The following is a 144,179-nucleotide window of genomic DNA, read 5'->3' as shown; positions in this document are numbered from 1 at the left end:
AACACTCTCAGATATTCTCTTACATGAGGAGCACTAAATAAGTGTAATAAAAACATAAAATGCTGGAAATACTCAGCAAGTCAGGCAGCTTCTGCGGAGAGAGAAACAGAGTTAACGTTTCAGATGAATGATCTTTTGTCAGAACTGGAAGAAGTTAAAGATTTAACAGTTTTTAAGCAAGTACAGAGCCAGGGAAAGTGGGGGGAGGGGAGGGGAAGAGAAAGGACGAACAAAAGGGAAGGTCTGTGATAAGGTAGAGGGCAGGAGTGATTAAATGACAAAAGGCAAGGAGGGTGGTAATGGGACAGGTTAAGAAACAAAAGATCGGTCTAGAGGAGCTGTAAATGGCAACAGCAGAACCATCACCAGCACCTCCTGTCCGAAAAAATGGGAGCAGTGGTTATGATCTGAAGTTATTGAAATCAGTGTTGAGTCCGGAAGGTTGTAAAGTGCCTAAACGAAAGATGAGGTGCTGTTCCTCGAGCTTACATTGAGCTTCAACACATTGAGCTTCATTGGAACACTCCCACTCTAACCTCTGTCCTCAGCCTCCTACACTGTTCCAATGAAGCTCAACGAAAGGTCTTTGACCTGAAATATTAACAATGTTTCTTTCTCCACAGATGCTGCCTGACTTGCTGAGTATTTCCAGTATTGTCTGTTTTTATTTCAGATTTCCAGCATCTGCAGTATTTTGCTTTTGACTATATAAGTGTAAGTTGTTGATGGTGATGTTGTAAATTATTAATGTTGGGAGTGTTAAAATGGAATTGAAATTAACTCCAACAACAATAGCCCCTGTAATAAAAGTGCCAAGGCACTCCACTGAGGAAAAAAATGACAGAATAAGGATTTATTAAAATTAAATAGGTTTCAAAAATAGAATTGTCTATAATTCAATAAGATTTAAAAACCTAAAAATTACTGTTGATATTAGCAGACTAACAACACATTCTTATGACATTCCTTTGTCCATTAAATGGATTATTTTCACTGGTAAAACAGTAGACAGGAAGATCACATGAATGCATTAAGTATCCCTCCACTAATATCAACAACTGTAATGTTCAGGTTATGATTAACTAGCAATGCTCATATAATGTACCTTACTAGGGATTACAGCGCCCTCTATTGTTGACCAAAAGCTAAGCAGTAGCTTTTTTTCCTTTATTTTCTAGCTTTGTTTTGAGCTGAGTTAAATAAAAATGTAATGTTCAGTTCCACTGGTTAGTGGAACAAAACGTAGTAAGATCCAATGGTCATTTTAATTTCCGAGGCAATGTTTAAGAAGTATATATAGACAAAGCATTAGAACACTGTCCATTCCCCTCCGAGAGCTGCCTTTATACTGGCACTGTGTTAATTCAGATTCTGGAGACTAGTGATTGTGAGCTGGCTCCTGCCATTCACACTACTAAATCCAGCTCCATCATCCTAGCAGTAGACCCAGTTTTTATTTGGCCTGTGGGTATGAAGCCAGGATAAGGAAGCCAGACTTAGCAACATAAATGCTGGGAACCAGCTAGTGGCCAGCTAGAGTCCATCAGCATGGACTTGATGGACCGAATGGCCTCCTTCCATGCTGTAACCTCTCTATGATTCTAGTATGGCTGCAATATAAATTCTGCTTTAGGATTAATTTACTTAATTGTTTCAATTAAATGTGTTTGAGGTAACTCCTGATAGGCACAAATCTGTAGCACAAAATTTAGAGCAGAAATGAGGAAAAATATTTTCACCCAGATGGTGGTGGGGGTCTGGAACTCACTGCCTGAGAGGATGATAGAGGCAGAAACCCTCAACTCATTAAAAAAAATACCTGGATGTGCACCTGAAGAGCCGTGACCTGCAGGGCTACAGACCAAATGCGGGAAAGTGGGATTAGGCTGGCACGGACACGATGGGCCGAATGGCCTCCTTCTCTGCCGTAAATTTTCTATGATCCTATGTTGAAGAAAACTGAATTGCCAGTTTCACGATATTGTACAGTGTGGGGAATGGAAATGTCACACTGGTGCGGACTTGGTGCTTTTCTAAAGCTGGATTTAAAGGGGAAAGATTTTTCAAAGAAACATTTGGCAAACCTTTCTCTATTTATAAACATAATGAACCGATAATCCACAACTCTCCCAGCGTAATCCTGCCTTAATTTTAGTCGGATTTGGTCAGAGCCCGGATACGCTGGGTTCTGGCCTTATGTCAGGGACTCCGCAGAGCTTTGTAAGGGGCAGAGCCTCCACCTTCCCCAGACAACCTCAGCAGTTTAGGAGGAAGCAGGGCCAAAGGAAGGACTCCCAATGTCAGGAGTTCCCATGTCCCCAGCCTTGTCAAAAGCCTGGCAGATCATCAGCATCCCTATGCCTGATGGTGAAATCAGATAAACTATGCTGCTGATTGGTGGATGTGGGCCCCACCTGCAGATTCAGGTCTGGGTTGTGACTGGACTCCTGAAGAAAAAGGTTAAAAATTCTTGAAAATGACTTTAAATTTATAAGGAGGAATTTGTGCTGTGGTTCTCTAATGCATCTATCGTCTTGTCATTTTATATTGTCCACTAAAGTATATCTCTGCTCAATTCTGTTTCTGTGTGAAGCGTTCCCACATACTTGAGGGAACGCAAAAGGTTTTTTTTATTAAAAGGCTTCCACTGCCCTCCATTCAGAAATCTTGCAGCTTTGCGTTATTGGGTTGACATTAAAAGCAGATAAACTCACACCATTTGGAGAAGATGAAATTATTTATATTAAGTGCTTTGTTCCTTTGTCAGATTCACCTTAGGCTATTGGGTAGACTTTTGTCTCCACCGCCTGGACAGTAATCTAGCAGGCCAGATCGGTCGGCCTTGATTTCACATTGGACAGGTTCTATAAAGGACGGGCGATCAGCTCTGTGGGATTACCACACGGACGATGGAGATCAAAATCTACCCCTAGATGTAGAACTATTGCGCAATCCTCATTTACATCGGTTCAAAAAATCGCCATTGATGGGATTTTTTTTTATTTGTTCATGGGATGTGGGCGTCGCTGGCGAGGCCAGCATTTATTGCCCATCCCTAATTGCCCTTGAGAAGGTGGTGGTGAGCCGCCTTCTTGAACCGCTGCAGTCCGTGTGGTGACGGTTCTCCCACAGTGCTGTTAGGAAGGGAGTTCCAGGATTTTGAATCACGAAGTGATTTGCCAAACACAAAAGAAAAGCACAATTGCTCAGAATAAACCTCAATTTAACTGAAAAGGCCATTCATTTTGCCTTCTTTTCCTCACCAGTTTTTATCCCTCCCTCATTCTCCTGAATTTGTGGACTCCTTTGCCATGGTATTGTCTCACCTCCAGTACCTCAACCAACCGGCCATTCTTCATGTGTGAGCCTTGACAGCGGGTGTCAGTGTGCTATTAGACCATTAAAGAAAGCAGTAGAGTCAAACCTAATCCTGTCCTCACACAATATCCACACCTGCACACTTCCAGCACTTTAGTCTTTTGCACAAAAATTTAATTCTCCAACAAAATTAAAAATCCCTGGTGCCAAAAGCTTGTAGAAACTACCTCAATAACATGATTAGGTTAGAAGATGGTTAAATAAAGCTAGATGATAATGATATTAAGTGATTTCTTCATGATTGTGGGGGTTTGTTGTGTAAATATTTTAAATGTGGATGAAATGGACTTTTAAAGTTGTGATATTTAAGTAGTTCAAGATGTTGGAATACAACATTACAACACATTTGGCTAAAGAAAACATTTTTTTTATATTGCACATAACTTTATACGGCAATTTTTAAAAATGTATAATTTTATTCCCATTTGAAGACCAGTGTAGAAATAAATGAGCAACAGGCACTCAGATTGTTTTACATCATAATTCTTGATCTATCTAATGGCTTATATATACACAAATGCTTACTGATGTAAATGGTGACTCAGCAGTGTAGTAATTGACAGAAGATCACAGATAAATGAGCTGTCATGTCTGTTAGTGTGGGATCCAAACACCCACCTACCCTTGTTTGGCACCAGAGATTATACACTGTGAAAGACCTGCGATCTCAATTGGCATGGAATCTAAGGCAGCACTTCTCAACCCTGCTTTGGCACCAGGGATTGTGCCCTTTAAGTGTGATCTGAGTCAAATGCATTATTAAATCCTCTCCCCCACACGGTTTAATTAGCACAAAATATTATGCACTACAAATGGCCTGTGATTTTAGTTCACAGGGGGACTTATCACCCTCTCTACTCTCCCTTGGCATCAGGGGTTATGCACTGTGAATGGGCTGATGGCATGGGATCTGAGAACTACATTTTAAGAGAGTCACTGTTAAAATGTCTGTGCCACAACTGCACACACTACAGTGTTTTAGTATCTCCGAAGTTAACTTTGTGCCAGATATCAACAGCTACTCCCAAAACATAATTTCTATGCATTTTGCTGGTCCTCCACAGCAGCTCCCATCTTGTCTCGGGATCCTCTCTCTTTCCACCTGCTCATCTTAGATGCAGTTTCCCATTCCTTCCCTGAAATGGAATTCTTCCCTCTTTCCCATTGGCTTTCTCCTGGGAGGCAAAATCCTTTCCTGATATCCTTGGCTTCCTGTTGTTTGAGATATACTCAAATTATACTGCTATTTATTTTAGGATGCACGTAGACAGCAGCAGCTGCTGGTTTGAGACAGCTAACTGCAGTTCAAGTTTCAGCCAGGCAGTACCCAATTTATACTGCCTGGCTAAAACTTCAAGTCTGCTGCTTAGGAGAGAACTCTATATACACTCAGAGTTCTTCACCCAGTAAATGGCATTTTTGGGGTGTAAAATGGGGGCAATGATGACAAATTTAGCAGTGGGACAGCCTGCTCCCAATCTGTGCTTGCGTTCAGGCCACTGCTAAATTCATCGGGTCCTTTTATTTAGGCGTCCAGAGCGGCTATCTAAAACAGGCTTTAGGCCCCTTACATATGTTAAGGAGGGGCCAAACACCTGTTTTAGGACCCTTCTGGGAGATTGGTTTGCAATGAGCGGAGCGGAGTAAATTTAGGATTCTTCAGCAGCCCTAGAGGGAATTTTCTTCTGTATGTGGCTACGCTACACCAGAGTGTTTGTTGTGGATGGGAGCTGTCTAAAGTGAAAATACCCCAGAATTGACATTCCTCACTTTGGTGAGCAAAAAGATTCACCAAAAAATAGAAATTTTAAAAAGCAGCTTAGTTCTATCCTGTGATGCTTCCACATAGGCAAGAAAATAACTTCCCCTGTAAATCCCAGGAATAAAATTGATAAATCTGCCATGGCAGGCCTATCTGGAACCAGCTAAAGCAAAGACTTGTGTGTCTTCCAAATGACTGATCTTCTAGTACTAGGTGATCTCCTTAACATGCTGCCTTTAATCTTGTACTAATTAAACTATGAAATGCTGAGGTCATTTTCAACTTACTGCTGGTGCATAAAACTGGTATTGCAGATTGGTCACCCATTCTAGAAAGAGTCCAATTGTCCTTTCCATTGATTTCAATCAGGCAGTTTCTAGAACAGGCCAACCCATAATGCTGGTTTGACGCTCCAGTGGTAAGTTGAAAATTACTCCTATTGAGTTTGGGGCCCTTTAAAAGCAAACCTCACCATTAATTTTAAATTGTTTAATTGCAAACAGCATGGCACTTTGTAGTTTAGGGAGATTCCTAACACTCTGAACTGAAGCAAAAGTTTATATTCTAAGAGCCCCTTTTCACATCCACTGTCCTTCAAGATCCTTCTGTTCTACTGAACTCATGTAAATGCTTCAGTTACAGAAAGTTTTCCAGGATTTTTCACACAAAAAAGCCTTTGCCCTTTAAGAGTACTTTTGCTTGTAGAGTTTCTCTTTAGACCAGTTCCATGTGGGAGTGCTGAGCACGTTGTGCAATCCCATCATAATGGGCAGGAAGTTGCACATTGATTACTTTAAGGGGGTAATTTTCTGTTATGTGCCAGTGGCAGACAAGGTTCCCCGCCACTAGTCCATTCTCAGGAAATTATCCCCAAAATGTAAATTAAATGGAATTGTGTGTGTTAACAGAGCTCTTGTACTAATTTAGATAAACACATGAGGGAAAAAGGAATAGAAGGATATTTTGGTAGGGTTAGATGAAGTAGGGAGGGAGGAGGCTCGTCAGGAGCATAAACACTGGCATAGACCACTTGGGCCGAATGGCCTGTTTCTGTGCTGTACATTCTATGTAATTTCTGATCTAAAATCCCAGCCAGAAAATAGCACCCAGTAAAATAGCATCCAACAAAATGGAAAATTGTCCAAGTACGTCCTGTCCACAAAAAGCAGGACAAATCCAATCCAGCCAATTACCGCCCCATCAGTCTACTCTCAATCATCAGCAAAGTGATGGAAGGTGTCGTCGACAGTGCGATCAAGCGGCACTTACTCACCAATAACCTACTCACCCCTGATGCTCAGTTTGGATTCCACCAGGACCACTCAGCTCCTGACCTCATTACAGCCTTGGTCCAAACATGGACAAAAGAGCTGAATTCCAGAGGTGAGGTGAGATTGACTGCCCTTGACATCAAGGCAACATTTGACCAAGTGTGGCACCAAGGAGCCCTAGTAAAATTGAAGACAATGGGAATCGAGAAGAAAACTCTCCAGTGGCTGGAGTCATACCTAGCACAAAGGAAGATGGTAGTGGTTGTTGAAGGCCAATCATCTCAGCCCCAGGATATCGATGCAGGATCTCCTCACGGCAGTGTCCTAGGCCCAACCATCTCCAGCTGCTTCATCAATGACCTTCCCTCCATCATAATGTCAGAAATGGGGATGTTCACTGATGATTGCACAGTGTTCAATTCCATCCGCTACCCCTCAGATAATGAAGCAGTCTGTGCCCGCATGCAGCAAGACCTGGATAACATCCAGCCTTGGGCTGATAAGTGGCAAGTAACATTCGCACCAGACAAGTGCCAGGCAATGATCTGTCAAGATCCAACAAGAGAGAGTCTAACCACCTCCACTTAACATTCAGTGGCATTACCATCGCCGAATCCCCCACCATCAACATCCTGGGGATTACCATTGACCAGCCACATAAATACAGTGGCTACGAGAGCAGGTCAGAGGCTGGGTATTCTGCGACGAGTGGCTCACCTCATGACTCCCCAAAGCCTTTCCATCATCTACAAGGGACAAATCGGGAGTGTGATGGAATACTCCCCACTTGTCTGGATGAGAGCAGCTCCAACAACACTCAAGAAGCTCGACACCGTCCAGGACAAAGCAACCCACTTGATTGGCACCCCATCCACCATCCTAAACATTCACTCCCACCACCATCGGAGCACAGTGGCTGCAGTGTGTACTACCCACAAGATGCACTGCAGCAACTTGCCAAGATTCCCTCGACAGCACCTCCCAAACCCGCGATCTCTACCACCTAGAAGGACAAGGGCGCATGAGAACACCACCACCTGCACGTTCCCCTCCAAGTCACACACCATCCTGACTTGGAAATATGTCGCCATTCCTTCATCGTCGCTGGGTCAAAATCCTGGAACTCCCTACCTAACAGCACTGTGGGAGAACCTTCACCACACGGACTGCAGCGGTTCAAGAAGGTGGCTCATCACCACCTTCTCAAGGGCAATAAATAATGCCCTTGCCAGCGTCACCCACATCCCATGAACGAATTTTTTAAAAAGTTAAGCGATGATTCAACAAAATTGATCCCTGCCTGATTTCTTGGCCCTTACACAACCATTCCACACTTACACGAACATTCTTACTGACCAGAATATCTGTCCCATTGCATGTGCAGGGCTTTGAGCCGTTGCTGAGAGCAGCGATATAGAAAAACATGCCTTTCTTTCACTGTCCCAGAGGGACTCCTTGTTTACAGGTAATGTGTAAGACCTTTATTAAAGATAGTAGATGGATTCAAAAAGGAATTTTGTAAATATTGGAATTACAACTTAGTAACAGACCAGCTCCTGAAAAGATATGGGCCATGACCTATACAGTTTCCATTTAGCTTCATTCTCACAACTTATATAATCCAAACCCCTGAAATAAGTTATAATTATAATATGCTCTGAAAACATTGATTATTCTGTATATAACCCACTTACTTTCTACTTTAAAATTCCTTAACCATTTCCAATTTACTTGAATTCCTACACATTCACATCCACCTTTAGCCAATGAACAGGCATCTAATATCCTTACAATACATGTGGATGATTCAGCATCTAGTGATTAAATCAATTGCATATATGAAAGTGGTCATTAGTGTAATTGGCCACATGAAAATACACTAACTTTAAACTTTCAGGTAATTGTTTAATCCATTTTGCAACCATGCATCGTATTTCATTTGCAGATCAATGTTATCTATTCTAAGTGGACCATTCATGAGTCTTGTATTTGATAGTTTAATGTCTTATTACAGCATAATTAGAGATTTCTTACTGTTTTGTCATGACTGATTTACCATTTCACAAGCACAAACTATATTTAGGATTCAACACACTGTAACTGTAACTCAGATCTATTGATCTAGATTTCTGTTTGCACTGTAAGCTTTTTTGCTTAGTTGGAACCATTACAATTTACACAGTTAATAAATCACACATAAACCAGTTATAGAAATGTTAGCAAAATTATAATGTAATTACCAGTAATAGAAAAAGCGAGAGATGACTTCACAACAAGTAGAATTCTGTGTCACACTGTGAGCTTTTGCAACATCACAGTTGGCCACTGTAACATTTTTCTGGTTGAATGGATCTCATGACAAGCTAACTCCACTTCTCTAATATTCCTGCATTCTGTTCCTGGGATTCTGCATCTCCTACATGATAATTTGGCTAAATTTTGGCTGAATTAGTCACCTTATTTCATCTTTGCTTTTCATAAGCAACTGCTGTCATAAAATATGATTCCAGACATTGGAACAATAATGGTGAAACTAATAAATGTCTGAGTATACTTTGAGCAGTAAACTACAGAATACACACACACTCACACGATTGCTGTCGTCCTGTCGGCCCTAAGCGTGCTCAATAACTGACCTGGTTACACTCAGTTGCGGTCCCTCTCTGGCTTGCTTACACTAAGTGGATGCTCCTCTCTGGCCAGGTTACTCTTAGTTGCTGCAGTAATCTGTCAACATCCATGTGTATGTTGGGAAATAGTAAACACAAATAGTAACTTAAGAAAAACAGAAATTGGTCCTGAACCTCCTCAGACTGTCTGCTGTCTGCTGGATCCATTTTTTTTACTCTTAGTTGCTGCAGTAATCTGGACAAGTGCAGTGTCAAGAACCTGGGGTTAGAAAACTCCTGGCATGTTTATACAAGACAGGGGTACCTGTTAAATGTAATGGATTAATAAATGGACTTTGGGTAATAGTTGATCACTTATTAAAGGTGCACAAGAAGTTTTGGGTGGCTATAGAGAAACCTGATAAGATCTTTAGTTGTATTGCTAGGACCATCGAGGACAAAGTGAAGAGTACTATGTTTAGGCTATATATTTGGCTCTGGTACATCTGCTGTTAGAATATCAGGGAGATTTATGTTTCTGCATCTCTGGTGCAGGTCAGGAGTACATATTGGGAAATTGCACATTCCCGGCTTGTGATTTTCTGCCCATTAAAATTAGCAAAAAATCTTCCCTATTGTGTCCATGATGAAGGAACTGGAGGATCTGAAGAAGATGCAAAGGAGGGTGACCAGGATGATACCTAACCTTAGAGCTCTCAGTTATTAGGATCGGCTCCAAGAATTTGGGTTATTTACATTTGGAGAAACATAGGCCTAGAGAGGATACTGAGGGTTTTAAAATAATGAAGGGATTGGACTCAGACTAGTGAGATCGATACGGATAGACTTGAAGGCATGCATAAAAATCCATAGGCAAAAGGTTTTCCCCTTTTCAGAGAGTCATTGCCTTCTGAAACAGAGTCAAAAGAATTTTCCAGAGTTTTCCCTAAATTAACCAGTTTCATTTCTCGCCTTTCGCAGGAAATAGTTTGAAAAGGAGGTGGGTGATGGTTGGATCATTGACTGGATGGAGTGAGCTTGATTGGTCTGATGCTCCTTACTCACCTAGAATTCACATTCTCAAGCTGCCATGGTGGGATTTGAAGTCATGTTTTCTGGATTACTAGTCCAGTAACATAACCACTATACTACTGTAGAACATTACTTCCCTCCTGCTTCACTCCCCGGTTCTACTGTCTTTACAAACAACTACAAGTCTTATCAAATACCTTACAAATTATCAATAGCTATGGAGCTGATGTAGATGTTTTGAGACACTTCATTCAATAATTGTGACAAATTATGTTTAGATTCCTATTCAAATATTTTTAACTTAAAAAGCTGAGACAGACAAATTGTGTTCCTTTTTACACTTTTTGCTTGAGCATGTGCTGCATACTACTGTGTTGGGTCAAAGACAAGAAAATGCATATTAGGCCAGTCAGCATTTGAAAGAGAAATACACTTCTGGTGAGAAGTCCCACAAACATTAAATTGTTTTTTTTACTGATCAACCTGCTGTGAATTTTGCATTTTCTGCTTTTATTTCAGATTTTGCAGTGTGTGTACTTGTCTCTACACAAGAAGTAAATCCTATTATCTTACTTATCAGTGCAAAAATGTTACTTTAATGATTAAAGCGTTAAATTGCTGTGCATCATAGCACGAGATGGAATCATTTTGGACATGAAAACATTGTAGCTTACAAATCAAATCGCATATTGTTTGTTGGAGTTTAAAGGAAAACTCCACCAAAAATAACTTAACTTAATACACAGAACATTCTCCTAAAATCTAGGTGCCAGCATTCATTTATTTTTATAATTTTGTCTACACAATAAGAACATATCAGCAACAACACATCTGATTCAAGGCTTTCACTGTTGCCCACTAACTCCATGAATGAGCCTTATCTGTCAAGAAAGAAAACAATGGATTTCAGACAAGCTTGGAATTAGCCTTGGGAATTCAGAAGATGCCCATTTCTCAGTGTTCACTTGATTTTTTGGGCTGAGTTTTTGTGCTGACCAGAATGGGCAATAGGAATTCTGGAACATTTCCTCCCATGTTGACATGGTTGAAGGGGAAAAAATTAAATATTTACAGATGGGAGAAATAAAGCAAATTTGCAAGGTTCAGAGTTTTGGTTTCCTGCTCTGTGTAAATAATGGGGTCTTGTGAGAAAGGAACAGTGATAATCATGGGTGATTTTAATCTACATATAGATTGGAAGAATCTGATTTTCCAGGCTACCTTTGCCAATGAGTTCCTGGAGTGCTTTCAGGACAGTTTCTTAGAGTGGCAGGTTCTAGAGCCAACCAGAGAGCAAGCTATTCTAGATCTGGTAATGTGTAATGAGACAGGATTAATTAATGACCTCATTATAAAGGAGACTCTAGTTAGCAGTGATCACAATATGATTCAATTTCACATTCAGTTTGAGGGAGAGAAGAGTAGGTCTAAGACTAGTGTTTTAAACTTAAATAAGGGCAATTATGAGGGCATGAAGACAGAGCTGGCTAAAGTGAACTGGGAAATTAGGTTAAGGGATAGGTCAATAGAGATGCAGTGGCAGGCATTTAATCAGATATTTCATAACATTCGGCAAAGATACATTCCAGTGAGAAAGAAAGACTCCAGGGGAAAGACGTACCATCCGTGGCTAATTAAGGAAGTTAGATAGTATCAAATTGAAAGAAAAAGCATACAATTCCGCAAAGATTAGTGGCAGGTCAAAAGGTTGGACAGAATATAAAAAACAGCAAAGAATGACTAAAAGAATAATGAGGAGAGAGAAAGCTAGCTAGAAATATAAAAACAGATAGTAAGAGTTTCTACAGGTATTTAAAAAGGAAAAGAGTAAGTAAAGTGAGTGTTGGTCCTCTAGAGTCTGGGGAATTAATAATGGAGAATAAGGAAATGGCGGATGAATTGAACAGATATTTTGCGTCCGTCTTCACTGTAGAGGATACAAATAATATGCCAGAAATAATTGTGAATCAAGAGGTGAAAGGGAAGGAGGAACTTAAAACATTTACAATCACCAGGGAAAGGGTTCTGAAAAAAATATTAGAACTAAAAGCTGACAAGTCCTCAGGTCCTGATGGACTTCATCCTAGGGTCTTAAAAGAAGTGGCTGCAGAGATAGTAGATGCATTGGTATTAATTTTCCAAAATTCCCTAGATTCTGGAAGGGTCCCATCAGATTCAAGAAAGGAGGGAGACAGAAAGCAGGAAACTACAGGCCAGTTAGCTTAACATCTGTCATAGGGAAAATGCTAGAATCTATTATTAAGGAGGTTATAGCAGGGCACTTAGAAAATCTTAATGCAATCGGGCAGCGTCAACACGGCTTTGTGAAAGGGAAATCATGTTTGACTAATTTATTAGAGTTCTTTGAGGAAGTAAAGAGCAATGTGGATAAAGGGGATCCTGTGGATGTGGTGTACTTGGATTTCCAGAAGGCTTTTGACAAGGTGCCACATCAAAGGCTACTACACAAAACAAGAGCTCATGGTGTAGGGGGTAACATATTAGCATGGATGAAGGATTGATAGCTAACAGGAAACAGAGAGTAGGCATAAATGGGTCATTTTCAGGTTGGCAGAATGAAACGAGTGGAGTGCCACAAGGATCAGTGCTTGGGCCTCAACTATTTACAATCTATATCAATGACTTGGATGAAGGGACCGAATGTATGGTTGCTAAATTTGCTGATGACACTAAGGTAGGTAGGAAAGTAAGTAGTGAAGAGGACATAAGGAGTCCGAAAAGGGATATGGATAGGTTAAGTGAGTGGGCAAAAATTTGGCAGATGTATAATGTGGGAAAATGTGAACTTGTACACTTTGGCAAGAGGAATAGAAAAGCAGTAAATGGAGAGAGATTGCAGAACTCTGAGGTACAGAGAGATCTGGGTGTCCTAGTACATGAATCACAAAAAGTTAGTATGCAGGTACAGCAAGTGATTAGGAAGGCAAATGGAATGTTGTCATTTATTGCAAGGGGAATGGAATATAAAAGTAGAGATGTTTTGCTACAGTTGTACAGGGCATTGGTGAGACCACATCTAGAATACTGTGTGCAGTTTTGGTCTCCTTATTTAAGAAAAGACATAATTGCTTTGGAGGCGTTTCAGAGAAGGTTCACTTGACTGATTCCTGGGATGAGGGGGTAATCTTATGAGGAAAGGTTGGACAAGTTGAGCCTGTATATGTTGGAGTTTAGAAGAATGAGAGGTGATTTTATTGAAACATATAAGATCCTGAGGGGACTTGAAGGGGTAGATGCTGAGAGGATGTTTCCCCTTGTGGGAGAGACTAGAACTAGGGGCCACAGTTTAAAAATAAGGGGTCTCCCATTTAAGACGGAGACGAGGAGAAACTTGTTCTCTCAGAGGGTCATGAGTCTGTGGAACTCCCTTCCCCAGGGAGTGGTGGAGGCTGGGTCATTGAATATTTTTAAGGCTGAGTTAAATAGATTCCTGATTAACAAGGGAGTCAAAGGTTATAGTAAATAGACAGGAAATAGGGTTGAGGTCACAATCAGATCAGCCATGATCTTATCAAATGACAGAGCAGGCTTGAGGGGCCAAATGGCCTACTCCTGCTCTTAATTCGTATGTTCGTAAAACGGCTGCCATGTGTTCTCTTTTCTAAGCTGTTTCCCAATCTAAGTGCCATTAGTGATGACTAGGGCCAACTTTAAAATGGACTGATTTCAGAGACCTGTATATAGATATCTATTTTTAAGTCACTGGTTTGCAGTATTGTGGGAAAATGGAAGGAATTGCAGAATGCAATCCCTAATACATTGGTTAAAAAAAATCCCACGTAATAAAAGCAGGAATCTGACAGATTTTGGGGGTGAAATTGGGCGATAGCCAATCGGCCGCCCAATTTACACTCTGCCTGATTTTGAGATCGATAAAGTCCATTGCAGTGTGAATAAAGTATTTTGTATGGACACAGTCTGTTCCTATGCCATCCTGTTGCCAATGCCACCACATTAATATTTTCTAGAACAATTCTAAATTACTCAAATTTTGGACTAGAATCCCCACACAGTTTGATGTGATATTCTCCATAACCTTCACATCCTTCATTGCAATACCTATGGAATGCTGCATTGTTGGAGGTGTATTTTGAATGGGAAATTAAACCAATGGCCCAGCTGCCATGTCAAGTGGATACTAAAGATTTCATTTGAAGAAGAGTAAGACGTTCTCCCACTGCCCTAGCCAAAACCTTTCCCTCGACCAACACTACGAAAAAAGATTATCTGGCCATCCATTTACTGTTTGTGGAATCTTGTTGTGCATAAATTGGTTGCCACATTTACCTGCATAATAACAGTGATGGAATTTTCAAGTAATCCTATGGTTGTAAAGTGCTTTGGGAATGCTATATAAATGAATATTCTTGCTTTCTAATTGTGTTACATAAAATGTCAAGTTTGGCTAAAGAGAAGGGGAAAGACTTTCAGCTTGAGCAGCAAATGGGCACAATATTGGCAGTGCGTACACAATGCTCTTCCAATGCAGCAGTCAGGAGCCCTGAACCGCTTTCAGGTTCAGGCCCATTAACATCTTTTCGGTGAGCTTTGGGTACCAAATGGGCGTTTGCCAGTCTGTCCACAAGCAAAATCAGATGGCTACTGCACACAGCTGGCCGGCATGTAAGGCCTATTGGTGGGAGTGGATGCTGGGGGGGTGGGCGCGAGACGAGCTGGCAGTGGGCCATGTGATTTTTGTTGGGCTCAGATGAGCACTTCTGGCCCAACAAAAACCTAAAACCCCTCAAAATGTACTATTTAGGAGAGACCTTTAAAGGGTAAACAGAGGCCTCTAAATGCCCGCAGTGAGTGGGGTTGGGAGTAAGTGGGGTTGGCATGCGCATGCATGCTTTGCCCATTTCTCCTTGAAATTTGCAATTGGAGTCCTACAACAGGTATAGGAACCCAATGTGCATATCTAAACACCCTCCCACCTGTTTGTTTGGTGGGAGTGGGCGGGCACCTATTTAAAGGCTTGCCTGAAATTTGAATTGGGGGGCAAATATGTGCACAAGGTCCACACCAGATTGTCAACTGCCGTTCGGCCATTTTTCAGGTGAGAAACGGCGGCTACCTCAAGTAGAATAAAAAACAAGTGCCAACATTTGCATAACAATAAAATGAAAGAGATAGGAATACTATTTTCAGTCCTATATCATTGACCTGGATTCCTGGGGTGGAGCCTCAGAAGCTGGAGCTCTGAGCACGGCACAGTAGGGCTGTTCCGAAACAAAAACAGAAAATGTTGGCTAAAAAGAACAGCAGCTCCCTTAGTATCTGAAAAGAGAAAAGACAGGTTCTGTTCTGAAACTTGACTCAGTTGGTATTTCTCCATTGCGCTCCATATTTTGTAAGAGCTCATTATTACATTAACGGGGATTTTAACTCCAGGGCAGAAAGCAGGGGAGAGGTGACAGACGCACGGGCGTAAAGAGGCCAAGATTGGGCAGCCCAGAGGCCGCTCGATGGCACTAAGGTAAGCTGCTGGAGGGTTTTCGAGAGGGTTTCATGGGTGAAAAGGGGTAGACCCCAGGGCAGCAGAGGCCCAAACATTCATTATGGGGCCCAGAGGGGCTTTTCCTGGCCCTGCAAATATCAGCTTGGTGCTTGTCCTTTGGGGCCTCCATTTTTGCACTAGCAGGTTTTACTGGTCGGGGCATACATGGTGGATGCTCCAGCCTGTAACTCATCACAGTTGGCCCTGGGTCCCATCTGAGCAATAGGACTTGCCAGCATTGGAACGGCAAAAAAGCATTGCACAGTTTTAACTCCCGTTCTTCCCAATTTCCACATGTATAACAAGCATGAATGTGGTAAAGCTTTCACCATTGTGGACACCCTTGCCAGAATCTCTGACCCCTCAGCTCCATCTTCTGTAATAGCCTGTGACAATTTAACATGGAATAGTGTCAGCTTATCTGGGAGGCTTATGAGGAGGCATTAGTGACACCAAATGGTTGTTTAAAAAAAAAAGGAAAAAAATAGCAAAAATGTCTCTCTCAATTCCCTGTGATGAAGCAGCTGTGAGTCCATCAAGATTGGAAACACTGAATAGTGAAATAGTGATTAAGGCACCTGTGTTTAATTGGAAAGAAAGGTATTTAGGGCAGTCAGAAGAGATTATTCTATAAGAAAAGATTGTGAGAGATAGATGAGGTATGGGAGTCAAGATCAAGTCCAGAAAATATATTGACAGAGCAAGCAGTGAAAAAGTAATAAAAAGAGAGCAATAAATAGGACATATGTCAAGACAGCAGAAACAGACTGTTGAGCCAAACATCTGAACAAAACTTAAGGGGAAATATGATCAACTTCCTAAGGAAGGTAACTCTCAGAAGATCAGATAACTTACGATGGTGATTTTATTAGTCCTGATGCAAAATCCAAACCTGGAAATGATGGAGGAATTACATGGAGCAAAGAAAGGTGATAAAAAAAATGACAGACCAACTGCCACTAACATTACAACAACTGGGGCAGGACAAAAATGGTGAAATCACAGTGATACCAGCATAAAAAAACACATTAACTCATTCACAGGAAATGTATTTTTCCTCCATTTTACCAAAAGCATTTAAACAGATTAACTCCTCGGCTAAAATGTTGATTATGGACTTTCATATAAATATCTAATTTTGATGAATGGTTCAAGTACAAGGGGACACAGGTTCAAAATTAGGAAGTTAGGAGTAAAATAGGAAGTCAGGTGCAACTAGTGGAACATTTTCACCTATAAGATAATAGACATGGGGCCAGAACTTGCACAGAGTAGCGTGGCAACGATCACTGCAGCTCCTGCGAATTAAATTCACGAATGTACTTGCTGCAGACTCGGTGGCGTTGACTTGCTTGATTTTGAACTTTTAAACAATTGTACGATATCAGCCCAGCCTTTGAGCAGGGTAAGTTGATTTGCATGGAAATGTCTGTAGAATAGAAGTCACGCCCACAAAATCTGTCAGGAAGAGAAGTCACACCCACAAGCAGGCAAGCAGACATCATTCATTTTAAGTTAGTATTCTGGAAGTCATTGTAAATAAAAAAAATATACTTTTTATATAAAAAGCCAAATAAATGATTGAATTAAAGAGACAGAAGGGAAACATAAAAAAAATGTTTAATTTTTAAAATTTTTCTTTTAATGACCAAAAACTATTAAAATAAGGAGTAATGGGAGATTCCACATTTTTAAAACTTAATTTTTAGTCGTTTTGCAGTCAATAAGACTAATCGCCCTTTTAAAACTTAGTTTAGACCGGTATTTTTAAGTGAACCCGTTTGGTGGAGTAATTAGTTATTTACAGCTGGGCAGATGGGCAAGTTTGTGATTTTTGTAATTTCAATGATTGCAGCGTGCGATGGCCCTTTAATTCGCAGCTGTCAAATTGCCGGTGAACCAATAGGAGCAAGTTCACTATTTCCGTGTTTTAGCGCACATGTGTAAACGCGGGAACTTGCTCCTTCAATTCTCCATTAAAAACGGAGAGTGCTGTTGAGCTCGTCTATTATTTCAGGAGCAATTTCTGACCCATGCAAAATAAGTTATCAGGGAGATCATTGAAACAAAGTAGAACTGGATTAGAGAAGCAGATGAATGACAGTAACAGAATAATGCTAATATAGTTTTTCTTTCAATGTCAATCAAGGCAAGAGATACCATTGTGGAGTTGATCACTTTTCCACCCATTGTCAGCATTAATCACTTCCAGGTTAGGTACAACATGTGCTACATGCACTGTAAAGCTCCTTTAGTTCTGCTCCAACAATGTGCTTTAACCACCACTTAATAAGTGTGACAATTTCATTTGCTACGCCATCATTATGGTGCAAAGTTCCTATAATTGAGGACAGAGTGACTGAACACCTTGAAAATTTTCAGCTGATCAGATAGCCAGCATGGATTTCTAAAGGGTAGATCATGTCTGATGAACCTGATTGAATTTTTTGAAGAGGTGACTAAAGTAGTGGACAGGGGAATGTCAATAGATGTTGTTTATATGGACTTCCAGAAGGCATTCTATAAAGCCCCTCATAAGAGACTGTTGGCTAAAGTTGAAGCTCATGGAATTGAGGGCAAATTATTGACCTGGTTAGGAAATTGGCTAAGCGGCAGGAGACAGAGAGTAGGGATAATGGGCAGGTACTCAAATTGGCAGTATGTAACTAGTGGTGTCCCACAGGGATCTGTGTTGGGGCCTCAACTATTCACTGTATTTATTAATGACTTAGATAAAAAAAAATATCCAAGTTTGCCGATGACACAAAGATAGGCAGCTTTGTAAGCAGTGTAGATGGAAGCATAAAATTATACAGAGCTATTAATAGATTAAGTGAATGGGCAAAACTGCGGCAAATAGAATTCAATGTAGGCAAGTTTTGGACCTAAAAAGGATAGATCAGAGTACTCTCTAAATGGCGAAAAGCATTTACGAGGAGAGATTACACAAACTAAGGTTGTTTTCCCTGGAATTTAGAAGGTTATGGGGTGATTTGATCGAAGTTTTCAAGATATTAAGGGGAACTAATAAGTAGATAGAGATAAAATATTTCTGCTGGTTGGCGAGTTTAGGACTAGGGGGACATAGCCTAAAAATTAGAGCCAAGATTTTCAGGAGTGAAGTTAGGAAACACTTCTACACGCAAAGGGTGGTAAAAGTTTGGAACTCTTTTCCGCAAATGGCAGTTTTTTTTTATTCGTTCACGGGATGTGGGCGTCGCTGGCAAGGCCGGCATTTATTGCCCATCCCTAATTGCCCTCGAGAAGGTGGTGGTGAGCCGCCTTCTTGAACCGCTGCAGTCCGTGTGGTGACGGTTCTCCCACAGTGCTGTTAGGAAGGGAGTTCCAGGATTTTGACCCAGCGACAATGAAGGAACGGCGATATATTTCCAAGTCGGGATGGTGTGTGACTTGGAGGGGAACGTGCAGATGGTGTTGTTCCCATGCGCCTGCTGCCCTTGTCCTTCTAGGTGGTAGAGGTCGCGGGTTTGGGAGGTGCTGTCAAAGAAGCCTTGGCGAGTTGCTGCAGTGCATCCTGTGGATGGTGCACACTGCAGCCACAGTGCGCCGGTGGTGAAGGGAGTGAATGTTTAGGGTGGTGGATGGGGTGCCAATCAAGCGGGCTGCTTTATCTTGGATGGTGTCGAGCTTCTTGAGTGTTGTTGGAGCTGCACTCATCCAGGCAAGTTGATGCTAGCTCAATTGTTAATTTTAAATCAGAGATTGATAGATTTTTGTTAACCAAAGTTATCAAGGGATATGGAGCTAAGGCAGGTATATGGAGTTAGGTCAGAGATCAGCCATAATCTCATTGAATGGCGGAACAGGCTCGAGGAGCTGAAGGCCTACTCCTGTTCCTATATTCTTATGTTCCTATGTTCCTAATTGATGCGGAGTTACTGGCAATTTTGTGCGACAGATTGGGAACCAAACTGGGTGGAGGCTACGAAACAAACTTTGCTTAGAATTCTTAGTGGGCAGACAGAGATTACCTTCAACCACCCCCTGACAACCGCACCCCCCCCCTCCCTCCCTCCCTCCCCAAGTCTAAGATAAATTGAACTGAAATCCTAGAGGTGAAAGGATAGCGTTCTCACCCCTGCTGTATAGCCATTTCTGTGTATTTTAAAATTTAGAAACAAAATAACTTTACATTTTTGAGCAACTATCAGGTGTATAATGCTGGTTAGTAAATAGTAAGCAGATACAATTTTTGAATAAATTAATGGTGTTTTCTTTAAATGTTGTTGTGGTGTAATGTTAGACAATATATGTCAAATTGGCTCTCTCCAGTGTTAGTTTTGAGCAACTACATTTGTAGCATGGAAAGGTCAGTGATTATATTTCCACCAAGTGCATCATTTACATGTAAAAGGAGATGATTCTCTCATATGTTTGGAGGCCATTTTGTGCTAGTACTTGAAGGTCAAGTATCACTGAGTCTAAGAAATATTATTAGCACGGTTACATCCTTTCTCCCTTTCAGAAAGCCAGAAATGATGTTTCCCTCTCAATAAAACAGCATTGAAAAGGCAGTCTGATGGTGACTCTGTGTCTATATGTCACACCTAAGACCTAAAGCAAATCTGACAGGCTTCTGGTGCTATAATGGAGACGAATATAGAGAAGCCTGATAGTCAAAACTGCACCCTCCTCTTATTCTCATGTCATCATTGATCATGCCCACATTTGTTTTCCCTGTTCATCCACTTACTTTTTGATACAACAGTGTTGCCCTTTTACCAACTCCTTCCAGACCAGGTTCCAGGGACATCCAGACTTGGGGTGCTGCGGCTGTCCCAAAATGGCTTTGCGGAATGAACACATTCACAAGGGACCGTATCTTTAAATACATGACAAGACCACTAACATGTAAATTACATCTTCTGGCAAACTTAATTGGATTTAAAAACTTACCACTATTCATCATGTACTATCAAAATAAAAATCCTGCTCCCGTTACCTGTAAAATTCAAAGTCCTTCTGCTTCGCTCATGCATCCCCCATTGTGCCTTCCCCTTTAAGGCCCAAGCAGTGCCCATACTTCCTCTTAGTTACTTTGATGAGGAAATAGATTTTTTTTAAAAGTTTGGAAAAATTCCTTGTTGCAGCAAAAGTTGCAGTACAATCTAGCATGTGTCAGCTGGTTTTCCATTCAAAGGGGAAAAATGTACACTCATCGAGTTACATCAAAACTACAGCACAGAAACAGGCCATTTGACCCAACTGGTCTATGCTGGCATTTATGCTCCACACAAGCATCCTCCCTCCCTACTTCATCTAACCCTATCAGGATACCTTTCTATTCCTTTCTCCTCCACGTGCTTATCTAGCTTCCCCTTAAATGCATCTATGCTATTTGCCTCAACGACTCCTTGTAGTAGCACATTCCACATTCTTACCACTCTCTGGGTAAAGAAGTTTCTTTAGTAGTGACTATTTTATATTTATGACCTCTAGTTTTGGACTCCCCCACAAGTGGAAATATTTGCTCTACATCTATCCTATCATTACCTTAAAGACCTCTTATCAAGTCACCCCTCAACCTTCTCTTTTCTAGGGAAAAGAGCCCCAACCTGTTCAGCCTTTCCGGATAAGGATACTCTCTCAGTTCTGGTATCATCCTAGTAAATCTCTTTTGCACCTTCTCCAGTGCTTCTACATGCTTTTTATAATATGGAGACCAAAATTGTTCACAGTACTCCCAGGTGTGGTCTAACCAAGGTTCTATACAAGTTCAACATAACTTCTTTGATTTTCAATTCTATCCCTCTAGAAATGAACCTTAATCCTTGATCTGTCTTTTTTATGATGTGGAGATGCCAGTGATGGACTGGGGTTGATAATTGTAAACAATTTTACAACACCAAGTTATAGTCCAACAAATTTATTTTAAATTTCACAAGCTTTCGGAGGCTTCCTTCTTCCTCAGGTGAATGTTGTGGAAACATTTCCACAACATTCACCTGAGGAAGGAGGAAGCCTCCGAAAGCTTGCGAAATTTAAAATAAATTTGTTGGACTATAACTTGGTGTTGTAAAATTGTTTACAATTGTCTTTTTTATGGCCTTATTAGCCTACGTTGCTACTTTTAGTGATTTGTGTATTTGTACCCCTAAATTCCTTTGCTCCTTTATCCCATTTATACTCTTATTATCCAAGCAGTATGTGGCCTCCTTATTCTTCCCACCAAAATGCATTACCTCACACTTATTGACATTGAAGTTCATTTGCCAATTATATGCCTATTCTGCAAGTTTATTAATGTCCTCTTGCATTTTGATGCATTCTTTGTATTAACTATACCCCCCAATTTGGTGTCGTCTGCAAATTTTGAGATTGTACTTCAGATTCCCAAATCCAAATCATAAATGTAAATTATGAACAGGGGTCCCAGCACTGATCCCTGTGGAACACCACTTTCCACCTTTTGCCAATCTGAGTAGCTACCCTTAACCCCTCTCTGTTTTCTGTGTGCAATGAATACACCTGCCTATATCAGTGTCACCTTCTCTCTCCATGCTGTTCAATCCTACAAAGGGGTTCACTTATCTTTCAGTTTCTGATGAAGGGACTACACTTAAAACATTAACTTGTCTTCTTTCTTTTCAGATGCTGACTGACCTGCTGTTTATTTCCAACATTTTATTTCCAATATTTTTCTTTTTTAAAAAAAAATCAGATATCTGCCATTTGCTCTTGTTTTTATCTATCTACTATCCAACTTTGCAAGTAATTGCACATTCCGATAACAAAGGAATGAGTATATCCCATAACAGAGAAAAAGATTTTATGTTTCCTTTGGACAGAAAGATCAAACATAATACTTGCAACCTGAAGATGAAGTGGTGTCTATTGAGCTGTTACCAGCCTGTGATATTAATGGAAGGCAGCAGCCAACTACAAGTATGAACTCAGATTTGATAATAAAAAAGTTTAATGCCTTGCTGCATTGTCTAATTGGCATGACTGTATGTAATGCCTGAATCTCACCTCACTGTGTTGTTCTTCCATCTTTTCATTCTGAAGATGAATATAACCAGACAGTTCGGGGGGGGGGGGGGGGTCAATGTGGGTTTGTGTATGTATAACGGAATCCCTTTTCTTTTGTAATCTTTACAGCACAGCTGAACGGCTCTATTTATGCAAGAACATAGAATGAGATTCTTTTTGACATGGATTTTACAGAGATTTTTGTGACTTTATCATACATTTATTTATAGAACTTACGACCGGACATTTGCATTTTAAATCGCACTATTGCAGACAGTGCAAATGATCCCTTTAGCACTACTATTAACAAACAAATAGACCACCTTGACACATAAATGTGGGGAATGTATGTCCAGAATGGGTTGGAACACTTCTGTTGTTTGAGATCTGGGTTGAAATCCAATCCAGACAGTCCCCACTCTCTCTAATGGCTATATAAGCAACTCTCAGCCTATTTCCTATTCAGAGCAAATGCACAGCACAAAACTGCCAATGATTCTGCTGTATTTGCAGTCTTATTCAGATGCAATAAAGATTGCTGGTGTGGAAAATATTAGATTAACTCCCTGTGCCAAGGTATTCCTCACTTTTTGAAAAAATTTCAACTTCCACATACAAATCAGAATTGCCATCAACCCACAGAAGAATTGAAAGGGGGGGGGGGGGGGGGGGAGAGAGGGGTGTAGTCAGCATACAGTAGTCTCCCTTTAATAGATATTTACATTAACGATTGGGATTCTGGAATCGGAAGCGCAATTGCAAAATTTGCAGACGACACCAAATTGGGGGCTATAGCTAATACTGAGGGGAACCGCGACAAAATACAGGAAGACATTAATAAACTTGCAGAATGGGCATGTAATTGGCAAATGAATTTCAATATAGATAATTGTGAAGTGGTACATTTTGGTAGGAAAAATAAGGATGCCACATACTCCTTGGAAAATAAGAGTCTAAATGGGGTAGAAGAGCAGATGGATTTGGGGGTACAGATATACAAATCACTAATAGCAGCAATGCAGGTTAATAAGGCCATAAAAAAGCAAAGCCCTGGGGTTCATTTCTAGAAGGATAGAATTGAAAAACAGGGAAATTATGTTAAACTTTTATTGAACCTTGGTTGGACCATACTTGGAATACTGCAAACAGTTCTGGTCTCCATATTATGAAAAGGATACAGAGGCACTGGAGAAGGTGCAAAAGAGATTTACTAGGATGATACCAGAACTGAGAGGTTATACCTATCAGGAAAGATTGAGCAGGCTGGGGCTCTTTTCTCTAGAAAAAAGACTGACGGGTGACTTGATAGAGGTCTTTTAAGATTATGAAACGATTTGACAGGGTAGACATAGAGAAGATAGTTCCACTTGTTGGGGGGGGGGGGGGGGGGAACTAGAACTAGGGGCCAGAAGCATAAAAGATAGTCACTAATAAATCCATTAATTCAGGAGAAACTTCTTTACCCAGAGAGTGGTTAGAATGTGGAACTTATTACCACAAGGAGTAGTTGAGGCAACTAACATAGATGCATGGAAGATGTGGAGATGCCGGTGATGGACAGGGGTGGACAAATGTAAGGAATCTTACAACACCAGGTCTCCTTCACCTGACGAAGGAGATAATCTCCGAAAGCTTGTGATTTTCAAATAAAACTGTTGGACTATAACCTGGTGTTGTAAGATTCCTTATAGATGCATTTAAGGGGAAGCTAGATAAACACATGAGGGAGTAAGTAATAGAAGGATATGCTGATAGGGTTAGATGGAGGGAAGAGGCTAGTGTGGAGCGTAAACCTGTTGGGCCGAGTGGCCTGTTTCTCTGCCGTACATTCTATGTAAGATATGTGGAAGAAAGCTTAGTTTGAAGCCATGTTAGGTGCTGAGGTTTCACACCTCCTAAACTTCAGGTGGCTGCCAGGGAGGTAGATAGGACTCTAGAGTACAGGCAGAGAAGTGTTGGCCGGAACCAAAAAAGGAATTTGTTTTTACCAACATTAAATTAGGGAAAGATATGATTCTTCTAGTTCTTAATGTACAAGAGGCAGCTGGAGAAGGCAGTAACAGCAATGGAATTGATAATGAGGAGAGCTAGGTATTACTAACTCCATACTTACAGATGATCGTACTAGAATGTAAAGGGGACCAAAGATGAAGTCCTGAAGTGTACTAGAGGTAACAGGTAGAGCTAGAATAATGACACAGCAATGCCATGGAGGTGGAAAAGTGTTTTAGGAGTGCGCTGTGGTCAGCAGTCAGAGCAGTCACAGGGGATGAGGAGAGACTATGACCTCTTCACGTGGTTGCCCAGGGATAACTATGGGAGACTGTCCAGGAATTGGAGGGGAAGAGGTGTCCAAGGTTGAAGTGAGAGAATTCCAGAGATTATAGGTGTCAGTGGTATGATGGTCCAAAGGGGTGTGGGGGTGGGGGTGGGGGGAGCAGCAGAAAGGAAGAAGGTATTGGTGTTTGGATTGGCACTTGTGAAGGAACTAGGTTTTTTTCCCACCCCCTCAAGCAGAAAGTGACATTGTGCAGTCAAGCAGTAGGGCAGAAGGGTGTGTAGGAGGAAAAGGAGGATGCGATCAGCTTTTTCGGTGGTGAGACTTGAAGTCGAGGGATCATGCGATGACGAGGTCAAGGGAGCAGCATAGTATATGTTGGGATGTGTCAATATTAAAAGGTGAGATTGAGAAGTTAGAAGTTGAAAATGTGGGCAAGGACAAGTTCAGGTGCTGACTGAAATTGCTAGGTTGGAGAGCTCAGACAGATGTAGGATAGGAAGTGGGAAGAGATAAACCAAAGTGGAATCTGCAGATGACAGCCACATCATTGCTGCAGTTTGGGCAGGGAACACAGTAGAATGTGAATCCCCTCAAGTGAGAGGGAAGGAGTTACCAGGAGTAAATCAGGTTTTAAGCAGGCCCAGAATGTTGATGCATTCCTCCAGGATTAGGTCATGGATGGGTTGGACTTTGCTTGCAAGACAGCAAACATTTTGCAAGGAAGAGAGGGAGACCATAACTTGAGATAATACACAGGTGGCAGTTGGAGAAATTTACCTCAAACATGCCAGGCAAGGGTAAAAGGTAGCTTAGATGTCTGTTGGTAGTAGAGCTGCTGACATATCCCAATAGGCACATTGGAGGATGTCTAGATTAAGACATAGGATGGACCAGAGCTTGGGATGGCAGAGAGAAAGGAGCTCAATGGGAAGAAGCAGCAATGCCAGAGGGGTAGGAAAGACACGCATGGGAGAGAACAGCAAAGGATGGGGAAGTGGAGCTAAGGAAGTTGATTTCATGAGCAGAATTCAAGATGAGATGCAACATTACTGCTGTTGGCAGTTCAGGAACACTAATTAGTGCTGAAGTTCACTTCAGAACAGTCCATGGACGAGATCCTGCCTGATTAGAGGTTGTGCCATGTTGGAAGTCCAGAAAGTGCTTGGAAGGTCAGTCCAGGAAGAGCTTAAAGGACTGATTTGCATGAATATTCAGAGAACCTACCTCCAAAAAGCACATCTAAGCTTGCTAATTGTCGAAATATGGATACATCCGCAACATTTTATGAAGAATATGTGCAAGTAGCCAAAGCCAAAATATTGTAACTTGTATTCCTACCACTTGGAACAAAGACCTCCTATGGTATTCTATAATTGCTATATGGGCATATGATTGGCAAATGAATTTCAATGCAAGTGTGAGGTGGTACATTTTGGCAAGAATAATGAGGCGGCCACATACTCCTTGGAAAGTATGATTCGAAAACGGGGTAAAGGAGCAAAAGGATACACAAATCACTAAAAGTAATGATGCAGGTTAATAAGGCCATTAAAAAAAAGCACTGGGGTTCATTTCTAGAGGATAGAATTGAAAAGCAGAGAAGTTATGTTAAACTTGTATAGAACCTTGGTTAGACCACACAGTGTACTGTGCACAGTTCTTGTCTCCATGTTATATGGATATAGAGGCACTGGAGAAGGTGCAAAAAAGATTTACTAGGATGATACCAAAACTGAGAGGTTATACCAATCAGGAAAGATTTAACAAGCTGAAGCTCTTTTTTCTAGAAAAAAACAGGTCTTTAAGATTATGAAAGGGATTGATATAAAAATCAGCCACAAATCCAGAACAATTATTTTACAAGTTCCCTGTGTGCATTAGTAGAATAAATCCAGATTATCACTGCCTTTTATTTCCAAGACCAGAGTTTAAATTCAGCTCATCTGATGGGTTCAAATACTCTCCTGGCCAGTCGCCCTTCTTCCAGACTCCATAAATGTAAGCTCAACTAAAACTCTGCTCCCCGTATCCTAACACGCACCAAGTCCTGTTCACCCTTCACCACTGTGCCCACTGACTCCCAGTCCAGCAATGCCATGATTTTAAAATTTTCACCCTTGTGTTCAAATCCCACCATGGCCTCGCTCCTCCCGAGCTCTGTAACCTTCTCCAGCGCTACAACCCAAGAACTCTGCGTTCCTCCAACGCTGGTCCCTTGTGCATCCCCCACTTCTTTCAATCGACGATTGGTGGCCGTGCTGCAGCCACCTAGGCCTTAACCTGTGGAATTCCTTTTGTAAACCTTTCCGCCTCTCCCTCCTCCTTTAGACGCTCCTTCAAACCTACCCCTTTGACCAAGCTTCTGGTCACTGCCCTAATGTCTCCTTTGGCTTGATGTCAATTTTTGTCTGATGACACTTCAATGATCTATGTACCTGAACCCCTAAGTCCCTTTGGACATCCACTGTTTTTAAAACTTTTTACCATTTAGTAAGTACCCTTTTCTATCCTTTTTTGATCCAAAGTGGATGACCTCACATTTGTCTACATCGAATTCCATCTGCCACAATTTTGCCCATTCGTCTTATTGATTATTATCTGCACCTGTTGATGACACTTCTGTGAAGTGCCTTGGGACTTTTTACTACATTAAAAGGTGCTATATAAATGCAATTTGTTAATGGGATAAAATTCTACTCATTAGGGGCAAGAGATGGGAGTTTAGGTAATTTAGACCAAATCTCCAGTCTACTGGTGCTAAATGTGGGGGAAAAAGAAATATTGCTGCAGTAGAGGTTGCCCTTGAAGTTGGGTTTAAGGCACATTGTTAACTCCCTCTCCATCTGTACCATCTATTGAAACACTTGATGCTGACTGATTGCCAAATGTGAAAAACGTGTCACATTCCCAGCACCAAAGCTGCTCTAATGAACACAAAAAAAAACTGCCTACCTTGCATAAGATTTTTTCAACAGCAAACACAATTTTTTTCCTCTAAAGAGCCACCATCAGTTACAAGCGACATCAACAAACAGCTATATAGGCAAATAAACATCCTGTTCAGAAACAAACCTGGAAGCTTCAACATCAGCTATATACCCAAGGGTCCTTGATACATGAAGAATCACAAAAAAAACTACACATGGTAGTTTTCTCCCTTAACTTTTTAAAATGCATCAAATCCATACGATTGAAATGATATACATTGATTCTGAGTATTGAAGTGTTCCATTGAGTTTGTAGGCATCTCACTGGCAGCATAGGTACACAAATGTTGCAGGATCATTGTCCAAGGATTGCTGGAAACAACATCTCCACTTTCTTTCTTCACCAGTTTAAACCAAAACGAAGGATTACCATTTTGGATTGTCAGACAGCTGGTTTCCTTAGAGGCTTCACAAAAGGTCTGGTAAAATGGGCTTTGTCACCGACAGCTATGACCTTTGATAATCTCCCTAAGCAGAGGTGAATAACCCAAGGATTAATAATTACCCTAAATCAGTTTATCGGATTAGTCTTTCACTACAAAATAATGATAAAAAATCAGACCAGATTTTACAAACTGCAACTACTGTAGTATATTTACAATTAGAGGCCTCTTGTTCTGAATTCCAATTCTGGACTCGTGTATCCCCGATTTCCATCATCCCAACATTGGCGGCTGTGCCTTCAGCTGCCTAGATCCTAACCTCTGGAATTCCCTTCCCTATGTCTCTCTCTCCTCCTTTAAGACACTCCTTAAAAGCTACCTCTTTGACCAAGCTTTTGGTCACCTGTCCTAATATATCTCTGTGCTTAGTGTTAAATTTTGTCTGATAACACTCCTGTGAAGCACCCTGGCATGTTTTACTACGTTAAAGGCACAAGATTAATGCAAGTTGTTGAGATGAGGCACAAAAGTTTAAATACAAACAGTAGAATGTATGAAGATATATAGAAGCACATTACGTATGGGTCAATTTTCCTTTCTAAAATATCAGATGGTGGGAAAAAAGTTTGACACAAAATTGTCTTGGACTGGTAAATTCAGCCCACTTTCATCCTCATACAACTTTGGCTATTGTCATAATAGTTTTGTCTTATAACGCAACACGTTGTAACCCAAAGATGGAATAAAATTGATTACTTTGACTATATACCATAACTCAAAAAAACTGTGAAAATTCTAAATTTCCCATGTTTAACCTTGAAGTTGAGATATTCAGGTGAACTTAATATTCATATATACAACCGATATGCTGCATACAAAAATATGAATTACATTGACAAAATTCATATAATCCAATCAGCTCAAAACACAAATTTGCCTGCAGAGGTGAAAACATCAAGTACCCATAAATTAATGAGACAATACACTTTGATCTTTTGATCTTTAATTAAACATGAAACAGCAATTCAAAATTTGTGATAGAGAATGGGAAATGACCAATGTTGTGTGGGAGGATAAATTAAATGGAGTAACATGTAACTTGTGATTTATTAAATGAAGGCAGGAAACAGCAGTTTGTTTTTAAAAAGTACGATAGCACACGGTCAGTTTTTATCAAGTTGCATATCAGAAGAAAACCACTGGGTGTGTAACATTAATATTCAAAGAATAGATCTTCTAAACATGTAATTTAAGTTTATGGTTGCAAAATTCTGTTTCTTGGATAATTGTCTGAATAATAAAAGTTCAGTTTATAAAGCCATTCCAAAATTACCTTTACTAAACAAGTTATACCAGCACTACATTAGCATACGGATTCCCACCAGGATTTGCAGAAGCCTCCTAATTTGAGAGACTTTTGCACAATAAGTCCTAGATAAAAATGGAATTGTTTTCTGAATCAAAGACTAGTGTATTTTTTGCATTCATGCAATACTTTCACTTCCTTTAGTATGGGTGATGTTGTACATACAAGTTTTCTTTACATTCTACCTCAATTGTTTTTTTAAACATTCTGCTTTCAGTACCCCACAATTAAAAAAAGGGTTAAAAACAATTCATTTAACATTTAAGTTAAATTATTCTGACCAAAGTACACTCAATTTAAAAAAAAACACTGCAATGCTAAAGCTCCGAGCTGAATATTCTTTTGCTGTCAATCATTTAAAGACCGCTGTACTGGTGGTTATTTTATAGAGGTCTGTAAAAGATGCATGACTCCATACTACATACTGAGCTAGAGATAAAAATGCATGCAGTGCTTATGGGCGTTAAGGCTACTGATCTATTAAAATATTTTCAAAATTTAAGAATGGAATCAGGAATTTACATATAGTTTCACACTTTTTCACCAATAGACTTGCAGCCTGTTAATTGGGACAACAAATAAACAGCAAACAAATAGATTTACTAAATCTGAAGGGAATAGAAGACAATTTAGAAAAAATATTGTTGCCAGACCATATAAAGAAATAGCTCAATCAAAAGGTTTGCTAAACTTTCCACCTTTACAGGTAACTATTTCAGCCAGTACTGCACCAACTGATATCCGTATGATAATTGAATTGCAAGAAACAAAATCAGAATTAGGATACATGAATCAGGGAACTCCATGATATAAATGCATAGAAGTTTACATATCAATGCTAATTTACACTCAATTGTCTTTATACTAGTTCATTTAATTCTGACATATGCAAGACTAAAAAGCAATGAAGTCATGTTTGTTATTAAGACTTCATATACACAATACAGTTTTAAACTATTTGGGGACCTCAAACTCTAAATATGTACCCCAAACTTAATAATGTTATAGATTTAATTGACCCTGGACATTATAAACACATGACATCTACAGGATAACATTAGGATACTGCCAAATTTAAATACATTGAAAAAGTGTGCTAAAATAACTTAAATAGCCTTCAAAGTGTGAACAGTGATTTTAAGTTCTGTGCTTATAAAAAGTCAATTTTGCTTCTATTAATTAGGCTATTGGTACCTACTGAAAATACACATTATAAATTAAGGCAATTACGTCACTGAGACTCAATATATGTGGTTTATGTAAACAGGAGACTGTGGGCTCAGTATCTCCTAAATTGGTTGATTTCTTGTAAAGTAATATTCAGAAATATGAAAATGTGAAACCACACTGTAAATTAACTCATGCCATAACACTTGCTAAACAAGTATTGCATTTATTAAGCTAGTGAATCATCTAGGAGAAAAAATTTTACTTCCATGATAGTAATCTGCCAGAAAGGCAAACATTCAAAGCTAGGAAGTTGTATTTAAAAGACATTACATAAGTCTAAAAATTTAAATCAAACCGAGGTACATTTACTTAGGACAGTTTCATCAACGGTCGTATCAAACATCTAGCATCTCCTCCATAGACAAATGCACTTTTCTGAAACCTATGTAATACATAGTACAAGAAAAAAAATCAGCATTGCATTCAACTGGTTGCACATAAAAATTGTTTTTAAATTATATTTCAAAACCAGGAATAATTTGGGGAAAGAATCTTGCATAACTTCTGGTTTGTTTCACATTTGGCAAAACATTAATTGAATTTATTTACTACAATAATTTTCACATAGGCATTATATCGGATTTTAGGTTGAACTAAAAATTACATGATATCCAAATTGTTTTTGTAGAGCTAAAATTAACTTAAAAATAAATCCTACAACACAAAAAGGTAGGTTGAAGAGTTAAGCATTGTGAAATCTCAGGTCATTGACCCAACTACACTCATTAATTGTTAGTATTAAACAAATAAAAAAAAAGTTATTAATTGGTTTCTCACATTCACTCAATTTCTGTATTTCAACTAAGAGGTTGAGCTTAGAAAGACAGCAGTTACTGATAAAAGCTTTAGGAAGGCAGAAAGTGCTTGACAAAGTTATAGCGCTCAAATGTGTTTTGTGAGACAAGAGTATAAGGGCAAATGCAGCAATGAGAACCAACACGGAAAGCCAATCTCGTGTTCGAGTGTTCAAAAGAGGTTGCCTTGAGCAGTAAAGTTTCAATAACCATTGTTCCTTGAAGATGCAAGGAATTTCCAAGGTTCATATCATTAGTGTTGTAACTCTGGTAGAGCATCTCCTTTCAGTTACTATTTGCTTCTGTTCCGCTCCTGTAAAAACAGCACAGAAACTTTAGTGCCAGAAACATACATATTTATAGCACCTACCATCACTTTTTTAAAAAAGTCATATTTGCAACTGCAATAAATATAAATATAATCATATGGATGTGGAATACAGTTTATACTGCCGTGAGACAGTTATACCGATAATAAATCCATGTATGTTATGGGTAGCTTAAGTCAAATTCCACAGCTGTCCATGCAGTATTCTTTCAAAAGCTGCCAGACCCATCCTACCATGACTTTTCAGGCCCATTAAAACAGAACCACTGTTTGTTGGAACAGGTAGAGAAGTACCAGTGCTGAGATAAAAAAAGGTACAATCTGGACCAGTAGCATAAATCCAATATAATAAAATGTTACAAAATTACTGTTCAGAATGGAAATAATACTAATAAGGATCAAAGCATCAACATAGAGGTAACAAAAAAAAAGTTTATCTGGTCAGATCTTAAGAAAATTGACACATTTAAAATTAAACATAGACCACTTAGAGGTTCTACTCAAAAAGCTACTGAGCATATGACAACAGCTTAGATGACAGACTGTAAATTCCAGGACAAAGCAGCTCGCTTGATTGGCACCCCATTCACCACCCTAAACATTCACTTCCTTCACTACCGGCGCACTGTGGCTGCAGTGTGTACCGTCCACAGGATGCACTGCAGCAACGCGCCAAGGCTTCTTCGAAAGCACCTCCCAAACCCACGACCTCTACCATCTAGAAAGACAAGGGCAGCAGGGACATGGGAACAACACCTGCATGTTCCCGTCCAAGTCACACACCGTCCCGACTTGGAAATATATCGCCGTTCCTTCATCGTCGCTAGGTCAAAATCCTTGAACTGCCTACCTAACAGCACTGTGGGAGAACCTTCACCACACGGACTGCAGCGGTTCAAGAAGGCGTCTCACCACCACCTTCTCAAGGGCAATTAGGGATAGGCAATAAATGCTGGCCTTGCCAGCGATGCCCACATCCCATGAACGAATAAAAAAAAACCTAAATTTAAACCAATACACAGGAGATAACAGACATGGGTTTCGTTGATAATTTACTTTTCCATCACATCTAATAGCAATAAACAGGACTTGAAATTAGTGGTAACTATATAGCGTATTGCTCTTAAACATATTTGCATTTTTTTTGCCTCGACTCCACTATCATTTTACCAATGGTGGAACCTTTGCAATCACTACTGGGTAGAAAGCTTTAGATAGTACATTGACTAGAAGCTATGGACAGAACCATAACATTCAGAATTATAATCCAGTGACCATTTTAAAGACTACTGTAACATACAGGAGTGGCAAACATTATTGCAGAATCAAAGATCCACTGATGTTCAATTATCAGGAAATTTACATTTGCTGCCAATTTTAGCCAACAAAACTGACAACCAAAGTAATGCCAGCAGAAAATGCCTGACAAGCTGTCACAGTTTAGGGTCTTTCCACAGACAGGATTTGGAGGGGATGGGGAAGAGGGAAGTTACTTTAAATGTGTTTCAAAGCATAGTATATTCCTGTTAGTTAAAAAGTAATGGAGGCCAGGGAACTGAGATAATAGGTAGTTAAGATGATGTTTTCTTAGAGACTAGCTGGTCTCAGTAGCTGATGAACATTCATGGTGTTGGATGGTTTTGATCACCAGAAATAAGAGACACTAACAATGACACTGGTAAGCTGGCTTTTGGAAACAGATTGCTGCTCAAGCAGTCAGGCAACAAAAGCCTGAGAACACTAAGTATTCACTTAGCCCAGCTTCAAAGAGATTGAAGAAATATACATGTGAAAGACAACAGTGTCTGGTCCACATCCCTGGGCTATGGTACTATACAAGTAGCTACAGCGTAGTGGGAATTAATTCCCATAAAAATAAGATACTCAGACCGCTTAAGGGAGTGACTAACACCACTGAACTCTAGAGGACATCTACAGCAAACCCCAATTTGTAACAGTTTCTGGCAGCTAGCTGGGATACTGAGTTACACTGCTGATGAAGGCAGATTTGTTAAAGGCAAATTGAGTTTAACTAACTTGATTGAGTTTTTTGCTGGGGTAAGAGAGGGTTGATGAGTACATCTACTTTCAAAAGGTGTTTGATAAAGTGCTACATAATAGGCTTATCAGCAAAATTAAAGGCCAGAGAATAAAAGGGGCTAAGTGACAGGAAACAGAGAGTAGTGGTTGTTTTAGGCTGGAGGGAAGTCTACAGTGGTGTTCCCCAGGGGTCGGTACTAGGACCACTGCTTTTTTTGATATATATTAAATACTTGGACTTGGATGTACAGGGCACAATTTCAAAATCTGCATATGACACAAAACTTGGAAGTGTGGTAAACAATAAACAGTAACAGAATTTAAGAGGACAGAGACAGGCTGGTGGAATGGGTGGACACATGGCAGATGAAATTTAATGCAGAGAAGTGCGCAGAGATTCATTTTGGCAGGAAGAATGAGCAAAGGCAATATAAACTAAATGGTATAATTCTAAAGGGGTGCAGGAAGAAAGACCTGGGGTACATGTGCACAAATCTTTGAAGGTGGCAGGACAGGTTGAGATAGCGATTAAAAATGCATATGGGATCCTGCGCTTTATAAATAGAGGTGTACAGTACAAAAGCAAAGAAGTTATGTTGAACCTTTATAAAACACTGGTTTGGCCACAGCTGAAATATTGCGTCCAATTCTGGGCACCACACTTTAGGAAGGATGTGAAGGCCTTAGAGAGGGTGCAGAAAAGATTTACTAGAATGGTTCCAAGGATGAGGGACTTCAGTCACATGGATAGACTGGAGAAGCTGGGGCTGTTCTTCTTACAGCAGAGAAGGTTAAGAGGAAATCTAACAGAAGTGTTCAAAATCATAAAGGGTTTAAATAAAGTAAATGAGAAACTGTTCCCATTGGTGGAAGGTTTGAGGACCAGAGGACACAGATTTTTGGTGACTGGCAAAAGAACCAAAGGTGACATGAGGAAAAACTTTTTTTTAACGTGGCGAGTAGTTATGATCTGGAATGCGCTGCCTGAAAGGGTGATGGAAGCAGATTCAATCGTGGCTTTCAAAAAGGAATTGGACAAACACTTGAAGGAAAACAATCTGCAGGGCCACGGGGAAAGAGCGGGGGAATGGATCTAATTGGATTGCTCTTAAAGAGCTGGCACAGGCTCGATGGGCCGATTGGCCTCCTTCTGTGCTGTAACGATTCTATGATTTTATGATTTAAAACGGGTTAAAGGTAACAGAACTGAAACAGTATTATCAAAAAAATGTTCAAATCAAAAAGGTAGAGCTGGACACTGACAGCCAATAAGAAAATGAAGAAGGGAGCTTCAGCTGAAGGAGCATGAGATTCAATTAGTGCTTGAGCAATGGAGACAGAAAAAAGAGCAACAGGAGGGTGAGGGATCACAAATTTGAGGCCAAGGAGAAACAGTGCCAGTATGACACGGAAGAGTGTCTGCGCTAGTATGAGGCTAACAACGGCATCATCGTGCTCTTGAACTGATGGAGTAATGTGCATCAGCAGCGAGTCTGGAGAGTGAGGCTGCAGAACTTGGGCCCATCATTTTATTGTATCAAATCTTATCCAAATTTTTAAAGGCGGCAATGACGTTGGTAATTTTATCCAGGCGTTTAAATTGTTGGCCAACATACCATTAAGTGGGGAAAAAGTAAATGGGCCAGCCAATTCGCGACATCACTAAGTGGAAAAGTGCTCCTGGAACTATTTTGTGTCAATCATGCCTATTGTATGAACTATAATACTATAAAGCGTACTATTCTCAGGCCTCACAATTTAATGCCTGAAGCATGTGGCTAGAAATTTAATAAAAGAATCCAGACTGCACTTATAGGGAAATGGTTATCCAGCATGAAGACATGATAGATGTAACTGGAAAGCAACTGCACTTACAGTATAACAGACTATGAAGGTTTTTGTCAATTAATGTTAAGGGACAGATTTATGGAGTTAGCCCCAGACGATTTAAAAATCTGGTTGCTTGAACAGGAGTGTGCTGACCATTTTATGGCCTTGCAAGCACAAGCAAGCTGGTGCATGGGTGGGAGACCAGGTGATTCACGCCGTTCCATGGTTGAGCATCTCTAAGAACCAGCTGCTCAATCTCACCAGTCAAGGCCAGTGTGGAGCAGCCAAGCATAAGTCAGCAATCTGAAGACAGTCAGGCCAGGTGTTTAAAATGCGATGAGATAGGTCACAAGATGAACCACTAGTGATCTCGTAGAAATCCCGCAATGCAAATCGGGAGGCTATGACAGCTCAGAGTACGTGACAGCCAGTTGTGCGGTGACCACCGATGTAGATATGTTGACTCCTTATTTTCACCCGGTCACAGTAAATGGGCTGCAAGCAAGAGGGTTGACAGACACTGGCTGCCTTTTCATGATAGGACTACCATTACATAAGCACCAACAACAATTCGGGGACTTTGAGCAACCACTGAAATCCTCATGGTCAGAATTTGGCTGGACCAATTTGGCTAAGCATGGATCATAAAACAGAGTTTATTCACCCATGATGTTCAATATTTTAATAATGTAGCTACTGAGGGAATTATAGACAAGCAGCTCGGGGGAGGGGCGATCAGGGCAATGCAATGCAAGTGTTATTGGTAAAGTGCAGGCAATTGCAGTGTTTGCGGACCCAGTCACAAGGTCTGGGAAGAAACTCGGGGCTAAGATCATTTCAGGCCGAAGGCTTTCTGGCTTGGTTACGAGCCGTATGGAAAAGCGTAGGGCAGCATCAAGCAGCACGCTACAATTTCAGGGATTTCACAATCCATGGAAGCTTGGATAGTATGATCCAAGGGGGTTTTGAGGAGGTGCAGCTGGCCACCCAAGCCCAATGACTCGGAAAGGCAGAAAATTCACTCTGCACTTCAGATCAAATTTAAAAGGGCACTATATCCTGACAGAGTGTTCAAGCTGCAGGTCAACACCACAATTGTTTAATGCAGAAGGAACTAGTCCAATGCGACTGGTGAAGGAAGACGACATGAGGGGGGTCATATAGTACAGCGCTCGGCTGGGGGCAGGGCAAGCCTTTCATTGAGCATGGTTATCTCGTCCAGGTGGCAGATAGACAGGTACCTTGAGATGAAACTGAGTGCAAAGTGGTCCAGTCACAGAAGCTTCACAGGCAATTCAGGGCCCACCAGACAGCGCAGGCATAACCTGCCACACAATATGTGGAACTGTAATTGGCACATGGGTCAGAGGCACCAGACACAGGGGTCGCATGTCTTTTGGACAGGTTTCCACGCAGCTTGCGGACTCCGGAAGGGTCAGTCATAATGGCACATAATCTTCACGAGCAAGCTGTAGGGCTCGCACGTGAAGGACCCTTCAATTAACTACAGGAAAGAGGAGGAAAAATTGGGTAACTAGGCATATGACAATGAATTAATAAAAAGTTTTAAGACATACAGTTGCTTCACTGTGAATGTTTACATGCATTTGTTAACAATTTTTGTTAGTTTTAATTTGTCTGCATTTTAATTTTTCCATGTGCTTAAAACGTTAAACAATTTGCTCAATTCAAACGATTTGATAATTCATTTTTTGCACTGAATTCTCACTGTCTTAGTTATATTTGGTTAATTCAATTTATCGAATAATTCAATTTTTTCACACAAAAAAATACAATCAGGAGTAGACTACATTGGTTTTATAGATTTAAAAAAGTGTACATGTTAAAACTTGTCATTTTAGGTTTATTACAAATTTAATGATCTTGTTTCTCCAGCTTTATAGATTAGGTGTAGTTTTCTAGTTACAGAAACCAGGTACTATAAAGTACCAACCAGACCTGTAAATTTTGCCATAGGATCTGTATGTTTTACTAAAACTAGGTTCGCGACTAATTATTCATGCCCAAAATAGGGAAGTTAAAAAGTGAGTTACGCCCAAAACCACTTGCGTTTGCCGCAATCTTTTACGCTGGTTCAAAATTCAATTGGCCCACAAAACTGGCCACATCCCCAGGTCGAAATTGAGAGATTACACCGATTGCGCTGGTTCTAGAAGGCTCTTCAAATTGCGCTCATTTTCTTAGGCGCACAGGAACTAGCAGGCATGTTTTAAAAGCTTTTCATATCAAAAAATATTTAATTTACTGACTATTGTACACCAATGAAACTATTAAATAGTTCAGTATATTTTTTTTTAAGAAGTATTTTTCAGTGATTTTAAATCAGGTTATTCACAGGTGAAGGGCTGGACACTCATTGAAAATGCTTGCTATTGGTCATAAACCCATTTTCAGCTGTAGTAATAAAACTGCACCAGGTTACCACTCAAATACATCAAGGAATACTTTTTAAATGGAAAAAAAATTATGTTCTAATACACTGCCCCATTGCGCTGGTTCATGGAAGATTTAGCATTTGTGATTACGCAAATGAATTTTAGTGGAAACTTGAACTTAACCAGCGCAATTTCAAGCGCATTTTGAGCACAATTTCCCGATTGCGCCCAAAGCGGAAACTCTACCTGATAATCCTAAAGAATGCCTTGCACAAGTTTTTTTCCCTATTGACATTAAATGATTTTGAATTCTAGACTAATCAAAATTAATCCAGCAGTTTTGATACTTGTTTTACTAAAACATTTTAGAGCTTGACTTGTAAAATGCACTGAAACTATAGTAAACCCAGTGAAATGCACCATTACAAATACACCTTAAAACATCTAAACAGTAAAGTTTCCTGTATTGATGCACCAATTACAGAGCAACCAGGCTACTATTAAAATAGTTATACCTAAACATGGATGTATGTAGCCCTTTAGCCCAGCTTGATCCACTGTATATGACAATTTCCTCCCTTCCTTACAAAAAAAAAATTCAGATTTGAACCTCCAATAATTCAAAGCTTATGAACTACAGCCAAAATTGCTTTGGATATCTGTAAGCAAGGCTTAAAATATTCTACTCTTCCCCTCTTTCTTCTCCTTTAATCTTGCTTCAAATAGCTGGTTCATTCATACAGAAGCATCTCCTTGATAACCTTGCTAATTTGAGAACACATATTAGCAGAGTGACTGACATCCAGCCCCACCCTAAGAAAGACTTTTGTCGTTATTTAAGAGTAAGCTTTCTTTCAGTCTTTTCATACGTTAGATGCAGGCAATTCAAATGGCAGACCACAGTCCACATTGGGACTGGGAAGCCATTAACTTTTGAGATAAAGTACAAACACCCAAAAGTGGCATATTCCACACTCCAATAGTCTTCGCACCTCTGCTCCTGGCTCTTATCTGATGCTCCTGTTTCACTTGGGGGATTCCTGGCTGCTGTGCCCTATAGCCAAGAATCCCTGAACTTGCAATAGTTTTGCCACTCACGGGTAGGAGGCAGGAGCAGGGTTTGAGGAAAATGGTGCAGGATAAATTGGGAAGAAGAGTGCATCATGAGCAAGGGGAGCTGGAGATGTACTTCTGCAAAGAGGAAAAGTAGGAACTGTGTTAACAATTTTAAATGAGTGGGAAGTTATTTACATGTAGGAAATTTGAACAAAACCTAAAGGACCGTGCACTCCACGAGGCCAATAACCAGGCCCAAAGCAAACTAAATTTAAAACAAACAAGTTAATCAAATTTAGCAGAGAGTACCAAACATATCCACAATATTTTTGCAAGAAACAAGGGGGGGGGGGGGTGGAGGAAGAGAGGATCCAATGGCTAAAATGGTGACGTGGGGCCCAAAGTACAGGACGGTTGATTCGGCATCGAAGGTGAACTACAGAAGAGAGCAAATCAACATTGAAGTGCCTTTGGGACCAAAAAGCAAGCACCACTTCCAAAATAGCTGGAGTTAGGATTTTACAAATGAAGGTATTTCAGTTCAAGTTGACAAAATCCTCTATTTACATTGATTGCTCTCATTTTAGCTATTCAATTAAACTCAGCCAAATTTTAAAAATTCTATTGCTTTGCTTAGTTCAAAAAGCTTAGAAATAAAAACAGAAAATACTGGAAACACTCAGCAGATCAGGCAGCATCTATGGAAAAAAGACAAGGCGTTTTGGGTATGAACCTTTCACTTCCCTTCACAGATGCTGCCTGATGACATCAAGGCAGCATTTGACTGAGTGTGGCACCAAGGAGCCCTAGTAAAATTGAAGTCAATGGGAATCAGGGGGAAAACTCTCCAGTGGCTGGAGTCATACCTAGTGGTAGTGGTTGTTGGAGGCCAATCATCTCATCCCCAGGGCATTGCTGCAGGAGTTCCTCAGGGCAGTGTCCGAGGCCCAACCATCTTCAGCTGCTTCATCAATGACCTTCCCTCCAACATAAGGTCAGAAATGGGGATGTTCGCTGATGATTGCACAGTGTTCAGTTCCATTCGCAACCCCTCAAATAATGAAGCAGTCCGAGCCCGCATGCAGCAAGACCTGGACAACATCCAGGCTTGGGCTCATAAGTGGCAAGTAACATTCGCACCAGACAAGTGCCAGGTAATGACTATCTCCAACAAGAGAGTCTAACCACTTCCTGTTGACATTCAACGGCATTACCGTCACCAAATCCCCCACCATCAACATCCTGGGGGGCACCATTGACCAGAAACTTAACTGGACCAGTCATATAAATACTGTGGCTACAAAAGCAGGTCAGAGGCTGGGTATACTGCGACGAGTGACTCACCTCCTGACTCCCCACCATCTACAAGGCACAAGTCAGGAGTGTGATGGAATACTCTCCACTTGTCTAGATGAATGCAGCTCCAACAACATTCAAAAAGCTTGACAACATCCAGGACAAAGCAGCCCGCTTGATTGGCACCCCATCCACCACCCTAAACATTCACTCCCTTCACCACCAGCGCACTGTGGCTGCAGTGTGTACCATCCTCAGGATGCACTTCAGCAACTCGCCAAGGCTTCTTTGACAGCACCTCCCAAACCTGCGACCTCTACCACCTAGAAGGACAAGAGCAGCAGGCACATGGGAACAACACCGCCTGCACGTTCCACTCCAAGTCTCACACCATCCCGACTTGGAAATATATCGCTGCTCCTTCATTGTCGCTGGGTCAAAATCCTGGAACTCCCTTCCGAACAGCACTGTGGGAGTACCTTCACCACACGGACTGCAGCGGTTCAAGAAGGCGGCTCACCACCACCTTCGAGGGCAATTAGGGATGGGCAATAAATGCCGGCCTCGTCAGCAACGCCCACACCCCATGAATGAATAAAAAAAGTGTTTCCAGCATTTTCTGTTTTTGTTTCAGGTTTCCAGCACCTGCAGTATTTTGCTTTTTATTCATAAAACTTACGGAAATTGGTTCAATATAATGAATTATAAAACCATACATTTTTTTAGTGAGATCAAAATTCCAATATGCACATCTAAAATTATTTCTTTTTGAAAAAAATCTCCAGACCTATAAGACTTCTTTATTAAAAAAAAAACTAGCTCACGACATACTGATCCAAAGTGAATCAATTAGATGGCTGCTCAATATTTAGTGGTGCAGCATCTAGCTATTAATATGGCCAAATTAATGGGGCTATTAGATTATAAACATATCTTCAGAAGTGTGCATCTTCAATTGTAATCAGAGTTTACAGTATATAAGGAAGCCTTTTGATTCACTGCGTCCACGTGGTTCTAACACTTCAACTGGATGTCTACTTGAATCTCATTTCCCTGCCCCTTTGCATCCTGTTAGAATTCTTTCCGTCCAAATACTTATCTAATTCCCTTTTGGGCCACATTTATACTCCATCAATGGATCTTGGGCTCCCGTGTCCATTTACAACGCACAAGTACTTATATAAAAAAAAATTGGGACAGTTCTATTTGGCCCCCAACTAGCATGTTAGAAATCTTCCCTGAAATCCATCAGAATGTTTACACCCATATAATTAAAGGTTTTGCAACAGTTCTGTCCCCTTCCGGCATGAAGTATGCTGATTGTTCATGAAAAAGCAACCAATTAAAAACACTCCATGTAATTACTGAGGTTCACAGCAAAGGAGGCAGCCATATGTCCTATCGTGTCTGTGCCAGCAATTTGACAGAGCAATCCAAAGCTAATCTAAGTCCTGCCCTCTCCATAATCCTGTATCTTGCTCTCCTTCAAGTATTTATTCACTCATACACACTGCATTGCACAAAAAAAACACATCTTTTAAAGAAAAATGCAAGCAACCCTTTGAATACGACACTTTCCATTCCTCTCTGCTATTTTATGAAATTATAATTTCCAAAATTTGATTCCTAATTGCCCCATTCCCTGCTGCCATATTTCTTCAGACTTCTTTGACACTCCCAGTCCTTTCACTCATAGCAGCTTCAGTCAAATTAACAAAACAATACTGTTAAACTTGTGCTAAAATCTCAGCACCCAATCCTACTGTTCAGTTAGGCTGAACATGATGCTACATTTGACCCCGAGCCAAGCTTCAGACCCCATATCTTAAGACAATCTATTTTCACCTCTGCAGCACTACCCACCGCAGCACTACCCACCTCACCATTACCTCATCCCATTATTGACGAAAGTCTCATCTGTGCCTTAATCAGCTCCAGACTCAACTTCTCCATTGCTCTCCTTGCCAACCTTTGTGCTCAAGTCTACATACTCCAACTCATCCAAAACTCTGCCGTCTGCCACTACCCCACTCCACTGTCCCTCTTGTCCTCACCAATATCCCTGCCCCTCAAAGCACCTAGTTCAGAATCATCAGCTTCCTTTACAAATCTCTTTGGCCTCAGCTTCGTCCTACCACTATAACCTTTTACAACCGGTCAGACCCCCATCTTAAATTTAAAATCCTCATCCTAGTGTTTAAATCCCTTCATAGCCTCACACCTCCCCATCTCTCTAACCTCCTCCAATGCTACAATTGCCAATAACTCACCATTCCTCTGCTCCAACCTCTTGTGTATTGCCCCCTCCCTTCACCTCACCATTAATGGCCATTACTTCAGTGACTTAGGCCCAATGCTCTAGAATTCCTTCCCTAAGCCCTCATGCCTGTCCACCTCATTCTCCTGCTTTGAGATCCTCTTTAAAACCCACCTTTTGACCAAGTTTCTGGTCAGCACTCCTAAATGTTTGCTGATGATACAAAGCTAGATGGGAAAGTAAGCTGTGAGGAGGATGCAAAGGGATATAGGCAGGTTAAGTGAGTGGACGTGAAGGTGGCAGATGGAGTATAATGTGAGGAAGTGTGAAATTATCTACTTTGGTAGGAATAGAAAAGCAGAATTATTTTTTAAAAAGATGAGAGACTAAGAAATGTTGGTAGTCAGAGAGATTTGGGTGTCCTTGTACACGAATCACAGAAAGTTAATATGCAGGTACAGCAAGCAATTAGCAAGCAAATGGTATGTTAGCCTTTATTGCAAAGGGGTTGGAATATAAGAATAAGGAAGTCTTGCTGCAATTATATAGGGCTCTGGGGAGACCACGCCTGGAGTACAGGCACAGTTTTGGTCTCCTTCCCTAAGGAAGTATATGCTTGCCTTCGAGGCGGTGCAACAAAGGTTCATTAGATTGATTCCTGGGAGGAGAGATTTGCCGTATGAGAAGAGATTGAATAGAATGGGCCTATACTTTCTGGAGTTTACAAGAACGAGAGGTGATTTCATTGAAATGTATAAAATTCTTAGCGAGCTTGACAGGGTAGATGCTGTGAGGCTGTTTCCCCAGGCTGGAGTGTCTAGAACTAGGGGTTATAGTTTCATGATGTGGGGTTGGCCATTTAGGACGGAGAAGAGGAAAAATGTCTTCACTCAGAGGGTTGTGAAACTTTGCAATTCTCTACCCCAGAGAGCTGTGAATGCTCAGTCGTTGAGTATATTCAAGACTGAGATCATAAGAGTTTTTGACACTAAGGGAATCGGGATATGGGGACAGGGCGAGAAAGTGGAGTTGAGGTAGAAGATCAGCCATGATTTTATTGAATGGCAAATGTAAGGAATCTTACAACACCAGGTTATAGTCCAGGTTATAGTTGGACTATAACCTGGTGTTGTAAGATTCCTTACGTTTGTCAATCCCAGTCCATCACCGGCATCTCCACATTATTGAATGGCAGAGCAGGTTCGAGAGGCCGTATGGCCTACTCCTGCTCCTATTTTTTATGTTGTTATAGAATTTTACAACACAAAGAGGCCATTCAATCCATTTGCTGAACCAATCTAAAACTAATCCTACTGCCCCAGTCTATCCCCAGGTCCCTGTATCTTTCTCTGTTTCAAATGGTTCTCTATTATTTGCTTAAGAGATGCAATGGTCTCTGCAAAAACCACTCTGTGGTGAAGCATTCCATGTTGCAACAGCTTGAAAATTCCCCTAACCGCTCTCCTCACTCACTAACAATTCTAAATTAATGACCCTTTGTCAATGACTCCCCAACTATAGTAAACAGCCATTGTCTACTCACTATCAAAATAATTGTAGAAATCTCTTAAATCTTCTCAGTCTTTTCAGCTCTAGTGGAAATAGTCCCAGTGTTTCAAGGGCTCCTTATAACTATAGTTTCCCATCTCTGACACCATCCTGTTGAATCAACACTGTACATTTCGGGCGGGGCAGGGGGAAGGAAAGAGAGAGGGGGTGGAGAGAGGAGGCACTCAATTCTTTGATGTACCCCCTTTTTCCCCTCAAGATTATATTTATTTTGTACTCTATGCATCTTTTCTGCCCAGTTACTTTGGACCAGATCTCTTTAATCCAGCTGAACTTTGCCCTTTTCCAATCCAACACCCTTATCTTTGACTTTTCATTATCGTATTATGTTTTCACATTATAGTCAGTATTTCCCAATTGTTTTCCCACTCTCACTTCAGTTATATGCCCCGCTCCATTTCCCAAAACAAAATCTTTCCGTGTTGGACTAGAAACTTCCTGATCTAGGAAGCAGTCTTTAATAGATTCTAAAGCATTCCCTATTTGACTTAGTATATTACTTTTATCCCAGTCTATCAAAGTTAAAAGCCCCTAGTATTACAGCTCTGTTGTACATATCTCTCCTGAACTACCTACAAATTTCCCACTTTGTCTCATTGCCACTGTTTGGTGGCCTGTAATGCACACTGGAAGTTATGCCATTTCCGTTCTTGTTCGTTAACTCTCATTTATATGAATTGTGTCTTAACATAACCTCCCTGGGACGTCCTGAAGTTCTAATGCTTGACAATCATTCAATATCACTACACCACCCCCTTTCAAACTTTCCTGAAAATGTTATAACCTGAAAAATTGTAACCAGAAATATTAAGTTCCCAGTCCTGTCCGAACCTAAGCCAAGCCTCCGTTATAGCTACTGTGTCATAATTTTGTTTTAAATGCTTTGTGCAGTTGTATACATAATCACCGAATTCTGACTCAAATTTTTTGTAATGTTGACCCTTATTTCTTTTTCCTGGTTCTCTCATTTAATATTTTGATCGCACTTGCCCTTCTACTAGCATTCTTTTATCTCTCACTACTTTCCCTTTCTCCTTTGATAAGATTTCCTCACTATTTACTTCAGCTATTTCAGTAGCTTTATTAATCCTGCTCTTCTTTTAAGTCTCAAGCCTAGACTGTCTTCCACCCCCTTGCCATACCAATTTAAATCCTTCCCCACTACTCTTTTCAACCTCACACCAAGGGCACCAGAACAGTTTCAGCTGAGGTGAAGGTTATTCATTTGGTATAGACTTCCTTGTTTCCAGAACTCACTCCAATGTTCCAAGAATGTGAACCCTTCCCTTCTGTACCAATCTTGCAGACATGTATTGGCCATCTTAATCTTTCTCTGCTTAACCTGTCCAGCATGTGGTACAGGAAGAAATTCAGAGATTAACACCCATTTCAAGTTGGTGCCTAACTAATTAAACTCCCTCGGCAAGACCCCAAACATACTTCTATCTATGTCATTGGTTTCAACTTGGATCATGACCATTGGCTAATCCCTTTGCAGTTTTTCTACCTATTCCATGATGTATTTCATCCAGATACCAAGGATATAACACATGCAGTACCCCCAGCCATGACTGCAAAAAAGGTGATCTAGTCCCCTTATCATAGAATCTCCCACCACTCCTATTTTTGTAGTCCACTGGTCTTTCACTCCTCCAGGGTGCCAAAATATTGATCAGGTCTACCCTCTTCTGAGTCACTGGCATAGTAAGCTCATTATATTTAACAGATCTCACATATACAATAAATGACCAGTTAAAAAAACTGCAAGATTTACACTGTGCCAGAAAAATAGTATTGGCAATAGAACTGATTATTGCTACCTAAAATCTCCCAGATGATGCATCATTCTTTACAGGTTAATGGAAAAGTGTTTGATGTCATTTCTCTAGTTTGGACAACTACCAACTGGTTTGAAGGTAGTTAACTTTTCTCAACTTCTTTTAGGGAAAATATCTGGGTAACCAGAAGTTAGGTTTTTGTATGCATCCAAAATTCAGGCCTAAAGTAAATATATAGTAGGTTAAAGAAAATTTAACACCGTCAATTACACTTGTAAGGTCCATTCAAGTTCAGTGAGATCTGTATAGCCAAGTATACCAGCTTCAATTTTGAAATGTACAAATTATACACGTCAATTCATCTAAATGGGCCAGTTTAATTCACAAGCTAACCATTACCTAAATCCTTGAAAATGTTCCAAAAGGTCTCAGAACTGTAGGTGGGAAACAGCAGTACCCTGAATGGTTTCTTGTGCACTACAGTAGCTTTCTGATATACACTCAACTGCATACATTAGGTAGGTGTATATAAATTATGGGATTATCTGATATATGCCTGTGTGCAAAATGTCAGAATCCTAAAGAATTTTAACAACCAGTACTGCTCATTATAGCTGCAGACTAAGTATCAGTCTCAACAGTTATTATTTTATACTTACCCTACGAATGGCTTCCTCCTCCTCTTGACGCTTTTCATAATGTGCAAAGTCATCAAAGATTGAAGTGGTATGCTTGTAAGTAGCAATTATTTTAAGCACTTGCTTGGCTTTTTCCAGTGGCACCTCCTGTGTGTCCCTTGAGTTGGTAACCGGTTTGTTATCATTGTTTTCCAATCGAATATGCCGTAACTGGTTATTGGGTACATCTTTCACAAAGATCCACTTCACTTCAAACTTGCCCTTCCACTTATCCTGTGACCACACTCCAGCATATGCATTATAGTCCACCGCTGATTTCATCTCAGCCACTCCGCAAAAATGTCCACTTCCATTTACACTAAAGAGTAAATAGAGTGGCCCTTTGCCGTTCAGGGAGCGGAAAGCAGCATCCAAACGTTTATTACCATGCTCAGTACTACACCAAATAGAGTACTTGATAGAACGGTGTATATCGTCCTCAGAGTAGCTTTTAATTATAAATACTCGGCCTGTCTTCAGACTCCAGTCAAAATCTTTGGGGTTGTAGTTATGTATGCCCTTTAGTTTTTCCAATACAGGGTGTACTTCTCCTCCAGATGGTGAAGTGCTTAATGATGCCATACCCAACACAAAACTCTCACTATTAGCTCCACTGTTCTGATTGAAGCCAGCTCCCCGATTGCGAGGAGCCACCCAGCGGTTTTGTGGCTGCTGCTGAACTTGAGCCTGTGGTTGTTGAGGCCCTGGGTGCTGGGGTTGTTGCTGCTGTGTTGGGTGGGTCTGAATAGCAATTGGTTGCTGTGGAAGATGATGTTGCTGGATAACAACTTGAGGAGGCATAACCTGCTGTGCAGATGGGACTTTGGGCACATTACCTTTGTCTTCCCAAGTTCCAATATTCATGTTGTGTTTTATAGGTGGAGGTGGCACTGCAGGTCCACCTATTCCCATGTTAGTCTTAGGCTTTAGTTTGGGCTGAGGTTTTGCAGGCTTCCTAGCAATAGCAGCCCATGATGTTGGTTTAGGTGCTGAAATGGTTGTTGCTGGGATGCTATTAGCAACAATGCTACTGCACATACCTGTATTACTTAGAGCAGAACCTACAGTTTTAGTGATGGCTGTTGTCATATCTCCTCCAATCTTCAGTCCTGTCATGCCTTGCTCAATGCTATTTATGCCAGGCACCTTACTCAAAGAATCATTACCAAATCCAGCTTGTCCATCAGCTATGGCTCTTCCAAGAGAACTGGGTGGGTATCCATAGCTGTTACTATATGCAGAACTCTGTGTTGACTGTCCTTGAGATCCACTTGCTCCCCAAGTAGAAAAGTCTGCATTCCCAGGAAAAAAGTTAAATCCATGTTGATTCAAAAATGGCGGGGTGCTCCCCAAAGCCCCGGGCTGACTAAATACACCATCTGGTATAAAGTGATGCTCACCATTGCTCATCTGTCCATATGTTGTTAAGTATGGCATTGGAGGATCTCCCCCTGTTGACCAGGGGGCTTCACCAAGTGAATATGGAAATCCAATGGAAGGAGCATAGTAACTGGGCATATATGGGTCTGACATTGGTGGGTAGCTGTTGCTCTGCAAGAAAAAAGAAACTAAATTTAATCTACGAACATATAAACAAGGACTAAACATTTTTCACACACACTATCAGACCTTCTGTGGTGCTATCCACGGCAAGACAGAGCACACCCTATTTTATAAAGGACATCAGCATAGTGTAACGCACTATTACTGAAGTGCAGTTATGTTAAAGTTAGTGTTCCTTTAAGGCCAGAAGGTATAATTCTTGTGCCTTCCAGGGTGAATTAAAGGCTAGATGTTCTTAGGCAGAACCTCTAGCCAATCTGGTCAATTAAAGGTTAGGGTATTTTTTTTAATTAAATCAATTCAAAGCTATTTTCTGTGGGTGGGAATGTTTCATCGTACACTGGAACCGACGATATATTCTCTTACAGATGTGGCACAAATTTGCTTGTAAGATGATGTAACACGTGAACTGTGATTGGCTTATCTCAGGGGTGTGTGTATATATAAATATAAAACTTTCATGCACAATAAACAATCCCTTACTAGTGACTGTTACAAAAAAATTGTAATACAAAATAACCAACAAAAACATTCAAGATTATTTGCAGCAATTCAATTTACAGCACACAAATCATCAGCTATATTAAAAGCGGTGATAAGCCTTTTGAAGAATTTTTTAGTTTCACATTCAATTTATACCACAGCTGCTATAATGTATCAAATGGTGACCTGCAGTCAAGTCACACAAAACTGAAGTCAGTAATACAAAGAAATATCTACTTCATACAGTAAGCACACACCTCCCAGATCTGCTGCTATTCTGGGAGTTTAATTCAATCTTTAGTGTAATTGGCCCACAAATCTCCTACAAAAACTAAGTTGCCTCAAGGGAGATTTCTGCAACATCAATACTTCCATCAGCATGCATTTATACTTCCAAAAGGGAAAATGAAACTTGGAATTTTTCACAAGGCAAAAGTTTGGAACCTGCAGAAAATTTCCCTTTACAACTATACAAATGCAAGTTCTTTCAATTTCTTTTTAAGAGGCTGCTCTACCATGGTAGTTCATTATGGCCCCCTAAAGCCATATTAGTAACTGCAACATTACAACTGTGAAATGCCCCATGATCAAATACCCACACCACTTTCTTTTTATACTGATTACCCATCAGAATTTTCTCCCTTTTGATTCTGCAGGCAGTCATTCATCCCAATTACTAGTAACCTCTCCAGAACCTCGTCCAACTAGCCATTCTTCATTGGAGAGCTTAGGCAACAAGTGTCAACCAAAAGGGTGAAATTGAAATGATTTCCTCAGATGCAAATTTTCCAGCAGGCATTAGTGGATAGCATTAGAAACTGGACCCCTGGTTGATTTTAACCATTCCTAACCTAGAGGTACAAAGATCAATTGTACTTCCTGCACTGCTGATTGAGATTAGCTAACTCAGCACAGATCAGAGACAGAATCTTGGACTTTCCTGGTCTGTACAGCTTAGCACTACATTCTGCATAGAGTCATATAAATTACAATACAGAAGGCGGTCATTTTACCCATCGCATTTGTGCCTGTTCCTGCCTGCATTCACCCACTGACACATAAGGAGTCTACATCATTTTACCATTTAGACTCCAGGCTCAGTAAACTACATTTAAGGTTATTCCCTGCACGTTTAAAAGTAGCTTAAAGGTTTCAGAAACTAAAAACACATCAAGAGTTTGAAACTCTTAACTCTAATTTGCATTAGTGCCAAACATTTTTTTTTTAAAGAGCTTCAAAGCAGCTTGTAAGGCCTCAGTCCAAACAGATTCTCCAGCAGCCCCTGATTAAAACAAAGATCCCCAGGTAAAGAGATGCTTTTGAGTTTAATGATATATATAAAAATTCAGAACCAGTACTACCACCACCTTAAACACTCTTGCTGTATTTAGACAGCATGCAATTAAAATCATGTAACATACCAAGCTGCTAAAACAGCATATTTCACTTTTTAAGAGATAGAGGCCCCAACTGGCACATGTTTCTTGCCTTCCCTCTCCCGACCATAAACAGTGTGCTGAAATCGAAAGTAACTGCTACCCTTTTGCATATACTGTGACTTTAACTCAAAGGACTGAATGAAGTTGCTAGTCATAAATGTAGCTAAAAACCAAAAGAACTCCCAGCTCTTCTTTGAACAGTGCCACGGAATCTTTTACATCCACCTGAGATGAAGCCTCGATTTAACATCTCATCTGAAAGACACACTGCCAACAGTGCAGTATTTCCTCAGATTGTTGGCCTGGATTATACACTCAAATCCTTGAGCGGGGCTTGAACCCAGAACCTTCTGAGGCGACAGCTAACACAGACAAGGCTAACAATCAAGCCTGGATACTGGATGGGCTAAAAATTTAAGAAGAGGTTCTTGAAAGGCTAGCTGTACTTAAAGTAGATAAGTCACCCGGTCCGGATGGGATGCATCCTAGGTTGCTGAGGGAAGTAAGGGTGGAAATTGCAGAGGTACTGGCCATAATATTCTAGATGTGGAGATGCCGGTGATGGACTGGGGTTGACAATTGTAAACAATTTTACAACACCAAGTTATAGTCCAGCAATTTTATTTTAAATTCACAAGCTTTCGGAGGCTACCTCCTTCACATCGTTCACCTGACGAAGGAGGTAGCCTCCGAAAGCTTGTGAATTTAAAATAAAATTGCTGGACTATAACTTGGTGTTGTAAAATTGTTCATAATATTCTAAACATCCGTAGATATGGGGGTGGTGCCAGAGGACTGGAGAATTGCAAAATGTTACACCCTAAGGATAAACCCAGCAACTATAGGCCAGTCAGTTTAACCTGAGTGGTGGGCAAACTTTTAGAAACGATAAACCGGGACAGAAGTAATAGTCACTTGGACAAAGGTAGATTGATTAGGGAAAGCCAGCACAGACTTGTTAAAGGCAAATCGTGTTTAACTAACTTGATAAGAGTTTTTTGATGAGGTAACAGAGAGGGTAGATGAGGGCAATGCAGTTGATGGTGAGTATGGATTTTCAAAAGGCGTTTGATAAAGTGCCGCACGGTAGGCTTATCATCAAGATTGCAGCCCATGGAATAAAGAGGCAGTGGCAACATGGATACAGAATTGGCTAAGGGACAAGAAACAGAGTAGTGGTGAACCGTTGTTTTTTGGACTGGAGGGAGGTGTACAGTGGTGTTCCCCAGGGGTCGGTGCTGGGATCACTGCTTTTCTTGATCTATATTAATGATGACTCGGACGTGGGTGTACAGGGCGCAATTTCAAAATTTGCAGATGAGAAAATTTGGAAGGGTAGTAAACAGTGAGAAGGATAGTGATAGACTTCAAAAGGATATAGACAGGCTGGTGGCATGGGTGGACACGTGGCAAATGAAATTTAACGCAGAAAAATGAGAGGTGATACATTTCGGTAGGAAGAACAAGGCGAGGCAATATAAACTAGAGGGCACAATTCTAAAAAGGGTACAGGAACAGAGAGATCCAGGGGTATATGTGCACAAATCGTTGAAGGTGGCAGGACAGGTTGAGAAAGCAGTTAAAAAAGCATATGGGATCCTGGGCTTTATAAACAGAGGCAGAGTACAAAAATATGGAAGTCATGATGAACCTTTATAAAACACTGGTTTGGCCACAGCTGGAGTATTGTGTCCAGTTCTGCGCACCGCACTTCAGGAAAGATGTGAAGGCCTTAGAAATGGTGCAGAAGAGACTTACTAGAATGATTCCAGGGATGGGGGACTTTAGTTATGTGGATAGACTGGAGAAGCTAGGGTTGTTCTCCTTGGAACAGAGACAGTTGCAAGGAGATTTGATAGAGGTGTTCAAAATCATGAAGGGTCTAGACAGAGTAGCTAGAGAGAAACTGTTCCCATTGGCGGAAGGGTCAAGGACCAGAGGACATAGATTTAAGGTGATTGGCAAAAGAACCAAAGGTGACATTAGGAAAAACTTTTTTACATAGCGAGTGGTTAGGATCTGGAATGCACTGCCCGAGGGGGTGGTGGAGGCAGATTCAATCATGGCCTTCAAAAAGAGAACGGTTTAAGTACTTGAAAGGAAAAAATTTGCAGGGCTATGGGGAAAGGGCAGGGAGTGGGACTAGCTGGATTGCTCTTGCACAGAGCCGGCGCGGACCCAATGGGCTGAATGGCCTCCTTCCGTGCTGTAACCTATGATTCTGTCTCAATTGAGATCAGCCATCTGAAACCATGGATCAAACTTAGGGCCTTCCGAGACTGTAGGACTCAGTTCCACAATGGCTGGTCCATCCACTCACTAAGCCACCAGATAAGCTCCAGATCACAATTCAATTCACAGTAAACTCAATATACATATTCTGCTTCAGTGAAAAAAAACAAAGATGCCACTTGATAACTGCATAAACATTGTACAAGACCTACAAACACTTCCATCAGTCAATAAAGCCTTCAGTATAAGCCCCTTGAAGTAGCCTTGGCAGAAAGGAAATACATTTCCTGAAATTTACAAACATCTCTGTTGCCAACATATTTTCTTTGCACAACAGTTAGTTAATCTTGTTCCTAGGCATGTTGTTGGCTGCATTTATTTTTCTTTCTTGAAAATTAGACTTAATAGATAATATATTGCCCAAATAAAGACTGGATGAGTTCTAATAGAAACAAAGTGGATAAGGTCACAAAATCTGAATAAGAGGCTGAACAAACAAAAGTATCAAATTGGTCTTGGTTAAAACAGTATTTATCCTAAAATTGAGTCACACTAATTACTGTACCAACATGCTCACTTTGTTCAATGTTACGTTTTATTAACTGGATCAGTTTTAATAACTGGATCAGTAGTAACCAGTTGAAATATCAACCTGATCCTCAATAATGGTCCATAATGCAGCCCCAGTGTCTGGATCACTGCTCTTCAGGCTATGCGCATGCTGGTAGTGCAGACAGCTGATCTCGCCAGGTAACACCAGGTCAGCCAATTAACATTTCAGTGCAGCTCTCTCAGCACATGATGCGCAGGGAATATACAAGCACCAGGGGCAGGATGTCCTGAGTTTGGCTTCTTAATAGGATGGCTTTAAGGGTGAACAGCAGCCTTTTCTGAATAGTTGCCGAAATGGCTGGAACAGGACAACATATCCATTGAACGAAGCTTGCTTTAGAGGCATTGCTCGTTCTATAAAAAAGGTGGTCCTTTTTGGAGAAAAGGGTACCCTCCAGTGAAAAGTACTGACAAATCTGTATGGATGAAAGTGGTAGAAAGGGTCAATCATATGCTAGCCGTCCACAGAATTTGACAGCAGGCCTCTAAGAAGAATGTTAATCAGAGTGACATGGTGTATAATACTGCTATTGATTTTTCTTTTATATTGTAGTAATCTTAGCTTTTAGCCTTTATTCGTTAGGTAGGGAAGTCTGATTCAATTCTAAAATAGTGACCAGTGAACTTTTGAACTTCAGCTGACCCTACAGCCCAGCAGGTTTTAATATGAAGTAACCACCTGCTTAATGAGGAAAGCTAATTGAAGACGTGCCATTGCGTACTGGTTTAAGTTTTGGGGAACTGTACATATGGATGCAGGACGAAAGTTGTGTATACGGACTTTCAAAAGCCATTTGATAAAGCACCACATAATAGTCTTGTTAACAAAATTAAAGCCCATGGGATTAAAGGGACATTGGCAATGTGGATACAAAATTGGCTAGGGTACAGAAAGCAGAGAGTAGTGGTGAACAGTTGTTTTTCAGACTGGAGGGAAGTATACAGTGGTGTCCCCCAGGGGTCAGTATTAGGACCACTGCTCTTTTCCATATATATTAACGGCCTGGACATAAAAGGATATAATTTCAAAGTTTGTAGATGACACAAAACTCGGAAGTATATTAAACAATGTGGAGGATAGCAACAGACTTCAGGAGGACATACAGAATGGTGAAATGGGCAGACGTATGGCAGATGAAATTTAACAAAGAAGTGTGAGGGGATACATTTTGGTAGGAAGAATGAAGAGGCAATATAAACTAAATGGTACAATTTTAAAGAGGGTACAGGAACAGAGACACCTGAGGGTGTACGTACACAAATCTTTGAAGGTAGCAGGACAAGTTGAGAAGGCTGTTAAAAAAGCATATGGGATCCTGGGCTTTATTAATGTAGATGTGGAGATGCCGGTGATGGACTGGGGTTGACAATTGTAAACAATTTTACAACACCAAGTTATAGTCCAACAATTTTTATTTGAAATCTACAAGCTTTCGGAGGCTTCCTCCTTCGTCAGGTAAATGTTTTACCTGACGAAGGAGGAAGCCTCCGAAAGCTTGTAGATTTCAAATAAAAATTGTTGGACTATAAGTTGGTGTTGTAAAATTGTTTACATTTATTAATGTAGACAGAGTACAAAAGCAGGGAGGTTATGCTAAACCTTTATAAAACACTGGTTAGGACTCAGCTGGAGTATTGTGTTCAATTCTGGGCACCACACTTTAGAGGGGGTGCAGAAGAAATTTACTAGATTGGTACCAGGGATGAGGGACTTCAGTTATGTGGAGAGAATGGAGAAGTTGGGGTTGTTCTCCTTAGAACAGAGAAGGAGAAGGAAAGATTTGATAGAGGTGTCCAAAATCATGACGTTTTGATAAAGTAAATAAAAAGAAACCGTTTCCAGTGGCAGAAGGGTCAGTACCCAGAAGACACAGATTCACAGCGATTGGCAAGAGCCAGAGGCGACATGAGGAATCATTTTTTTTAAAAACACAGCGAGTTGTAATGATCTGGAATGTACTGTCTGAAGGGGTGGTGGAAGCAGATTCAATAGTAACTTTCAAAAGGAAACCGGATAGCTTTTCCACCATCTATAGGGCACAAGTCAGGAGTGTGATGGAATACTCTCCACTTGCCTGGATGAGTGCAGCTCCAACAACACTCAAGAAGCTCGACACCATCCAGGACAAAGCAGCCCGCTTGATTGGCACCCCATCCACCACCCTAAACATTCACTCCCTTCACCACTGGCGCACTGTGGCTGCAGTATGTACCCATCCACAGGATGCACTGCAGCAACTCGCCAAGGCTTCTTCGACAGCACCTCCCAAACCCACGACCTCTACCACCTAGATGGACGAGGGCAGCAGGCATATGGGAACACCACCTGCACCTTCCCCTCCAAGTCACACACCATCCCAACTTGGAAATATATCGCCATTCCTTCATCGTCGCTGGGTCAAATCTGGAACTCCCTACCAACAGCATTGTGGGAGAACCTTCACCACACGGACTGCAGCGGTTCAAGAAGGCGGCTCACCACCACCTTCTCAAGGGCAATTACGGATGGGCAATAAATGCTGGCCTTGTCAGCGACGCCCACATCCCATGAACGAATAAAAAAAAACTTGAAGGGAAACATTTACAGGGCAATGGGACTAATTGGATAGCTCTTTCAAAGAGCTGGCACAGGCACAATGGGCCTCCTCTTATGCTGTACCTACTATGATACTATGTCAATCAAGAGAAGTGTTGTAAAATTACCCAGTAGTCACTTTTCTGCAGCTTAAAGATGTAAAGCTATACACATGAACAAGACGTGATCAGGTCAGTTTAGCTTGCCACAAATGGCCACTTTGATAAGGAACTTGTAGCTTAGCAAAGTGGCAGACTGTAACAAGACTTGGATTCATAGGGTTTGATCAGCCTGATTAACGAACTCGGAATTGTTAACGCATTTCAGTCTCCAACCATCAGGTGTGGTTGTAAGTAATATATTTTAAGTGTATGCCTAAGTACTATTGCATGGGCTGTATGCTTAATAAAACTATAAATGCTTGACCTAAAAATTTACTGAACCTTATGGCTTTGGGGGATAGATGGAACATCTTATCATAAATAAAACCATCCTCTAACACCTCTACCATTAATGGCAGAGCTTTTAATCATCTTACCATCATAAACTGAAACTGTTTGCCTAAATCCCTTCACCTTGCTAAATCTTTCCCCACCTTCGAAAATCTATTCAAACTTACTCATTCATGTCTCCCCTAACCTCCCTGTGTCTAATCCTCAACCTTGAAACGTGTTATGTTAAAGGGGCTAAGTCAATGTAAGTGGTTGTTATTATTCAAAATACTTACGCATTCTATATAGTGAAAAATTCTAATATTGAAAGACTTCAAATTCCTCACTTCTAGACTGCCCTGGTGATATTACCCAAGATAAATGCAAGAGGTGCCATGACTTTGAAACAGCTGACAGCAAATTTATGTGCCATCGGCTGGGTATTTAGCATATCCGACGGGTGGTGGCATTTCCTCAACATCCGCGTAGGCTCTCATCAGCTCGTAAATGGCTCCAAAAGCACAGCCCTTAATTGCATTTGATGGAACAGAGCACTGACCCATGATCTGTCCATCAATTACATCAGTGGAGTGCTTGAGCAGCAAGATGATCCAACAGAATGCAATAACTTTGTTAATTTTTTGTGCTTAAGATGAGGAATGGAACATTTTCTATTTTGGGTACCTGGGATCAGCACAGAATACTCTTCTATAATTAGATGCAGAGAAATACTCCCTCTACTCTGAACACCATGCTTCAAATTCAAGACCATCCCTCACTACACCACTGTCATTTTTCTATTTCCCACAACAGTTATCCTGCAGCCTCCATAATGAGATGGTCAACCAGTCCCAAATTAGGGGCAGTTGCACACTGTGGGTCTACTGCCATTGGGAAATGGATTGAAATCGTCCACACTTATTTCACACAGGAACCTTACAGCTAAACACAGGAGACTTTCATCCCATCAATCAGGGGACACACTTCTCCTTTAAGGAAACTAGTACACCAGTTGATAAACGTAACATTTCTGTTAGCTCTATATTTGTGTTTTTGTTTTCTTCTACGTGATAGTTGAATTAGATAACTACATGAGTCCCAGGAACTCACTAGTCCTCACCCTGTACCCAATATGTACTGCATTCATTTATGCCTTCTGCACAATTTCCTCACTGCAGCTGAACCCTCAATTTAAAAACAAAAACCAATCTTTGGGGAATGAGTGGGCAGATGGGAAAGAATGGGAAACTATGCACTGACCCAATAAAATCAAGTAAAAATAGGAAAAATTAAAATCTCAATGTCTTTGAGGTTGTCTGCCTACTCAGTCACTTGAAGAAAGTGCTAGAATAAACAGGGGAACAAAAAAGCATTAAAAAGGTCAAATACATATGAATGGAGATATGGAATAAATCAAAACTATTAAATAGTCTTCACACAGATTCCAAAGGGGATAGGGGTTTACTGGGACATACTGATCAAGATTCTGGCAGTTCAATCTATTTGAATGTTCAGGCATTTTAACAAGGATTTATTTTAACTTACTTCATAGGACCCGAGGTCCCATTTTCTCCAACCCCCACTCAGAAATATACAAACGAGTCTTTAACTTCAGAACAACAGCAGGTCTACTCATTTTACATTTAGCGCAATTGTGTTGCAAGTGTAAAACACTCCTAATCGTCAGCAAATGGACTTTTATAAACACCAAGTGTTGCAGTTTTGTTGAAAATAAATGCAAGTTTGAATGTGTATATAGATGAAGTAGCAAAATGTGATTTTTCTAGCTATACAGTTGTTAAAAGTATTTGCTGTTAATTTATTTAATTGTTTAATAGTATTACGTGTAGATATCACGAATTAAAAAAGGCAAGAGTGTGGTTATTCTAGTGGTACAACTACACTAACCTTTATGAATATGTAGCTTTCAGATCAACATAAAAAATATAATTTAGGAGAGTTTTGCAAGGATCTCAGCCCAGATTCAAATATAGAGAATGGGAACAGGAACTATTGCACTATAACATTACCAATGAACACTGAAGAGTTTCTCCAATCTATCAGGTGACAAGGGGAGGGGATGAAAAAGGGGAAAAGAGTAAGAAGCCACTGCAGAAAATGTCTAAATTTTATAGCGCCATAGAAGAAAAAATTGCTATTTACACTAATTCTCCTAGTTCGAAGATTACATCTTACAGAAATAAACATTAAAAAATGCATCTTTTCTAAAAATCAACCACATTGCCTCAAGGTTATTTTGTTTGCATGTGTCCAAGTTCCATTTTCTGTAGGCATTGTACAACTACTTTTCCTATTACTTTTTCCTTTTTACAGAAATCAGCAGTTTTACTATGTACAACTGTTGCCTTACTAATTTTCACAGATCAAAGTCAAAACATAGTCTGGTTAATCATACAGAACAAAAGTTGGAACATCAGTAAGCACTGCATCACTTCCAGTTAATGTGGAGGCGGCGGATCTTAGCGAAAGCAGCTAAAATAATCATGCGTTTCAATGAGGAAGGGAATTAATTGGCAAGGACAAGGAATGATTTAAACAACCTACCCTTTAAGTTATACTTAACAACAGACTCTGAAGAGTTTGAGACTTGTGTAAGCAGAAAGTTTTTTTTGTTTTAAGGTTTCATACTAATTGTAAGGATTTTTTTTGCTGTGCAAATGTGCAATGGCAGAATTTAACTTTAAACATTAACGGTGTTAACAATTCAGGGAAGCAGGTGTGGTTCACATCATATGCACAGCTGGTCTAGCATCCATGACAACACGTAAACATTTTTGACAATTACTCTTCTTTGCTTGCTTGTCTGATTGGATAATCTGATTGAATCTATGATTGTGTGGTGTATGAAGAGGATTTGCAATTGAGGTCAATTTAGTAAAAAAAAATCCAAACAAAATATGGGGTTCATGAATCTGGAATAGATATATGATCAATAGAAGTAGCAAAGCATCCCAAAAATTGGTCACCATCAGTTCCTTCATGCCAACTTTACAGAGGCAAAAAAAATTAGTGCCATTATTTATTTTCCAAAAGGAATCTGAAGGATTTTTATGTTTTCTGTCTGCCACAGCTAACTTCTGTGTACATATGCATATATTTGAATGACAATCCTGATCTAAAAGCACACAATTAATCAGACCTGCAATTTTTATACTGGCCTACAAAATCTTGCACTGCCAAATTTCTAACAACAACTAATTATATAGCACCTTTAACATAGGAACACATCCCAAGGCATGTCACAGAAGCGCAATCAGACAAAAATTGACACTGATCCAAAGAACGAGATATTAGGAAGGGTAAAATAGATAGGTTTTAAGAAAGGTCTTAAAAGGAGGAAAGGTAGAGGGGTTTAGGGAGGAAATTCCAGAGCGTAGAGCATAGATAGCTGTAGGCACAAGCGTCAATGATGGGGCGAAAGGAGTAGATGTGCAAGAGGCCAGAAATGGAGCACTGCTGAGCTCTCAGAGCGTTGTAGGGCTGCACGAGATTAGATAGGATGGGTCATGGCCATGAAAGCATTTGGACACGAAGATGAGAATTTTAAATTTGAGGCGTTGGTGGACCAGGAGCCAATGTAGGTCAGCGAGCACAGCAGTGATGGGTGAGTGGAACTTGGTGAGGGCTAGAATACAGACACCAGAGTTTTAGATGAGCATAAGTTTATGGAGGGTGGGAGGCTGTCCAAGAGAGCACTGGAATCGTTGAGTCTGGAGGTGACAAAAGCATGGATACGGGTTTCAGCAACAGATGGACTGAGTAAGGAGAGAGACGGACAATCTCTGTGATGGAGAGAATATGGGGTAGGAAGCTCAGATGCGGGAAATCTGAAATAACAGAAAATGCTGAAAACACCCAACAGGTCAGACAGCATTTGTGGAGAGAGAACCTGAAACATTAACCCTACCATCTTCTCTCCACAGGTGCTGCCTGACCTGCTGAGCTCCAGCATTTACTGTTTTTATACTAAACTATACATATGAATTTTTTTTAATATATAAAAAGGCCAGAATTCCTTTGACAAATAAATCTAAAATTAATGCTTACAATTTCTTAGAATAGAAAGTCCTGGACTTCAGCAAATTTAACTGTTGCAATGTGATATTTTAGTCATACTGAACACTGGTGATCTTAATTTACAAGTTAAACATCTTTCTCATTATACCCTGCAAATATATCCTATCATTTCCAGTTGAGTCACATTGGGAAAAATGTCATCTTTTTCTCATTCAGAAAGCTCAATTCATTTCAAAGGGTACACAATCTACAGAGACTCTTTTCTAAAGAAAAAGATCCATTCATTCTTCTAGTGGTCTAGCTTTGACAATATTCCACATTGACTCCAAATTCTGACTGCCTTTGAACTGCCACCTTTAATTCACGCTAAATTTCACTTTGTTACTGGATGATATCAAAGACAAAATTGTGCCACAGTAAAAATATTTACTGTGAGTATTTTTATTCCTATTTTTTCTAACTTTAAAAAGCTTGACTTTTCCCAAAACCCTGTACAACTGGACTATCACTCAACTCTTTATAAATAGTATACAAAACCAACAGAGGTGAAGACCTTTATTTGGACAGCGTCCAGCCTCTTACCCCCTAAGCAGGCTCAGCAAATTTATTCCAGTTAGTAGACGAACCAAACAGATCATGAGAAGCCCCAGTTCAATCCTCTAGTCTATGCTGAGTTAGCAGATCTCTGCCATGGTGGTGACAGGGGCACTATAATTGGTCTCAGTGCTCTAGGATAAGGAGGGGCAAGTTGAAAAAGATCCACCTCCTGATCTCTATCCAGTGATCTCAGTTGGAAGTGGATGTGTGGTCATTGGGAGAGGTCAGGATCAGGCTTGCCTGTGATTTCCCTCATTCTGCAGTCAACTACCCTGCCGATACCCACCGTTCAGGCTCTTGCAGGAATAGGCCATTCGGTGCAGAGCAGATGGTATCCGTGGAACCACACCCCAGAGAACAGTCAATACCTTCCGCAGAGAGCAAAATAAGCAAAAGAAAAAAATGTTTTTCTTGGAAATCCTCTCCCCAAGGCATCAACTCTTTAGTAGAAAATATGTCCATCATCCTTCAGTACTTCACTCGAATGGCCATTATTCATCAGAGCTTTGACAGCGAGTGTCTAATCAATCACTGTATTATAGCCGAGCCAATCTTGTCTTCACCCAGCACCCACATACACACACTTCCAGCAAGGATCGTTGGATAGCGATTAACAGTGGGAATTATGGCCAAACCTTACACCTACCCCAGCTAAAATCAGGTAACTCAGTAGATTGGTGATTTAATCTCTGTCTGTATGGCAAAGCTACTCACTAGATCGAGGCTATTAACCTCTAAGTTCTCCATCCTCCCACTACCCCTCTCCCCAATTTACTGAAAATCCTATTTTACCTAAAATTTTAATGTTAAAATGCAAGTACAGAATAAAACCGTTGTAACATTATACTTCAAAATCATTCCATAGCAAAATGATCTAGAAACATTCAGCAACTATTAAATGTACTTAAACCTTTTGGTTTGCTCATTAAATACATGGATATATCTAAATTTACTCAGTGTTATAACAAAGCTTTGGTGTTTTGTTATATCAGCAATGGATCACAATTTGATTTTTTTGTTAAATATTTGTTCTTGAGTGAGGGGCATGCTGGATTTTGACCTAGCAATGAAGGAATAGGGGTATAGATTCAAGTCAGGACGGCGTGTGGAGGTCACCGTGTTCCCAGGACATTGCTGCTCTTATATTTCTCAATGGTGACGGTCACAGGACCAGGAGCTGTTGTCAAAATAACATTGGCAAGTTGCTATAGTGCATCTTGTTGATTGTGGCCACAATATGTACTAAGTGCTGGTGATGTAGAGGATGGATACTGATTTTAGTGGCAGGGGCACCAATCAAGTGGACTGCTTTTTCCTGGATGATGTTGAGTTTCTTGAGCGTTGTGGCTGCACCCACACAAGAAAGTGGTGAGCATTCCATCACACTCCTGGCTTTAGCCCTGTAAATAGTGGATTGGCATTGAGGGGTCAGAAGGCGAGCAACCTGGCACGGAGTACCTAGCTCTGCCTTGCACTTGTAGCCATTGTATTGATAATGACGGCTCCCATTAAGCTTCTGGCCAGTGGTGACTCCCAGGATGTTGATGGTGGGGGACTCGGCAGGGGAAGGAGCTTGGGCCTTCTCTTGTTGGAGGTGGGTCACAGCCAACCACTTGTGATGCGACAGTTACCTGCCATTTGTCAGCCCAAGCCTGGTTTTATCCAGGTCCTGCTGTGCACTGGCATGAGTTGCTTCATTATTGGAGTTGTGAATGGAGTTGAAGATTGTAGAACAGTCAGTGAACACCACTAATCCTCATCTTATGACACAGGGAAGGTTACTGTGCCAAGGACACTGCCTGAGGAACTCCTGCAATGATCGTGTTCCAACAGCCATGACCATCTTCCTGTGCGTCAAGTATAGCTCTCAAGTATGGCTCCAGTCACTGGAGTGTTTTCCCATTGGCTCAGCATTTGCAGGGCTCCCTGGTGTCATACTCAGTCAAATGCTGCCTTGATGTTAAGGGCAGCTACTCTCATCTCTCCTCTGGCATTCAGCTCACGTCCATATCTGGATCAAGATTAAGACAAGATCCAGAGCCGCGTGATTCTAGCAGAACCCAAATGGAGCATTTGTGAGCAGATTATTGGAGTTGCTTGACGGCACTATTGGTGACTTCTTCCATCACTTTACTGATGATTGGGAGGAGGCAGACAGGATAGTAATTAGATTTGTGAAAAGACATACCTGGGCAATTTTCTACACAGTCAGGTGGATGCCAGTGTCAGAGCTGCACTTTAATATCTTAGCTAGGAGACCAGCTAGTCCTGGTCCACAGGTTTTCAGTGCTACAGCCTGGATGGGTCCATAGTCTTCGATGTGTGCAATGCACTCAGCTGCTTCTTAATGTCACGTGAGGTGAACCAAATAGGTTGAACACTGGCATCTATGATGATGGGGACCTCTGGAGAAGGCAGATTATGATAGTCAACTTGGCACTTTTGGCTGAAAACACTTGCAAACGTTTCAGCCTAGTCTTTTGTACTCCTGCTGGGCTCGGCCATGGTTGAGGTTGGCAATGTTAATGGAGCCTCCTCCTCCCATGACTTAAATGATTGTTCACTTTCATTCCTGCTGGATGTGGTAGGGTTACAGAGGTTTACTCTGATGCGTTGGTTGTGGAACTACTTAATTCCATCTATAGCCTGCTGCATTTGGCAACTAACAGGTCAGTGGCTCTGCTTTATAACTTCACCAAGTTGGTGCTTTATTCTGAAGTATGCCTGGTGCTGATCCTGCAGCACCCTTCGACACTCCCCAATGAATCAAGATGGTAATGGAGGAATGAGGGATATGCCCAGTCATGGGGCTCAGATTATGGTGGTATACCATTCTGCTGTTGCTGATAATCCATAGTGCTTCATGGATACCCAGTTTTGGGCTGCTTAATCTGCCCTTAGTCTGTTTCACTTACATGCTGGCAGTGCCATGCTACACTATGGAAGATGTTCCCACAGCAGAGATGAGACTTTGCACAATTACTGTGCAGTAGTCACTTCTACCAATATTATCATGGTTAGATGTGTCTGTGACATGTAGGTTGATGAAGAAGAGGTTAAGTGGATATTCCCCTGTGTTGGTTTCCTCACTAACGCAGGCCCAGTTAGCAAGGATGACTGTGCAGGGTCAACTGGGCTCGGATTACCACTCTTGCCCTGATCCAAAGCATTCCCTGAAGGACATTAGTGAACCAGATGGGTTTTTATGCCAATCTGGCAGCTTTCACGGTCATTTCTCTGATGCCAGACGATAAATAACCAGATTTATTGAATTCAATTTCAGACCATAAATAGCCAGATTTAGTGAATTCAATGTCACAATTTCACATGGTGGGATTTGAACTGAAACTTTGGGTCCACTTCCATAACAACCAAAATACACAGTGTTAATTTACATATCTTTTGTCTTCTGGCTATAAAGGTCTAATACCAAACGGGTTTGGGCAATGTCAATCCAGTTCCTAATAAACACCTGCCGACAAAACAAAACTGACCTTAATTCTGCATTAATTAGCACTAAACTGGCAAAATAACAGGTTACAGGATGACTGGTGGAAGTGAAAAATGTCAAATTGTTTGCAGTGGGGGGGGGGGGGGGGGGGGGGAGGTGAGCAGATGAAGAGGAAGGAGAAGATACTTATTGAAGCAAGCTTTATTTGATATCTAACTGTTGGACCTGACCTGATTCTGGAGAGTAGTTGAAATTGAAAGTGTCCCACTGCACAATACTAAATGATTCAGTTTGATCAATGAAAAATTTGTTTAAAAAGCTGATAGTTAGATTACATGTCAACTTGATAGTTACAAGCATGTACTTACATTGGAAGTTAATCCTTTAAAGAATTACAATCTAGTCTTTCATACTCACCAATACAGAGCACTAAAAATCCACGACTGAATCAGCCAAACCAATGAGCGTGTAAGCACGTGCAAGCAACAAACTTGCATTTATAATACACCTTACAACGATCTCCCAAGGCACATCACAACTGATTGTACTTCAAGGAATAATCAGTTGTGATATAGGCTAATTTGGGCAAAAAGTCCCACAAACAGCAAATGAGATGAATGACCAGATATTGTTTGTGTTGTTTGCGGAAGAAATATTAGCCAGGGTGCCATGAGAACTCCCCACTCGTCTAATAGTTCCATAGCATCCTTTATATCCATCTGAGCAAGACACAGTGCTCTGATTTAACATCTCATCAAAAGATGAGATCAACAGCGCAGCACCCCCTCCATACTGCATTGAAATGTGAGCTTAGATTATGTGAAGTCCAAAATGGGGCTTGAACCAACAACGATCGGACTCAGATGAGAGTGCTACCAAACTGAGTCAAGCTGACACTAGGCTAGGAAGAGAAAGAAAAAAATCTAATTAGGTTTCCTACCCAATTATTATCCAGTGACATAGCAGAAAATATGAGTTTTGAGAATCAGTCTTGGTTTTGATGCCACTGACTGAGGCTGAACCAGACTGTTCATAACCATTACTTTCTATTTGACCCTGAGCTGAGCTTCCAACCTCATATCCTCTCCATCACCAAGCCCACCTACTTCCCACCTCCGTAATATTGACCGTCTCCGGCCCTGCCTCAGCTCATCAGCTGCTGAAACCCTCATCCATGCCTGTGTTACCTCCAGACTCAACTATTCCAATGCTCTCCTGGCCAGCCTCCCAACTTCCACCCTTCGTAAACTTGAGCTCATCCAAAACTCTGCTGCCCATATCCTAACTCATACCAAGTCCCGTTCACCCATCGTCCTTGCGCTCGTTATTTTAAAATTCTCATCCTTGTGTTCAAATCGCTCTATGGCCTTGCACCTCCTGATCTCTAACCTCCTCCAACCCTACAGCCCTCCAAGATCTCCATGCTCCTCCAATTCTGGCCTCTTGCACATCCTCGATTTTCACTGCTCCACCATTGGTGGCCATGCCTTCAGCTGCCTAGGCCCTAGGCTATGGAATTCCCTCCCTAAACCTCTCATGTCTCTCTCTCTCTCTCTCCTCATTTAAGTCACTCCTTAAAACCTACCTTTGACCAAGCTTTTGGCCACTTATCCCAATATCTCATATGGCTCGTTGTCAAATTTTGTCCGATAATGCTCCTGTGAAGCTTCGTGGGATGTTTTTACTATGTTAAAAGCGCTATATAAACGCAAGTTGTTGTTGATATTCCACTCATCACTTGCATTGCTGCAACACCACAGCTCTTGCCAACCTCAGCCACATTTTCCACTCAATCCAGCGATACTATCTCAATTATAATTCCACTCTGACCCTAGTTTTCCCTATTGATGAATTCAATTAACAGATTCAAGATCAGAAAATTAATTCTAAGTAGTTAGAGATGTCATTAACTAACATTTCAGGTACAGTCCTCACCACTTATACCGTTCCCGCTTATCCCAGACAGCCGCCTATATCGGACAAACGGTGCTAACTATTTGATGTTACCATAGGCGTCAATTACAAAGGTGCCACTTAAACCTTATTAAGTACATTGACTACTTTGAGCAGTTCAAGCAGCTGTTCACGTCTCCTTAAAAAGTGTGAATACTTATCATTAAGTCCTTTCAGGCAGCCACACTGCTTTCAGTCACCAATGGGGATTGCACTTCATAATCCAATGAAGTACTTTTGAAGTGTTTTGGGACATGATAATTTGAAAGGTGCTATATAAATGCAAGTTCTTTCTTTAAAAAAAAATCAACTTTGATGGAGGATGTAATGAATATTTGAAAATGGACTAAGTTGCTCCTAACTTTAGATTTTAAGACAGAAAAACCATTTATTTTCAGGTCAGTTCTCAATTCTCCTTCTCCTGGAGGTTCTCCATGCCTGCTGTCCAGCATCTCACCCAAGAACCTTCTATCTTTAGGGCACCAACGATAATTCATAGCTAGAAATTCCCATCTGTACTTTGGATTTGCTTTCTTTTGATCTATTCCCAAATCCACAAGCATTAACTTCGGTCAAATGCCTTAGTATTGAAGTGATTTAATTGCCAGTTATAACCAGTGCTTAAAATGCTGCTGTGCTAACCTTACAGCAGTGCTGCCACCAACAGCACCAATTTCAACAACAGCAATGAAAAGCAAGAGAGGTGGTGCAGAGATGGACTTCAAGATACATTTTCCACGCACCATGTGGACAGCAGAGCTAGTACAGCAACATACACAGCTGCTGCCAGCAGCAGCTCTTACTGGCCACTGACCACTCTAGTTGTAGACAAGCTGTGCACCTAGCCCAGCTGCTTCCACATTGTTTGCCTTAATGGTCTTTCTCCAGGATCAAAAGTCACTATTATAACTGTCATACAACTTGTTTTGTGTTACTACCTGCTGCAGAATATGCCTTGCTATATAAACTGAGCAGATTCTGCTTGAAGAGTGCTATATAATATAAACTAAACATAAGAAAATAAGGCAAGATCTTGCAGAATAAGTGGACAGTATGCTTTGTCCTTAGTGAACAAAAATATAATTCCTGTTACTATCCTCTACTTAAAGCATGGGAACTGTAACTCACAAAAGCAGCTTTATTACTTTGCATTTAGTATAGTAATTTTACATCACTCTTTGGCAATTGGGACACAAAGAAAGAAAAAGCATGGAAATAAAATCCTTCCAATGTGTAATTTTGCTGTCAAAATAACGGTGAGGCTAATGGTGCTTGCTGTTATTTATGCGCAAATGGTGCAGCAACTTCAGGCGAGAGGCAGATGTGCGGGTAAACACGAATGTCCAAAAGTTGCTGTCCCAGTTGCGCTGTTAGCTTCGTGAAAACTGCATCTCGCTGTATGCCTCACCACTGAAATGCACTGAATGCCATGAAGTTGCTCTGTTTGCATGGTAGATATGAACTAAACTCGCCACAGAAAATTAAGTCGTCATTTCGAGTCCAAGCACTCTTTTAACAAGTGTTAAGTACTGCCAATCACCATCTCTGGCACAGAAAATTAACTATTACAAGTGTGGAGTCTCCTTCCTTCAGGTTTTAATTGTTGTTGGAAATTTTAAAACTGTCAATTTTAAAAAAAAATTACTTTCCTTTTGTCTCTTTTTTCTCTCTCTCAATCCAATCTACTTTCCCTTTTTATTTCTCTTTCTGTACCTGATTTGACAATGAATTCACATTTCCTCTCAGTCCTTGCACTGTTAATTTCACAATCCTTCAAGCTGATTGGTTAAGGAGATACATAGTTGCTTGCCCTGTTCATTCAGATCCCAGATCCCAGCATACCAAAAATAGTGGGGAACCAAGGGGCAAATGAGAGGGAGGAACTTAAAACAATTAATATCACCAGATATAAAGTACTGGACAAACTAATGGGACTAAAAGCTGATAAATCCCCTGGACCTGATGGCCTACATCCTACTGTTCTAAGAGGTGGCTGCAGAGATAGTGGATGCATTGGTCATGATCCTCCAAAATTCCCTAGATTCTGGAACGGTCCCAGTGGACTGGAAGGTAGCAAATGTTACCCCGCTATTCAAGAAGGGAGGGAGAGAGAAAACAGGGAACTATAGGCCAGTTAGCCTGACATCGGTGGGCAGGAAAATGCTAGAACCCATTATTAAGGAAGTGGTAACAGGGCATTTAGAAAATCAGAATATGATCAGGCAGAGTCAACATGGTTTTATGAAAGGGAAATCATGTTTGACAAATTTATTAGAGTTTTTTGAGGATGTAACTAGCAGGGTAGATAAAAGGGAACCAATGGATATTTGGATTTTCAAAAGGCATTCGATAAGGTGCCACATAAAAGGTTGTTATGCAAGGTAAGGGCTCATGGGGTTAGGGATAATATATTGTAGCATAGATAGAGGATTGGTTAAAGGACAGAAAACAGAGAGCAGGGATAAACGGGTCATTCTCAGGTTGGCAGGTTGTAACTAGTGGGGTGCCGCAAGGATCGGTGCTTAGGCCTCAGCTATTTAAATCTACATTAATGACTCAGATGAAGGTAATGTGTAATGTATCCAAGTTAGCTAACGAAATAAAGCTAGGTGGGAAAGTAATCTTTGAGGAGTATAGAGTCTGCAAAGCGATACAGACAGATTAAGCGAGTGGGCAAGAAGGTGGCAGATGGAGTATAATGTGGGGGAATGTTGGAAGATAGAAAAACAGAATACTTTTTAAATGGTGAGAAACAATTAAATGTTGGTGTTCAGAGAGACGTGTGTGTCCTCATACAAGAAACACAAAAAGTTAGTTTGCAGGTACAGCAGGCAATTAGGAAAGTAAATGGCATGTTGGCCTTTATTGCAAGGGGGCTGGAATACAAGAGTAAGGAAGTCTTATGACAATTGTACAGGACTTTAGTGAGACCTCAGCTGGAGCACTGCATACAGTTTTGGTCTCCCTATCTAAGGAAGGATATACTTGCCTTGGAGGCAGTACAATGAAGGTTTACTAAATTAATTTCTGGGATGAGAGTGTTGTCCTTTGAAGAGAGGTTGAGTAGAATGGGCCTATACTCTCTGGAGTTTAGAAGAACGAGAGGTGATCTCATTGAAACATAAGATTATTAGGGGGCTTGACGGGGTGGACGCTGAGAGATTGTTTCCCCTGACTGGAGTCTTGAACTAGGGGGCATAGTCGCAGGATAAGGGATTGACCACTCAAGACTGAGATGAGGAGGAATTTCTTCATACAGAGGGTTGTGAATCTTTGGAATTCTGTACCCCAGAGGGCTGTAGATGCTGAGTCACTGAATATATTCAAGGCTGAGATGGATAGGTTTTTGGACTCTCGGGGAACCAAGGAATATGGGGATCGGGCGAGAAAGTGGAGTCAAGGTCGAAGATCAGCCATGATCTGATTGAATGGCGCAGCAGGCTCGAGGGGCCGTATGACCTACTCCTGCTCCTATTTCTTATGTAGATGCCTGCTTTTCCTCACTGCAACATCAGCTCGCACTTTCAGCAACTTGCCATATAAAAACTTTAAAAACCTAAACGTGCAAGGGCAAGTCTAACTAATGTCAGACACCCTTAGAAGCTCTGCTACAGCAAATTATGGCCCATTCTTTGAAGATTAAAGTTACTTACCTGATTCGTCTGGCTGGTTAGGTAAGGTTCAAAATCATCATCGTTCACTGCGTCTTTTTGATGCATCGAACCGTTCTGAACTGTAATTAAAAACATTCCATCAGAAAATGTTCTTTAAAACAATGCAGTCACCTTCAAAAATAATAAAATTTAAGATTGCCAGTATAAAACAGGATCACTGGTGAAAAGGACAGGTGTTTCATGAAATGCAAGTAGATTTATTAACTTGCAGTTCCAGGACACATCAACCTATATAGTACCCTTGACTTGAACATTATGTAGTTTGATGTGGAGATGCCGGTGATGGACTGGGGTTGACAATTGTAAACAATTTTACAACACCAAGTTATAGTCCAGCAATTTTATTGGTGGACTATACCTAACCAAAATAAAATTGAACCTTACCTAACCAAAATAAAATTGCTGGACTATAACTTGGTGTTGTAAAATTGTTTACAATTATGTAGTTTGTAAGTTGCAGATCATTGTTTAGAAAAAAAAGGCTGCATTACTACAATACCCAAAGAAAGACTCAGGATGGTTAAACACAAGTCTAATTCTGCTCTTAAGGTGCAACTTTAAGGCCAAAAAAGTCTAATTGTACAAGTAAACACAGCCTGAGGTCAGATTTTAATTATTATTTGTTCAGGGAACTGTAGATTGGAATGTGCAACTCTGAAAAACTCAGCATTTTAAGACTGTTTGCATCTGTAACAAAGGGCAGCATATGCATATGCTGACATGAATTTTTTAATATAATACTAGCAGATCTCCTGAGGCATTGCTCATGTTAAGTTGGATATTTGGCTTTATAAAGGACAGGAGTTTTACACCATGAAATAAATCAATGTATTATTCTGCTATGGTAGTGATGTGTCCCTTTTGGGTAACAAAGTCTAATTGTTAAGTAAATACAAACTCAGGTCACTCATTTCATTGTTGTTTGGTCAGGTAATTTTGCAAATTGTAAAAGTGTTGGTCAATTTCAGCTCCAGGTCAGAAGTGCCCAGCATAAATTATTTTTTAAAAAGAAAAAAAGCTATTGTTTTTCATCTATAAGTCCATGCATTGCTATATTGTTTTTATTAAAATTAAAGAATCCCCCATGGTAACGCTAACAGTAAGTCAAATGATTTACAAAAAGGACAGGATTACACCATGTAATGCACAATTCAAATATAGGTGTATGCACAAAGGCTAACTGATGTTAAGTAATAACTGGGTGACTTCATACTCTGGTCAATTTAGAGCTGGAGACATCATGGCTCTGGTAGATTGTTAGCTGGAGAGTTTGTCTGCACTTTAGATGACTGCCGTTCTTTATTTTTTAAACCTCGTGTGACATGGAAATTTGCACTGGCGTATGTGTGACTAAGTGTGACAGACAGGAAGTTTGTACATATGTACAAACAACAATCTTGCTTACAGTAAATCAAAAGATGTGCTATTTTATAAGGTCAAAAGTATTATACCATGTAATGAATATTGTGCATTGTTCTAGTAAAGTGTAAATGATTATCTCTAAGCCTACAAAATGTAATCACTTAATTAAACACTGAATTGGCTCAGAGCAACCAACTAAGAAGCTGCTATTGATACATGAACAGAGTTCATACAGATATCAATTAAGAAGCTGCAGCCATTCAGGTTCCAGTGAGTTACTTTATTTCTACATACTTCTCTTTGAAGGGGCACACAAAATTTTAAGTGCAGGACTGGAAGCATGACAGCCAGGAAATATTCACTAGAACAGTGTTGTCCAATACATTAGCCACATGTTGCTAATTGTATTTCTGATTAGTAAATAAAAAATGAGTAACAAACAGTCGTTGGGCATGTGATCTCAATATTTATATTCACATGGCATATACATGTTTACTTTAACATTTTTGTGCATGCATTGGTAAAACGTTAAGACGAAAAGCAGAGCGTGCAAGTGTTTTGTTTGATTGTTGAGTGCTTTATTTCCTTGGTTACTGAATGGTATAAGTTTGCACGCTGTGTGTGTGTGTGTGTGTGTGTGTGTGTGTGTGTGTGTGAGAGAGATATTTACTTACGTGCAGCACATTTACCTGTACTGTGTACGTAAAGTGTTTTCTACTAAAATTAGTGCACGTGGCTAAAACAATGTCATCATAACCACACCTGTGGCGGATCATCAATTTTTATTGAACAACACTACGCTAGACATACCATTTTCATGTTATACCTATGGATGAATAGCTGATTTCCATTTTGTTGGAATTAGGATTAATTCTGTTTTTGATCAGTTTTTGTGCAGACATTAACCATTATTAGACCTCAAGTGCTTGGTGTGCACTAATAAGAGGATGAACAATTAATGTCAGTACTACAGGTTTAATAAGAAACCTGCAGTTAATGACTAAGAAATCCAATGCTCAACAAATAATCAATAATGCAGGTCACAACTGTTTTCTCAGAAGACACTATATAAAATTAAATTATATATTATTTTCCTTTCTCCACCATCAAACAGCTTCCTTCAACTGGAAGGACAAGATTGTCTGAGCTGCAGATTTTGCTTCTGCTACATATAACTCTCAGATCAAGTGGCCATATGATGAGTCAAACAATGTCAGCTCTCCTCCACACCGGAGATCAAACATTTTACTTCCATGTGGCAGTCCATATGGTGGCCAATTTAAGAACCTCAAAAACGGAGATGAAAGTTTTGAGGGCTCCCTGCAGTTTGAAATCAGACTACCAACTTTGCATCCGAATGTCAACCACTTGCGATCCCATCAACAGTAAACAATGCACTTTACAATTAGCTGGGCTGAGCAAATGGGCACAAACAGGAAGTGAAGTCAGATCTTGGTACATTCTTATATACTTCTCATTAAACAACAGACAGAGGGAGCACTGGATTTTCCTAGGAAAATTGTAGACAAACATTTTACAATTCTAAAATAATTAATTCCATTGCAGACTCATTTTCAGTTGGAGGCAGAATGTCAATGAGGAGAAGACAGTGATCCACCAGTGAACATGGGCAACAGTAACTACTACTGTAAATTTTATACAGCCCAATATGGTGTAATTAATAACTGAAGACAGGTCAGCATTGAAAGACTAGCAACAAAAAAGCTGTTTTTCATGTCTCTGGGTTGTCAGTATTTCAATTATATATTTTACAAATTGAGTATCTAAAAAGTTCATTAGTATGTGTGTTTGCAAATAAACACAAAGGTTGACTATGCAATTTTTCATTAACAGTATCTTTTCAACATGACCCTATACTTTAAGTTATTGACATGGTGCCTCTAAGATGTTAAGCCAGTAGCCAAATGTGGTAAGTAGCTCATAAGTGAAATTTGTTCAACTGAGTAAATTTATTATTTTTAAATCAAGTATGTGCTGTTTTCAGGAGCAAATATCATGACCTCAGGCTATTCACATTAACACAATATGTCAAATCAATATTGCAGTATTTATTTCACAATTTCACTTTCAGGCTTTGAAACAAAGGAGAAAATCCAAAAAAAGTAACTCTCATTTCAAAAAAATTTGAAGTTAACACTTAAAGCGCAATCAAGTAAATAGTAGTAAAGCATCATTCAGGCTGATTAATTTCATATTAACAAAACCAATCAGATTCATATGTAGAAGATCAAGGTAACCTAAAGTTTGATTCAGTCAAGTAAAACCTGGAAGCTAATTTGCCCCGTAGGGAAATTGCCCCAAAAGTTAGAAGTCATGTCCTACAATTGGTTTGATAGGTTCACTTTGAGAAGTGGAGAAAATATTAAGTTTCCAAAGTTTGATTTGATGAGTTCATGTTGAGGTTAGGAAAATCTTCAAGTTAAAACACTCTCTAGCAAAACAAAAAAAATACTAAAAAAGTCAAAACACCCAGTCTGTATGAAGTCAACAGAATGAGTAACGGACAAACTCACCTTTACTTCCCTGTCCTTTCGGTCTCTGATGTAGTATCGTGTTTAAAGCAAAAAACAAAAGAAAACAAAACAAAAAAAAACACAAAAAAGAAGAAAACACCTGTCAGTACCTTATGGAATTCGGAATTGAATATTAACAAGTACTTAAAAAATAAAATAATAAATAAATAAACCTTGTTTATAACATTGCAAGCGACAGGAAATGTCTGTGAGAGAGAGAGAACGAGTCGTGGCCTGCGAGGAGGAGGAGGCGGCGGCGGCCCGGACTCGGGCACTCGCTCCCCGGCTGACAGTCAGCATATTACCTGATCCACGCTGGTAGCAGACATTCTTCATTAAAGAACAGCAGGCAGGGGCTCGGCCTCGGCCTCAGGCTCCGGCGGATTTTTTTTTTTAAAAATCGTGCTCCCAGCGGATCGTGCAGCGGCCCGAGCTAGTGACGGTAAATCCCAGGAGGAGGCGGCGGAGGAGCGCGCCGCGGTCGGTCTGTCTGTCGGTCGGTAAGTTTCCCTTGGCGCTTGTCTCTCTGGCCGCCTGTATTTGTTGAGGCGGCAGCGAGTGTATGTGTGTACGTGTCTGTAAATGTACGATTATTATCTCTCTCACACACAATGGCGGAGGGCTCCAGCACTCACTTCCGTTCGCAGCCTCTGACCTTCCGGTACCTGACGTCATTGCGTGAAGGACAACCGAAGAAAAGTGGAAGAAATGGGAGGGGAGGAGAGGGAGGGAGAGGCGACGCCTGGTCAGTACAGGCCTCCGCCGGAGAGGGCGCCCATACCTGGAGGACGTCTTCCCACAAAACGATGGGGAGCGCTGTTTTACTAAACCTCAAACGGTGCCATCTATAGGAAGACAGGTGCTGTCAGAATTAGAGTGAATGAGAGTATTTTTAATACTCTGTGTGTATATGGATTACAGTAAACACTGGAAATAACTCACATCGCAATTTTGGATAGCAACGAATTTGAAATACTGGTTAATGGCGTGTGCTGTTTGTGGCAGTAGCTGACAACCGTACCGGCGAGGACATGGAGTGCAACATTGAATGTTGAAGCTTGTGGAGAAAGTGGGGAGGGGGGCGCTGACTAGATGAAATCATGGACTAGGGGGGGGGATCATCAGCGGCAGGGCAGAAACAGCAAATATCCAGAAGTGAAAGAAAGCGGTCTTGGTAACAGCAGATGTGGGGAAAGAAACATGAGCTCAGAGTCAAGCAATAAATCAAGGTTTCACACCTTCTGACAGCCTGAGGTAGCAGTTGAGGAGGCTAATAAATTTGAAGCCAGAGACGGAACAACTTGTATTTGTCTAAAACAAAAGTAAAGTACTGTGGATGCTGCAAATCTGAAATAAAAACAGAAAATGCTGGAAATATTCAGCAGGTCAGGCAGCATCTGTGGATAAAGAAACATAGTTAACGTTTCAAGTCGATGACCTTTCGTCAGAACTGGAAGAAGTTAAAGATTTAATAGTTTTTAAGCAAGTACAGAGCCAGGGAAAGGGGAGGGGGGGGAGGAAAGAACAAAAGGGAAGGTCTGTGATAGGGTGAGGGGCAGGAGTGATTAAATGGAAAAAGGGATGTTGGTGTAAGGCAATGGGAGTGGAAAAGGGACACATAAAGAAACACAAGATGGCTCTAGAGAAGCATTAAGCGGCAACAGCAGAACCATTACCAGCAACAGTTGTCTGAAAAAATGGGAGCAGTGGTTATGATCTGAAGTTATTTAAATCAATGTTGAGTGTGAAAGATTGTAAAGTGCCTAACCAAAAAATGAGGTGCTGTTCCTCAAACTTCCGTTGAGCTGCATTGGAACAGTTTAGGAGGCCGAGGACAGTGGGATGGGAAATTAAAGTGGGAGTGGGATGGGAAATTAAAATGGCAAGCGACCGGAAGGTCAGGGTCATGCTTGCAGACTGAAATTTTGGCTTATTCCCATCTTGACGTTGGACCTCCTTTTTGCCTCCTGCCACTACCCAAAAGAGTGAAGCAACAACTTTTGGAGACAGACGGAAGAGCTGGTTATTGTCAGTATACATATGGAAGATGAACCCATACTTCTGATGATGTTGACATGGGGTAGCATGTAGACTGTGAAGCAGATGGGACCAAACATGGACCCCAAAAGTACACTGTCCTGAACAGCTATATTCTCTGGAGTTTAGAAGGATGAGAGGTGATCTCATTGAAATGTGTAAAATTCTTAGAGGGCTTGACAGGGTAAATGCTGAGAGGCTGTGTCCCCTAGCTGGAGAGTCTAGAACTAGTGGTCATAGTCACAAGATAAGGGGTCAGCCATTTAGGACTGAGATGAGGAAAAGTTTCTTCACTCAGAAGATTGTGAATCTTTGGAATTTTCTACCCCAGAGGGCTGTGGATGCTCAGTCATTAGGTATATTCAAGACTGAGATCGATGGATATTTGGACACTAAGGGAATCAAGGGATATGGGGATAGGGCAGGAAAGTGGAGTTGAGGTCAAAGATCAGGCATGATCTGATTGAATGGCGGACAGGCTCGAGGGGCCGTATGGCCTACTCCTGCTACTATTTCTTATGTTCTAATTCATCCATATTTAGTTTTTAGGGCAAGAGTTCAATCACTTTTTACTCCATCAGTGAAAGTTACATCATCTCAATCAAGATTTAATGGTTCTCTAGTGTCCAACCTGCAGTCTTAGGGCAACATGCATCCCCCAAGCCCTGGCAATCCAGCCCTTGAATCCTAGGCAATTGAATTCTGATTGTTCATATATTTTTTATTGTTTAATTTTGTGGCCCTGGAGGTTGGAAAGGGCTGCTTTCATTGTTGGTGCCTTACTCGTGGATAAATCCTGAAACAATACCAAGATCTGTTAGCATCAGAAATCTGAGATATATTCAAATTAATGGGAACATGAATTTAAATGTTATATGTTATACGGGTACGGTAGCATAGTGGTTATGTTACTGGGCTAGTAATCCAGAGACCTGGACTAAAATCCAGAGTCATGAGTTCAAATCCCGCCATGGCAGCTGGCGAATTTAAATTCAATTAATTCATTAAAATTCAATTAATGAAATAAAAATCTGGAATTAAAATACTAGTATCAGTAATGATGGCCATGAAACTACCGGATTGTCGTAAAAACCCATCTGGTTCACTAATGTCCTTTAGGGAAGGAAGCCTGCCGCCCTTACCCGGTCTGGCCTATATGTGACTCCAGACCCACAACAATGTGGTTGATTCTTAATTGCCCTCTGAAATGGCCCAGCAAGCCACTCAGTTGTAAAATCTCGCTACGAAAAGTCATAATAAGAATAAAACCGGACGGACCACCTGGCATCGGACCACTAGGCACCGGACACGACAACGGCAAAACACCAAGCCCAGTCGACCCTGCAAGGTCCTCCTTACTAACATCTGGGGACTTGTGCCAAAATTGGGTGAGCTGACATAGCCATACTCACAGAATCATATCTTTCAGCCAACGTCCCAGACTCTTCCATCACCATCCCTGGGTATGTCCTGTCCCACCGGCAGGACAGACCCACCAGAGGTGGCGGTACAGTGATATACAATCAGGAGGGAGTGGCCCTGGGAGTCCTCAACATTGACTCTGGACCCCATGAAATCTCATGGCATCAGGTCAAACATGGGCAAGGAAACCTCCTGCTGATTACCACCTACCATCCTCCCTCAGCTGATGAATCAGTCCTCCTCCATGTTGAGCACCACTTGGAGGAAGCACTGAGGGTAGCAAGGGCACAAAATGTACTCTGGGTGGGGGACTTCAATGTCCATCACCAAGAGTGGCTCGGTAGCACCACTACTGACCGAGCTGGCCGAGTGGGCCTGCGGCAGGTGGTGAGCGAACCAACACGAGGGAAAAACTTACTTGACCTCGTCCTCACCAATCTACCTGTCGCAAATGCATCTGTCCATGACAGTATTGGTAGGAGTGACCACCGCACAGTCCTCGTGGAGATGAAATCCCGTCTTCGCACTGAGGACACCATCCAACGTGTTGTGTGGCACTACCACCGTGCTAAATGGGATAGATTCAGAACAGATCTAGCAGCTCAAAACTGGGCATCCATGAGGTGCTGTGGGCCATCAGCAGCAGCAGAATTGTATTCCAGCACAATCTGTAACCTCATGGCCCGGCATATTCCTCACTCTACCATTACCAACAAGCCAGGGGATCAACCCTGGTTCAATGAGGAGTGTAGAAGAGCATGCCAGGAGCAGCACCAGGCGTACCTAAAAATGAGGTGCCAACCTGGTGAAGCTGCAACTCAGGACTACATGCATGCTAAACAGCGGAAGCAACATGCTATAGACAGAGCTAAGCGATTCCACAACCAACGGATCAGATCAAAGCTCTGCAGTCCTGCCACATCCAGTCGTGAATGGTGGTGGACAATTAAACAACTAACGGGAGGAGGAGGCTCTGCAAACATCCCCATTCTCAACGATGACGGAGTCCAGCACGTGAGTGCAAAAGACAAGGCTGAAGCGTTTGCAACCATCTTCAGCCAGAAGTGCCGAGTGGATAATCCATCTCAGCCTCCTCCCGATATCCCCACCATCACGGAAGCCAGTCTTCGGCCAATTCGATTCACTCCACGTGATATCAAGAAACGGCTGAGTGCACTGGATACAGCAAAGGCTATGGGCCCCGACAACATCCCAGCTGTAGTGCTGAAGACTTGTGCTCCAGAACTAGCTGCGCCTCTAGCCAAGCTGTTCCAGTACAGCTACAACACTGGCATCCACCCGACAATGTGGAAAATTGCCCAGGTATGTCCTGTCCACAAAAAGCAGGACAAATCTAATCCGGCCAATTACCGCCCCATCAGTCTACTCTCAATCATCAGCAAAGTGATGGAAGGTGTCGTCGACAGTGCTATCAAGCGGCACTTACTCACCAATAACCTGCTCACCGATGCTCAGTTCCGGTTCCGCCAGGACCACTCGGCTCCAGACCTCATTACAGCCTTGGTCCAAACATGGACAAAAGAGCTGAATTCCAGAGGTGAGGTGAGAGTGACTGCCCTTGACATCAAGGCAGCATTTGACCGAGTGTGGCACCAAGGAGCCCTAGTAAAATTGAAGTCAATGGGAATCAGGGGGAAAACTCTCCAGTGGCTGGAGTCATACCTAGCACAAAGGAAGATGGTAGTGGTTGTTGGAGGCCAAGCATCTCAGCCCCAGGGCATTGCTGCAGGAGTTCCTCAGGGCAGTGTCCTGGGCCCAACCATCTTCAGCTGCTTCATCAATGACCTTCCCTCCATCATAAGGTCAGAAATGGGGATGTTCGCTGATGACTGCACAGTGTTCAGTTCCATTCGCAACCCCTCAGATAATGAAGCAGTCCGAGCCCGCATGCAGCAAGACCTGGACAACATCCAGGCTTGGGCTGATAAGTGGCAAGTAACATTCGCGCCAGATAAGTGCCAGGCAATGACCATCTCCAACAAGAAAGAGTCTAACCACCTCCCCTTGATATTCAACGGCATTACCATCGCCGAATCCCCCACCATCAACATCCTGGGGGTCACCATTGACCAGAAACTTAACTGGACCAGCCATATAAATACTGTGGCTACGAGAGCAGGTCAGAGGCTTGGTATTCTGCGGCGAGTGACTCACCTCCTGACTCACCTCCTGACTCCCCAAAGCCTTTCCACCATCTACAAGGCACAAGTCAGGAGTGTGATGGAATACTCTCCACTTGCCTGGATGAGTGCAGCTCCAACAACACTCAAGAAGCTCGACACCATCCAAGATAAAACAGCCCGCTTGATTGGCACCCCATCCACCACCCTAAACATTCACTCCCTTCACCACCGGCGCACTGTGGCTGCAGTGTGCACCATCCACAGGATGCACTGCAGCAACTCGCCAAGGCTTCTTCGACAGCACCTCCCAAACCCGCGACCTCTACCACTTAGAAGGACAAGGGCAGCAGGCACATGGGAACAACACCACCTGCACGTTCCCCTCCAAGTCACACACCATCCCGACTTGGAAATATATCGCCGTTCCTTCATTGTCGCTGGGTCATAATCCTGGAACTCCCTTCCTAACAGCACTGTGGGAGAACCGTCACCACACGGACTGCAGCGGTTCAAGAAGGCGGCTCACCACCACCTTCTCAAGGGCAATTAGGGATGGGCAATAAATGCCGGCCTTGCCAGCGACGCCCACATCCCGTGAACGAATAAAAAAAAAAAGAAGGCTCCATCGCACATGGCCATGCAGCCCACAAAGACAAAATTTGGACCTCCGGCTTTAAATCATCAAATTCTTACCTGTTCCAGGTACATGCGGAGGGTTATGGCTGACACATAAGACTGGAAGAGGTTGCTGCAATAGGGAGGGGCGAGTCTGTGGCGAGACTTGTTGATAAGAACAAGGATTTTAAATTCGATGCATTGGGGGATGTGGAGTTGATGAGGCTGGTGAGAACAGAAGTGATAGCATGATAAATAAGCATGTTGTTGCTTCACAGACAACACATTTTGCAATACACCAGACTTATTGCTTCAGTTCTGCTGCAGCACATTTTCATTTGTCGGCCCGATTCTATACCTAAGCCTCTCTGCCTCTCCACCTCCCCCTCCTCCTGAAAACCCACCTTTTTGACCAAGCTTTTGGTCACCCCTCCTAAAATCTCCTCCTTTGGCTCAGCATCCATTTATTTCTGATTCTATCTCCATGAAGTACCTTGGTATGTTTTTCTATATCAACGGCACTATATAAATGCATGTTGTTGGTGTTGTCATTGTCACTATTATTGTTGTACAAACCAGGAGTGTGTTCCCTTCTTCCAGCTAGCATGTTATCGACAACATGTATTGCTTCCCTTCCAGTGACTTATATCATGACCTCCTTGAAGTGATTGAGCGATTGGTTGAACTTGATGCATCTTCCTGCCGCCACACCCCCCACTTCCCATTTGGCCTTGGTATCTTCTGGTATAGTTTATTCAACTTAATTTGAAGCTATTAAAATTATATTTTGTTTGAGCATTTATATAGCAGCTTTCAGAATTAATTGCTTTTGAAGTGTAATCCCTGTTATGATGTAGACAAACATGGGAGTCATTTTGCAAACAGCAAGGTCCCACAACCAGTAATGAGATAACTGGCCAGATAATCTGTTTTGATGCTGTTGGTTGGCCAGGACACTGGGACAATATCCATGCTATTCTTCAAATAGGACAATGGGATCTTTTATGTCCACCTGAGGATCTTACCTAAAAGACAACACCTCCAACAGTGAAGAATGTTCTCATTAGTGCACTGAAGTGTCAGCCTAGATTATGTGCTTAATCCTGGAGTGGGGCTTGCCAGGGTGCAACCACTGAACCAAGCTAACACTTAATTTTTTTGAGCAATTTAAATTGCTTCATTCAAACTACTGGATGATTAGATTTTTTAAGCAAAAATGACTTCAAATTAACAGTAAACTATATAAGCAGCCGCCTTCTCCAAGGAGAAGAACAGTACACATTGAATGAGTGTATATCTTGCAATGCTTATTTTAGGCAGTTGCAGTTTTATGTCCTTATGTACAACTTACCTGAATACAAAGTACATTAGTTACAGAATTTCTTGTAGTTGGCTAAACTCATCGAACTAGCAACAAAGGATCCTAGGAGAAAGATACCCTCAGGGCATGGAGACACAACAGCGTGGGAAGTGAATGGGCAATGCTTGCACCCAATAGACCTACAGAGGCATATCTCTTACCAGTGGACAACCGTGGTCCCACACACACCAACCTAATCCCACCATGTTGAACCTAAGATTATCTGGCTGAATGTCAAGGTACTTAACTATCCAATTAAAGAGAAAAAAATCTTGACCTACCTCAAAGAACAACAAATAGACATGGCGTTCCTGCAGGAGACCCACTTCAGTGTCCCTTCCCCCCTCCAGAGCATTCCAAGATCACAAAGGGTGGGTCAAAGGAGCCTCCTACTCAACCAAGAGCAGAAGGTAGCCATTCCAATCAACAAGCACTACCTCTTCACCCTGGAGAAGACCATCCCGGGCGAAGGTGGTGGCTGCATCCAGATAACTGGTTAAATAATCATAATGCTCAAATATTGATTCCCTGACATTCTCCACAGCGACATTCCTTTCAGTCACCCTCCCAAAAGGAAGGTACACGGATGGTAGGAGCAGATCTAAACCATGCCCTCCATCCCTAGCTGCACAGGCTCCCAGCAAATGCAGAAGCATAGATCAGGTGACCAGAACAATCCAAGAGCAATACAATGACCTAGGCTTGGTTAATGTACAGCGAGCCATGCACTCCACAGAGAAGGAATGCACTTTCTACTCAAGCCCACACAAGATGGATTCCAGAATCCACTATTTTCTCCTAAAGGAAATGCACCTGCCCCAAGTCAAGAGCCACCATATAACGATAACAACTTGCATTTATATAGCACCTTTAACATAGAAAATCATCCCAAAGTGCTTCACAGAGGCATAAGGAAAATGGACTCTGAGCCAACAAAGGAGATATTAAGAGGGTGACCAATTCCTTGGAACAATGCGGTGGTTACCTCCTGCCAAGGATCTTACACAACTCTCTGTGGACTACCCCTAAGGAAAGGGACCTCTTTCCTCTGCCACACTTGCTGCAATAACATTTCCACAGCACTTTCAGAAAAGTGGAGTGCACTGCCACTCCCATGACTGCCTGATGACATGTCAGCAAAGTCACTACACGTTTCTTTCCTCCTTTGACCAAAAAACACCAAACTCCCTTTAAGATGCTGCAGATTTTTGAGTCCTGAGCAGCACACAATTTCCCATCCCCAAGGACGAGCTGACAATCTTAGATACCTACAACTTGCTCACAATATGTAAGTTCAGCTGAACCCACAAACCAAACTGAATTCAGTGTTTATGGACTCATACAGCCAAAATTGCCACGTTCCAACAGCCAAGACTAAAATTGATCCCATTATTTTATTTATTAAATTAACAGTTCTGAGCTATATATGTGTATATATATTTCAAAAACAGTGCAGGTACGTTTGCATATTATATGCCAGCTAATGAGCTGAACAATGCGTCTTCTGACATAAATAGGATATATCTATCCAGTTGGCAGACATGACTAACACACCATGGAACAGTCATTCCACTCCAAAACAATTCACCATTGGGTAATTTTCCTGGTTATACCATCAGAATAAACAGAAAACAAAGTTACAAGATTTTTTAAATATTAGAAAACAAGATATAAATAATGGCAAACTTACTGGCAGGTTTATATGATTCATTCAATATAATGCTGTGACTATACTGGACTATGGAGCAGCCATGGCAGGATTCTCCACAGGATGTGGTTGTTTTAGGAAAAAAAGTTAAAATTAAATTGTTGGCACAATTTTGCATGTTTGGAAAAGTTCTACAGAGAAAATCATAGCTGATGTTACAAACTGATTACCAGAGTCTATGATACAAATCCTACCGGTGTTTCATAGCCTACTATATTTAGGTGTGTGTTTAGATTTAAAGAGGTTCTAAAATTACAATAACAGTGGGCATAATTAGATGAAATTAGGGTGGGTTGTAAAGTATGTTAAAAATATCCGTAATTAGACTGGTATTAATGATTATGCAAGTGTTACAGGAGTCATCATAATATGTACAGTAGTTATCAGTTACAAAAATGGGTTTGGTTTCTAATGGTGTGTCACATCTACGCACAATAGTTGTAATTAAATTTCAGGTGTGTGATTTGTTTTTCAAGTTGATTGCATAGAGGGTTGTTAGAACATGGAATCCTTTGCTGCAGGGAGTGGTTGAGACAGACACTATTGCATTCTTTAATGGAAAATTGGATAAATATTTGAAGCAGAGGAAGATACGGGGCTATGGAGAGAGAGAGAGGGGCAGTGGGTTTAGTTTTGGATTCTCTAGCAAAGAGTTGGCACAGGCACAATGGACTGAATAGCCTTTATCAGTCCTGTCAACTCTATGGTTCTATTTAAAACAAATAGTTTTATGTTTTAGAAATACTAATCAAAGGAGACAATAATGGTACTGCCGAATTCAACCACTGTCTTTCTAGATAGTTTTGTAACATTTAAATTTCATGTAAAGAGAGCCACCTTTCTGAAAAATATGTCTATTAATAAAATTCAGGATCCCATATGCTTTTTAACCGCCTACTCAACTTGTCCTGCCACCTTCAAAGATTTGTGTACATACACCCCTGGGTGTTTCTGTTCCTGCACCCCCTTTAAAATTGTACCATTTAGTTTATATTGCCTCTCCTCATTCTTCCTACCAAAATGCATCATTTCACACAACATTAAATTTCATCTGCCATGTGTCGACCCATTTCACCAGTCTATCTATGTCCTCCTGAAGTCTGTTACTATCCTCCACATTATTTACTACATTTCTGAGTTTCATATCATCTGCAAACTTTAAAATTATACCCTGTATACCCAAGTCCAGGCCATTAATATATATCAAAAAGAGCAATGGTCCTAATACCGACCCCTGGGGACACCACTGTATACTTCCCTCCTGTCTGAAAAACGACCGTTCACCACACTCTCTGCTGTCTATCCCTTAGCCAATTTTGATTCCACACTGCTACTGTCCCTTTAATCCCATTAGCTTTAATTTTGCTAACAAATCTATTATGTGTTACTTTAACAAATGTCTTTTGAAACTCCATATACACAACATCAACCACACTACCCTCATCAACCCTTTCCGTTACTTCATCAAAGAACTCAATCAGATTAGTCAAACACAATTTTCCTTTAACAAATCCGTGCTGACTTTCATTTTTTAGCTTGTACTTTTCTAAGTGCCACTTTATTTTGTCCCGGATTATTGTCTCCAGTGGTTTCCCCACCACCGACGTTAGGCTGACTGACCTGTAATTGCCAGGTTTATCCCTCTCCCCTTTTTTGAACAGGGGTGTAACATTTGCGATCCTCCAGTCCTCTGACACTCCCATATCCAAGAAGGAGAATTAGAAGATTGTGGTCAGAGCCTCCACAATTTCCACCCTTACATCCCTCAGTAACCTTGGATGCATCCCATCTGGACTGGGTGACTTTTCTACTTTGAGTACTGCCAATCTTTTAAGTACCTCCTCTTTATTTTTATCCTATCCAATATCACTACTACCTCCTCCTTTATTGCTGCATTGGCAGCATCCTCTTCTCTAGTGACGACCTATGCGAAGTATTCATTTAGTACCTCAGCCATTCCCTCTGCCTCCACAAGAAGATCTCTTTTTTTGTCACTAATCAGTCCCACCCTTCCTTTGACTACCCTTTTACTCTTTATATGTTTATAAAAGACTTTGAGTTCCCTTTTATGTTAGCCATTAATCTATTCTCATACTCTCTCTCTCTGCCCCTCTTATTTCCTTTTTTAGATCTCCTCTGTACTTTCTGTACATTCAGCCTGGTTCTCCACTGTATTATGAACTATACATTTATCATAAGCCTCCTTTTTGTGTTTCATTTTAATCTCTATATCTTTAGTCATCCAGGGAGCTCTAGCTTTGGATGCCTTTCCTTTCCTCCTCGTGGGAATGTGTCTACACTGTACCCGAACCAACTCCTCCTTGAAGGCCACCCATTGTTCAATTAGTGTTTAGCCTAACAATTTCTGATTCCAATCCACCAGGGCAAGATCCCTTTTTAATTCACTGAAATTAGCCCTCCTCCAGTTAGGTATTTTTATACTTGATTATTCCTTGTCTTCTTCCATAACTATTCTAAACCTGATGATATTATGATCACTGTTCCCCAAATGCTTCCACACTGAAACATGCTCCACCTGCCCCACTCCATTCCCCAGAACTAGATCCAGCACTGTTTCCTTCCTAGTTTGGCTGGGAACACTCTGTTCAAGAAAGTTCTCTTGTACACATTTCAGTAATTCCTCCCCCACTTTACCGTTTACACTGTTAGTATCCCAGTCTATATTGGGATAATTCAAGTCCCCCTCTATAGTTCTTGTATCTTCCTGTCATTTACCTTTAAATTTGCTCCTCTATCTCCTTCCCACTATTTGGTGGCCACCCAGTAGCGTAATAGCTCCTCTATTGTTCCTTAATTTTAACCAAATAGATTCTGTCTTTAACCCCTCAACTATATCATCACTTTCCAATGCCATAATAGTTTCTTTGATCAATACTGCCATGTTTCTTTCCTTCTCTATCTTTCCCGAATACCTTGTAGCCAGGAATATTAAATTCCCAATTCTCTCCTTCTTTGAGCCAGGTTTATGTTATTGCCACTATATCATAGTCCCATGTGGCGACTTGTGCCTGCAGCTCACTGACCTTATTTACCACGCTACCTGCATTTACGCACATGCACTCCAAACTCATCTTAGACTGCCTCGCATTTGCCCCCCCGTTTGATCCCTCCTATTTCTGAACTATTCTTTCCTCTAGTGCTATTTGTCACTCCCAGTCCTCTGTGCACCTTGTTTCTCCTCTCCAGTTTCATCCTCGTGCCCATCTCCCTGCCTAATTAGTTTAAACCTTCCCCACAGCACTCGTTAACCTCCCCGCAAGGAGATAGTGAGGGAGCACGGAGTGGCAACTATTGACGGAGTCTGGATTCAACCGAGTCTGTAATTGGGAATTTGGTGAGTGAGGGGATTCGGTGCAGTAAGGGGTGACAGCAGAGAGGAGCGTACCGAAAGCGGGTCACAGCAACAACAAAACAAAACTGCAGTGTGACATCACAGGTAAGGCAGGTAGGTGGTTGGTGGTGAGTATCTCTTCTGTTTTCTTCTTTCTTAGGACTGTGTGCTAAGTAACTTATAGCATAAAACTTTTTTTAAAAAAAAACTAAACTTAATTTAGTAAATTAAACAAGGCCAGTACTTGGTTCAACCTAAAAATAATTTGATTGGCATTGCAGTAATCAATTAAATAAATAAAAGTTATGACAGGCCAGGAGGTGTGTTGCAGCTGCAATATGTGGGAGCTACTGGATAGTTTTGTCCAGGGCAACTACATCTGCGGTAAGTGTCTGCAGCTCGAGGAACTTCGGCTCCGAGTTGAGGGGCTGGAGTCCGAGCTGCAGACATTGCGAGGCATCAGGGAGGGAGAAAGTTACCTGGACACTTTGATCCAGGAGGCAGTCACGCCCCTTAGACTAAATACTGTAGAATTGGCACGTGGTCAGGGACAGGAGGGTGTGACTGCAAGTGAGGTAGGTATGGGGATCCAGGAGGTAGCATTGCAGGAGCCTCGGCCTCTGCACTTGTCCAATAGATATGAGGTTCTTGCAGCCCTTGTGGCCGAGTGCAGGGATTGCAGGGAGGATGAGCAAACTGGCCATGGCACCGTGGTTCAGGGGGCCATTCAAGTGGGGGGAGTAAAAAGGAATGTGGTTGTAGTAGGTGACAGTAAAGTTAGAGGAATAGATACTGTTCTCTGCAGCCAAAAGCGAGAGTCCCGAAGGCTGTGTTGCCTACCTGGTTCCAGGGTTAAAGACATCTCCCCAGGGCTGGAGAGAAACTTGGAGTGGGAGGGGGAGGATCCAGTTGTCGTGGTCCACGTAGGTACCAATGACATACGTAGGACTAAGAAAGAGGTTCTGCTGAGGGAGTTTGAGCAGCTAGGGATTAAATTAAAAAGCAGAACCACAAAGGTGATTATCTCCGGATTATTACCGGAGCCACGAGCAAATTGGCACAGGGTAAATCAGATCAGAGAGATGAATGCGTTGCTCAAAGATTGGTGTGGGAGAAGTGGGTTTCGATTCATGGGGCACTGGCACCAGTACTGGGGAAAGAGGGAGCTGTTCCATTGGGACGGGCTTCACCTGAACCATGCTGGGACCAGTGTTCTGGCAAACCGAATAACTAGGGCGGTAGAGAAGGCTTTAAACTAAATAGAGGTGGGGGAGGGCTCAGGTGGGGCGAAGTTTAGATTGATAAAGAGAAAAGACAAGGAAGTAGTACAGGAAAGTGATGGGGGTAATGATAAACAGAATGTGTCAGGAAGGGACAGAGCGTACAAACATAAGAGTGCACTAGCAAATGGGGCTGGGGTAGGAAAGAATGGTAAAAAGACAAAATTAGAGGTTCTTTATCTGAATGCGCGCAGCATTCGTAATAAGATAGATGAATTGACGGCACAAATAGAAACAAATGGGTATGACCTCATGGCCATTACAGAGACGTGGTTGCAAGGTGACCAAGGTTGGGAGCTAAATATTCAGGGTTATTTAACATTTCGGAAGGATAGGAAAAAAGGTAAAGGTGGTGGGGCAGCTCTGTTAATAAAGGATGAAATTGGTATAATAGTGAGAAATAATCTTAGCTCAGAAGATCAAGATGTCGAATCAATTTGGGTGGAGGTAAGAAATAGCAAGGGGAAGAAATCACTGGTGGGAGTAGTATATAGGTCCCCTAACAGTAGCTACACTGTAGGGCAAAATATTAATCAGGAAGTAAGGGGGGCTTGTAAAAAAGCGAATGCAATAATCATGGGCGATTTTAACTTTCACATAGATTGGACAAATCAAATTGGCAAAAATAGTCCTGAGGAGGAGGTCACAGAGTGTATTAGGGACTGTTTCTTAAACCAATACGTCGGGGAACCAACCAGGGAACAGGCCATTTTAGATCTGGTAATGGGTAATGGGTAACGAAACAGGATTAATTAATGATCTCAAAGTAAAGGATCCCTTGGGAAGCAGTAATCATAACATGATAGAATTTCACATCCAGTTTGAGAGCGAGGATCTTGGGTCTGAAACTACTGTATTAAACTTAAATAAGGGCAATTATGAAGGAATGAGGGCGGAATTGGCTAAAGTGGACTGGGTAAACAGATTAGATGGTATGATGGTGGATAAGCAGTGGCAAATATTTCAAGATATTTTATGACTCGAACCAACCATGGCTAACTAAGGAAGTAAAGGATGGTATCATAGGAACATAGGAACAGGAGTAGGCCATTCAGCCCCTCGTGCCTGCTCCGCCATTTGATAAGATCATGGCTGATCTGTGATCTAACTCCATATACCTGCCTTTGGCCCATAACCCTTAATACCTTTGGTTGCCAAAAAGCTATCTATCTCAGATTTAAATTTAGCAATTGAGCTAGTATCATTTGCCAATTGCGGAAGAGAGTTAAAACTTTTACCACCCTTTGTGTGTAGAAATGTTTTCTAATCTCACTCCTGAAAGGTCTGGCTCTAATTTTTAGGCTGTGCCCCCTACTCCTAGAATCCCCAACCAGTGGAAATAGTTTCTCTCTATCCACCCTATCTGTTGCCCTTAATATCTTATTAACTTCGATCAGATCACCCCTTAACCTTCTAAACTCTAGATAATACAACCCCAATTTGTGTAATCTCTCCTCGTAACCTAACCCTTGAAGTCCGGGTATCATTCTAGTAAACCGACGCTGCACTCCCTCCAAGGCCAATATGTCCTTCTGAAGGTGCGGTGTCCAGAACTGCTCACAGTACTCCAGGTGCGGTCTAACCAGGGTTTTGTATAGCTGCAGCATAACTTCTGCCCCCCTTGTACTCTAGTCCTCTAGATATAAAGGCCAGCATTCCATTAGCCTTCTTGATTATTTTCTGCGCCTGTTCATGACACTTCAATGATCTCTGTACCTGAACCCCTAAGTCCCTTTGGACATCCACTGTTTTTAACTTTTTACCATTTAGAAAGTACCCTGTTCTATCCTTTTTTGATCCAAAGTGGATGACCTCACATTTGTCTACATTGAATTCCATTTGCCACAGTTTTGCCCATTCACCTAATCTATCAATATCCCTTTGTAATTTTATGTTTTCATCTACACTGCTTACAATGCCACCAATCTTTGTGTCATCGGCAAACTTAGATATGAGACTTTCTATGCCTTCATCTAAGTCATTAATAAATATTGTGAATAATTGAGGCCCCAATACAGATCCTTGCGGGACTCCACTAGTCACATTCTGACAATGTGAGTACCTACCCATTATCCCGACTCTCTGTCGCCTTTCGCTCAGCCAACTTCCTAACCAAGTCCGTACTTTTCCCTCGATTCCATGGGGTTTCTATCTTAGCTAACAGTCTCTTATGTGGGACTTTATCAAATGCCTTCTGGAAGTCCATATAAATAACATCCATTGGCATGCCCCTGTCCACTACTTTAGTCACCTCTTCCAAAAAATTCAATCAGGTTTGTCAGGCACGACCTACCTTTCACAAATCCATGCTGGGTCTCTCTGATTAACTGAAAATTCTCTAGGTGTTCAGTCACCCTATCCTTAATTATAGACTCCAGCATTTTCCCCACAACAGATGTTAGGCTAACTGGTCTATAATTCCCTGGTTTCCCTCTCTCTCCTTTCTTAAAAAGTGGAGTGACATGTGCAATTTTCCAATCTAGAGGGACAGTTCCTGAATCTAGAGAATCAGGTTAAAAGAAAAAGCATACGACATGGCAAAGATTGAAGCCTGAAGATTGGGAAAACTTTAAAAAGCAGCAAAGGATGACTAAAAGAATAATAAAGAGGGAGAAAATAAATTATGAGAGTAAACTAGCAAGAAATATAAAAACTGACAATAAAAGCTTCTACACGTATATAAAAAGGAAGAGGGTAGCTAAAGTAAACATTGGTCCCTTAGAGGATGAGACTGGGGAAATAATAATGGAAAACAAGGAAATGGCAGAGGAATTGAACAGATATTTTGTATCTGTCTTCACAGTAGAAGACACTAATAATATACCAATAATAGTAGAAAATCAAGGGGCAAAGGGGAGGGAGGAACTAAAAACAATCACTATCACTAGAGAAAAAGTACTAGGTAAACTAATGGGTCTAAAGGCTGACAAGTCCCTTGGACCTGATGGCTTGCATCCGAGGGTCTTAAAGGAAGTGGCTACAGAGATAGTGGATGCATTGGTTGTAATCTTCCAAAATTCACTAGATTCTGGAAAGGTCCCAGCGGATTGAAAAACCACAAACGTAACACCCCTATTCAAGAAGAGAGTGAGACAGAAAGCAGGTAACTATAGACCAGTTAGCCTAACATCTGTCATTGGGAAAATGCTAGAATCCATTATTAAGGAAGTAGTAGCAGGACATTTGGAGACTCATAATACAATCAAGGAGAGTCAACATGAAGGGGAAATTATGTCTGACAAATTTATTAGAGTTCTTTGAGGAAGTAAAGGGCAGGGTGGATAAAGGGGAACCAATGGATGCAGTATATTTGGATTTCCAAAAGGCATTCGATAAGGTGCCACATAAAAGATTACTGCACAAGATAAGAGTTCATGGTGTTGGGGGTAATATACTGGCATGGATAGAGGATTGGCTAACTAACAGAAAACAAGGAGTCGGGATAAAAGGGTCATTTTCAAAATGGCAATCTGTAACTAGTGGGGTGCCGCAGGGCTCAGTGCTGGGGCCTCAACTATTTACAATATACATCAATGACTTGGATGAAGGAACAGAGTGTCTTGTGGCCAAATTTGCTGCTGATACAAAGATAGGTGGAAAAGCAAGTTGCGATGAGGACACAAAGTGTCTGCAAAGGGATATTGACAGGTTAAGCGAATGGGCAAAAATTTGGCAGATGAAATATAATGTGGGAAAATGTGAAGTCATCCACTTTGGGAGGAAAAATAAAAAAGCAAAATATTATTTGAATGGAGAAATACTACAAAATGCTGCGGTACAGAGGGATCTGGGTGTCCTCGTACATGAAGCAAAAAAGTCAACATACAGGTGCAGCAGGTATTCCGGAAGGCAAACGGAATATTGGCCTTTATTTCTAGGGGGATGGAGTATAAAAGCAGGGAAGTCATGCTATAACTGTACAGGGTGCTGGTGAGACCACACCTGGAGTACTGTGTACAGTTCTGATGCCCTTATTTAAGGAAGGACATACTTGCATTGGAGGCGGTTCAGAGAAGGTTCACTAGGTTGATTCTGGGTATGGAAGGGTTGTCTTATGAGGAAAGATTGAACAGGTTGGGTCTATACTCATTGGAGTTTAGAAGATTGAGGGGCGATCTTATTGAAACATACAAGATTCTGAGGGGACTCGATAGGGTAGATGCTGAGAGGATGTTACCTCTCATGGGGGAATCTAAAATGAGGGGGCATAGTCTCAGAACAAGGGGTCGCCTGTTTAAGACGAAAATGAGGAGGAATTTCTTCTCCCAGAGGGTCGTGAATCTTTGGAATTCTTTACCCCAAAAAGCTGTGGAGGCTGAGTCATTGAATACATTCAAGGCTGAGTTAGACAAATTTTTCATCAGCAAGGGAGTCAAAGGATATGGGGAATGAGCAGGAAAATGGAGTTGAGGTAAAAATCAGATCAGCCATGATCTCATTGAATGGCGGAGCAGGCTCGAGGGGCCGAATGGCCTACTCCTGCTCCTATCTCTTATGGTCTCTTATGGTCTTACGGACATTGGTCCCAGCCCTGTTGAGGTGCAACCCATCCATCTTGAACAGATAACTCCTGCCCCATAACTGGTCCCAATGCCCCAGGAATCTGAAGCCCGGTTAGTGAGTGCCACATTCCCAGAGAATTCCGGCACTGCCTGCCTCTTCCTACCCTGCCAGATGGCCACCCACTTACTGTCCTGAGCTCTCTGTGGCTATGATGTGACCACCTCCTGGAATGGAAATTCTCAGCCTCCCATATGTCTTGCAGTGACTCCAGCCGCTCCTTAAGCTCAGAAACTCTGAGCTCGAGCTCCAGCAACTGGAAGCACTTCCTGCATATATGTTCACCTAGGACACCTAAAGTGTCCTGGAGTTCCCACATGCAGCAGAAATTGCAGGCAAGTGGGTTTGCACAAACAACCAGAGAAAACTGTGTCACACTTGATTGATTCTCAATAGGCATCTTTTGATATGGAACCAAAAATGTTTCTGAACCAGCAATGTGCAGCTTTTAGCTTCCTAACACCGGTGCCTTTGTCATTATCTGCTAGAGTGCAGCTCAGTTATGTGAAAACCATAGGCAACTGATGTCAGCAGGCTGCTTGTTTCCCCTTCACATGATTGTAGATCTATCAATGAAAAAGAAACTTTTGGTTATGACCTACAAATTAGAAGTATTTAACCTTGTGAAAAAAATTCTAATGCATGATATATTATTTTACAATCTTTCGTGTCTGTAACATTTTCTACAGAATCTAATCTATTTTCACAATAAATTTTCTTGTGACAGTCGCACATGTCAATCTATTGCTTACATCGTGACTGTTGACTCAAATCTGTTCATAACATTGAACGGGTTGATTTTCTTCTTCCTCGTTGGTTAAGTGTTTATATCTGCTGTATGTTTATTCTTTCTAATTGGTTATTTTCTACGTTTGTTTGCAACAAGTACATTGTACAAAATGATCACATTTCACAAAAACTGTATTCAGCATTAAAAAAATTGTGATACAGCCGCCCCGACTATTCCTCACCCATCCCATTATATATTCCTAAAAAATAAAATTTAACACTCAATAAATTTACCTGCAAACTTTCCCTTCCATCTTCCACAAATAGAATGATGCACCCGTCAGGTCACTGGATATCCTGAACAATTACTACCCTCAGCAGTTGCCTTCCCGTGTTTTGAGGCTCAATCTAAGGGCTAGATGTAAACCAACAAAATGCGAATGCAGGTATCTATCTCCAATCCCCTATGGACAGGCCCTACGAATACACAGGATCTGCTCAGACGAGGAGGAACGCGATGGACACCTACAGACGCTGAAAGACGCCCTCGAAAGAACGGGATATGACGCTCGACTTGTCGATCGACAGTTCCGACAGGCCACAGTGAAGAATCGCATAGACCTCCTCAGAAGACAAACACGGGACGCAACCAACAGAGTACTCTTTGTCGTCCAGTATTTCCCTGGAGCGGAGAAACTACGCCATGTTCTCCGCAGCCTTCAACATGTCATCGATGACGACGAACACCTCGCTAAGGCCATCCCCACGCCTCCACTACTCGCCTTCAAACAGCCACCCAACCTCAAACAGACCATCGTTCGCAGCAAATTACCCAGCTTTCAGGAGAACAGCGTCCACGACACCACACAACCCTGCCACGGCAACCTCTGCAAGACATGCCAGATCATCGACACAGATACCACCATCACACGAGAGGACACCACCCACCAGGTACATGGTTCATACTCCTGTGACTCGGCCAACGTTGTCTACCTCATACGTTGCAGGAAAGGATGCCCCGGAGCATGGTACATTGGCGAGACCATGCAGACACTGCGACAACGGATGAACGGACACCGCGCAACAATCGCCAGACAGGAGAGTTCCCTCCCAGTCGGGGAACACTTTAGCAGTCAAGGACATTCAGCCACCGATCTTCGGGTAAGCGGTCTCCAAGGCGGCTGTCGAAAACCTAATTACCTATTATACACAATGCATTAACTTCAAACACTTAATTTAGACAAGTAAGAATTTATTAAGAAACTTGTACAAGTTGGAAGGTAGCTCAAGCAACGGTTGAGACTACGACTTCAATTCAAACAAAGAAACGTTTATCTTTTATACACTTGATCCAGAAATGTCTGTCTATCATTGAATATGGGCGTACATGTACACTCTCAGTGGTCAAGTGGTTCGTCAATCAAAGATAGGGAACCTCCTCCTCTGGACTCCATAGTTTATTCCTGCTTTGGCACGTAGGCTTTGCAGGCATGAGAGAACACTACCTCCCTAAATTCCGAAGCTAGCTGATCACAGGGATGAAGTCAGTATCAAGGCTACATGGCCTCTTCAAGAACTGTATTCTCATTATTTTATAAGCCAGCATGTCCTTATCTACAGGGGGGGAGGGAGGGAGGCCAGACTATACCAGGCACCAGCACAGCCTTAATTATCAACATACTAAGGACAATTGTGTCTTTCTGTGAGTGTGTGTGAAATTGTAACTACCCCGTGTATGGGAGTCAAGGAGTTAACATTGGTCAAATCCCCATCATGCTTTTCTCTTTTATGGTCAAGTAACTGTTCACGTAATTCTACATTAATGTGGTCTTTATAGTTTTCCACATTCCCTCCTTTTGTCACGCAAAATCGTCGAGCAGAAATTGATAGCCAAGTTCCGCACCCATGAGGACGGCCTCAACCGGGATCTTGGGTTCATGTCACGCTACACGTAACCCCACCAACAGGAAAAAAAAGTTATCTGTTTTTAATACAACTGGAAATTCTCTCTCTCTCTCTCTCTCTGCCTTTCGGGTCTCTTTCTCTCTGTCTGTTTAATTTGACCCATAGAATCATAGAAGTTTAGAAGTTTACAACATGGAAACAGGCCCTTCGGCCCAACATGTCCATGTCGCCCAGTTTATACCACTAAGCTAGTCCCAATTGCCTGCACTTGGCCCATATCCCTCTATACCCATCTTACCCATGTAACTGTCCAAATGCTTTTTAAAACAAAATTGTACCCGCCTCTACTACTGCCTCTGGCAGCTCGTTCCAGACACTCACCACCCTTTGAGTGAAAAAATTGCCCCTCTGGACCCTTTTGTATCTCTCCCCTCTCACCTTAAATCTATGCCCCCTCGTTATAGACTCCCCTACCTTTAGGAAAAGATTTTGACTATCGACCTTATCTATGCCCCTCATTATTTTATAGACTTCTATAAGATCACCCCGAAACCTCCTACTCTCCAGGGAAAAAAGTCTCAGCCTATCCAACCTCTCCCTATAAGTCAAACCATCAAGTCCCGGTAGCATCCTAGTAAATCTTTTCTGCACTCTTTCTAGTTTAATAATATCCTTTCTATAATAGGGTGACCATAACTGTACACAGTATTCCAAGTGTGGCCTTACTAATGTCTTGTACAACTTCAACAAGACATCCCAACTCCTGTATTCAATGTTCTGACCAATGAAACCAAGCATGCTGAATGCCTTCTTCACCACCCTATCCACCTGTGACTCCACTTTCAAGGAGCTATGAACCTGTACTCCTAGATCTCTTTGTTCTATAACTCTCCCCAACGCCCTACCATTAACGGAGTAGGTCCTGGCCCGATTCGATCTACCAAAATGCATCACCTCACATTTATCTAAATTAAACTCCATCTGCCATTCATCGGCCCACTGGCCCAATTTATCAAGATCCCGTTGCAATCCTAGATAACCTTCTTCACTGTCCACAATGCCACCAATCTTGGTGTCATCTGCAAACTTACTAACCATGCCTCCTAAATTCTCATCCAAATCATTAATATAAATAACAAATAACAGCGGACCCAGCACCGATCCCTGAGGCACACCGCTGGTCACAGTATACTGGGACCTACTGTTTTCCATGGCTAACCTGTCTGAACACCAACGACACCTTTGATTGGTGTGATGTGTCCCAGTCTAATATAAGATATGCGATTTGAGAACCTCTCATTCACTCACTCACCTGACGAAGGAGATAATCTCCGAAAGCTTGTGATTTTAAAATAAAATTGTTGGACTATAACCTGGTGTTGTAAGATTCCTTACATTTGTCCAATATAAAAGACTGCAAAGGACCATACTGCCTGCTATTTTCTACAGAGCTGTAGGTTCATCAGGCCTGCACTGCTGGAATGCACAAGTTTCATTAAAGGCCACAAAACTATGTAAATGAGGGCAGTACTTTTATGCCCCAGGTTTCCCATTGGTTTGCTCCTCCAGCACAATGTCATAATTGTGTGCCTGTATAAAAAAGACACACTTAAAAACATTACACATTACATCTTTCTGCAGGGTCATAAGATGGCTCTGCAACTGTAGGCACGACTTCTGCCACTGTGCTGGCTGACTGGGCCTGCACATGTTCTGGCTCTGCATGGGTCATTTGAGTGGGAGGACTGAGTGGAATGGAGGCAGCCATGCCTATTTCTGGCTTGACCCTCTTTAAAGGTGACTCTCCATCCATGTCACACAGCCTCTGCTCCTCAGCTATACGTAATGAAAGAAAATGGGAAGCAGTGTTTATTACTATTAGCAACACACGCCCATTTATACATTTCACTGACCAATGCACGACATGCTATGATGTTGTGGGGCATACTAACTTTCCTATTGACAGTATGTCAGAGTGTGTGACAAATCCATAGATATGAGAAAAAGCAGCAACGACAGCTGCTAGTATGGAGACGCAGGCTGGCCACCTGCATGACCCTGTCCAATAGATATTTATTCAGGGATGCTGGGGCTACAGGTTTTCAGCCTTGATATCTTCAGTAGAAGGCACGTGGAGAAAATTGGCAAAAAAAAATCTGGCTCTACTTCTGCTCTCCACGCTGAGCAACATATCCTCCTGTTAAACTTAGTGTATAGTAAACTATCAAAACAAACGCGGTAAATAAAAGTACAATATGGGATTGGATGCCGCCTTGATCCCGCCCACAAGATAAATTGAGGCGTAACTTCAGGTCTATGGTAATGAAAGTTTCATTACTAAATAACGCCGAGTGGATCGTGCGGCTTCAGAGCGTCGGCTGCCAACTGCAGTCATTTAAAATAGAGGCGAACATGTCGGCAGCGTGTAATCCAAAGGAAGGGATCCCGGGGGAGAGCAGCGATGATCAGTCCGATGACGAGCTTTACTCCGACTCTGTGCTCCGCTCCATTTCTGAGCTGAGGCTCCAAGCGCTAAAGCAGAGCCTGCAATGGCCGTTGGGCTTGGAGAATGAGTTTCTTCTCAAGTTTCTGAGAGCCCGGGATTTCAACATCGAACTGGCGCTGAAGGTGAGGCGACCGAAAAGAGCAGACCAAGAGGAGAAAAAGTCGCTAGCAACAACATAGAGGAGGGTGAGAAAGAGAGGGGTGTGGGTGAGGGGGTTGTTGGATGTGAGATGCACACCTCCAATCTGATCTTTCTGTGGCTCAGGGGGTTCTTTGGACCAGGGCAACGAGCAGCAAGAATGATGTTTGACATCTGAGCTATGAAATGTTTCCACTTCTTGACACCTGCCTCAGGTGCAGCAGTCACCAGCTGAGGATAACTTTCAAGACTTTTAAATAACTTAATACCGGGGTTAAACTGCTCATGGGCAAAAAATTAGAGAATGATTTTCTATCTTCTTGTAATTGGCTCTCTGCTTGTCTCTCATTTGCACAATTAAAATACTTTCAATATAATGTACTTTTTTCATACCCCTCATAACGAATATTGGCCCAGATTTTGCTATCAAAATATTGGTGAGGATAAGGGTGTTAGCTGTTATTTAAGCATAAATGGTACAATAACATCAGGCGAAGGGCAGATGTGCGTTTAGATGCCAAATCCCAAAAGTTGCTGTCCCAGTTGTGCCACTCTGCCCTTAGCATCCCGAAAACAGCATCTCACTGACTGCCTCACCACTCAAATGCATTGAATGGCGTGAAGTTGCTGTATTTGCATGGAAGATAGGAACTAGACTCACCATAGACAGTTAAGCCTTGTCATTTTAAGTATAAGTACCCTTTTAACAATGTTAATTACTGCCAATCAACCTCCCTGACACTGAAAATTAATTATTACAAGGGCGGAGTCTCATTCCTTCAGACATTGTTGTTGGAGATTTTAAATATGTCAAATATAATATTTAAAACTTTTTTTACTTTTCTTTTCTGTCTCTTTTTTTCTCTCTTAATCCAATCTTTCGTTCCCTCTATTTCTCTTTCTGTACCTGATTTGACGTTGAATTCACCCACTCTAATTTACACTTCCTTCTCAGTCCTTGCACTGTTAATTTCACAATCCTTCAATCTGATTGGTTAAGGAGATACCCAGTTGCTTGCCCTGTTCACTCCGGTCCCAGATGCCCGGTTTCCCTCACTGTGACATTATCAGCTCGCACTTTCAGCAACTTCCCACCCAAAAAATTTAAACACCTGAATGTGCACGGGCAAGGCTAACTAACAGCACATGCCATTAGATGCCTTGCTACAGCAAAATCTGTGTCATTATTTTTATCATTATTTATTATTTTGATCATTTTAATTACTTTCAAAATAAGTAGCATAGTTCTAAAATTAGAATTAGTTGTGCTTTGGTGCAGTTTTATTTGTACATTGTAATTTTGCTTAGTAAGATTATTCTCAATATATGTTTCAAATTGCACTGGAAACTATTTTAAGTAAAAATCAGATGTGTTTAAAATGTAAAAATTTTATTTTGTACTAAAATGCAAATCAATTGAATATTAGTATATTGTTCAAAATCCTTTAAGTAATTATTTAAACTCAGAGTAATGAGTCCCCCTGAACGTGAAGGAAAAGCTGTGTGATGGGAAAATATAGTGAAACACTGGCAACTATTGGTGCAATGAGCTCCCCTCAGGGGCCCTATCTATGCGCCATGCAGGCTCCGATCAGTTCTACGGGTGATAGAGCCGAAGAGGTTCAACAAAGGTAAGTTTGAAATTATTTCCATGGGGTTCGCATGGGCTGGACTGCTCCTCCAGGTCCAACAAAAATAATCTGGGTCGCTGCTGCCCTGGGTCCCCTCATCCACGATTGGAACTTACTTGCACTTAACTTGCGCTGTTGGCTGCAGCGGCCTGATATTGGTTAGCTTTAATCTGGTGAGCTGCATTCGGATGCCCATCTGGCACCCCAATGCAAATGAGGCCAGGACCTCAAAATTGCATCTGCCTCTTCGCCACGGGTATGAGCGGCCAGTGCGCTCCGTCAGTCATGCACCCAAAAGTCAACATCGACCCAGTTTATTTTTCTGCGGATGGGTTTGGCTGGTCAGATTTGGTTCTAAGCCCCATTTTCTTGAGGGTGGGGGAAGGGCAGCAGGTACAATTTAATTCTGAATTGGGAAGGAAATTTAAGTATCCCCAGGGGGCATGCAGATCGGTTCTGCTTTTCCTATCTGGGGAGAGGGGTTAGGCCAAACTTTTATTTTAACTGATACAGATCTAAGGATGTACTTTATTGCATTGTCTAGTGCTGGACAGGATCATATGGTATCCATGTTGATCAGAGAGAGAAGGTTTCCTGTTGCCAGCTCCGATGATCTCCAATGCTTGACTGTCGGTTCTTATGTCAGCATGCTTATTTAGGATTCTATTGATAATTGGAAAATAAATGAGAATATTCCGCAAATGAGGATACACTTACCTGATTATTCAAATCATGCATGGTTTCTGTTGCGAGCAGGAAAATACATCCTAGCTCTGGCTGTTTCTGCTACAGTCAAACACCTGAGGAACAGGCAGATTTTTAAATATTTTCCCTGTTGCTATCCTTTGGAGTTAAGCCAAAAGACCATACTGTAGTTCTCTTCATATTCCAGCTGTGGGATGTAGTGTGGTAAATAACATTATAAATATTAAAATAGATAGAGATGATATCTTGAATAGAATAGGAAATCTCAAAATAGAGGCTCCAGGTCCAGGTGACATCCTCCCAAGGGTAATTAAAGAGAGGGGACAGGTGTTCTGTGAGCTTCTTGCCCATAAGAACATAAGAAATAGAAGCAGGAGTAGGCCATATGGCCCCTCAAGCCTGCTCCGCCATTCAGTAAGATCTTGGCTGATCTTCAACCTCAACTCCACTTTCCCGCCCGATCCTCATATTCCTTGATTCCCTTAGAGTCCAAAAATCTATGATCTTAGTCTTGAATATACTTAACAACTGAGCACCCACAGCCCTCTGGGGTAGAGAATTGCAGAGATTCACAACCCTCTGAGTGAAGAAATTTCTCCTCATTTCAGTCCTAAATGGCCGACCCCTTATCATGAGGCTATGCCACTGCGTTCTACACTCTCCAGGCAGGGGAAATAGCCTCTCAGTATCTACCCTGTCAAGCCCTCTTAGAATCTTATTTGTTTCAATGAGATCACCTCTCATTCTTCTAAACTCCAGAGAATACAGGCCCATTCTACTCAATCTCTCTTCATAGGACAACCCTGTCAACCCAGGAATCAATCTAGTGAACCTTCATTACACCACCTCTAAGGCAAGTATATCCTTCCTTAGGTAAGGAGACCAAAACTGTACACCAAAGCCCTGTACAATTGCAGCAAGACTTCCTTACTCTTGTGCTCCAACATGTTGCCCGTATCTTCAATAGCTCAAACTTTGTTACTCGCCACCGATCCATCCCCTCTTGGGCCTCTGTCTCAAGTTGAACCAGACTTCACAATCTTGGTGTCCTATTTGACCCCGAGCTGAGATTCCGACCTCATATGGTCTCTGATCACCCTCTTCCAGCTCCATATCATCATCCTCCACCCCTGCCTCAGACCATCTGCAGTTGAAACCCTCATCCATGCCTTTGTCACTTCCAGACTCGACTCTGCTAATGCTCTCCTTGTCAGCCTCCCAGCCTCCACCCTCCATAAACTTCAGCTCATCCAAATCTCTGCTGCCCACATCCTAACTTGCACCAAGTCCTGCTTACCTATCACCCCTGTGCTTGCTGATCTATATAGGCTCCTGGTCCCCCCAATGTCTCTAATTTAAAATTCTGATCCTTTTGTTTAAATCCCTTCGTGGCCTTGCCCCTTCCTATTTCTGTAAATGTCTCCAGCCATACAATCCTCTGAGCATTCTGCTCTCCTCCAACTCTGTCTTCTTGTGCATGCTCCACTCCCTTCACCCCACCATTGGAAGCCGTGTCTTCAACTGTCAAGGCCCCATGCTCTGGAATTCCCTCTGTAAATCTCTCCCCATCCTCCTTCTCCTTTAAGACCCTCCATAAAACCCACCTCTTTGACCAAGCTTTTAGTCAACCCTCCTAATATCTCCTTTCGCTCAGCGTTCATTTTGTCTGGCTACACTTTTGTGAAGCATTATGGGACATTTTTTATGTTAAACGCATTGTATAAATGGAAGTTGTTGATGTGTTCTTTTCAACAACATTTGTAAGCTCCAGCCACAGCTATGCATATCCCAAGGGACACAATTAATGAGTTTGAAGAGAAAACACTGGAGAATCACAGCATACAGGTCAGTAACAGCAAGTATTGGTGGCAGGAGGAGCAGGAACCTGCTGGTTAGTTGGCTATATTGCTGCCATCAATGACCCCATGTACTTTATGCTTTATGGTGAAATTGGACAGACATATCATGCTTCTGATGCTGTTCAGAAGGAAACAAGATGAAAGTGCTGGTCAGTCACCTGTTTGATACATGTTTCGCTAACACATTGGCTGATTCAGCAATGCTAGCCAGAGGTATAAGAGTTCAGACTGAAGTGACCTTGACAACTATTGGCAGCACCATGTCTGTCCTAGAGTTTGGCTGCAATGCAGATTGCAGCATTCAGCACAACTCTATATCACAGCCTCCTTGGTGAATCCTAGCCAACATATATACTGTTCCTCAGGCAAGTCCAGGTAAGCCAGTCCTTTGCTATATATGTAGTTAACAGGATAACGGTAGGTGGGTGCAGTATCCCTCTGGTGAATCCTGGCTCCTTCCTCCGAAAATACATGACATAAACCCTCTTCAGCCATTCGGTTATTTATATTTCTAGCAAAAAGGTTGGAAAATGTGGTCAAAGTCCCAGCAGTTACTGACCTCTCAGATTCACATTCTTGCTACTGTTGTTTTTGTTTACAAATAGTACAATATTTACAACTAAATAAATAGGACACATCTTTGGAATAACTTGCAGTGTGGAGCAAACGGTCAGAGTATTTTTTTCACTCGAGCGCAATACAGAGATTGCCGGAGCGTACAGCAAAAGAGAGCTTTGGTTTGTGATTATCGGTTGAGAGTACGCTCTCCGAAATGGGAAAGTCTGGGGAAATAAAGATAGGCTTGATGCTCATACGGTAGCATAATGATTATATTACTGGACAAGTATTACAGAAGCCTGAACTAATAATCCAGAAATGTGAATTCAAATCCCACCATGGCAGTTTGAGAATTTGAATTCAATTTTTTTTTAAAAATCTGGAAATAAGATGATATTTGTAAAATTGACCATGAAGCTGTTGGATTGTCATAAAAACCTAACTGGTTTACTAATATCTTGTAGAGAAGGAAACCTGCCATCCTTACCCAATCTGGCCTATATGTGACTTCAGCCTACACCGAGGTGGTTGACTCTTAATTGCCCTAGCAAGCCACTCCGTTGTATCAAGCCAATAGAAAGTAAAACAAGAACAAAATGGGACAGGCAACTTGGCTGCGACCTAGGCATCTAATCAGGACTCAACAAAGGTGCACCCAGTCCAGTTGATCCTATAAAGTCCTCTTCACTAACATCTACGGATTGGTGCCAAAGTTGGGAGAGCTGTCCCACAGACTAGTCAAGCAACAGCCTGACATATTCGTACTCACATAATCATATCTATCAGCCAATGTCCCAGACACCTCCATTAACACTTTGGATATGTTCTGTCCCACCTTAGCATTGATTCTGGACTCCATGAAGTCTCATGGCTTCAGATTAAGCATGGGCCTTCCCTCAGCTGATAAATTAGTACTCCTCCATGTTGAACACCACTTGGAGGAAGCACTGGGGGGTAGCAAGAGCACAGAATGTACTCTGAGTGGGGTAGTTCAATGTCCCTCACCAAGAGCGGCTCATTAGTACCACCATTGACTGAGTCCTGAAGGACATAACTGCCAGACTGGGCTTGCGGCAGGTGGTGAGAAACAAACACAAGGGAATGACCTACTTGACCTCGTCCTCACCAGTCTACCTGTTGTAGATCTGTCTGTCCATGGCAGCATTGGTAGGAGTGACCACTGCACACTCCTTGTGGCGATCAAGTCCTGTTGTGTCGTTTCGCACTGCCACTGTGCTAATCGAGATAGATTAAGAACAGATCTAGCTGCTCAAATCTGGGCACCCATGAGGTGCTGTGGGTTATCCGCATCTGTAAAATTATATACCACCACTATCCCACGGTCCTCCATCACCATCAAGCCAGATGACCAACCCTAGTTCAATAAGGAGTGTAGAAGAGCATGCCAGGAGCAGCACCAGGCCTACCTGAAAATGAGGTGTCAACCTGGTGAAGCTACAACACAGGACTACATACATGTTAAACGGTGAAAGCAGCATGCTACAGACAGAGCTAAGCGATTCCACTACCAACGGATCAGGTCAAAGCTCTGTCACCCTGCCATATCCAGTCTGAATGGTGGTGAACAATTAAGCAACTAACAAGAGGAGTAGGCTGCATGAGCACCCCAACCTGAACAATGGCAGAGCCTAGCACATGAGTGCAAAAGATAAGGCTGAAGTGTTTTCAGCTATCTTCAGCCAGAAGCATTGAGTGGAAGATCCTTCTCAACCTCCTCCTGAGGTCCCCACCGTCACAGATGCCAGTCTTCAGTCAATTTGATTCACTTCACGTGACATGCAGAAACAGCTAAGTGCACTGGACTAGCAAAGGCTATGGGCCCCAACAACATCCAGGCTGTGGTGTTGAAGATCTGTGCTCCAGAACTAGCCTAACTACCTAAGCTGTTCCAATATGGCTATAACACTGGTATCTACCTGACAATGTGGAAAACTGCCCAAGTGTGTCCTGTCCACAAAAAAAGCAGGACAAATCCAACCCGGCAATTATCGTTCTAACAGCCTACTCCCAATCATCAACAAAATGATAGAAGGAGTTGTCAACAGTGCTATGAAGCAACACGTTCTCACCAATAACCTCACCGATCCTCAATTTGGGTTCCACCAGGACTACTCAATTCAAGACCTCATTACAACCTTGGTTCAAACATGGACACGAGTCTTGAATTCCAGAGGTGAGGTGAGAGTGACTGCCCTTGACATTAAGTCAGAATTCAACTGAGTGTGGCATCAAGGAGCCTTAGTAAAACTGAAGTCAATGGAAATCAGGGGGAAAACTCTCCAGTGGCTGGAGTCATAACTAGCACAAAGGAAGAAGAGGGTAGTGCTTTTTGGAGGCCAATCATCTCAGTCCCCGAACATCACTGCAGAAGTTCCTCAGGGCAACGTCCTAGGTGCAACTATCTTCAGCTGCTTCATCAATGACCTCCCCTCCATCATAAGGTCAGAAGTGGGACTATTCACTGATGATTGCATAGTGTTCAGCTCCATTTGCAGTTCCTCAGATAATGAAACAGTCCATGCCTACATGCATCAAAACCTGGACAATCTAGGTTTGGGTTAAGTGGCAAGTAACATTCACACCAGGCAGTGAACATCTCCAACAAGAGAGAGCCTAACCACCTCCCACTGAACAGTTCAACACTGTCCAGGACAAGGCAGTCTGCTTGATTGGCACCTCTTCCACCACTGGCATACTGTGGCTTCAGTGTGTACTATCTACAGGATACACTGCAGCAACTCGCCAAGGCTTCTTCGGCAGCACCTCCCAAATCCACAACCTTCACCATCTAGAAAGACAAGGGCAACAGATACATGTGAATATATCACCCCCAAGTTCCCCTCCAAGTCACACATCATCCTGACTTGGACATGTATCGTCGTTCCTATCATCGCTGCGTCAAAATTCCTACCTAATAGCATTGTGGGAGCACCTTCACCACATGGACTGCAACGGTTCAAGTAGAAGGCTCACCACGATCTTCTCAAAGGCAATTAGGTATGGGCAATAATTGCTGGGCTTGTCATTGATATCCACATCCCGAAAATGATCCAAAATAAAGTGCAGGAAAGAAATTAGAAAGTAATCCTGTGCTTTTGAGAAGTGATAATGCACAATGTTCAAGCAAATATTCTTACAGGTACATAGAGGAAATAGGAATATGTGTAAAGAAGCAAATGCTTTATAAGGAAGCACTTCCTTACTTACTATAGCTTCAGCTGTGGATGCTGGAACCAGGCAGCTTCTAGTAAGTATCTGTGGGCTGAAATTCTAGTGACCAGGGCAGGAAAAAAGTGGACGGATTGTCTGCTGGGAGGCCAGAATTTGGAGCAGATCCTGGTTATGCTAGGTTTCTGCCTCCTTTAAATTCCAATACAAATTTTGATGTTGGAAGAACGGACGAGTCTTCCACCTATCTACCCCCACCCCCTCCTGCCACACACACACCTTGGGGGTGTGTCTGGGGAAGTTCCTGGGCTATCCTGGATATTCCATTAATTATGTCCTTATCCGGCCGAATGGAACTCTAGCTAGCTACAACTGTAATATAAAAAGTTAATGGATCCCAGAGGGGAGGCTGACTGCCTTTCCAACAGTGGTCACTTGGTCCCTTAGGAACAATTTAAAACATTCTCCCTCCTTTTTCCTCTGCCTTTTCTGGGTTTCATAGAATCACAGAATCATAGAATGATACACCACTGAAGGAGGCCATTCGGCCCATCGTACCTGTGCCAGCTCCTTGAAAGAGCTATCCAATTAGTCCCACTCCCCTGCTTTTTGCCCATAGCCAAGCAAATTTTCTCCTTCAAGTATTTATCCAATTCCCTTTTGAAAGTTATTAATGAATTTTCTTCCAGCATCCTTTGAGGCAGTGCATTCCAGATCATAACAACTCGCTGCGTAAAAATGTTTTTCCTCTTGTCACCTCTGGTTCTTTTGTCAATTACCTTAAATCTGTGTCCTCTGGTTACTAACCCTTCTGCCACAGGAAACAGTTTCTCCTTATTTACTCTATCAAAACCCTTCATGATTTTGAACACCTCTATCAAATCTCCCCTTAACTTTCTCTGCTGTAAGGAAAACAACTCCAGTTTCTCTAGTATCTCCACATAACTGAAGTTCCTCTTCCCTGGTACCATTCTAGTAAATTTCTTCTGCACCATTCCTAATGCTTTGACATCCTTTCTAAAGTGCGGTGCCCAGAATTGGACACAATACTCCAGCTGGTGCCTAACCAGTGTTTTATAAACGTTTAGCATAATTTCCTTGCTTTTGTCCTCTATGCATCTATTTATAAGGCCAAGGATCCCGTATGCCTTTTTAACAACCTTCTCAACTTGTCCTACCACCTTCAAAGACTTGTGTACGAACACCCCCAGATTTCTCTGTTCCTGTACCCCCTACAATTCTGATGTGGAGATGCCGGTGATGGACTGAGGAAGGAGAAAATCTCCGAAAGCTTGTGAATTTAAAATAAAATTGCTGGACTATAACTTGGTGTTGTAAAATTGTTTACAACCCTACAATTCTGCCATTGGAGCGACATGGCCCTGGTGTGTTTCGGGGCAGGTACTTCTATTACACTCATACTAGGTGCAGGCCACCCTCTTGAATATTTAAATGACCCTGTCGCTGGGATTTGGTGATTGATGAAGATTGACAGTAGTCTCATTCCTCTGTACTTCCTTTAACAGAGCAGGACTCCTGGAATTTCATCCCCGTATTGGCTATTTAGTGTTGTATTAAATTTTTAACAGAGCAAGTGTTAAAAAATAAAAATCAGAACACAATAACACTGTACTGAAAAAGAATTGAAGGTTTGAATTCAGATTTTGTGATCAGTGAGTTTAACATGTAAATGATTAATAACTGCTAAAAGTTTAACAAGGACAAGCGTGGTTATGTGTGTCTCTCTAACTCTTATCTATGTCTGCACTCTGTACCTTTTCAAATTTAGCTGTCTCTCTGTGTACACATCTTCTCTGTAACTCTGTATTCCCGGTATATGCACCTTCCTTGCTAATTCTGTGCTTCTGTTGCACTTTGTGACTTGCTCTGTGACATTGACAGAAGGGAATAAGCACCTGCAGTTTCATGAAGCAAGCACATTTTAGAACTGGGTGCAGCCTCCTAAAGTATGAGTTTGCCACAGTATTAGTCATCTTTTCACCTTCACCACCATTTAAAAGGCTTGTTAGGTGTTCCACAGTATAAAATGTTCATTATAACAGATATGATGCATTTGGTTGTTCTCCCGTTATCCACAGGTCCACAAATTTACTAAGTGAGAATTCTCCCACATTGGAAAGCTACAAATCTACCATCTTGACAATGAGTCACTTGGGGGCTGAATTTCTGCTGGGGTTCTCTCACTCATCTTCTGCAACTTCAGCACATGAGCTGCAGAAACCTCCGGGAAAAATGGCAAAAATGGTGCTTACGCAGTTTTCCCTGAGCTTCCGCAGCTCTTCCGTTGCAGTTACAGCAGATGAATGGGAGAACCCCCATGGAAATGTACCCGTTATATAATCATAAAAGATATGGTATCAGCAGCTTTTCAATAACCAGAAGAAATAATCTGCCTTGAAATCACATTGTAGTTATTAGTAACAAATGCATTAATGTGCGGATAAGAAATTTCTTTGTCCATTATTTTAACAAAGGCATTAACATGTATGGATGGAAAGTCCTATGGATCACACAAAACTCCATGCTCGAATTCCCAGTATACTCTCCTGGCAAGCACAGTCCTGTGCCAGTAGTGCAAAATTTATATAGATGAGTATGGGTTTTGTTTTAATCATGAAGTTATGACTAGCATTAGAGCAACTCATATTTTTAATGGTTTGAAGACAATGATAATGAGCCAGCAATGATAATGGAAAGTAGATTGCGACTTATTTCATTTTTGCTGTTATTCCTTTGGATAAGTAGGGTTGATTAGAAAAGTCACTGAGACTGGGACTTGACTTTCATTTACATGTTAATACTCTTTAAGGTCAACAAAATCAAAGATTCACAATAACTACTTTATTTCTTTTTCATTATTTAATTGGTGACCAAGATTGTGAGGTGCCAAAGATTATACCAGTTTATTTATGGAAGTGAACCAAAACAGATAAAAGAGGATAATTGAAAGAAAATGCTGGGCGTATACTTGGCAAATGAATTTCAATATATATAAGTGAGAGGTTATGCATTATGGTAGGAAGAATAAGGAGGCCACCTACTCCTTGGAAAGTAAAAGTCTAAATGGGGTAGAGGAGTAAAGGGATCGAGGGATACAGATTCACAAATCATTAAAAGTAGCAACACAGGTTAACAAAACCATTGAAGTGCAAACAAAGCACTGGGTTCATGTCTAGAGGAACAGAATTCAAAACTTCAGAGGGACTTCAGTTATGTGGAGAGACTGGAGAAGCTGGGGTTCTTCTCCTTAAAACAGAGAAGGTTAAGGGGATATTTGATAGAGGTGTTCAAAATATGAATGGTTTTGACAGAGTAAATAAGGAGAAACTGTTTCCAGCGGCAGAAGGGACGGTAACCAGAGGACACAGATTTAAGGTGATTGGCAAAAGAACCAGAGGCGACACGAGGAAACATTTTTTTATGCAGAGTTGTAATGATCTGGAATGCACTGCCTGAAAGGATGGTGGAAGGAGAGTCAATAGTAACTTTCAAAAGGGAATTGGATAAATATTTGAAGGGAAAAAATTACAGGGCTATGGGGAAAGAGCAAGGGAATGGGACTAATTGGATAGCTCTTTCAAAGAGCTGGCACAGGCATGATGGGCCAAATGGCCTCCTCCTGTGCTGTAGTTTCTATGAGACTATGATACAATGAAAAGCAGCAAAATTATGTTAAACATAAGAACATAAGAAATAGGAACAGGTGTAGGCCATACGCCCACTCGAGCCTGCTCCGCCATTCAATAAGATCATGGCTGATCTTCTACCTCAACTCACTTTCCCGTCCTATCCCCATATTCCTTGATTCCCTTAGTGTCCAAATATCCATTGGATATACTCAACGACTGAGCATCCACAGCCCTCTGGGGTAGACAACTCCAAAGATTCTCAACCCTCTGAGTGAAGAAATTTGTCCTCATCTCGGTCCTAAATGGCCGACCCCTTATCTTGAGACTATGAACCCTAATTCTAGACTCTCCAGCCAGGGGAAACAGCCTCTCAGCATCTACCCTGTCAAGCTTTCTTAGAATTTTATACATTTCAATGAGATCACCTTTTCTAAACTCCAGAGAATATAGGCCCATTCTACGCAATCTCTGCTCGTAGGACAACCCTCTCATCCCACGAATCAACCTAGTGAACCTTTGCTGCACCCTCTCAAAAGCAATTATATCCTTCCTTAAGTAAGGAGATCAAAATTGCACACAGTACAGCAGGTATGGTCTCGCCAGAGCCCGATATAATTGCAGCAAGACCTCCTTACTCTTATACTCCAATCCCCTTGCAATAAAGGCTAACATACTATTTGCCTTCCAAATTGCTTGCCGTACCTGCATGTTAACTTTCTGTGATTCATGTACAAGGACACCCAAATCCCTCTGACTACCAACATTTCTTAGTCTCTCACCTTTCAAAAAGTATTCTGCTTTTCTATTCTTCGTACCAAAGTGGATAATTTCACATTTCCCCACATTATACTCCATCTGCCACTTTCCTGCCTTCTCACTTAACCTGTCTATATCCCTTTGCGTCCTCCTCACAGCTTACTTTCCCACCTAGCTTTGTAATATCTGCAAATTTGGGTACATTACACTCGGTCCCCTCATCGAAGTCATTGATATATATTGTAAACAGTTGAGAACCATTGTAAACAATTTTACAACACCAAGTTATAGTCCAACGATTTTTATTTGAAATCTACAAGCTTTCGGAGGCTTCCTCCTTCCTCAGGTAAATGTTCAGGAGCTCCTTGAAGCCTACGCATTTATACATCACAGAACAATACATGGTGTTTACAGACTGCCCCTGCAACTGCCCGTTGCCAAGGCAATCACCGTGTTCAGACAGAGAGGTGTCACCTACAGAACCCCCGAATACACATTCAACAAAAAAACAAACAGGAAAAAAAACAGAGAGAGAGAGAGGCAGAAACATCCGGAAGGCAGAGAAAGCCAGCAAATGACCCATTATATTAAAAACAGATAGCTTTTGTTCGCTGGTGGGGTAACGTGTAGCGTGACATGAACCCAAGATCCCAGTTGAGGCCGTCCTCATGGGTGCGGAACTTGGCGATCAATTTCTGCTCGACGATTTTGCGTTGTCGTGTGTCTCGAAGGCCGCCTTGGAGAACGCTTACCCGAAGATCGGTGGCTGAATGTCCCTGACTGCTGAAGTGTTCCCCGACTGGGAGGGAACCCTCCTGTCTGGCGATTGTTGCGCGGTGTCCGTTCATCCGTTGTCGCAGTGTCTGCATGGTCTCGCCAATGTACCATGCTCCGGGGCATCCTTTCCTGCAGCGTATGAGGTAGACAACGTTGGCCGAGTCACAGGAGTATGAACCATGCACCTGGTGGGTGGTGTCCTCTCGTGTGATGGTGGTATCTGTGTCGATGATCTGGCATGTCTTGCAGAGGTTACCGTGGCAGGGATGTGTGGTGTCGTGGACGCTGTTCTCCTGAAAGCTGGGTAATTTGCTGCGAACGATGGTCTGTTTGAGGTTGGGTGGCTGTTTAAAGGCGAGTAGTGGAGGTGTGGGGATGGCCATAGCGAGGTGTTCGTCGTCATTGATGACATGTTGAAGGCTGCGGAGAACATGGCGTAGTTTCTCCGCTCCGGGGAAGTACTGGACGACGAAGGGTACTCTGTTGGTTGCGTCCCGTGTTAGTCTTCTGAGGAGGTCTATGCGATTTTTCGCTGTGGCTCGTCGGAACTGTCGATCGATGAGTCGAGCGTCATATCCCGTTCTTACCAGGGCGTCTTTCAGAGTCTGTAGGTGTCCATCCCGTTCCTCCTCGTCTGAGCAGACCCTGTGTATTCGCAGGGCCTGTCCATAGGGGATGGCCTCTTTGACGTGGTTAGGGTGGAAGCTGGAAAAGTGGAGCATCGTGAGGTTGTCCGTGGGCTTGCGGTAGAGTGAGGTGCTGAGGTGCCCGTCTTTGATGGAGATTCGTGTGTCCAAGAAAGAAACTGATTCTGAGGAGTAGTCCATGGTGAGCTTGATGGTGGGATGGAACTTGTTGATGTTATCGTGTAGTCTCTTTAGTGATTCTTCGCCGTGGGTCCATAGAAAGAAAATGTCGTCGATGTATCTGGTGTATAGCGTTGGTTGGAGGTCCTGTGCAGTGAAGAAGTCCTGCTCGAACTTGTGCATGAAAATGTTGGCGTATTGGGGTGCAAATTTGGTCCCCATGGATGTTCTGTGTGTTTGGGTAAAGAACTGGTTATCGAAGGTGAAGACATTGTGATCCAGGATGAAGCGGATGAGTTGTAGGATGGCGTTTGGAGATTGGCTGTTGTTGGTGTTGAGTATTGATGCTGTCGCAGCGATGCCATCATCGTGGGGGATACTGGTGTATAGTGCCGAGACGTCCATCGTGGTGAGAAGTGTTCCTGGTTCAACTGGTCCGTGGGTACTGAGTTTTTGTAGGAAGTCTGTAGTGTTGCGACAGAAGCTGGGGGTTCCCTGTACGATGGGTTTCAGGATGCCCTCGATGTATCCAGAGAGGTTCTCACACAGGGTTCCGTTGCCTGATACGATAGGACGTCCGGGTGTGTTGGCTTTGTGTATCTTGAGAAGCTTGAGAAACTCGGCATCACCACCAGCATCGACCAAGCTTCCCCTGGTACCACGGTTGCAACCACAGGGAAGTCTATCGTCAATTTGTCCGACCACACCCTTCAACCAGACGAAATCGAAGTTCTCAGCCGAGGGCTCAATTTCTACCCCACTACCAAAATGGACCCTGTTAGTCTCCCGGCGGACACAGAGGAATTCATCAGGAGAATGAGGCTCCGGGAATTCTACCACAAACCCCAAGATTTCAACAGCGAACCCAATGAGACAATCAATGATCTGGAACAGCAGACAGAGGGATCCGCGGTACAGCAACCGAAGAGGAAAGAGTCAAACTGGACTCCTCCGGAGGGTCGCTGCCCTCAGCTTGACATGTATGCCCAAGCTGTCAGGAAATGCGTCAATGCCAGATTCATCAGCCGCACTCGGAAGACAGTCCAGAATGTCACCCGAGCACAACGCAACGCCATCAACGCTCTCAAGACCAACCGCAACATCGTCATCAAACCAGCGGACAAAGGAGGAGCCATCGTCATACAGAACAGAACGGACTATTGCAAAGAAGCATACCGACAACTGGACAACCAGGAACACTACAGGCGGTTACCCGCAGATCCGACCAAAGAACACACCCACCAGCTCAACAAACTGATCAAGACCTTCGATCCAGACCTTCAAAGCATCCTACGCACTCTCATCCCACGTACTCCCCACGTGGGAGACTTCTACTGCCTCCCAAAGATACACAAAGCCAACACACCCGGACGTCCTATCGTATCAGGCAACGGAACCCTGTGTGAGAACCTCTCTGGATACATCGAGGGCATCCTGAAACCCATCGTACAGGGAACTCCCAGCTTCTGTCGCGACACTACAGACTTCCTACAAAAACTCAGTACCCACGGACCAGTTGAACCAGGAACACTTCTCACCACGATGGATGTCTCGGCACTCTACACCAGTATCCCCCACGATGATGGCATCGCTGCGACAGCATCAATACTCAACACCAACAACAGCCAATCTCCAAACGCCATCCTACAACTCATCCGCTTCATCCTGGATCACAATGTCTTCACCTTCGATAACCAGTTCTTTACCCAAACACACGGAACATCCATGGGGACCAAATTTGCACCCCAATACGCCAACATTTTCATGCACAAGTTCGAGCAGGACTTCTTCACTGCACAGGACCTCCAACCAACGCTATACACCAGATACATCGACGACATTTTCTTTCTATGGACCCACGGCGAAGAATCACTAAAGAGACTACACGATAACATCAACAAGTTCCATCCCACCATCAAGCTCACCATGGACTACTCCTCAGAATCAGTTTCTTTCTTGGACACACGAATCTCCATCAAAGACGGGCACCTCAGCACCTCACTCTACCGCAAGCCCACGGACAACCTCCCGATGCTCCACTTTTCCAGCTTCCACCCTAACCACGTCAAAGAGGCCATCCCCTATGGACAGGCCCTGCGAACACACAGGGTCTGCTCAGACGAGGAGGAATGGGATGGACACCTACAGACTCTGAAAGACGCCCTGGTAAGAACGGGATATGACGCTCGACTCATCGATCGACAGTTCCGACGAGCCACAGCGAAAAATCGCATAGACCTCCTCAGAAGACTAACACGGGACGCAACCAACAGAGTACCCTTCGTCGTCCAGTACTTCCCCGGAGCGGAGAAACTACGCCATGTTCTCCGCAGCCTTCAACATGTCATCAATGACGACGAACACCTCGCTATGGCCATCCCCACACCTCCACTACTCGCCTTTAAACAGCCACCCAACCTCAAACAGACCATCGTTCGCAGCAAATTACCCAGCTTTCAGGAGAACAGCGTCCACGACACCACACATCCCTGCCACGGTAACCTCTGCAAGACATGCCAGATCATCGACACAGATACCACCATCACACGAGAGGACACCACCCACCAGATGCATGGTTCATACTCCTGTGACTCGGCCAACGTTGTCTACCTCATACGCTGCAGGAAAGGATGCCCCGGAGCATGGTACATTGGCGAGACCATGCAGACACTGCGACAACGGATGAACGGACACCGCGCAACAATTGCCAGACAGGAAGGTTCCCTCCCAGTCGGGGAACACTTCAGCAGTCATTCAGCCACCGATCTTCGGGTAAGCGTTCTCCAAGGCGGCCTTCGAGACACACGACAACGCAAAATCGTCGAGCAGAAATTGATAGCCAAGTTCCGCACCCATGAGGACGGCCTCAACTGGGATCTTGGGTTCATGTCACGCTACACGTTACCCCACCAGCGAACAAAAGCTATCTGTTTTTAATATAATGGGTCATTTGCTGGCTTTCTCTGCCTTCCGGATGTTTCTGCCTCTCTCTCTCTCTGTTTTTTTTCCTGTTTGTTTTTTTGTTGAATGTGTATTCGGGGGTTCTGTAGGTGACACCTCTCTGTCTGAACACGGTGATTGCCTTGGCAACGGGCAGTTGCAGGGGCAGTCTGTAAACACCATGTATTGTTCTGTGATGTATAAATGCGTAGGCTTCAAGGAGCTCCTGAACATTTACCTGAGGAAGGAGGAAGCCTCCGAAAGCTTGTAGATTTCAAATAAAAATCGTTGGACTATAACTTGGTGTTGTAAAATTGTTTACAATTGTCAACCCCAGTCCATCACCGGCATCTCCACATCATGGCTACAGTTGAGAACCAAGCACTGATCCTTGCGGCACCTCATTAGTTACAACCTACCAACCCGAAAATGATCCGTTTATTCCTTAAGCCTATATAGAACCTTGGTTAGACCACACTTAAAATACTGTGCACAGTTCTGGTCTCCATATTACAAAAAGGATATAGAAGCACTGAAGAAAGTGCAAAAAAGATTTACAAGGATGATAACTGAATTGAGAGGGTACAACTATCAGGAAACACTGAACAGGCTGGGGTTCTTTTCTCTAGAAAAGGGAAGACTGAGAGGTGACCTAACAGAGGTCTTTAAAATTATGAAGGGGCTTGACAGGGTAGCTATAGAGAAGATATTTTCACTAGTCGGGGAGTCCAAAACTAGAGGCAATTAGTATAAGATAGTCACTAATAAATCCAATAAAGAATTCAGGAGAATCTTCTTTACTCGAAGATTGATGAGAATGTAAAACTCGCTATCACATGGAGCAGTTGAGGCAAATAGCATAGATGCATTTAAGGGGAAGCTAGATAAGGACATGAGGGAGAAAGGAATAGAAGGATATGTTGATAGGATAACATGAAGTAAATAGAGTGGGAGGAGGCTCGTGTGGAGCATTAACACTGGCATAGATAGGTTGGGCTGAATGGCCTGTTTCTGTGCTGTAAATTCTATGTAAAATAAAGAATTTGAAATAGGACAATTAAAAAAAGGAACAAAGCTTAGCTTATTTTTAAAAAACACAGTAGTCTGACTAGACTAAATAAATCAGTTCTTTTCTTTATGGGCTAGAGGTTTTGAAATCAGGACCAGGCCACTGAAAGTCATTGTGAGCTCTGATTTATACTCCGCAGTATGAAAACCGTTGCAAGGTGAGAGTTTTTGTGCTGCGTGACCTGTGTAAAGGGTTGCACATTGTGAGGTTCACACTGTGCTAGGATAGCGCAAACCAAAATAAAACTTGAAATAGTGGTGTAAACAGGACCCTCATTGAAATAAAACTCCATTTCCTTTCATTACGCGTCCTCATAATTTGTTCTGAAAACAGACCAGTTATTGTACTGTCAGTGATTATATAAGGTAGCTATAGAAACCAGAAGCACTTGAAAATACTCATGATAACAAAGCGATTTGATATGCAAATCTCATAGACTGCTCCAGTTGAGTCATCGTGAGGATGATCATTTAATGTTGCAAAACTGGTTAAAGAAGATTGGTCACTCAAAGTGTTGAGGTAAATCTCACGTCAAGAAGTAGTGTGATTGTTTTAAGAAAGTATGTTCTAACTAATAGTATTTGATAACTGAATGTGTCCATGTAAAGCCAAATAGTAGGGTCCGAGGAGCCCCGGATATTGGGCCTCAGACCTCATTCCCATATCAACGGCGATACGGGAGGGGTCTACACAGGTAAGTGATCAGTGACCGAGGTGCGGGGGATGGGTGGGTGGATTGCGGGCCTCGGGGAATGATCGGTGGGAAGGTGGGAGATCGAGGGAGCCTGACAGTCGGGACCAGGGGGAAGGAAGTTGGGGACCCTGAAGGTCGGGGTCAGGGGGAGGGAAATTTCGGTTCGGGGAGAATGAAGGCCAGGGTCTTGGGTGGGGGGGAGGGAGATCAGGGGCCTGGAGGCTGGGGAGGGAGATTGGAGGTCAGGGCAAGGGCAAGGTCAGGGATCTCGGGACTGCGGGGGCCAGTAGTGGCGGTGTTTGAGAGGGTATTTCACAGTTAAGCAGTTCACCTTTTTTCTGTAGGCAATCTGTATGTTGGTTTCTCTGAATCCTCAGGGCAAATCAGTGTTGCAGTGGGGACCTCAAGCAGGCTTTCGGCCCCTTATTTGCATATGCAAAGGGCCTATCGTCTGCTTCAGGCGTGGGTTTGTTCTTATCCAACATGGCGGGCAGCGCACTTTTGGTCAGAAGTATGCACCTGCTTCCTGCCTGTCATTTTGGGGACTTAGGAGGCCGTGTAGTGCCTTGAAAAACGTGTGCTACGCAACCCAATTTCCAGGCTTCCACATCCAATAACTGAGACAAACCTTTTTGTTTTGTAGCTTTATTGACTAAAGTGTCAAACTGACCTTGACAGGCACAGGTCCCAATCTATGTTCATTGTGTGAATGAGATTGGCCTCATAATTCAGAACCGAATGCAATATCACTCTGGTTCCATAAAGAATTCAGTTTTGTACAACTTTTTAAAACATACCAGACTAGCTAGTAGTAGTAATCATTGGTCATGTCATTGTTCACATTTTTCTTCTCCCTTCTGGAGGCATCACTCTTGCGGTGATGCAGTTCCATTGACGCTAACAGCTCTCCAGTACTTTGTCAAAGTGACTGTTCAGGTGTGAGCTTGAACAGTGAGTGTTGGCAGGCTGTCCAACCATAGAGGGATCCTGTGTCAACTTGTTGGCAGTCTTGCGTCCTGGTCAGATGGTTGTGGATTTGAGAGTCACACCGAGAATTGAATGTATAATCTAGGCGGACACTCCAGTGCAGTTAAGAGGGAATGTTCCCCTTTTGGGGTGTGTCAACCTTCAGATGAGACACTAAACTGAGGTCCCGTCTTTCTGTTCTGTTAAAGGTCCCATGGCACTATTTGAACACCTGGACACATTGTCAAGGCTCATACATGAAGAGCGGCCACTTGGGTATTAGTGCCTTCAGGAGAGGACAGGATAAAACTCAGATTTTTAAAATAATAACAAATGTCTGGCATTACCTTGCTATTATTAAGGGAGAGAGGATTCCTATCCATTTAATCAGTTACCCAACTAAAAACTTTCTTTTTCACATTCTCTTCACAGTTACTGTCAAATTACCATAAATGGAGAGCTGAGTGCCCTGAGATAAGTGCAGATCTGAGGCCATTATCAGTCGTGGGTCTCCTAAAGGCTGGTTATCATGGGGTTCTGAGGTCTCGTGACTCCAGTGGAAGCAGGGTTTTGATATATAAAATTGGTGAGCACTGCATCTTCCAACTGTTGCACTCTCTTTGATTCAACAATTTTGGCACTTGTGCACAGAACAGATCATCAAACTACAGATGAGTTGCACAACAGATATAATTCCCTGAACATCAGTAGTTTATTCAATTGTTATGGTTGTGAGGTACAAAGCATTTATATGTGAGAAATGCACAAACACATCCACTGGGTGTTCAGAGACATCTGTTAATTGAGGTGAAAGCATAACTGAACAAACCACACTGAACTTTCCTGTCAAGGTAGAGCTAATAGCCCAGAATTTGCAGTAGCAGGGCAATGAACGGAGCCGGCCGTTATTTAGACTTGCCTTTGCCCGTTTAATCTCCCATCAGATTTTGCGCTGCAGGTTGCTGGATGTGTGAGATGGAAACGGCGGGGCGTCCGGTACAGGGCATCTGGGATCTGCGTGAACAGGGCAAGCAACCGTCTATCCCCTTAACCAATCAGATTGAAGCATGTTAATAAGCCACGCAGACTCTGAACCAGGAAGTGTAAGTTAGAATAGTTAATTCGATGTCAAATCAGGCACAGAAAGCAAAACAAAGAGAGGGTGAGAAAGAATGAATTAAGAGGCAGAGGTAAAAGAGGCAGAAAGAAAAGGTAAAAAAATTTTTATTAAAAATGTTTTTTTAAATATCCAACAACAACTAAAATCTGAAGGAATGAGACTCCACACTTGATAAAGTTAATTTTCAGTGCCAGAGAGGCTGTTTGGCAGTCATTAAGACGTACAACGCCATTAAAAGGGTACTTACATCAGAATTGACAAGCCCTAATCTTTTCTGGTGAGATTAGTCTGTATGTACAGCATCAGTGCAGGAATTTGACGCTGTTCCATTCATTTAAATGGAAAGCCAAACGGCGAAGCAGGGCATCTGGTACAGCAACTTCTGGATTTCCACGTTTAACTGCAGGTGCGATCACTGGAAGTTGCTGTACAATTTGCATAGAAGTAACGGTGAGCGCTGTTAGCCTCACCATTATTTAGACAGCAAATTCTGGGCCAAATTTGCAACATCTTGAGTACATTAAAATTGGGCGAGGTCATGGATGCAGTGTTGCAGAATGGTAGGATAAGCATTCTCACCCACAACCTTTCTCTCATGCCAACTCCAAGTGAAGTTAATAATATTCCTTTAAGGTGTCTGGAAATATGCCAAAATTCAATTTCTGATGCCAATGGATTTTTTTTATTATATTGCTAGACAAATATGTGCTTGATGCAACTATCACTTGGTACATTGTAAAAGAGATCTTTCTATAGATATTAACTTAAAAAGATGAAAAAAGGGTAACAGGAATCCACTGTAAGAAAGATTAAAATAATGTAATACAAATCCTTGGGAGATTTAGTTGTCCTTTGAAGCTGCAAAATCTATGATCAGCTGATTCTGCTTCATACCATAATCCATGCCAAACCAACACAGTCTAAAGCCCTGAAAGAATGGAACATAATTATAAGTTATAGGAAACATAGGAACAGGAGTAGGCCATTCAGCCCCTCGTGCCTGCTCCGCCATTTGATAAGATCATGGCTGATCTGTGATCTAACTCCATATACCTGCCTTTGGCCCATATCCCTTAATACCTTTGATTGCCAAAAAGCTATCTATCTCAGATTTAAATTTAGCAATTGAGCTAGTATCAATTGCCATTTGCGGAAGAGAGTTCCAAACTTCTACCACCCTTTGTGTGTAGAAATGTTTTCTAATCTTGCTCCTGAAAGGTCTGGCTCTAATTTTTAGACTGTGCCCCCTACTCCTAGAATCCCCAATCAGCGGAAATAGTTTCTCTCTATCCACCCTATCCGTTCCCCTTAATATCTTATAAAATTCGATCAGATCACCCCTTAACCTTTGAAACTCCAGAGAATACAACCCCAATTTGTGTAATCTCCCCTCGTAACTTAACCCTTGAAGTCCGGGTATCATTCTAGTAAACCTACGCTGCACTCCCTCCAAGGCCAATATGTCCTTCCGAAGGTGCGGTGCCCAGAACTGCTCACACAGGTGCGGTCTAACCAGGGTTTTATATAGCTGCAGCATAAATTCTGCCCCCTTGTACTCCAGTCCTCTAGATATAAAGGCCAGCATTCCACTAGCCTTATTGATTATTTTCTGCACCTGTTCATGACACTTCAATGATCTCTGTACCTGAACCCCTAAGTCCCTTTGGACATCCACTGTTTTTAACTTTTTACCATTTAGAAAGTACCCTGTTCTATCCTTTCTTGATCCAAAGTGGATGACCTCACATTTGTCCACATTGAATTCCATTTGCCACAGTTTTGCCCATTCACCTAATCTATCAATATCCCTTTGTAATTTTATGTTTTCATCTACACTGCTTACAATGCCACCAATCTTTGTGTCATCGGCAAACTTAGATATGAGACTTTCTATGCCTTCATCTAAGTCGTTCATAAATATTGTGAATAATTGAGGCCCCAAGACAGATCCCTGCGGGACTCCACTAGTCACATTCTGACAATGTGAGTACCTACCCATTATCCCTACTCTCTGTCGCCTTTCGCTCAGCCAACTTCCTAACCAAGTCCGTACTTTTCCCTCGATTCCATGGGCTTCTATCTTAGCTAACAGTCTCTTATGTGGGACCTTATCAAATTTCTTCTGGAAGTCCATATAAATAACATCCATTGACATTCCCCTGTCCACTACTTTAGTCACCTCTTCAAAAAATTCAATCAGGTTTGTCAGGCACGACCTACCTTTCACAAATCCATGCTGGCTCTCTCTGATTAACTGAAAATTCTCGAGGTGTTCAGTCACCCTATCCTTAATTATAGACTCCAGCATTTTCCCCACAACAGATGTTAGGCTAACTGGTCTATAATTCCCTGGTTTCCCTCTCTCTTTCTTAAAAAGCAGAGTGATGTGCAATTTTCCAATCCAGAGGGACAGTTCCTGAATCTAGAGAACTTTGAAAGATTATAGTTAGGGCATCTGCAGTGTGCTCACCTACTTCCTTTAAAACCCTGGGATGGAAACCATCTGGTCCTGGGGATTTGTCACTCTTTAGTGCTATTATTTTCTTCATTACTGTTGCTTTACTTATATTAATTTTATCGAGTCCCTGTCCCCGATTCAATATTAGTTTTCTTGGGATTTCCGGCATGCTATCCTCTTTTTCGACTGTAAATACTGATGCAAAGTAATCGTTCAACATGTCTGCCATTTCCCCAATGTCAATGACAATATCCCCACTTTCAGTTTTTAAGGGGCCAACATTGCTCTTGACCACCCTCTTTTTCCTAATATAACTATAAAAGTTCTTTGTATTGGTTTTGATATCCCTTGCAAGTTTCTTTTCATACTCACTTTTTGTAGCTCTTACTATCTGTTTTGTGACCCTTTGTTGATCTTTGTATCTTTCCCAATCGCCAGGATCTGTGCCATTTTTTGCCTTTTTGTATGCCCTTTCCTTATGTCTTATACTGTCCCTTACCTCTTTAGTTGTCCATGGCTGTTTTTTTTTGGCAAGTAGAGTTCTTGCCCCTCGGGTATAAACCGATTCTGTATCACGTTAAATGTTTCTTTAAACATTTCCCAACGATCATCAGTCGTTTTACCCATTAACAGATTTGCCCAGTTTTCTGTGGACAGTCTCTGTCTCATCCCATTGAAGTCGGCCTTACCCAAGTCTCGAATCTTAGCAGCTGATTCACTTTTTTCCCTTTCAAACACTACATTAAACTCGATCATGTTATGATCGCTATTGGATAGATGTTCACGTACAGTTAAGCTGTTAACTAAATCTGGTTCATTACTCATTACTAAATCTAGTATGGCTTGCCCCCTTGTTGCCTTTAGGACATACTGCTGTAGAAAACTATCCTGGACACACTCAAGAAATTCACTACCTTTCTGACAGTTGCTAGTCTGCTTTTCCCAATCTATGTGAAGGTTAAAGTCCACCATTAAGACCACTATGCCTTTCTTACACGCTTGTTTAATCTCTGCATTTATGCAATCTAGCACTTCAGAGCTGCTGCCAGGGGTCCTATACACAACTCCCACTATAGTCTTAGATCCTTTCCTATTTCTCAATTCAACCCATAAGGTCTCTGTTGGCTGCTTACCTCTCGTTATATCCTCCTTTATCATTGAAGTGATTTCATCTCTAATCGTTAAGGCTACTCCTCCCCCTCTTCCATTTTCCCTGACTCTCCTGTAGACCTTATAACCCGGTATATTTAGTTCCCAATCCTGACCATCCTGCAGCCATGTCTCAGTAATTGCTATCATGTCATACCCTCCAATTTGAATTTGAACCTGTAGTTTATTTAATTTATTCCTTATACTCCGTGCATTTGTATATAGAACTCTTAGTTGGGCCACACACCCTAGCCTGACCTTCAGCTTTGATGCTGGGTTAATCGCCTTACACCTTCTAGTTTTCACTTTATCTGTAATGTCTAAAGTACACTTTCTTTCTGCTGCTCTACGCTTTTCCCTTTCACTTGTTCTTGAACAACTGTTTGTACTATTTGTATTGTAAATTTCGCCTGGGTCTTCCCCTCTGTTGCTGCTCTCAACTTTACTCCCTTCTGACTCCCCTCTCAGGTTCCCATCCCCCTGCCACTCTAGTTTAAACCTTCCTCAACAGCACTAGCAAACACCCCCGCGAGGACATTGGTCCCGGTCCTGCTCGGGTGTAACCCATCCCACTTGTACAGGTCCCACCTTCCCCAGAACCGGTCCCAATGTCCCAGGAATCTAAATCCCTCCTTCCTACACCATCCCTGCAGCCACGCATTCATCCAGTCTATTTTCCTGCTCCTATACTCACTAGCACGTGGCACTGGTAGTAATCCTGAGATCACTACCTTTGAAGTCCTGTTTTTTAAAGTATCTCCTAACTACTTAAATTCACCTTGCAGGACCTCATCCCTTTTTTTACCTATGTCGTTGGTACCGATATGGACCACGACCACTGGCTGTTCACCCTCCGCCTCCAGAATGTCCTGCAGCCGCTCCGCAACATCCTGGACCCTAGTACCAGGGAGGCAACATACCATCCTGGAGTTAGGTTTGCAGCCACAGAAACACCTATCTGTTCCCCTTACAATTGAATCCTATCACTATAGCCCTGCCACTCTTCTTCCTCCCCTTCTGTGCAGCTGAGCCACCCGTGGTGCCACAAACTTGGCTCTTGCCTCTTTCCCCTGATAAGCCATCTCCCCCAACAGTATCCAAAGTGGTATATCTGTTTGAGAGGGAGATGGCCCCGGGGGACTCCTGCTCTACCTGCCGAGTCCTTTTACTCTGTCTGGCGGTCACCCATTTCCTTTCTGTCTGTGTAATCTTTACCTACGGTGTGACCACCTCACTGAACGTGCTATCCACGATAGTCTCAGCATCACGGATGCTCCACAGCGAATCCACCCGCAGCTCCAGCTCCGAAATGTGGTTAGCCAGTAGCTGCAGCTGGACACACTTCCTGCACACATGGTCGCCAGGGACACTGGCAGTGTCCATGACTTCCCACATAATGCAGGTGGAGCATATCACGGGTGCGAGCTGTGCTGCCATGATTTGCCTCAGATTTATCCTGCGTTCACCTCTCAGACTCTCCTCCCGCTCTCGGTCTCTCCTTTTATACTGTGCTCACCTCTCGGACTCTCCTGCCTCACCTGTGATATCACGCAGTAGTTTTCTCTTGTTGCAGGTCTGCTGCTGCTTTTATCCCCACTCTCAGTCTTCTGCCGCTCAGGTCCGCCGCCGCTCTGCGGAAAAAGTTAGGAAAAGCAAAGGCAAAGCAGCACCTCCTTCCCCCACTTCACCGAACTCCCACACTTACCAAACTCTCAGCTGCTTCACTCTGTCCTGCCGCACTCCGTGCTGTTGCACTAACAGGCCCCTGTATTTCTACAGTTTATAGGAACATAGGAACAGGAGTAGGCCATTCAGCCCCTCATGCCTGCTCCGCCATTTGATAAGATCATGGCTGATCTGTAATCTAACTCCATATACCTGCCTTTGGCCCATATCCCTTAATACCTTTGGTTGCCAAAAAAAATTATAAGTTATAATGTATACCTTCATATACACCTAGAACACTTGTTGCACACACCTTAATGTAGCTCTTAAGTGCTACAGAATGTAGGAAGAGAATTCCATCTTTAAATGAGAACAGACGCTCTGCAATGGTTTAATAGATAAAGGTACCACTCAGTGTACAGGTAGAGAAGCTCCCAAGTCCATTCCCAGTTTGTGCTGAATTAATTGATTTCAACCCTGGAAAGGGAGGGACTTTCTTGATTGCTTTTCAGTGACCCCTGTTGGAAAGTATGTGTGTGTATAGATGTCTGGTGAGGATAGGCTCGGGTTTAGCTATGATGCCCTCCATAATAGAATAGCTTGTTGAAATTCACTGTCTTTGCTCATACCATGCCATGAGGAATGTCCATTTGGGTGAGGTACTAGAGGGGCTGCGCCCGAAGCATGCCTCATTAAGAGTCCGCGCCTTCAGGAGAGAAGGTTAGAAAACTGTCACAAAACAAAAGTAGATATTTTGAGCTCCTTGTAGCAGTGGAAGGATTGTGCTGATCCCTCCAACCTTTATTTCAACCCAAGGCAGAGGAGGAAATCTCCTTGCCGCCTTCTTGCCTCTTTCTCCCCTTTTTATCCTGCCACTGTCAACACCCTGCCATAATGTCACATTCTTCCTTGTTTGTTGCTGTTCCCACTTTTGCTATCCTGGCATAACTGGTGGGATCACTGGCAATGGAACTTTGGGGCCATAGTGTTGGACAAGTATGGGGTGGACAGTGACAGTGATTCAGAGGAGGGTGGTCTTGAGTAACATTCTGGCATTGTGGAGCAAGGGACTACCCAGGAACTGTGAGGCAGGTGAACCACAAAAATAGGAGAGTGGTAGTAGTGGGGAATTCTATAGTGAGGGGATGAGACCATCTTTTTTGCAGTTGTGTCCGGGAGTCCCGAATGGTGTGTTGTCTCTCTGACACGAGGGTGAAGGACTCATGGAAACATTTCTGGAAAGAAAAGGAGAGCAGACAAAAATCATTTTTCACATTGGAACCAATGACTTGGATAGAAGTTTGAGGTCTTGCAAAGGGAGTTTATGGAGTTAGGCACCAGATTGAAAAACAGGACCTCAGGGGTGGTAATCTCTGCTTTTCTTCCTGTGTCATGCACTAGGCAGGTCAAGGAGAGGAAGATCAGGAAGGTCAATGTGAGCTGCAGATCTGATGCAGGAGGGAAGGGTTCACATTCTTGGCATATTGGAACAAGTTGTAGAATAGGGGAAAGCTAATACCGAAACAAGGGCCTTCATTTGAACCAAAACAACATCAATGCCCTTGCTCTGAGCGTAAATCAAGCAGTGGTGGAGGATTTAAACTAGTATTGCAGGGGGTAAAGATAGTCTGGATGATCAGACTAGAAAGGGAGAGCATTATAAATTGAAGTCTTAGCTGAAACAAATGGTGAGAAATTATTATCGGAGGAGAAATGGAAAGAAAAAGCTAGTGAGAGATTAAAAGCACTGTTGTAAAAGGGGCAAGGGATATCAGAAAATTAAATGAGAAAATCATGAAAAAGAATATGGCCAACTATTCCAAAAAATTAGAGTCAGGATTGAGTGGTATGTGTGTGAATGCACAAAGCATTCAAAACATAAGCAGGGTTTTAGAAGCATTAATAACTATGGAGGGATATGATACAGTAGTTAAAACAGAGACATGGCTTAGATTTGGACAGGACTGGGAACTTATTATTCCTAGCTACAATGTCTTCAGGAGAGACAGGGAGGGATAAAAGAGGTGGAGATAGCTGTGTTTGTAAAGAATTCTCTTACAGCGCTGGAATGTGTGAATGTCCCGGGGGTTATGTCAAAACAGAATGTGTATGAATAGAGTTAAGAAATAGTAAAAGAAATGGTATAATTCATGGTGTACATTACAGGTCACCAAACAGTGGAGATGAAATCGATGCAAACAGTTCAGAGAGATATGTAAGAACATCAGGGCAATAATATTGGGTGAATTTAACTATCACAAGAGAGACTGGAATAAAGGTAATTGCTATTTTATTACTGACTTAAGTGTTTCTTTTTTCAGGACACTGGGACCCCAAGCTTTTTTCAGCCTATGAAGTGTTTCGTGTCAGTCTCATTACATCAGAACTAATTGTGAAGGAGGTCAAAACGCAGCAAAATGGTGTGAAGGTTATCTTCGATCTTTGTGGCTGGCGATTTGCTCATGCTTTGCAGATCAATCCAACAATTGCCAAACAAATTGCTGCAGTAGTTGTAGTAAGTTTTTCATCTTTAATTCACTTTAGAATTCAAAATCTGCTAAAAAAAAAAATAGGGTAAATTTGCAACCCCCATCCGCAATAGTCTAACTCTCTACCACTACTTACCCAGTGCTGCCACACCCAAGTCCACTGTCCCATCTCTGCCACACATTGCACCCCCTCACTGTACGCCCACACCCCTGGGCCCCTTTTTCAATCCTCCCACACTCCAGGACACTTCCTCGTACTGCCGTAACCTGGTGCCCCCATCCCAGTGCTCCCAAACTCCACAATATTGGTATCCCATCCCCAATAGACATCAGAATCAGAGAACTGGCCTGAGATAGAAGAGGGTAAAACACAATGGCCTGGCAGTTGATGAAGTGAATGGAGAGGGATGTTGTGAGGATGGGAGGACAGGAAGACCATCGGGAGCGAGAATTGGAAAGTTGCGACAAGTAGAGCAGGGCCCCAACTGGGAGTCCTGCTACTCATTTAAAAAAGGAAAGGAGGGCATGGAGTGCCAGCTCTTTGAAAGAGCTATCCAATTAGTCATATTCCCCTATTCTTCCTCCATAGCCCTGTACATTTTTTCCCTTCAAGTATTTATCCAATTCTCTTTTGAAGGTTACTATTGAATCTGCTTCCACCATCCTTTCAGGCAGTGCATTCCAGATCATTACAATTCGCTGCGTAAAAAAAAAGTTTCCTCATGTCGCCTCTGGTTCTTTTGCCAATCACCTTAAATCTATACCTCTGGTTACCGACCCTTCAGTCACTGGAAACAGTTTTTCCTTATTTACTCTTATCAAAAGCCTTCATGATTTTGGACACCTCTATCAAATCTCCCCTTAACCTTGTCTGTCCTAAGGAAACAACCCCAGCTTCTCCAATCTCTCCACATAACTGAAGTCCCTCATCCCTGGTACTATTCTAGTAAATCTCTTCTGCACCCTCTCTAAGGGCTTGACAGCCTTCCTAAAGTGTGGTGCCCAGAATTGAACACAATACTCCAGCTGAGGCCTAACCAGTGTTTTGTACTCTATGCCTCTATTAAATAATGCTGTAAAAAAAGTTACAAAACATACTTTAAACATAAAATTAAAGCAGCACATTTTTAAAGTTGAAAATTAAGTTCAAAACCAACTGACCTGAGAACAAAAATCACTTTTAAAAAAAACATGACATCCAGCTGGCTGAACCATTTCTGAAATTTACTCCTGGATGGTGCTCCCTGACGCCACCAAGTGGCCAGAGTGTGGAAATGCAGGCAGACCTAAACCAGTTTTTAAAGAATTCTCGCATCACAGCTGCCAATTTAAAAGCGTCACCAGAAAGGGGGGCCTAAATTCACAAAAAAAAAGAAAAAAGCGTCACCAGATGTGGTTATAATCAACATTGAAAAACTCACAGGCATTGTTGACATGGAACTTTTGAATGGAAAGCTGACAGGACATACAATTTTAATAATATATATGATCATTTAAAGAAAATGTGTTTATTTTTCTCAGTGCAAATCTAAAAATATGTCTTGGTTCCTGGCATAACAGTACTTAAGTTTGTTTTTCCGAATGATTTGAAAACTAGCTGGAGGATACTATTGAAGAAGCGTTTCTGAGTAAAAGTTTCATTCGAAAACTATAGTTAACTGCTTATTTTGTTTACCTAAAAGAGAATATAGAGAGGCCCCAATTTTCACCACTAATGGCCCATAAATGTGCAGAATGGTGACACTACAGTGCTGAAATGTGGTTGGAAATCGTATACCCTGCTGGATCTCTGCCCACAATGCAAATGGTGCAAATTTCCAACAGTGAAAATGAACAGTGCACAAAACTTTCACCAGAAACAGGTGGTGGTTTCACTGTAATATGATAATGCAGAGATATTATTTAGACATTAACCATTTTCTAACCTTTATGCTGGAAATATAGTGCTTCTTCATTTCACCAAGATAAATTAGGTGGCCAGGATTTCTAGGTTGGACCTTCCAATGCAAAGTTGTTTAAAGGAACTGCCTTTAAGTTTCAAGTGTGCTTTCAAACTGCTTTTTTGTACTTCTGCTGTTTTCTGTTCTGCACATTTTTGTGGGCAACTCCGTTGCTGAACATGGTTTGTAGTACAAATTTTGTTGTACCTGTTTTTGCTAATGAACTACTCATTAGGGAATTGTGTGTCTCTATGATAATTCCTCTTTGTCTTCTTTCAAATAGTATAAACAAAGAGGAGGAACAAGGGGTGCCAGGTTAGTCAGATTACATTACAAAAGGACTGCACCCACTCGCCATTACCTCCCAATCACATATATATAGGCTACGATGGACATATGTTAGGAATAATATACATGATGTGGAGATGCCGGTGATGGACTGGGGTGGACAAATGTACGGAGTGGTACAACACCAGGTTATAGTCCAACAGCTTTATTTGAAATCACAAGCTTTCGGAGCTTTGCTCCTTTGTCAGGTGACGAAGGAGCAAAGCTCCGAAAGCTTGTGATTTCAAATAAAGCTGTTGGACTATAACCTGGTGTTGTACAACTCCGTATAGGAATAATATATGTGGGGGTATAGTTCACCAGGGGAGCGGTGACAGAGTGTGTCTACACTGGATCAAGTCAATACCTGTTTCCAAGGCCATTATCATCATGTCATTATTTTAAGGGAATCTACAATGCCCCATTATTTGACTCAGAAAGGAAAGTGCAAAGTTGGCTCTTGGGAACAAAGGTTAACATCTGCACCCTGACATCTCAAGGCATCTCTATGGCAAGTACAGGTATAATGAAGTATATGCACCCATGAGGCCATTATTGAGCATGCCCATAGGCGTAGTGAAGAAAAGATGCAGATGTCCAAATAAATTTGGGGATGTTATACAATATAGCCTGGCTGAAGTCTTTTGTATCATTATCATGCTCCACAACTTCACAGAACAAGAAGCAATCAACATGGACCACCCAGAGGACAGCTGGCAAACAACCTTTGCCAACTGCAGGAACAGTTCTCCAGCCCTTCTCATAACTATCCCATCCATCCTTGCATGAACAGTTGCCCCTAAATCTTCACTATGCCCTCAATAAATGCACATTCATCTACATTGGTTTCACTGATTTGCCAAGCTTACTGGGGTCTATAATACGATGCTTGGTACCCAAAGCACTGATGCGAGACAGATTCCGGTGATCTGTATGATCAGGGCTGAGCCCTGAGTCCAGTTGTGCACCTGTTGTGAGTAATGCAGCATAATGTAGTGAGGATGTGCCTATGGGTATCCTGCTGGTCATCCTCCTCTATCTGCTGGTTCTGGAAGAGGGAGACCAAGATCAGAAACATGCAGTACAAGCTAGCTGAGGAATGCAATGTGATGATGCACCTTACACAGCTTCTCCTTACAAAGGGCCTTTACCATGGAATGGGGGAGAAGAAGAGAACCTGCCTCAACTAGTGGCAGAAGAGGACTCCAGCTATTAGACACCTTATGAGAGTCTGTAAACATTCAGTTACCTTGTATAGGATATGTGCTCAGTGTGTAATTCTTGTCATATTTCATGGGCCATGGAAAGGTGCATTGATATTGCAGCAACACATAGTGTCCTGCTAACATATTGGCATGCCCGTGCATTTGGGAAGTAGGCAAGCAGTCACCAGACTACTGCGCAATCCCCCTCTGTGATCAAACTAACGGCGAAGTGCTGTTAAGATACATTGTAAGGCAACATTGTAAATTAAACAAAGTGTGAGCACACTCACCTTGACTACTTTTCAGACACCTGCAAATTTGTTCCTCACTTCTCCCAGGATTTATTCCCAGGTGAGACAGCAGGCCCAATTCAGCGATCCTGGTAAAGGTCCAGTCAGAATCACTGCACTTCTACAAACTCATGTGCGTGTAGAGAGAGGATTTGACCATGTTGGTATAGTGAGGTCAGCTCGTTATAATATTTGGAATGTGATTCCGGCACATTTCCACAAGCATCTAGATTGCAATCAATGGTAGAGGGCATGGTGCTCCCAAAGGCCTGCTACTCTATTTTTACATAACAGGTTGCTTTGGCTGCATTTAAGTGCGGCAACATTAACAACCTGAATTTGTATAGTGGCTTTAACGCAGCAAAATGTCCCAAAGCTCTTCACAGAGGTATAATCAGACAAAAATGGATGCTGAGTCGAAGAAGGAGATATTAGGAAGGATGACTAAAAGCTTGGTCAAAGAGGAGACTCTTAAAGTAAGAGAGGGAGGAGAAGAGGGAGAGGGGTTTATGAAAGGACTTCCAAAGCATGGGGCCTAAGTGGTTGAAGGCACAGTTGCCAATGGTGAGGTGAAGGGAGGAAGGGAGGCACAAGAGGCGAGAGTCGGAGTTCTGAGAGTGTTGTAGGACTGGAGGAGGTTACAGAGATAGGGAGGGGTGAGGCCATGGAGGGATTAAAAAACACGAGGGTGAGAATTTTAAATTGGAAGTGGTTGAGGACTGGGAGCCAAGGACAGGATATGGGCAACAGAGTTTTGTCAGCAAGGACAGGATATGGGCAACAGAGTTTTGAGTTAAAGTTTACTGAGTGTGAGGATGTGAGCCTGAGGACTGAACTGGCCCCTTTGATAATGGCAGTTTGTTCTGCTGAAGGAGGTGTAACAGAAGTGGGCAATCATATTTGGGGCTGAGTGGAACTAAGTCAGGATGGTTAGTGTTGGAAGGGAACTTGGAGGTAATGGTGTTCCCACAACACTACTGTTCTTGTTCTCAGTGGTAGAGGTTGCATGAGGGAGGAAGGTGCCAGCAGGACAATTGACTTTTAACATTTCTTCTGCATTCCTGATCCTACCATACAACCAGTAACACTTTTTTCATACTGGCATTATTTTTAAAGGGAAATGCATTGCAACAGACCTGCAATTCTTTTCAGAATCATTTGCATGCAGCGAGTGAGCAAGTGGTGGGCAGTATGTGATGCCCACAGGAGAGAATTTTGCTGATATTTTTTATGGGCGGGAATAGACAGTAGGCTTCCTCACGCTATTTTCCTTTTCTGGCTGCCATACTCAAAAACATGGAGTAAATGGGAGAAAATCCAAAGCCCATATATGGAGATTTCACACATAGAAATAAATTTTCCATCCATTTATTGTGAACGTGCTCATAAATTGGCAGTGGTGACCTTGGCACCATTTAAAAAAATGGAATTGAAATTTAATGGGAGAGAGAACATATTCAAGAGCAGTGCAGATTCACATAAATCCCACATCATTAATTATGATGCAAACTTTTCACCAGTGCAAATTGTGGAGAATGCCTTTACCTTCTCCAGGTGTTAGTAGGATAGCAATATTTGTGGGGCTGTAAACAGTAGTTTATATACAGAGAAAGTCTTTTTCAGCATTTCCTAGTGTACGATCAGTGATTATTATCGGATTGTTATCTGATCAGTTTGCACATTAGCTGAAGTTGAACAACACCCAGAATGTGTTGTGTCACAATGCCATCAGCTGCCCTTTGTGTGTGTGTGTGTGTGTCTGTCCACTGCACAGTTCAATTTCCCCACCAATATGCCTGCAATGGTATGTCCAGTTACATAATGTGATAAACAGTACAATGTGTAGGGCCCTGCACATGTTTAATGTTTCTCCAAGATTCAGGCGAAACACAGAGTGCTCAGTCATCTGCTGCTGCTATAATTTGACCAGTCCAAGTGAGGCAATGTTACTACACTTCACTTATGTTGGCAGCTTAGCTATATTACAAAGGCACTAGTGATATCGCCAATCTGTGTTGAATTATGGCCTTTTTTAATGTTGTAGCCCTGCCTCCACTAGGAACAGTGTTGAAGCAGCCCAAATTAATTTCACAGAGGACACTTACAGGCAATAGGGGAGACTTTAATCCTGGCAGATTACACTGAATTCAGAGTCAGGTCCTAGAAATAAATGGATAGTGTGCTAATATACTGGCCTAGAAATTGGTTCACACTGGCCTGGAGTTGGGTCTCACGGACAAGATGAACTCGGAGAAGGCATGAAAGGATATGGGAGAAAGGTACGAGTTCAAGGCTAGAAGCAAGAAAATTTGGTACAGGAGCATATTAGCTTTAACCGGAACTGGTCATTCATTTATAAACAGGGGTTGATCATTGAAAAATCTCTGTGTTACTTGTGTAAAATTGTACCTTCAGAAGGCTACATTTTATTGAAATGTAGATAAACATCAACGTGAAAATATAATGAAGACCATTTCCTGTAATTCTCAGGATTCTTTTCCACTGAAGGTCCGAGGCATCCATATGATCAATGAGCCCGTACTGTTCCATTCAGTCTTTGCTATAATCAAACCATTCCTAACAGAAAAAATCAAAGAACGCGTGAGTAACCCTTCACATTTCCCTTTTATTACATTTGCAGTGAAAATAATACTTCACTTTAATTGAAACAGAAACACATCAACCGGTGGGTTGAAGCCGTCTTCCGAACCCGAATGGGATTTGCACGATTTTCGGAGCCCCCCGCCCCCAATGCACCCGCATTTGCCTCCTAAAATCACCCCCCATGTGTGCAAATGTATGTAACGTGGTAAATAAGGTTGGTGAGCTCAAGTCGCTACATGGGACTATAATATAATGGCAATAACAGAGACCTGACTCAAAGAAGGGGAGGATTGGGAACCTAATATTCCTGACTATAAGGTATTCAGGAAAGAAAGGGGAGGAAGGAAAGGAGGCTGGGGGTGGGGGTGGTGGCAGTATTGATCAAATAAACCATTTGATCAATGGAACGATGTAGTTCAGAGATCAAAGCCAAAATCTTTTTGGTTAGAATTAAGGAACAATAGAGGAGCTAATTCCCTACTGGGTGTACACAATTGGCCACCAAATAGTGGGATGGAGATGGAGGAGCAAATTTGCAGCCAAATTACAGAAAGATGCAAGAACTATAGAGTAGTGATAATGGGGGACTTCAATTATCCCAATAAAGACTGGGATAGTAACAGTGTAAAGGGCAAAGAGGGAGAGGAATCCCTGAAATGTAAACAGGAGAACTTTCTTGATCAGTGTGTTTCCAGCCCAATGAGGAAGGAAGCAGTGCTCGATTTAGTTCTGGAGAATGAAGTGGGGCAAGTGGAGCATGTTCCAGTGGGGAACAGTAAAAACAGCATTTGGGGAACAGTGATCATAATATCATTAGGTTTAGAATAGTAATGGAAAAGGAACAATCAAACATAAAATTACTTAACTGGAGGAGGGCTAATTTCAGTGAGTTAAAAAGAAATCTTGCCCTAGTGGATTGGAATCAAAAATTAGTCGGCAAAACAGTAATTGAACAATGGGAGGCCTTCAAGAAGGAGATGGTTCAGGTACAGAGTAGACACATTCCCACAAGGGGGAAAGGACACCTAAAGCTAGAGCTCCCTGGATGACTAAAGATATAGAGATTAAAATGAAACAAAAAGGAAGCTTATGACAAATGCAATGTTGGAGTAGAGAACCAGGCTGAATACAGATAGTACAGAGGAGATCTAAAAAAGGAAATGAGAGGCAAAAAGAGAATATGAGAATAGACTCGCAGCTAACATAAAAGGAAACCCAAAAAGGATACTCAAAACATATAAATAGCAAAAAGGTAGTCAAAGGAAGGGGGAGGTGATTAGGGACAAAAATAGATGATCTTATGGAGGCAAAGGGTATTGAGATACTAAACGAAGACTTCACATCGGTCCTCACTAGAGAAAAGGATGCTGCCGTTGTAACAGTAAAAGAGGAAGTAGTAGCGATATTGGATAGAATAAACATAGATAAAGAAGACATACATAAAAGATTGGCAGTATTCAAAGTAGAAAAGTCATCCGGTCCAGATGGAATACATCCTCGGTTACTGAGGGAAGTAAGGGTGGAATTTGCCAAGGCTCCGGCCACAATCTACTAATCCTCGTTAGATATGAGGTCGGTGCCAGAGGATTGGAGGATTGCAAATGTTACACCCCTGTTCAAAAAAGGGGAGAGGGTTAAACCTGGCAATTAGAGGCCAGTCAGCCTAATGTCAGGAGTGGGGAAACTTTTAGAGACAATAATCCGAGACAAAACTAATTTGCACCTGGAAAAGTATGGGCTAATAAATGAAAGTCAGCACGGATTTGTTAAAGGAAAATTGTGTTTAATTAACTTGATTGAGTTCTTTAATGAAGTAATGGAGAGGGTTAATGAGGGTTGTGTGGTTGATGTTATGTATATGGACTTCAAAAAGGCATTTGAAAAAGTACCACTTAAAGACTTGTGAACAAAATTGAAGTGCATGGGATTAAAGGGACAGTGGCAGCGTGGATACAAAATTGGCTAAGGGACAGAAAACTGAGAGTAGTAATGAATGGTTGTTTTTCAGACTGGAGGATAGTATACAATGGTGTTCCCCAGGGGTCAGTATTAGGACCACTGTTCTTTTTGATATATATTAATGACCTGGACTTGGGTATCGAGGGTATAATTTCAAAGTCTGCAGATGACACAAAACTCGGGAATGTAGTAAACAATGTGGAGGATAGTAACAGATTTCAGGAAGACAGACTGGTGAAATGGGCAGACACATGGCAGATGAAATTTAATGCAGAGAAGTGTGAAGTAATACATTTTGGTAGGAAGAATGAGGAGAGGCAATATAAACTAAATGGTACAATTTTAAAGGGAGTGTAGGAACAGAGAGACCTGGGGTATATGCACAAAAATCTTTGATGGTGGCAGGACAATTTGAGACCGCTGTTAAAAAAATATATGGGATCCTGGGCTTTATTAATAGAGGCAAAGAGTACAAAATCAAGGAAGTTATGCTAAACCTTTATAAAACACTGGTTAGGTCACACCTGGAGTATTGTGTTCAATTCTGGGTACCACACATTAAGAAGGATGTCAAGGCCTTAGGGAGGGTGCAGAAGAGATTTTCTAGAATGGTACCAGGGATGAGGGACTTCAGTTATGTGGAGAGACTGGAGAAGCTGGGGTTGTTCTCCTTAGAACAGAGAAGGTTAAGAAGAGAATTGATAGAGGTGTTCAAAATCATGAACGGTTTTGATAGAGCAAATAAGGAGAAACTGTTTCCAGTGGCAGAAGGGTTGGTAACCAGAGGACACAGATTTAAGGTGATTGGGAAATGAACCAGAGGTGACATGAGGAAACATTTTTTTATGCCGAGAGTAGTTATGATCTGGAATACACTGCCTGAAAGGGTGGTGGAAGCAGATTCAGTAATATCTTTCAAAAGCTATTTGGATAAATACTTGAAGGGAAAAAATTTACAGGGCTATGGGGAAAGAGCAGAGGAGTGGGACTAATTGGATAGCTCTTTCAAAGAGCTGGCACAGGCACGATGGGCCGAATGGCAGCCTCCTGTGCTGTAGCATAATATGATACTACTATGAGAGAAATTGAAGACCCTGTAAATTTAAATTGAATGTACTGTGCCCATTTCAGATTCACATGCATGGAAGCAATTACCAGCACAGCCTTTGCAAGCACTTTCCAGTACAGATTCTTCCATCTGAATACGGTGGCCAAGGACCTCCTTATAAGGAACTCTGTCAGGAATGGACCAATTTTGTGCTGCAGTCCGAGAAAGATCTTCTTGAGCTTTCACTTGTTACTTGATGCCTTGTGACACAGAGTCTGCTGTCTGAAGAACAATATCTTGATTGTGTTAAATCAGTGTAACACAATTGTCAAAAATGACTATATACTATGGAATCAGCAGGTGCCCAGTTACTAGATCGTATAAGTAGAAATTCCTTTTAAAAGATATCAAATATTGAACAAAATATGGAGTTTATTTGATATTGTATATTAAGAGTATTTTGGTTTCTAACTTTTGGTCCTTTAAATTTTAATAGTTAAAACTTTTAGAACTGAAGCCTTCAGTAGTCTTCTAACTAATTTGTTCATTAAATTTTAATAGCTACAACTGTTGGAATGGAAGCCTTTAACCATGTGTAGAAAACATTTTAAAATCCTGTTGTAGTGCGCAATTGTTTTCCTATCTAAAAAAAACTGCAGAATCCATGAGTTATAAACAACAAATAACAGTAAGTTCTACAAGACTCCGCTCCCAGCAAGAAACCTCGTTTGGTGGGATCGCACATCGGATATGAAGGTAAATGTGCTTGATTCTTTGAACTGTGCTTCCATCGATTGAGATTCTAAACTGGGAGCACCACATATTGGGTTTGCTGACCTCTGCGCTCGATATTCAGATCTGTGCACCGTTGAGCAAGTCTCCATGCTGGAAGGCTCACCTTGAAAAATTTAATGCCTGACAATGTGCCTAAAGAAGAAAAAGTCTAGGTCCCAATTTTAACTGTGAGCCAGTTTTCAGTGGGTGAACAGTGGTGTGTTAGAAACTCACCTGATGCTCCAGAAATGATGCTTGGGGTATTTTAACTTCTTGGCCTCATTTAGGAACATAGAACAGGAGTAAGCCATTCAGCTCCACGAGCCTGTTCCATCATTCAATCAGATCATGGCTGATCTGAACCTTAATTCTATTTACCCGCCTTTGATCCATATCTCTTGACATCCTTACCTAACAAAAATCTATTAATCTCAGTTTTGAAAATTTGAATTGACCCAGCATCTGCAACCTTTTGGGAGAGAGATTTAAATCCCGATGGCTGACTTCCCACCTGTTCCAGCAGGTAAGTGGCGGGATCAATTGCCAGGCTGTTCTGCAATGGGGGGGGGGGGGGGGCGATGAAATCGCGGCAGGGGAGGTATAGTCTTTCCTTGTGGGGTCCCACTTCTCATGGCCCCACAAGGAAAGTTAAAATAAAATGAAAAACTTACCTTTTTGGGCCTCTTCTGGCCCCGATCCACTTCCGTGCTGGGTTGGCTTGGCAGGAAACACTGCCACTTCTCACTCAGGCCACCCAGTAAACGTTGCAGTCGGGTCCCAATGACAACATCGGGTCGCGACATGCATACATTAAAAAGGACACTGCCGGCTTTCAGCGGGTGTCCTTGCCACCTGCTCAGCAGAAGGTCAGCTCTTGGCGGCTCCAGGGCAGGTAAATGATCTGGGCGATTTTAACTGCTCACCCGCCTAGTTTCTGCATGGTGAGTACGGTTAAAATCGTCCCCCTGTATTTATATAAAGCCAGAAATAGTCCGACTTTATAAAAGTGGAGTAAGTACAAAATTGTAAAAAGTGGAGTTCAATAAAAGTGCTAATATTTACAAATTGCAATTGTTGAATTTTCGTTTGTTCTCATACCAGCAAGATGGCAGCACAGAATGTAATTGTATGAGCTTACCCTTATATTTTCCATCAGTGTGCTAATGTTTAATGGACATGTTCTATTGTATCTCAACCAAACGCTGAGAACGATGACACAGTAACTGGAATGCCACTAGAGGGCAATGCAGTTCAACAGTTAAATCTTGGGGTGGGATAATTTTGCAGTCTTGAGATCCCAGCGAGTAACTGGGTTCATCAAAAACAAAGGTTCAAGGTTCAAGGTTACAATGTTGTAGCACTATCACCTTCAAGTACAGCTCCACGCTGGGAGCATAGGATCAGTGAATTTATTCTTATTTACTCATGGTGTTTTAATGTTTATTGGATTCCCTTGTCTCAACCAAATGCTGAGAACCACTGCAAGATACAGTCCCCACCACTTACACCACCCACACTTATCGCAGGCAGCCACCTGTATCAGCCAAATGGTGCTAACCGTTTGCCATTTCCACTAAAGTCAAAGACAAAGGCATTACACATTAAGCGCGCCAGCTATTTTGGGCAATTCAATAAGCTTTCCCACCTCATTATCATATTTGTATTTAAATCCCTGTTTTTTTTGGGTCTCGATGGGTTTTATTAAGTTAGATTTGGTGGTCATCAGGGTTGTAGAGTTCACTCAATCAGCCGGTAGATGTAAGAGGGAGCGTTTCCCCGATGTTGGAGATGAACGGAGTGATCAGTTCCGGAGGGATGCAGTCAAACACAGGGCAGTGCGTGCTCACTTTGGAGAGAATCTAACCTTCCGTGAAGGGAAGCACCTCCTGTGGCAAAACAAACTTGTGAAACGTGTTCTCTTCGTTGGGGAACTTTGGGCACAGACTAACCACGGCGGCACAGACTATAACGGGCTTGGAGTGGTGCCTGGCTGCAAGAGCGAGTATGTGCACCCCATTCACTGCTCTCAGTCCTTCATTAGCAAGGATGGTCTTAGTGCCAAGACATGATGGCAAAGATGACCCGGCCTCGGACATTTCCTGTTCCCGTTCTCTCTCGGTGTCTCTAAAAGATGATACACTGTCCAACGCTTATAGCTTATATACAAATTTGGACATCAATCTCTCTAGTCCTATATCCAAATCATTGATGTATACAGTGAACAGAAGCGGTTCCAGAAAGAACCCAGAGGGACACCACTACTCACTTCCAACTACTCTGAGAAACTGTCCTCAGCTCCCACTCTCCATTTCCTCCCTTCTAACTAGTTTAAAAATCCAACTTGCTGCCCTACCCCTAATTCATTATCCCTTAATTTTCCCCAATAGTCTCTTGTGTTGTACCCCGTCAAAGGCATTCTGAAAGTCTATGTACTCCCCGTACACCCTATCTGTCACCTCTTCAAAGATCTCTATCAGGTTTATAAAGCACGATTTTCCTTTCTCAAATCCACGTTGGCTGCATCTAATTTTTTTCTCTACATCTAGATATTTAGTAATTTTACCTATATGTACTATATATTTATTCCAGAATTTTCCCTACCAGAGATGTTAAACTAACAGACCTTAATTACTAGGATTAGCTCTGTCTCCCTTTTTGAAAATGGATATTACACTGGCTACTCTCCAGTTCTCCAGCACATTAACTCAATAAAACCCTGAAATACAATTTTTAGGACCTCTGCTATTTCTTCTTCCAATTACCTCCCACAGTTAGGGGGCTGTAGTACATTCACACAATTATAAAAATCCTTTTTTAATCTTTGTTAAAAGTTTTATCTGTGGCTCAGTGGTAGCACCCTGGCCAATATGTATCCCTCAACCCACATCACCTACAACCTACATTATCACATTGCTGTTTGTGGGATCTTGCTGTGCGCAAATTGACTGCTGCATTTCCTACATTATAACAGTGACTACACGTCAAAAGTACTTTGTTGGCTGTAAAGCGATTTGGGACAACCTGAGGTCATGAAAAGCGCTATACAAAACGCAAGTCTTTTTTCTATATCTTTGATCGCTAACCAAAAAGCAGCAAATCAAGAGAGTTCAGCTACAGGCGATCCAGATCGATAGAGGTAGCTCCTGGCGGAGTGGAACTGAGGATGAAGATTCCAAGAGGTAACCCCTGGAGGGGCAGAGGTACCCCAGGTGGGATGGAAAGCGCTTTCATCTGGGCTCCTGAAACAGACACAACACTGTACTGTACTGTAAACTATTGCCTAGGCGCTGCGTGTGTTGATTCTTGTGATAAATCTAATAAAGTACCATTGTACCAAATTGGAGTCACATCGAACACTTGAACAGAGAGTCTAATAGACTACACTCCCTTTATTCCTGCTACATGGAATCTTTTTTGATAAATTCTTTTTTATTTGTATATTTACTTGTATATTACCATCTATTTCTATCTTCTCTACTTGTTCTTTCTGATTGCTTTCACTTTCCCTGTCCCTTACTAGTTTAAATGACACTTCACTTCCCTATTTATCCATTTTGTCAGCTCATTAGCTCCCTTCCAGTTCACATGTAGTCCATCCTTGAGGAATAGCTTCCATCTTCTCCAAAACTGGGGCCAATATCCCATAAAACAGAAACTCTCTTCGTTACACCACTCCTTTAACCACATGTTGAGCTCCCTAATCTTCCTATCCTTCCCTTTTCTAGCACATGGCTGAGAGAGTGATCTGGGAGATGACCACCCTTGAAATCCTGCACCTAAGTCTGTTTCCTAAACTCTCTTTGCAGGACCTCAGGCCTTTTCCTATATCATTGTCTCGTATGTGGACCATGATGACTAGCTGCTCTTCCTTCCTTTCCATAATCTTTTCCAGTTGTTCCAAAAATTTGGAGGCGGCAGCTAAGGATCAATTAACTTCTACCAAAGCTTGAAGCCTTTTAAGGGTGTAATAAGCAAATTCCAGGGGTAGCCTGAGAATTCTCCTTGACTTGGGGTGGGGAGGGAAGGGAACTTGAGGGGCTGAATGGTCTACTCAATGTTCCTATGTTCCACATAAATACAAGAGCAGGTCAGAGGCTGGGTATTCTTCGGCAAGTAACTCACCTCCTGACTCCCCAAAGCCTTTCCACCATCTACAAGGCACAAGTCAGGAGTGTGATGGAATACTCTCCACTTGCCTGGATGAGTGCAGCTCCAACAACACTCAAGAAGCTCAACACCATCCAGGACAAAGCAGCCCGCTTGATTGGCACCCCATCCACCACCCTAAACATTCACTCCCTTCACCACTGGCGCACCGTGGCTGTTGTGTGTACCATCCACAGGATGTACTACAGCAACTCGCCAAGGCTTCTTCGACAGCACCACCCAAACCCGCAACTTCTACCACCTAGAAGGACAAAGGCAGCAGGCCCATGGGAACACCACCACCTGCACGTTCCCCTCCAAGTCACACAACATCCCGACTTGGAAATATATTGCTGTTCCTTCATCGTCGCTGGGTCAAAATCCTGGAACTCCCTACCTAACAGCATTGTGGGAGAACCTTCACCACACGGATTGCAGTGGTTCAAGAAGGCGGCTCACCACCTCCTTCTCAAGGGCAATTAGGAATGGGCAATAAATGCTAGCCTTGCCAGCGACGCTCACATCCCATGAACAAATTTTTAAAAATGATCTGATGCACCAAATTCAGGCATGGTCAAGTCAGGCAGTGTACTTCGGGTGTGTCTGGTACCTGAACGAAGGGGGGTAGGGGCGCGGAGGTTGGAAAATCGGGACCTAAAAGTTAACCTGCAACTGAAGTAAAACTGGTCTATAATTTTGGCATAATTCCTTCTCTTTCTCTTACTACCTTTCAATTATTTGGCACTCTTATGGTTTCCAAAGATTTTTGAAAATTATGGTTAGTGCCTCTGCTATCTCCTCCCCAACACTGTTCCATAGAGGGAGTGCAGCGAAGGTTCACCAGACTGATTCCTGGGTTGGCAGGACTGTCGTATGAGGAGATATTGGGTCGACTCGGCCTGAATTCTCTCGAGTTTCGAAGAATGAGAGGGGATCTCATTGAAACATATAAAATTCTGACAGGGTTAGACAGACTGGATGTAGGGGATCTTTCCCCTGGCTGGAGGGGTCCAGAATGAGAGGTCACAGTCTCAGGATACAGGGTAGGTCATTTAGGACTGAGATGAGGAGAAATTTCTTCACTCGGGAAGTGGTGAACCTGTGGAATTCTCTACCACAGAAGGCTGTGGAGGCCAAGTCACTGAATATATTTAGGAAGGAGCTAGGTAGATTTCTAGACACAAAAGGCATCAAGGGGTATGGGGAGAGAGTGGGAATGTGGTATTGAGATAGAGGATCAGCCATGATCATATTGAATGGCGGAGCAGACTCGAAGGGCCGAATAGCCTACTCCTGCTCTTATTTTCCATGTTTCTATGTTCAGCATTCTGGTACGCATGCCATTCAGGCCAGGTGTGTTTTCTGCTTTTAATTCCATTATATTGTCTATTTGAATATATTCTTCAGTAGTGGCATTTCCACACCCCCTCCAGTATTCCTACAATCCAACTTTCACCTACCTCTGTAAACATTAAGGTCAAGTACTTATTAAGCATCTCTGCCATTTTCTCAATCTTAAGTACAAGTTGCCCTTCTTTGCCTCTAAATGGCCCTGTCCTTTCTTTCATCATCGTCTTTTGTTTACAAAATCCCTTGCTATTTCCCTTCCTGTTGATTGCCTATCTTCTAACATTCTCCCTCTTAGCCTTCCTAATCTTCCTTATTGCTTCTCTTCCATATTTTGTATATTTTTTTATTTCCAATGCTGGCTGAGTACCACATCCACAAATACAAATCTCTACAGAAAGAAGCTACACAATGACATCGTGCTTGAGCAATGATGAAAATACTGGTGTCCCTCTCGTTATTTTGGTGGTGGTTTGTGCTTATTGCTCATTGCTAATAAGTCGACGCAGACTTTCTGGGTGATTAGATGCAAATTAGCATCTTTCCGATCCTCCTGAGTGAGTGTGAGAGAGACAGAGACATGTCTTGGACGGGTCCGCGCGGTTCGTAGTGCGCAGCCTCGAGCCTCCAGTTGCTCCCGGGTCGCGGACTGATCCGGTTTCTATGGTGACTGCACCACAGCAGAGAGGAGCGGCTGGAGACGGGTTACTCATTGCCCCGTCCGACAGCTGTACTGCAGTGAGGATGGCGGCTCCCCGGCCGCACAGCCTGGCAGTGCTGCTGTTTGTCTCCCTGTTCCTGTCCCGGGACCGACTCTCAGCCGCCCCGCTCACACAACTCAACGAACGGCCCATCATCGGGAAGAGAGGCCTCGCACTGATACAAGGCGGTCGTAGAAAATTAACCCGAGGAAATAAGTGCGTCACTGTTTACTGTGAGATAAGAGGACGTCCTTGTTTGATGAAAAGTTCTTACTGCTAGATTAGAAAATAACTGGGAGAAAAAAAAGACTACTGTTTCACAAGAGCTTGTGAGAAAGACTGGAAATAATTTGAGATTTTGAGGAGTCTTGTTTTTTTGGGACTGGCCAGATGGACTGGAGAATCTTTTGTGTGCCTGTACTGTCCTGTATTTCTATGAGATGAGTATATTTCTGATTGGTAAGACATGCAGCTTACTGCAAGACCACAAATCTACCGAGAAAAAAAAATCAAATTTGCAAAGATCTTTGTACACTGCAAGTTTAAAGTTGCCACCTTTTGTAGTTTTGAACCTGAAAGGCTGTTGATTTTCGTGAGTTGTTGGAACATGTCTTAACTGTAAAGTCCTGTTTTTAAAAATAGATTTTTAAAATTCTGCACTGACTTCTCTATTATATGATGTGGAGCATTACAGTTACTCAGGTTTCCATTCAGTTTTCATAAGCAACAAATAAAACACAAAAATTTAAATCACTATCAAGTATATTCCTGTTTTGTAAGAAGCTGCTATTGCTGAACCAGAAAACACCTGAAGTAAAAGGTACAGTGGGTAGATAACATCTCAGGTAGATGTATATTACTGTTTGATAAGAGTAAGCTACTGTTAAGACTGGAAATTGCCTATAAACAGTTCAAGTTACTGTTTAATAAAACGGCTGTTACTGTTATGTAAGCGATAAGTTTGCATAAAATTACATTACTGTTTGGCAAAACAATTTCTGCAACTGCAGTCAGCATGTAAGATTGTAGAAGTCAGGAGGGAGAGAGAAAACAGTTTGAGACAAATAGGCCAGCAGTAGGGAAAATGCTAGAATCGATTAAGGACGTAGTAACAGGGCACTTAGAAAATCATAATATGATTAGGTAGAGTCAAGAGTTATGGAAGGGAAATCATGTTTTACAAGTCACATCTGAGGGTGTAACTAGCAGAGTAGATAAGGGGAAACCAGTGGATTTTAGGGAAAACCATATTTGGATTTTCAAAAGGCATTTGATAAGGTGCCACACAAGAGGTGTTACACAAGATTAGGGCTCATGGGATTGGGAGTAATAGCATGGATTGAGGATTGGTTAATGGACAGAAAATAGGGAGTAGGAATGAACAGGAAATTTTCAGGTTGGCAGGTTGTAACTAGTGGGGTGCCAACAAAGATCAGTGCTTGGGCTTCAGCTGTTTACAATCTATATCAATGACTTAGATGAGGGGACCGAATGTAGTTTATCCAAGTTTTTTTATATTCATTCATGGGATGTGGGCGTTGCTGGCATGGTCAGCATTTATTGCCCATCCCTAATTGCCCTTGAGAAGGTGGTGGTGAGCCACCTTCTTGAACTGCTGAAGTCCGTGTGATGAAGGTTCTCCCACAGTGCTATTATGATGTGGAGATGCCGGTGATGGACTGGGGTTGACAATTGTAAACAATTTTACAACACCAAGTTATAGTCCAGCAATTTAAAATAAAATTGCTGGACTATAACTTGGTGTTGTAAAATTGTTTACAACAGTGCTATTAGGTAGGGAGTTCCAGGATTTTGACCCAGCGACG

At 42.1% G+C, this 144,179-nt stretch overlaps 2 protein-coding genes and 1 long non-coding RNA gene across 4 annotated transcripts; 1 reads left to right on the top strand and 2 right to left on the bottom strand.

The window, feature by feature from the left end:
- Positions 1-30,957: 30,957 nt before the first annotated feature.
- On the bottom strand, positions 30,958-74,436 carry ythdf3 (YTH N6-methyladenosine RNA binding protein F3). 2 transcript variants are annotated; one of them, XM_067980170.1, is made up of 5 exons: positions 74,081-74,436; positions 73,776-73,800; positions 69,859-69,938; positions 46,814-48,382; positions 30,958-31,917 (listed from the first exon to the last, which is right to left on the bottom strand). In XM_067980170.1, exons 1-5 carry the CDS (start codon positions 74,102-74,104, stop codon positions 31,897-31,899), a joined length of 1,719 nt encoding a protein of 572 aa, XP_067836271.1. In that variant the 5' UTR covers positions 74,105-74,436; the 3' UTR covers positions 30,958-31,896. The 2 variants fall into 2 exon arrangements, with proteins under 2 accessions (XP_067836271.1, XP_067836272.1); XM_067980171.1 differs by lacking the exon at positions 73,776-73,800.
- A 22,791-nt stretch (positions 74,437-97,227) lies between these two features.
- ttpa (tocopherol (alpha) transfer protein) lies at positions 97,228-135,808 on the top strand. The gene is made up of 5 exons (XM_067975754.1): positions 97,228-97,515; positions 117,564-117,717; positions 125,845-126,038; positions 132,265-132,375; positions 135,469-135,808. Exons 1-5 carry the CDS (start codon positions 97,300-97,302, stop codon positions 135,640-135,642), a joined length of 849 nt encoding a protein of 282 aa, XP_067831855.1. The 5' UTR covers positions 97,228-97,299; the 3' UTR covers positions 135,643-135,808.
- Positions 125,797-137,091, bottom strand: LOC137306500 (uncharacterized). The gene is made up of 5 exons (XR_010958892.1): positions 136,831-137,091; positions 135,493-135,667; positions 132,184-132,351; positions 127,174-127,366; positions 125,797-126,077 (listed from the first exon to the last, which is right to left on the bottom strand). It is a non-coding gene; the product is annotated as an uncharacterized lncRNA (long non-coding RNA).
- Between the last annotated feature and the right edge of the window lie 7,088 nt (positions 137,092-144,179).

Source organism: Heptranchias perlo, chromosome 3 (assembly GCF_035084215.1).
Source record: "Heptranchias perlo isolate sHepPer1 chromosome 3, sHepPer1.hap1, whole genome shotgun sequence".
NCBI lineage: Eukaryota > Metazoa > Chordata > Chondrichthyes > Hexanchiformes > Hexanchidae > Heptranchias > Heptranchias perlo.
Note: the sequence above shows the minus strand (reverse complement) of the source record. Positions and strands in the feature narration are given on the sequence as shown.

What these genes read in the sequence shown, in the direction of transcription:
- ythdf3 (XM_067980170.1), bottom strand. Translation starts at nt 74,104, where the DNA reads ATGTCTGCTACCAGCGTGGATCAG. An exon ending in CTGCTACCAGCGTGGATCAG is followed by an intron (nt 73,801 to 74,080) that starts GTAATATGCTGA and finishes ATACTACATCAG; the next exon opens with AGACCGAAAGGACAGGGAAG. An exon ending in TAACCAGCCAGACGAATCAG is followed by an intron (nt 48,383 to 69,858) that starts GTAAGTAACTTT and finishes TTTTTCTTGCAG; the next exon opens with AGCAACAGCTACCCACCAAT.
- ttpa (XM_067975754.1), top strand. Translation starts at nt 97,300, where the DNA reads ATGTCGGCAGCGTGTAATCCAAAGGAAGGGATCCCGGGGGAGAGCAGC. An exon ending in GGTTTTGATATATAAAATTG is followed by an intron (nt 117,718 to 125,844) that starts GTGAGCACTGCA and finishes TTCTTTTTTCAG; the next exon opens with GACACTGGGACCCCAAGCTT. An exon ending in AAATTGCTGCAGTAGTTGTA is followed by an intron (nt 126,039 to 132,264) that starts GTAAGTTTTTCA and finishes TGTAATTCTCAG; the next exon opens with GATTCTTTTCCACTGAAGGT.